The following is a 116472-nucleotide window of genomic DNA, read 5'->3' as shown; positions in this document are numbered from 1 at the left end:
TCCACCAGAGCTGTTGAATGTTAATTTCTCTACCATAAGCCGCCTCCAAAGTCGTTTTTGAGAATTTGGAAGTAAGTACAACCGGGCCTCACAACCGAAGACGGTGTGTTGATGAGCGGTTTTCTGATGTCAACGTTGTGAACAGAGTGCCCCATGGTGGCGGTGGGGTTATGGGTAGGCATAAGCTGCAGACAACAGACACAATTGCATTTTATCTATGGCAATTTGAACGCACAGAGATGCTGTGATGAAATCCTGAGGTCCATTGTCGGGCCATTCATCCTCCATCACCTCATGTTTCAGCATGATAATGCACAGCCCCATGTCACAAGGATCTGTATTCCTGGAAGCTGAAAATGTCCCAGTTCTTCTATAACCTGCATACTCACCAGACATGTCATCCGTTGAGCATGTTTGGGATGCTCTGGATCGACCTGTACGACAGCGTGTTCCAGTTCCCGCCAATATCCAGTAATTTCACACAGCCATTGAAGAGGAGTGGGACAACATTCCACAGGCCACAATCAACAGCCTGATCAACATTTGTTTTAAGCAAGTCAGCCATATCAGCTATGTTTTTATAAAAGGCAGTAAATGAGGCTGAATGAACTGTTTCGCTGCCAGACGAGGCTCTGCTGATAGCCAGGTGTAGCAGTGGTAAGGTGTTGGGACTCTGCTGATAGCCAGGTGTAGCAGTGGTAAGGTGTTGGGACTCTGCTGATAGCCAGGTGTAGCAGTGGTAAGGTGTTGGGACTCTGCTGATAGCCAGGTGTAGCAGTGGTAAGGTGTTGGGACTCTGCTGATAGCCAGGTGTAGCAGTGGTAAGGTGTTGGGACTCTGCTGATAGCCAGGTGTAGCAGTGGTAAGGTGTTGGGACTCTGCTGATAACCAGGTGTAACAGTGGTAAGGTGTTGGGACTCTGCTGATAACCAGGTGTAACAGTGGTAAGGTGTTGGGACTCTGCTGATAACCAGGTGTAGCAGTGGTAAGGTGTTGGGACTCTGCTGTTGGTACTCTGTTGGGACTCTGTTGTTGGGACTCTGTTGTTGGGACTCTGCTGTTGGGACTCTGCTGTTGGGACTCTGCTGTTGGGACTCTGCTGTTGGGACTCTGCTGTTGGGGCTCTGCTGTTGGGGCTCTGCTGTTGGGACTCTGCTGTTGGTACTCTGTTGGGACTCTGCTGTTGGTACTCTGCTGTTGGTACTCTGCTGTTGGTACTCTGTTGGTACTCTGCTGTTGGTACTCTGCTGTTGGGACTCTGCTGTTGGGACTCTGCTGTTGGGACTCTGCTGTTGGTACTCTGCTGTTGGTACAGCTTTATTTAGGCCCTAACAGTTTGTGGGCTCCGTTTGTCACCGTCACAGTGCAATGAATGCACTACACTGTATTCAAAATGACATCCAATTGCCTTTATAGTGCACTAGTTTTTACCAGAGTTCTGGTCGAAAGTAGTGCACTAGCTTTTACCAGAGTTCTGGTTGAAAGTAGTGCACTAGCTTTTACCAGAGTTCTGGTTGAAAGTAGTGCACTAGCTTTTTCCCAGAGTTCTGGTTGAAAGTAGTGCACTAGCTTTTACCAGAGTTCTGGTCGAAAGTAGTGCACTAGCTTTTTACCAGAGTTCTGGTCGAAAGTAGTGCACTATAAAGGAAATAGGTTGCCATTTGGAAGGTGTATAAATAGGTCTAGTGTTTCTCCTGTGAGAGGAGAGAGCTGTTGTGGAGCAAGTCTGTATCCTGTTTATTGAGCAGTCTGTATCCTGTTTATTGAGCAGTCTGTATCCTGGTTTATTGAGCAGTCTGTATCCTGTTTATTGAGCAGTCTGTATCCTGGTTTATTGAGCAGTCTGTATCCTGTTTATTGAGCAGTCTGTATCCTGTTTATTGAGCAGTCTGTATCCTGTTTATTGAGCAGTCTGTATCCTGTTTATTGAGCAGTCTGTATCCTGGTTTATTGAGCAGTCTGTATCCGGTTTATTGAGCAGTCTGTATCCTGTTTATTGAGCAGTCTGTATCCTGGTTTATTGAGCAGTCTGTATCCTGTTTATTGAGCAGTCTGTATCCTGTTTATTGAGCAGTCTGTATCCTGGTTTATTGAGCAGTCTGTATCCTGTTTATTGAGCAGTCTGTATCCTGTTTATTGAGCAGTCTGTATCCTGTTTATTGAGCAGTCTGTATCCTGTTTATTGAGCAGTCTGTATCCTGTTTATTGAGCAGTCTGTATCCTGTTTATTGAGCAGTCTGTATCCTGTTTATTGAGCAGTCTGTATCCTGTTTATTGAGCAGTCTGTAGTCTGGTTTATTGAGCAGCCTGTATCCTGTTTATTGAGCAGTCTGTATCCTGTTTATTGAGCAGTCTGTATCCTGTTTATTGAGCAGCCTGTATCCTGTTTATTGAGCAGTCTGTATCCTGTTTATTGAGCAGTCTGTATCCTGTTTATTGAGCAGTCTGTATCCTGTTTATTGAGCAGTCTGTATCCTGTTTATTGAGCAGCCTGTATCCTGTTTATTGAGCAGTCTGTATCCTGTTTATTGAGCAGTCTGTATCCTGTTTATTGAGCAGTCTGTATCCTGTTTATTGAGCAGTCTGTATCCTGTTTATTGAGCAGTCTGTATCCTGTTTATTGAGCAGTCTGTATCCTGTTTATTGAGCAGTCTGTATCCTGGTTTATTGAGCAGTCTGTATCCTGTTTATTGAGCAGTCTGTATCCTGTTTATTGAGCAGTCTGCAGTCTGGTTTATTGAGCAGTCTGTAGTCTGCTTTATTGTGGCCTAGGATAGAAATGACATCATCTTTTTTCTTTGCAACAATGACATCAGAGGGGGCTCACATGATTGGCTGTTCGATGCCAGCGACTCGGAGACACTTTTACAGCCACTGCGAGCCATGGGCCAATGACAAGCTGGAAACGGCAGAGAGCCTACAGAACATGAGATGAGCTGGGAGCGATGGTCGCTCCGTCTCTCACATAGAGATAGATAGAGGACTCATCTTTATACCGGTGTCATTATAGCGTCTGTGACAACATGGGAAGCTCCATTGAGGCTACAACCCATAGGAATCCTCAACCAACTGACTACTTTCAACTGTCAGGAGCATGGTGAAAACCTTCAATGTCGCTGCCCATGCCTAAAATCGCCATTTGGACACTAGAGGCCTCTAGCATTCTCTATGGTCTCACATTAATAATTGAGTCAATCTACAACATGATTTTTATCGGCCATTCTTCATCATATCGTGCGATAAACGCGGAACCAGGCTATTTATGGAAGATTGACATGAACTAATGCCTTGGCTTGTGCAGTAGTAGGCCTAGATATAAATTATGACATTAGAAAACGGACAGATGGGTTTGTAGCCTACTGTACTGGATGTGCTGTAATTGACAGTTGTTGATTGTCTGGAAAAAAAAATAATAAACACTTAGAAATAATTGCATCTAGAACTTGGAGGAATCCTGAAAACGGAGAAAAAAAACGTCTCGTACCAATTCCGTCATCTTCGGAGATCACCGGGAGCTCGCACCGAATATCCGCTGCCCCGCCTCCCCTCCCCTCTTCCCGTCAGCTCGAGACCAACGGAAACATCATAGGCCTGTCCGGCTGATCCACACGCGGGAAACGTATCTAGGAGACATATATACATTTGATTTGTTACAACGTGCCTGGTATTTGACTGTTTGCTAGAATGGAAATGTTCACCTAAAATATCCATTTATGAGAAATCGACGTAAATGGTCACTTCTCCTTTAAATGTTCTCTGTTGTTCTGCATAATATCCAGGAAGTGTGAGAGCATTCCTCCCCAGCTGATCCAGAGAGCCAGACGGAAGTCTCCTACTCAGAGGCTTTAACATTCAGCGGTGACCAGACAAGGGGACCGTGTTATTGGTAAATATCGTCTGGAATAAATCCCGTGGATTATCCGTGGGTGGTTTTAGTGGAGACACGGCCCGGTATCCCCACCGCCTCTGTCTTTCTCCCGGTCGGTCGGGTGGATCTGCCGTGGTAGGACTGTCATGAGCCCGGGCTGGGAATGGCATCCTCTCCCAGTGTTTGTAAGAAGGTCGGGCCGGTGGAGGAGAACGGAGAACCGGATCATTCTCTACAAGAGATGTTGAAGGCGATAGCCGACGAACGGAACCGTCTTACTGTCAGACAAGAAACTAGTGGACTTGGTGAGTAGAGGTTTACAATTTGCACTGTTGAATTGATTAGATCGGTGGCCTATCGCGTCTTGCAATATCACCAACAAATAGCTTGTTTGGTTACACGCTTCATGCTCATCCGGTTATGTGACTTTGTGACTGTAATTTGTAAGGGACAAACTCTCAAACCCTTGTTATTATCTGTAGAGTTTAAAGCAGTCAAACCTATATTTCCCCGCGGTTGGTTGCTTGTGAACCCGCCTACAAATTCCGACTGTTTTAACGTTTTAGAAACGTCGATCATCGCTTGCGAAACGGTTGCTGGTATATCAGCGCGAGAGAATCTTTCTATTGTAAAGACACTTACTGGAGCAGTTTAGCACAGATCCGGGTGAGGAACTACACTTCTTCCCCGGTGATGCTTACCCACAGGTGTTCTGGGGATGCGACATGTAAAGTGTTGGTCCCTTGTTTTAATGAGCTGAAATAACAGATCCCAGAAATGTTCCAGACAGCACAAAAAGTTTCTCAAATGTTGTGCTCCACTTTGTTTACATCCCTGTTAGTGAGCATTTCTCCGTTACCAAGATATTCCATCCACCTGACAGGCGTGGCATATCAAGAAGCTGATTAAACAGCATGATCATTACACAGGTGCACCTTGTGCTGGGGAAAATAAAAGTCCACTCACATGTGCAGTTTTGTCAAACAACACAATGCCACAGATATCTACATTTTTGAGGGAGAGTGCAATTGGCATGCTGACTGCAGGAATGTCCATCAGAGCTGTTGCCAAATAATTAAATGTCAATTCCTCTACCATAAGCCGCTTCCAAAGTCATTTTAGAGAATTTAGCAGTACGTCCAACCGGTCTCACAACCACAGACCACGTGTAACCACGCCAGCCCAGGACCTCCACATCCGGCTTCTTCATCTGCGGGATTGTCTGAGAGGGGGGAGGGGGGGGGAGTGCTGAGGAATATTTCTGTCTGTAATAAAGCCCTTTTGTGGGGGGGAAGAACTCATTCTGATTGGCTGGGCCTGGCTCCCCAATGGGTGGGCCTAGCTCCTAAGTGGATGAGCCTATCCCCTCCCCGGTCATGTGAAATCCATAGACTAGGGCCTCATTTATTTATTTCAATGGACTGATTTTCCTTATATGAACTGTAACTCAGTAAAATCGTTCACTGTAGCTACCTCTATCCAGTCTCTGAAACTAGCTACATCATTACACTGTAGCTACCTCTATCCAGTCTCTGAAACTAGCTACATCATTACACTGTAGCTACCTCTATCCAGTCTCTGAAACTAGCTACATCATAACACTGTAGCTACCTCTATCCTGTCTCTGAAACTAGCTACATCATAACACTGTAGCTACCTCTATCCAGTCTCTGAAACAAATGCCGATGCTTCATGGCTTTAGACAAGGCTGTCTGTGTATCATAGTGCACTGACCATTGGACTGATGAGGAATCAGGTGGCCTCAATGGTCCTAAACAGTCGGCTATAGTGTTGAACAACTTGTGATATCCATGTGAATATTATTGCATCCCCAGGCCACCAGACTTGTCCCCGGCCAGGAGAAGGGGGGGGATTCTATATTTTGATATATTATTGCATCCCCAGGCCACCAGACTTGTACCCGGCCAGGAGAAGGGGGGATTCTATATTTTGATATATTATTGGATCCCCAGGCCACCAGACTTGTCCCCAGCCAGGAGAAGGGGGGATTCTATATTTTGATATATTATTGCATCCCCAGGCCACCAGACTTGTCCCCGGCCAGGAGAAGGGGGGATTCTATATTTTGATATATTATTGGATCCCCAGGCCACCAGACTTGATATCTGGGTGTTCAACTTTGGCATCAGGAAGTTATTTTTTGACCTTTTTTGAAAACCACATGATAGAAACATTTTAAAAATGGATGTTTCAGGCGATATCACAGCAACCGTAGGGAACTTGGCTCATGGATAGAAACAACATCAGTAACTGTGTTTTCTTTCTTCTCAATGTTTCTGTACCACGGCTGCCTCCTGAACGAGTCCATTCTCATTGTAATGTCACCCACAGCTGCACACCTGCCTAAAGGCTCATTATCATATGAAAAACCCTTAGAGATGAGCTCCGGCGAGGTTATTCATGACTAAAAATGAACCCAAATCGTATTTTTTTTAAAAAGCAGCCAGAAAGCAGCTGGTGTGGAAACAAAACGGGTGTATTCATTAGTGCACATCGCAGGGAAAAAAACAAACGTTGCACAATTCCAGGTCGGTCCCTCGACGTTTCAGCACCTCTGTTTCCGTTTGCCTCCTAGTGGTTACACGCCACGCTCGTCAACGGGCCTTTAGTTGGCCATGAGGCACGAGGGGGGTGTGGTATATGGCCGATATACCACGGCTAAGGGCTGTTCTTAGGCACATCCATGTAGTGCTGTTCAAGATAACACATTCCTGTAAAAATGAGCCTTTTGTAATGAGCAGCAGGTGTGTTCTACTGTCAGTTCTGTGAATACTGAGGGTACAGTATTTTTTTAATTTAACATTTTATTTAACTAGGCAAGTCAGTTAAGAACAAATTCTTATTTACAATGACGGCCTACCGGGGGAACAGTGCCTGTTCAGGGGGCAGAACGACAGATTTTTACCTTGTCAACTCGGGGATTCGATCGATTCAGCAAACTTTCGGGTTACTGGCCCAACTCTCTAACCACTAGGTTACCTGCCTCCCTCCTGTATGACCATCTAAATATAGTCTCTGGTATCCCAATGTGGACTGAAGACCGGATTATCTCTCTCTGAGTGTCAAGGTGAATGTGAACGCAACATCTAGGCTCGTCTACAAAAAGTCCTTGGTTCAACAGCGTAATCTGAGGGAGAACCTCAGAACACTAATCTGCATTCTACACTAGAAACGTGGTGATTTTGCCAAGCGTTTGTTTGTCTCTCAGTAGTGGTATTGTTCTGTCAGGGACGTGTCATCTGTATTCCGTTCTCAGCATGACGTCGCCGCAGAGCGCTGGGCCTCGTGTCAATATGATGTCACCACAGAGCGCTGGGTCTCCTTGTGTCAATGTCTTTCTCTCGTTCTCGATCTGTCTTTCTCTGAGGCATTTTACACATCTAATCAATAGCTCTGTTACTGTTATCACTGAAGGATTAGGATGGATAGACATTTTAAAATATAATGACTAGTTGAACGGCAGCATGAATAGCCAGTGTCCGGGACAAGGTACCACGTCTGGTGAACTGGTCAAGGCTCGGTAGCCGCAGGCAGAACAGCAGAGACTGGATCAGCAGCACGACCAGGTGGACTGGAGACTGGGTACAGCCAGGAGTCATCAGACCAGGTAGTCATGAGGGAGGGTCTTAGGGCTCAGGTCCGTCTGAAGGGGAGAGGGAGAGAGATGGGAGAATTAGAGGGAGCATATCTAAGATCACACAGGACACCAGATAAGACAGACTGACCCTCGCCCCCCAGCACATAGACATAGACACAGCATACAGTGGGGCAAAAAAGTATTTAGTCAGCCACCAATTGTGCAAGTTCTCCCACTTAAAAAGATGAGAGGCCTGTAATTTTCATCATAGGTACACTTCAACTATGACAGACAAAATTAGGAAAAAAATCCAGAAAATCACATTGTAGGATTTTTTTATAAATTTATTTGCAAATTATGGTGGAAAATAAGTATTTGGTCACCTACAAACAAGCAAGATTTCTGGCTCTCACAGACCTGTAACTTCTTCTTTACGAGGCTCCTCTGTCCTCCACTCGTTACCTGTATTAATGGCACCTGTTTGAACTTGTTATCAGTATAAAAGACACCTGTCCACAACCTCAAACAGTCACACTCCAAACTCCACTATGGCCAAGACCAAAGAGCTGTCCAAAGGACACCATCTTTTTAAGTGGGAGAACTTTGGCACAATTGGTGGCTGACTAAATACTTTTTTGCCCCACTGTATATACTGGAGACTGAGATGGGGGAGCAGACACTGTGGCCCTGCCTGGTGATGGGCACCAGGAGTAGTGCAGAACCGGTTTCTATGTGGGATTTAAAAACAGGAACAGCATCATCCGCTGTGAAAGCTTTCCCTCTGACCACGGCTTTGCAAAGGTTATTAAAGGATAGAGACGACCAAGGTGTTGACACCATTTTTGTTGTTGATTGGCTTCCACATGTTGTTCTGTGGGGACCTGCTCGGGGCCCTGCTCGGCTGTGATGTGGCGTCTGTAACAGTCAGACGCAGGATGGTTTGAGGACTCTACTGTCTCTATAGGACCCTGGTCCCCTGTATCAAAATGCTGTATGTCTCTGTCTCTATAGGGCCCTGGTCCCCCTGTATCAGAATGCTGTATGTCTCTGTCTCTATAGGACCCTGGTCCCCCTGTATCAGAATGCTGTATGTCTCTGTCTCTGTAGGACCCTGGTCCCCTGTATCAGAATGCTGTATGTCTCTATAGGACCCTGGTCCCCTGTATCAGAATGCTGTATGTCTCTGTCTCTATAGGACCCTGGTCCCCCTGTATCAGAATGCTGTATGTCTCTGTCTCTGTCTCTAGGACCCTGGTCCCCCTGTATCAGAATGCTGTATGTCTCTATAGGGCCCTGATCCCCCTGTATCAGAATGCTGTATGTCTCTATAGGACCCTGGTCCCCTGTATCAGAATGCTGTATGTCTCTATAGGACCCTGGTCCCCTGTATCAGAATGCTGTATGTCTCTATAGGACCCTGGTCCCCTGTATCAGAATGCTGTATGTCTCTATAGGACCCTGGTCCCCTGTATCAGAATGCTGTATGTCTCTATAGGACCCTGGTCCCCTGTATCAGAATGCTGTATGTCTCTGTCTCTATAGGGCCCTGGTCCCCTGTATCAGAATGCTGTATGTCTCTATAGGACCCTGGTCCCCTGTATCAGAATGCTGTATGTCTCTGTCTCTATAGGACCCTGGTCCCCCTGTATCAGAATGCTGTATGTCTCTGTCTCTATAGGACCCTGGTCCCCTGTATCAGAATGCTGTATGTCTCTATAGGACCCTGGTCCCCTGTATCAGAATGCTGTATGTCTCTATAGGACCCTGGTCCCCTGTATCAGAATGCTGTATGTCTCTGTCTCTATAGGACCCTGGTCCCCCTGTATCAGAATGCTGTATGTCTCTATAGGACCCTGGTCCCCTGTATCAGAATGCTGTATGTCTCTATAGGACCCTGGTCCCCTGTATAATGAATGCTGTATGTCTCTATAGGACCCTGGTCCCCTGTATAATGAATGCTGTATGTCTCTATAGGGCCCTGGTCCCCTGTATCAGAATGCTGTATGTCTCTGTCTCTATAGGACCCTGGTCCCCTGTATCAGAATGCTGTATGTCTCTATAGGACCCTGGTCCCCTGTATCAGAATGCTGTATGTCTCTGTCTCTATAGGACCCTGGTCCCCTGTATCAGAATGCTGTATGTCTCTATAGGACCCTGGTCCCCTGTATCAGAATGCTTGCTGTATGTCTCTATAGGACCCTGGTCCCCCTGTATCAGAATGCTGTATGTCTCTATAGGACCCTGGTCCCCCTGTATCAGAATGCTGTATGTCTCTGTCTCTATAGGACCCTGGTCCCCTGTATCAGAATGCTGTATGTCTCTATAGGACCCTGGTCCCCTGTATCAGAATGCTTGCTGTATGTCTCTATAGGACCCTGGTCCCCCTGTATCAGAATGCTGTATGTCTCTATAGGACCCTGGTCCCCCTGTATCAGAATGCTGTATGTCTCTGTCTCTATAGGACCCTGGTCCCCTGTATCAGAATGCTGTATGTCTCTATAGGACCCTGGTCCCCTGTATCAGAATGCTGTATGTCTCTATAGGACCCTGGTCCCCTGTATCAGAATGCTGTATGTCTCTATAGGTTGTATGGCTCCTATGGGCGCAGCCAAACAGATGGATTTTTGTTGGTGGTCTGTGCGCCTGTGGAGTGGGTCTAATTTGGCAAACATGTCTCCCGTCAAGACTTCAACTCATCTGATCTTTATTTGTTGTTTGTGAAAATGGATGGACACGTCATCTCTGCTGTCCCTCACCGTAGAACTCCCATTGAGGAAGCTTTTGGATATCACGGATCCAGATCAACGGGCCAGTTGGCCACGGCCCTATGACTCCCTGCCCCACTACCCAGTCCTCAACTCTAGTTACTGATGGCCACGGCCCTATGACTCCCTGCCCCACTACCCAGTCCTCAACTCTAGTTACTGATGGCCCTATGACTCCCTGCCCCACTACCCAGCCCTCTACTCTAGTTACTGATGGCCACGGCCCTATGACTCCCTGCCCCACTACCCAGTCCTCAACTCTAGTTACTGATGGCCCTATGACTCCCTGCCCCACTACCCAGCCCTCTACTCTAGTTACTGATGGCCCTATGACTCCCTGCCCCACTACCCAGCCCTCTACTCTAGTTACTGATGGCCACGGCCCTCTGACTCCCTGTCCCACTACCCAGTCCTCTACTCTAGTTACTGATGGCCACGGCCCTCTGACTCCCTGCCCCACTACCCAGCCCTCTACTCTAGTTACTGATGGCCCTCTGACTATGACTCCCTGCCCCACTACCCAGCCCTCTACTCTAGTTACTGATGGCCACGGCCCTCTGACTCCCTGTCCCACTCCCCCAGTCCTCTACTCTAGTTACTGACGGCCACGGCCCTCTGACTATGACTCCCCGCCCCACTACCCAGCCCTCTACTCTAGTTACTGATGGCCACGGCCCTATGACTCCCTGCCCCACTACCCAGTCCTCAACTCTAGTTACTGATGGCCCTATGACTCCCTGCCCCACTACCCAGCCCTCTACTCTAGTTACTGATGGCCCTATGACTCCCTGCCCCACTACCCAGCCCTCTACTCTAGTTACTGATGGCCCTCTGACTATGACTCCCTGCCCCACTACCCCAGCCCTCTACTCTAGTTACTGATGGCCACGGCCCTCTGACTCCCTGTCCCACTACCCAGTCCTCTACTCTAGTTACTGACGGCCACGGCCCTCTGACTATGACTCCCTGCCCCACTACCCAGTCCTCTACTCTAGTTACTGATGGCCACGGCCCTCTGACTCCCTGCCCCACTACCCAGCCCTCTACTCTAGTTACTGATGGCCACGGCCCTCTGACTCCCTGTCCCACTACCCAGTCCTCTACTCTAGTTACTGATGGCCACGGCCCTCTGACTCCCTGCCCCACTACCCAGCCCTCTACTCTAGTTACTGATGGCCCTCTGACTATGACTCCCTGCCCCACTACCCAGTCCTCTACTCTAGTTACTGATGGCCACGGCCCTCTGACTATGACTCCCTGCCCCACTACCCAGCCCTCTACTCTAGTTACTGATGGCCACGGCCCTATGACTCCCTGCCCCACTACCCAGTCCTCAACTCTAGTTACTGATGGCCCTATGACTCCCTGCCCCACTACCCAGCCCTCTACTCTAGTTACTGATGGCCCTATGACTCCCTGCCCCACTACCCAGCCCTCTACTCTAGTTACTGATGGCCCGCTGACTCCCTGCCCCACTACCCAGCCCTCTACTCTAGTTACTGATGGCCCTATGACTCCCTGCCCCACTACCCAGCCCTCTACTCTAGTTACTGATGGCCACGGCCCTCTGACTCCCTGCCCCACTACCCAGTCCTCTACTCTAGTGACTGATGGCCACGGCCCTCTGACTCCCTGCACCACTACCCAGTCCTCTACTCTAGTTACTGATGGCCACGGCCCTCTGACTCTCTGCCCCACTACCCAGCCCTCTACTCTAGTTACTGATGGCCCTATGACTCCCTGCCCCACTACCCAGCCCTCTACTCTAGTTACTGATGGCCCTCTGACTCCGTGTCCCACTACCCAGCCCTCTACTCTAGTTACTAATGGCCACGCCCCTATGACTCCCTGCCCCACTACCCAGTCCTCTACTCTAGTTACTGATGGCCCTATGACTCCCTGCCCCGCTACCCAGTCCTCTACTCTAGTTACTGATGGCCCTATGACTCTCTGTCCCACTACCCAGTCCTCTACTGTAGTTCCTGATGGCCCTATGAATCCCTGTCCCACTACCCAGTCCTCTACTCTAGTTACTGATGGCCCTATGACTCTGACTCCCTGTCCCACTACCCAGTCCTCTACTCTAGTTACTGATGCTGTATGAGCATCTTGAGGAGGACTCCGGTTTATAGGATAATGAGGTCCTGTGTCATGAATTATCTCCCTCTGTCTCTCTCCTCTTGTGTCTCTCTCTCCTCTCTCCTCTCTCTCTGTCTCCTCTCTCTCTGTCTCTCTCTGCCATTCAGAGGGACCTACTGTTTGTCTCATATCTGTTAACAGGAGACAATGGGAGGCTGTTAACCAACAGACAAGGGACACACTCAATATGTTTAGTTTAGAAAACGTTCATGTCCTCAATGAGGAGATACATTTGTCAGTAATTCCAGTACATACAGACCACATCCCATAAACAAGCAGAACACATAGCAGAGGAAAGAGGATGAGTGATGTTTTAAACATGTCCTGTCTTTGTTCTACTACACTTTATGATTTAGACTGTCAGAGCTCGTTGGACGATCCAGCGTTAACCAGTTAACAAATGGGTGGGCTATTTAACCAGTTAACCAGTTAACAAATGGGTGGGCTATTTAACCAGTTAACAAATGGGTGGGCTATTTAACCAGTTAACACCTTGTTATTCTCCACTGGGACGTCAGTCAGTCTTAGAAGACCAAGTTAGTCTGTCTAATCTCTTTGATGAGGTACCACGTCTGGCTGTGTGTGTGTGTGTGTTCCTCTGTGACAACAGTATGTGTTTTATGTTGTAGTTCCCTGTTTGACAGACCACATCAGAGCGCTGGTCTTGTAGTATAAAGTCAACTGAAATAGTTAAAAAAGAAATAGTCACATTATAGCCTAACATTTTGACTGAGGAAACACAAGAATAGATCTTGGTGATTCTCCTGTTGTCATGAGGTGTTCTAGAACAGAGCAGTGTTCTAGAACAGAGCAGTGTTCTAGAACAGAGCAGTGTTCTAGAACAGAGCAGTAGGAGGTAGTAGGAGGCTTCTTGTATCTGTGTCTGTGTTGCACCACGTTGGAGAAAACAGGCCCTGCTCCTTTCGCTTCTCTCTCCCCCTCTCCTCCCTCTCTCTTCCTCCCCCTCTCCTCCCTCTCTCTCCCTTCCCCTCTCCTCCCTTCTCACCTTCCCCACCTCTCTCCCCACTCCTCTCCCTCCCCCTCTCCTCCCTCCCTCCTCACACTCTCTCCCTCCCCCTTCTCTCCGCCCCCTCTCCTCCCTCCCTCCTCACACTCTCTCTCTCCCCCTTCTCCCTCCTCACCTCTCACCTTCCCCCTCTCTCTCCCCCTCTCCTCCCTCCCCCTCACCTCTCCCCTTCCCTGTGTAGTGAGGGGAGTGGAGAAGGCTGTGAAGGGAGAAACGGTGAGCTCATGGTTGAGTCCAGAGGACAAATCAGTGGTCAAATCCTGCTGCTGTCAGCATCCTGGATGAACTCCCTCCCCCTCTCTCTCCCACTCCTCTCCCTCCTTGTTTTTCCATGAGATATCGAGGAGGGGAGAACAGAGGACAACACTGCAGGACAAGGACAAACTCATCAGTCGTCTCCAGGATTGTCTCACTATCTGCCAGACAGCAGTGTGTCTGTCACTTCTAGCCAGTCTTGTGTTCCTCTGGTGTGGAAGAGGTATTGATTTGGAATCAGTCCTCCTCTGTCCTCCTCCAGGCTCAGGATGAGACACAGGCCTACCTCGTCTCACTTCTCTCCTTGCTCTAGATCAGAACAGTGTGCCATTTGGCACGGAGCCTGAGCCACACAGTGATGAACAACCTCTGTGGTGATTCTCTCCTCCAATCAGCATCGGGGGGAGAGAGTTGTTGAGGTTCTGTTGTGACATCAAGGGATGGCAGGGTAGAGGTTCTGTTGTGACAAGGGATGGCAGGGTAGAGGCTCTGTTGTGACAACAAGGGATGGCAGGGTAGAGGTTCTGTTGTGACAACAAGGGATGGCAGGGTAGAGGTTCTGTTGTGACAACAAGGGATGGCAGGGTAGAGGTTCTGTTGTGACAACAAGGGATGGCAGGGTAGAGGTTCTGTTGTGACAACAAGGGATGGCAGGGTAGAGGTTCTGTTGTGACAACAAGGGATGGCAGGGTAGAGGTTCTGTTGTGACAACAAGGGATGGCAGGGTAGAGGTTCTGTTGTGACAACAAGGGATGGCAGGGTAGAGGTTCTGTTGTGACAACAAGGGATGGCAGGGTAGAGGTTCTGTTGTGACAACAAGGGATGGCAGGGTAGAGGTTCTGTTGTGACGTGACACAACAAGGGATGGCAGGGTCTCTACACACACTTTCTCTATGCGTCACTTATCTCACTCTCTACACCCTCTCTCTCTCCACCCTCACTCTCTCCACCCTCACTCTCTCCACCCTCACTCTCTCCACCCTCACTCTCTCCACCCTCACTCTCTCCACCCTCACTCTCTCCACGCACTATTACCCAGCAAAGTTAAAGCTCAGTGTTTCACTTCCTGACTCTCCCTCTCCTGGGCCCTTGGCTGGTTAGCTAGGTGTTGTGGTTGGGGGGGGCCCTTGGCTCGTTAGCTAGGTGTTGTGGTTGGGGGGGGCCCCTCGGCTGATTAGCTAGGTGTTGTGGTTGGGGGGGCCCTCGGCTGGTTAGCTAGGTGTTGTGGTTGGGGGGGCCCTCGGCTGGTTAGCTAGGTGTTGTGGTTGGGGGGGCCATCGGCTGGTTAGCTAGGTGTTGTGGTTGGGGGGGCCCTCGGCTGGTTAGCTAGGTGTTGTGGTTGGGGGGGCCCTCGGCTGGTGAGCTAGGTGTTGTGGTTGGGGGGGCCCTCGGCTGGTGAGCTAGGTGTTGTGGATGGGGGGGGGGGGGGGCCTCGGCTGGTTAGCTAGGTGTTGTGGATGGGGGGGGGGGGGGCCCTCGGCTGGTTAGCTAGGTGTTGTGGATGGGGGGGGCCCTCGGCTGGTTAGCTAGGTGTTGTGGTTGGGGGGGAGGCCCCTCGGCTGGTTAGCTAGGTGTTGTGGATGGGGGGGGGGGGGCCCTCGGCTGGTTAGCTAGGTGTTGTGGTTGGGGGGGGGCCCTCGGCTGGTTAGCTAGGTGTTGTGGTTGGGGGGGGGCCTCGGCTGATTAGCTAGGTGTTGTGGTTGCGGGGGGAAGCCCTCGGCTGGTTAGCTAGGTGTTGTGGTTGGGGGGAGGCCCTCGGCTGGTTAGCTAGGTGTTGTGGATGGGGGGGGGGGGGCCCTCGGCTGGTTAGCTAGGTGTTGTGGATGGGGGAGACCCTATTCCAAACCTTAACCCTAACCGTAAACAGTCAAAATGAATGCCTGAACTTAACCATCGAGTTTTGAAGTTTATGGACAAGTGTTCTGAAGTGAGACCGTGAGAAATATACACATTTAAAAACCTTTTACCCTTTTGTCCACAATCTGGTGATATCTGGTAGTTAGTCTTGTCCCATCGCTGCAACTCCCCTACGGACTCTGGAGATGCGAAGGTCGAGAGCCGTGCGTCCTCCGATACACGATCCCGCCAAGCCACACTGCTTCTTGACACACTGCTCGCTTAACCCGGAAACCAGCCGCACCAATGTGTCGGAGGAAACACCATCCAATGACGAAGTCAGCTTGCAGGTGCCCGGCCCGCCACAAGGAGTCGCTAGAGCGCGATGCGACAAGGATATCCTGGCCGGTCAAACCCTCCCCTAACCCGGACGACGCTGGGCCAAACCCTCCCCTAACCCGGACGACGCTGGGCCAAACCCTCCCCTAACCCGGACGACGCTGGGCCAAACCCTCCCCTAACCAGGACGACGCTGGGCCAAACCCTCCCCTAACCCGGACGACGCTGGGCCAAACCCTCCCCTAACCTGGACGACGCTGGGCCAAACCCTTCCCTAACCTGGACGACGCTGGGCCAAACCCTCCCCTAACCCGGACGACGCTGGGACAAACCCTCCCCTAACCCGGACGACGCTGGGCCAATTGTGCGTCGCCTCATAGGTCTCCCGGTCACGGCCGGCTGTGACACAGCTTGGGATCGAACCCGGGGCTGTAGTGACACCGCAAGCACTGCGCCACTCGGGAGACAAGACCCGTGAGCTCTTGTTGCTCATGGAAGCAGTCAGGTGGTGGGTGAGTCGTGGTCACTGATGACTGGCCTGTGTGTGTGTATGTGACTATCCTGATGACTATCCTGTGTGTGTGTGTGTGTGACTATCCTCAGTAGCCTGTGTACTGGTGTGTGTGACTATCCTGATGACTAGCCTCAGTAGCCTGAGTCTCTGTCAGGGGGAGAAGTTGTTGATGAGGAGATTTCCTGGAAGCAGTGTCCGATTGGCTGGAGGTTTCATATAACTGCTGAAGTGTCTGTTAGCTCAGCCTCCCGGGTAGATATGATATGCTGGCTGCATTCTGTACTCTGGTGGGGAATGTTCAGCAGCGCTGTCAGATTGTGTGTGTTGGGGCTCCCGGGTGGCGCAGCATCTCAGTACTAGAGGCGTCACTACAGACGCCCTGGTTCCCATCCAGGCTGAATCACAAGCGACCGTGATTGGGAGTCCCATAGGGCGGCGCACCATTGGCTCAGTGTCGTCCGGGGTAGGCCGTCCATTGGCTCACTGTCGTCCGGGTTTGGCCGGGGGAGGCCGTCCATTGGCTCAGTGTCGTCCGCGGTTGGCCGGGGTAGGCCGTCCATTGGGAGTCCCATAGGGCGGCCCACCATTGGCTCAGTGTCGGCCGGGGGAGGCCCACCATTGGCTCAGTGTCGTCCGGTGTTGGCCGGGGGAGGCCCACCATTGGCTCAGTGTCGTCCGGTGTTGGCCGGGGGAGGCCCACCATTGGCTCAGTGTCGTCCGGTGTTGGCCGGGGGAGGCCCACCATTGGCTCAGTGTCGTCCGGGGTTGGCCGGGGGCGGCCCACCATTGGCTCAGTGTCGTCCGGGGTTGGCCGGGGGAGGCCGTCCATTGTAAATGTAATCGTTTGTTCTTAACTGACTTGCCTTGTTGAATAAAGGTAGAATAAAATAAAACAATCAGGCTCAGGAAATGTAGTGGTATTTCAGTTCCCTTTTGTTCTGTCTGTAGAAACTAGACTCGTCTGAGAGGAACAAAGGCTTCAGTTTCAGCATTTATGGTGTCAGCATTAAGAGGAGATTTTCTTTGAATAATGTACAAGTTATTTGAACCAAATGCGATCTTTTTGACACCACGTTATTCGTCAACAATAATGAATTTCCAAAATTGAAGCGATCAAAGCCAGACAGCGCTTCAGTAGATTGAGTTACACTGAATTGAATCTCACTGTAATGAAATGGCATGGAGGAATGTGTTTCTCTGAATGAGCAGTTTAAACTGAATGGCCATTTTGTGTCAGAAGCTGCTGTCTTCCATTAGAGAAGAACCCTGTCTGTCTCCGAAATGGTAGCCCTATTGCCTATATAGTGCCCCAGTGAAACTATATGGAATGGAAACTACTGAGTCTATGGGCTCTGGTCAAAAGTAGTGCACGATGTACAGAGCCTTCAGGAAGTATTCACACTCCTGGACTTTTTCCACATTTTGTTGTGGAAGTGGGATTAAACTGGATTCTGTTGTCATTTTGTTGTGGAAGTGGGATTAAACTGGATTATGTTGTCATTTTGTTGTGGAAGTGGGATTAAACTGGATTATGTTGTCATTTTGTTGTGGGATTAAACTGGATTATGTTGTCATTTTGTTGTGGAAGTGGGATTAAACTGGATTATGTTGTCATTTTGTTGTGGAAGTGGGATTAAACTGGATTATGTTGTCATTTTGTTGTGGGATTAAACTGGATTCTGTTGTCATTTTGTTGTGGAAGTGGGATTTAAAATGGATTCTGTCATTTTGTTACGGGATTAAACTGGATTCTGTTGTCATTTTGTTGTGGAAGTGGGATTAAACTGGATTATGTTGTCATTTTGTTGTGGGATTAAACTGGATTCTGTTGTCATTTTGTTGTGGAAGTGGGATTTAAAATGGATTCTGTCATTTTGTTATGGGATTAAACTGGATTCTGTTGTCATTTTGTTGTGGAAGTGGGATTAAACTGGATTATGTTGTCATTTTGTTGTGGAAGTGGGATTAAACTGGATTATGTTGTCATTTTGTTGTGGGATTAAACTGGATTCTGTTGTCATTTTGTTGTGGAAGTGGGATTTAAAATGGATTCTGTTGTCATTTTGTTGTGGAAGTGGGATTTAAAATGGATTCTGTTGTCATTTTGTTGTGGAAGTGGGATTAAACTGGATTATGTTGTCATTTTGTTGTGGGATTAAACTGGATTCTGTTGTCATTTTGTTGTGGAAGTGGGATTAAACTGGATTATGTTGTCATTTTGTTGTGGAAGTGGGATTAAACTGGATTCTGTTGTCATTTTGTTGTGGAAGTGGGATTAACCTGGATTATGTTGTCATTTTGTTGTGGAAGTGGGATTAAACTTGATTCTGTTGTCATTTTGTTGTGGAAGTGGGATTAACCTGGATTATGTTGTCATTTTGTTGTGGAAGTGGGATTCAAATGGATTCTGTCATTTTGTTGTGGAAGTGGGATTAAACTGGATTATGTTGTCATTTTGTTGTGGAAGTGGGATTAAACTGGATTCTGTTGTCATTTTGTTGTGGAAGTGGGATTAACCTGGATTATGTTGTCATTTTGTTGTGGAAGTGGGATTAAACTGGATTATGTTGTCATTTTGTTGTGGAAGTGGGATTAACCTGGATTATGTTGTCATTTTGTTGTGGAAGTGGGATTAACCTGGATTATGTTGTCATTTTGTTGTGGAAGTGGGATTAACCTGGATTATGTTGTCATTTTGTTGTGGAAGTGGGATTAAACTGGATTATGTTGTCATTTTGTTGTCACAAAATGCACGGTCAAAGTGCTTAACAAATTCTAACATATTTGTAAAGCACTTGTATATCTTGATTAGATAATTATTCATCCCCCTGAGTCGATAAATTAGAATCACCTTTAGCAGTGATTACAGCTGTGAGTCTTTCTGGGTAAGTCTCTAAGAGCTTTGCAAACCTGGATTGTACAATATTTGCAATTTTTTTTTAATTCTTCAAGCTCTGTCAAGATGGTTGTTGATCATTGCTGGACAGACATGTTCAGATCTTGCCGTAGATTTCCAAGCAGATGTGAAAACTGTAACTCAGGAACATTCACTGTCTTCTTGGTAAACAACTCCAGTGTAGATGTGCCCTTGTGTTTTAGGTTATTGTCCTGCTGAAAAGGTGAATTCATCTCCCAGTGTCTGGTGGAAAGCAGACTGAACCAGGGTTTCTCTAGGATTTTGCCTGTGTTCAGCCATAACATGATCCAGCCACCACTATACTAGACAATATGAAGAGTGGTACTCAGTGATGTGTTGTATTGGATTTGCCCCAAACATAACACTTTGTATTCAGGACATGAAGTTAATTTGCTTAGCCAATTTCTTTTGCAGTTTTACTTTAGTGTCTTGTTGTAAACAGGATGCATGTTTAGGGATATTTGTTATTCTGTACAGGCGTCCTTCTTTCCACTCTGTCATTTAGATTAGTATTGTGGAGTAACTACAATGTTGTTGATCCATCCTCAGAGTTTCTCCTGTCACAGCCATTAAACTCTGTATCTGTTTTAAAGTCTGTGTCATTTAGGTTAGTATTGTGGAGTAACTACAATGTTGTTGATCCATCCTCAGTTTTCTCCTATCACAGCCATTAAACTCTAACTGTTTTAAAGTCACCATTGGCCTCGTGGTGAAATCCCTGAGTGGTTTCTTTCCTCTCTGGCAACTGAGTTAAGGATGCCTGTATCGTTGTAATGACTGGGTGTATTGATACACCATCCATAGTGTAGTAACTCCACCGTGCTCTAACGGATATTCAATGTCAGCTTTTTAACATTTTTACCCATCTACCAATAGGTGCCCTTCTTTGCAACGCAAAACCTCCCTGGTCTTTGTGGTTGAATCTGTGTTTTGAAATTCACTCCTCGACTGAGGGACCTCACAGATAATTGTATGTGTGGGGGTACGGAGACGAGGTCGTCATTTAAAAAAATCATGCTAAACATTATTATTGCACACAGAGTGAGTCCATGCAACTTTATTATGTGACTTGTTAAGCAACATTTTGACTCCTGAACGTGTTTAGGCTCCTTGACATAACAAATGGGGTTGAATACTTTCTGACTGAAGATATTTCTGCTTTTCATTATGAATTAATTTGTAAAAAATATGAATAAATCTAAAAACAAAATTCCACTTTGGCATTGTGGAGTATCGTGTGTAGATCAGTGACCAGATAAAATGTCAATGTGATCCATTTAAAATGTCTGTAACACGACGACATGTGGAGCAAGTCGAAGGGTGTGAGTACTTCCTGTAACACGACGACATGTGGAGCAAGTCGAAGGGTGTGAGTACTTCCTGTAACACGACGACATGTGGAACAAGTCGAAGGGTGTGAGTACTTCCTGTAACACGACGACATGTGGAACAAGTCGAAGGGTGTGAGTACTTCCTGTAACACGACGACATGTGGAACAAGTCGAAGGGTGTGAGTACTTCCTGTAACACGACGACATGTGGAACAAGTCGAAGGGTGTGAGTACTTCCTGTATGGATGCCGTTTAGGATGGACAGTAGAGGTCGAAAAATCCTAATCGGTCGACCTCTAATGGAAAGCCTGAGATTTAACATCTCCTCCAGTCCATCTCCCTGAGGACCAAAGCCAATAGCCACCGAGACTTATTACAGTAGACCGTTTCTCTTCGAGTTTACTGTAAATCAGGAGTGGCCCGGGTCCCGTCCTCCTCTTGCTCTGATAACTGTGATAGGACCGTTCCAGGGTGTTTTAAGGTCTGACCTGTGTGTTTTTGATCCAGGGTGTTTTAAGGTCTGACCTCTGTGTTTTTGATCCAGGGTGTTTTAAGGACGACCGCATCGTGTTCTGGACATGGATGTTCTCCACGTACTTCATGGAGAAGCTGTCGCCGCGGGAACAGGACGACATGTTGTTTTACGTCCGCAGGAAGCTGTCATACGTCAGCCCCGACCAATCAGAGGGCAAGAAGGTGAGTGAGTGAGTGAGACTGTCTCTGGCAGAAGTTGTTTTCCCTTCACCTCAGTGTGTGTGTGTGGTTTGTTACTGTTGCTCTGGGACACAGTATAGTACTGTGTGTGTGTGTGTGTGTGTGTGTGTGTTACTGTTGCTCTGGGACACAGTATAGTACAGTGTGTGTGGTGTGTTACTGTTGCTCTGGGACACAGTATAGTACTGTGTGTGTGTGTGTGTGTTACTGTTGCTCTGGGACACAGTATAGTACAGTGTGTGTGGTGTGTTACTGTTGCTCTGGGACACAGTATAGTACAGTGTGTGTGGTGTGTTACTGTTGCTCTGGGACACAGTATAGTACAGTGTGTGGTGTGTTACTGTTGCTCTGGGACACAGTATAGTACAGTGTGTGTGGTTTGTTACTGTTGCTCTGGGACACAGTATAGTACAGTGTGTGTGTGTGTGGTGTGTTACTGTTACTCTGGGACACAGTATAGTACAGTGTGTGTGGTTTGTTACTGTTGCTCTGGGACACAGTATAGTACAGTGTGTGTGGTGTGTTACTGTTGCTCTGGGACACAGTATAGTACAGTGTGTGTGGTGTGTTACTGTTGCTCTGGGACACAGTATAGTACAGTGTGTGTGGTGTGTTACTGTTGCTCTGGGACACAGTATAGTACAGTGTGTGTGGTTTGTTACTGTTGCTCTGGGACACAGTATAGTACAGTGTGTGTGGTTTGTTACTGTTGCTCTGGGACACAGTATAGTACAGTGTGTGTGTGTGTGGTTTGTTACTGTTGCTCTGGGACACAGTATAGTACAGTGTGTGTGGTGTGTTACTGTTGCTCTGGGACACAGTATAGTGTGTGTGGTTTGTTACTGTTGCTCTGGGACACAGTATAGTACAGTGTGTGTGGTTTGTTACTGTTGCTCTGGGACACAGTATAGTACAGTGTGTGTGGTGTGTTACTGTTGCTCTGGGACACAGTATAGTACAGTGTGTGTGGTGTGTTACTGTTACTCTGGGACACAGTATAGTACAGTGTGTGTTACTGTTGCTCTGGGACACAGTATAGTACAGTGTGTGTTACTGTTGCTCTGGGACACAGTATAGTACAGTGTGTGTGGTGTGTTACTGTTGCTCTGGGACACAGTATAGTACAGTGTGTGTGGTTTGTTACTGTTGCTCTGGGACACAGTATAGTACAGTGTGTGTGGTTTGTTACTGTTGCTCTGGGACACAGTATAGTACAGTGTGTGTGGTTTGTTACTGTTACTCTGGGACACAGTATAGTACAGTGTGTGTGGTTTGTTACTGTTGCTCTGGGACACAGTATAGTACAGTGTGTGTGGTGTGTTACTGTTGCTCTGGGACACAGTATAGTACTGTGTGTGTGTGGTTTGTTACTGTTGCTCTGGGACACAGTATAGTACAGTGTGTGTGGTGTGTTACTGTTGCTCTGGGACACAGTATAGTACAGTGTGTGTGTGTGTGGTTTGTTACTGTTGCTCTGGGACACAGTATAGTACAGTGTGTGTGGTTTGTTACTGTTGCTCTGGGACACAGTATAGTACTGTGTGTGTGGTGTGTTACTGTTGCTCTGGGACACAGTATAGTACAGTGTGTGTGGTTTGTTACTGTTATTAGTGGTGACCACTAACCAGTCTGGATATTCTGAGACCTGTATTAGTGGTGACCAATAACCAGTCTGGATGTTCTGAGACCTGTATTAGTGGTCACCACTCTAACCAGTCTGGATGTTCTGAGACCTGTATTAGTGGTCACCACTCTAACCAGTCTGGATATTCTGAGACCTGTATTAGTGGTGACCACTAACCAGTCTGGATGTTCTGAGACCTGTATTAGTGGTCACCACTCTAACCAGTCTGGATATTCTGAGACCTGTATTAGTGGTCACCACTCTAACCAGTCTGGATGTTCTGAGACCTGTATTGGTGGTGACCACTCTAACCAGTCTGGATGTTCTGAGACCTGTATTAGTGGTGACCACTAACCAGTCTGGATGTTCTGAGACCTGTATTGGTGGTGACCACTAACCAGTCTGTGGAATGTTAATTCACATGTTGTTTGTCACATGACCAATTTCCAGTGTAAACTCTTCACTTCCTTGTCTGGCCTTTTTCATATTGATTATGGATATGAGAATGTGAACACAACCGTATATACTTAGATGACCTTGTTTTGCCAAGTAACAGATAAGCATAGCATATATCCATAGACATTTATACCATTAAAGGTAGGAAGCAGGAGTTTTTCCTCACCAATGTAACACAGTATGGTCAAAGACTTAAGTAACTTAGTTGTAGTCATGATCTGGTTACCTGTAAGTACAAACCTAGGTATGTTTTGGGGTTATTATATATTTATTAACCTATTTCCGGATAAGCTACCCACAATGCACCAATGTTCGACTTCATATGGAAGATCTACTCTGCTACTGAGTTTGTATTTTAGCTCAAGCTGTCTTAGCCGCTAGCTATGCTAGCATGTCATTACATTCCAGACCAAGTGTTGGCGGACGAAGTTTGACGTGAACAAGAAGCAGATGGGGGCATGCAGCAAGGACCAGGCCGTTAGTGACCTGATTGCTGTGTAGTCAGTTGGGTTCTACCAAGGACCAGGCCGTTAGTGACCTGATTGGTGTGTAGTCAGTTGGGTTCTACCAAGGACCAGGCCGTTAGGACCTGATTGGTGTGTAATCAGTTTGGTTCTACCAAGGACCAGGCCGTTAGTGACCTGATTGGTGTGTAGTCAGTTGGGTTCTACCAAGGACCAGGCCGTTAGTGACCTGATTGGTGCATAGTCAGTTGGGTGTAACCGCCATGTCCAGAGTTAATTAAAGGAGATGGAAGTTGACTCAGCAGAATGTGACTGTGGTCTTGACTCATGACTGCCGATGTGGCGGTAATATGGGCACCACAACAGCCCCAGACACAAATACCAGTATAGGAACGAGTCAACAACATGATTTGGGTTTAACAGAATATGAGCTATGAAAAGCAGCATTTTTCACGCGACAGTTTTTAGTTTGATCTCAGTCAGTTGTCCTATAAATCTTACACTGTGCATAGAATGGAAGACATTTGCATGTTTTAATTATATTAGATTAGATAGATTATAATTACATTCTTGGGGTTCTGAGATAGTAAAAGCATGCGAGGTATAGTCGCATCAAAGGATGTGTTAAATGGGGTGGTCAATTTATTCCGAACCACAGGTGAGTGAGAGGCACAGGAGGTTGATGGCACCGTAATTGCGGAGGACGGGCTCGTGGTACTGACTGTAGCGTAATAGCTGGAATAGTATCAAATGCATCAAAAATGGTTTACGTTTTAATGCCATGTGTTTGATGCCATTCCATTCGCTCTGTTCCAGCCATTATTCTGCAGTTCATATAACCATGTTTTAACTAAAGGACTTTGTGAAGGACCTTCACAGGTTCACAGGCCTAATCTTCATGGATATGGCTTTCACAGAGTAGAAGGTCTTCCATCCCCTCCAGTTGACCCCAATCTGTGAGTTCAATCCCCATGTATAAAGACCGTTTGGGTTTGAGAAGTAACACTCGTTGTACCAGTAACCTCCGACCGCGTTGACTGCACAGTTGATTTCCTGGTCTCGGTCGAAGGTGGAGAACTTCATACCGCTGTGATAGGTGAGAGAGTCCCCTTGGTTCAAGCAGGAAACACAGGTCAGATGTTATGTAACCTATCAGAGCCCTGGTCAAAATCAGTCTACTATGTCACAGTATGATCTAGGACCAGCCCCCGCCGTCCTTTCTATGTAATACTATTCATTATGATCTCTAATAAACTGATCCCAGATCAGCTCTAAGATGGTGTATCTGTACGCCCCCCCCTGTCCTTTCTATGTAATACTATTCATTATGATCTCTAATAAACTGATCCCAGATCAGCTCTAAGATGGTGTATCTGTACGCCCCCCCCCCCCCCCCCCCCCCCCCTGTCCTTTCTATGTAATACTATTCATTATGATCTCCAATAAACTGATCCCAGATCAGCTTGTATCAGATCAGGTTGTATTCACTAGGAATCAAACAGAACCGAATGAGGGAACTTAGCTGAACTCTGGACTAATGAATACAGCCCAGATGTTTCTCTAAGGAAGTTTAAACTGTTCTCACCTGAACTCTGGACTAATGAATACAGCCCAGATGTTTCTCTAATGAAGTTTAAACTGTTCTCACCTGAACTCTGGACTAATGAATACAGCCCAGATGTTTCTCTGAGGAAGTTTAAACTGTTCTCACCTGAACTCTGGACTAATGAATACAGGCCAGATGTTTCTCTAAGGAAGTTTAAACTGTTCTCACCTGCTCCTCCGTCTTTAAAGCCAGTAACCTGGAGTTTGTAGCCATCCAGTTCAGGATCTGTGACTTTGGGAGAGATGGCGAAGGAGGAGTAGAAAGCGTAGGCTTTCTGTCCGTCAAAGTCCTCCATGTCCACCCTCAACTCGTAATTCTTTTTCAGGGTCAGGAGGTAGATGGTGTCCAGACCTGCATCGAACAGACGAGAGGGGAACCTTTTTTTAGAACAGAGATATTCAACTGTTACCCCTTACCAGGTTCACAGGCTGCTGGTTTTCTCTTTTACCTGGTAATTAATACCTGGTGTCCCAGGTCTAAACCAGTCCCTGAGGAAGAGAAACAATGTGAAAACATGTAGTGGTGTCGAGGTCAAGAGTTGAGTTTTTAAAAGGATCTCTATTTCTATCATGCAGATGTCTTCGGTCAGCAAGGAGAGTCATGTCTTCGGTCAGCAAGGAAAGTCATGTCTTCGGTCAGCAAGGAGAGTCATGTCTTCGGTCAGCAAGGAAAGTCATGTCTTCGGTTAGCAAGGAGAGTCATGTCTTCGGTTAGCAAGGGAGAGTCATGTCTTCGGTCAGCAAGGAAAGTCATGTCTTCGGTCAGAAAGGGAGAGTCATGTCTTCGGTCAGCAAGGAAAGTCATGTCTTCGGTTAGCAAGGAGAGTCATGTCTTCGGTTAGCAAGGGAGAGTCATGTCTTCGGTCAGCAAGGAAAGTCATGTCTTCGGTCAGAAAGGGAGAGTCATGTCTTCGGTCAGCAAGGAAAGTCATGTCTTCGGTCAGCAAGGAGAGTCATGTCTTCGGTCAGCAAGGAAAGTCATGTCTTCGGTTAGCAAGGAGAGTCATGTCTTCGGTTAGCAAGGGAGAGTCATGTCTTCGGTCAGCAAGGGAGAGTCATGTCTTCGGTCAGAAAGGGAGAGTCATGTCTTCGGTCAGAAAGGGAGAGTCATGTCTTCGGTCAGAAAGGGAGAGTCATGTCTTCGGTCAGCAAGGGAGAGTCATGTCTTCGGTCAGCAAGGGAGAGTCATGTCTTCGGTCAGCAAGGGAGAGTCATGTCTTCGGTCAGCAAGGGAGAGTCATGTCTTCGGTCAGCAAGGGAGAGTCATGTCTTCGGTCAGCAAGGGAGAGTCATGTCTTCGGTCAGAAAGGGAGAGTCATGTCTTCGGTCAGAAAGGAAAGTCATGTCTTCGGTCAGAAAGGAAAGTCATGTCTTCGGTCAGAAAGGAAAGTCATGTCTTCTGTCAGCAAGGGAAAGTCATGTCTTCGGTCAGAAAGGGAGAGTCATGTCTTCGGTCAGCAAGGAGAGTCATGTCTTCGGTCAGCAAGGGGCTGTCATGTCTTCGGTCAGCAAGGGAGAGTCATGTCTTCGGTCAGCAAGGAGAGTCATGTCTTCGGTCAGCAAGGAGAGTCATGTCTTCGGTCAGCAAGGGAGAGTCATGTCTTCGGTCAGCAAGGAGAGAGTCATGTCTTCGGTCAGCAAGGGAGAGTCATGTCTTCGGTCAGCAAGGAGAGAGTCATGTCTTCGGTCAGCAAGGGAGAGTCATGTCTTCGGTCAGCAAGGGAGAGTCATGTCTTCGGTCAGCAAGGGAGAGTCATGTCTTCGGTCAGCAAGGGAGAGTCATGTCTTCGGTCAGCAAGGGAGAGTCATGTCTTTGGTCAGCAAGGGAGAGTCATGTCTTCGGTCAGCAAGGGAGAGTCATGTCTTCGGTCAGCAAGGGAGAGTCATGTCTTCGGTCAGCAAGGGAGAGTCATGTCTTCGGTCAGCAAGGGAGAGTCATGTCTTCGGTCAGCAAGGGAGAGTCATGTCTTCGGTCAGCAAGGGAGAGTCATGTCTTCGGTCAGCAAGGGAGAGTCATGTCTTCGGTCAGCAAGGGAGAGTCATGTCTTCGGTCAGCAAGGGAGAGTCATGTCTTCGGTCAGCAAGGGAGAGTCATGTCTTCGGTCAGCAAGGGAGAGTCATGTCTTCGGTCAGCAAGGGAGAGTCATGTCTTCGGTCAGCAAGGGAGAGTCATGTCTTCGGTCAGCAAGGGAGAGTCATGTCTTCGGTCAGCAAGGGAGAGTCATGTCTTCGGTCAGCAAGGGAGAGTCATGTCTTCGGTCAGAAAGGGAGAGTCATGTCTTCGGTCAGAAAGGAAAGTCATGTCTTCGGTCAGAAAGGAAAGTCATGTCTTCGGTCAGAAAGGAAAGTCATGTCTTCTGTCAGCAAGGGAAAGTCATGTCTTCGGTCAGAAAGGAAAGTCATGTCTTCTGTCAGCAAGGGAGAGTCATGTCTTCGGTCAGCAAGGGAGAGTCATGTCTTCGGTCAGCAAGGGAGAGTCATGTCTTCGGTCAGCAAGGGAGAGTCATGTCTTCGGTCAGCAAGGGGCTGTCATGTCTTCGGTCAGCAAGGGAGAGTCATGTCTTCGGTCAGCAAGGAGAGTCATGTCTTCGGTCAGCAAGGAGAGTCATGTCTTCGGTCAGCAAGGGAGAGTCATGTCTTCGGTCAGCAAGGAGAGAGTCATGTCTTCGGTCAGCAAGGGAGAGTCATGTCTTCGGTCAGCAAGGAGAGAGTCATGTCTTCGGTCAGCAAGGGAGAGTCATGTCTTCGGTCAGCAAGGGAGAGTCATGTCTTCGGTCAGCAAGGGAGAGTCATGTCTTCGGTCAGCAAGGGAGAGTCATGTCTTCGGTCAGCAAGGGAGAGTCATGTCTTCGGTCAGCAAGGGAGAGTCATGTCTTCGGTCAGCAAGGGAGAGTCATGTCTTCGGTCAGCAAGGGAGAGTCATGTCTTCGGTCAGCAAGGGAGAGTCATGTCTTCGGTCAGCAAGGGAGAGTCATGTCTTCGGTCAGCAAGGGAGAGTCATGTCTTCGGTCAGCAAGGGAGAGTCATGTCTTCGGTCAGCAAGGGAGAGTCATGTCTTCGGTCAGCAAGGGAGAGTCATGTCTTCGGTCAGCAAGGGAGAGTCATGTCTTCGGTCAGCAAGGGAGAGTCATGTCTTCGGTCAGCAAGGGAGAGTCATGTCTTCGGTCAGCAAGGGAGAGTCATGTCTTCGGTCAGCAAGGGAGAGTCATGTCTTCGGTCAGAAAGGGAGAGTCATGTCTTCGGTCAGAAAGGAAAGTCATGTCTTCGGTCAGAAAGGAAAGTCATGTCTTCGGTCAGAAAGGAAAGTCATGTCTTCTGTCAGCAAGGGAAAGTCATGTCTTCGGTCAGAAAGGAAAGTCATGTCTTCTGTCAGCAAGGGAGAGTCATGTCTTCGGTCAGCAAGGGAGAGTCATGTCTTCGGTCAGCAAGGGAGAGTCATGTCTTCGGTCAGCAAGGGAGAGTCATGTCTTCGGTCAGCAAGGGGCTGTCATGTCTTCGGTCAGCAAGGGAGAGTCATGTCTTCGGTCAGCAAGGAGAGTCATGTCTTCGGTCAGCAAGGAGAGTCATGTCTTCGGTCAGCAAGGGAGAGTCATGTCTTCGGTCAGCAAGGAGAGAGTCATGTCTTCGGTCAGCAAGGGAGAGTCATGTCTTCGGTCAGCAAGGAGAGAGTCATGTCTTCGGTCAGCAAGGGAGAGTCATGTCTTCGGTCAGCAAGGGAGAGTCATGTCTTCGGTCAGCAAGGGAGAGTCATGTCTTCGGTCAGCAAGGGAGAGTCATGTCTTCGGTCAGCAAGGGAGAGTCATGTCTTCGGTCAGCAAGGGAGAGTCATGTCTTCGGTCAGCAAGGGAGAGTCATGTCTTCGGTCAGCAAGGGAGAGTCATGTCTTCGGTCAGCAAGGGAGAGTCATGTCTTCGGTCAGCAAGGGAGAGTCATGTCTTCGGTCAGCAAGGGAGAGTCATGTCTTCGGTCAGCAAGGGAGAGTCATGTCTTCGGTCAGCAAGGGAGAGTCATGTCTTCGGTCAGCAAGGGAGAGTCATGTCTTCGGTCAGCAAGGGAGAGTCATGTCTTCGGTCAGCAAGGGAGAGTCATGTCTTCGGTCAGCACAGCTTGCTTCATTTTTTTGGTATATACTGTACCAGTCAAAAGTTTGGTACTGTTGGAAAATAAATTCCAGGTGAAGCTGGTTGAGAGAATGCCGAGAGTGAACAAAGCTGTCATCAAGGCAAAAGGGTGGCTACCTTGAAGAATCTCAAATATAAAATATATTTTGATGAAACACTTTTTTTTTGTCAAGTCAATTTAACAACCCAATGATTCATTTATATTATCCAGGGTTTTTCCATGGATGATCTGTCCTTGATGAGGCTTTTTGAAAGAAGTCCTTTACCCAGCCAGTACTCTCCTGCTGCGTGTCCAAAGCCGTTCTTGTACTGGTCCCATCCTCTGTAGAAGTTCACTGTTCCATCCATCCTCCTCTGAAACACCTGGAAGGAGGGGAAGAGAAGAGAAGGGGAGAGGAGAAATTGTAAGCATCTAGGCCATGTCGTCAAGTACTGACTCAGGAGAATTCAGTACCAATGGTTGATCAGACCTCTAATCTGGCAGACTAGTATGGTCTGGAGGGGTTGATGCTGACTAGTATGGTCTGGAGGGGTTGAGGCTGACTCTAGTATGGTCTGGAGGGGTTGATGCTGACGAGTCTGGTCTGGAGGGGATGATGCTGACGAGTCTGGTCTGGAGGGGTTGATGCTGACTCTAGTCTGGTCTGGAGGGGTTGATGCTGACTCTAGTATGGTCTGGAGGGGTTGAGGCTGACTCTAGTCTGGTCTGGAGGGGTTGAGGCTGACTCTAGTCTGGTCTGGAGGGGTTTAGGCTGACTAGTATGGTCTGGAGGGGTTTAGGCTGACTAGTATGGTCTGGAGGGGTTGAGGCTGACTAGTATGGTCTGGAGGGGTTGAGGCCGACTCTAGTCTGGTCTGAACACTGGTTATGTACTCCGTTTAAATAGTTTCCTACTAGGTGACCTACTCACAGTCCATTTCCCTCCGTCGGTGTCCATATCACAGTAGACGTATCGAGGAGAGTTGGGTCCAGCAGGGTACATCCTGTAGACACCACTGGTCTTAGAGCCGTCGTTGTAGATATCAGCACAGTCCAGAGGCTGGAACATCAGCCCCTTAGAATAAACTGCTACTGACAGCAGCAACACATGGAGAATCCTCAGGGCCTGGAACACAGAGAGCCTACTAAATGTGGATGTATTTTATGTCATTCTATGTGTGAAACATAATAATTTTCTGCTCAATATATGGAAATGCGTGTCTGTTTACATATAAACAGTCTGTAGTGGTAAAATGTTTCAGTTGTAAAATGAAGCCTTCAACTTACATGCATTGTTGGGACGGTTAGCTGTCTTTTTCCAGTTGGTTTTCAGCCCGACAAGAAAAATAATGTGCTTGTGACTCTTATCCATCCTTTTTGTGTACTTTTTAGAAGGGGTGGGTTGATCATGATTGGCTGATTTATTATCAGGGAAGCAAACACGATTTCACAATATGGACATTTCCACTTCTGTAGTTTCCTGGACTCTTGTCTTTTTAAACACAGTTTATCTTCTGTCCATATAGCCTAAGCTTTCTCAATGTTACACCATAACATGTGTGTACTCTACTTTTCTGCTCATATTTTGTTAGACAATTGTTGAATGTTGTTTACACAGTCAGGTTCCCTATCGCGGTCAGGTTCCATATCGCGGTCCCTTTCCCTCCCGTCAGGTTCCCTATCGCGGTCAGGTTCCATATCGCGGTCCCTTTCCCTCCCGTCAGGTTCCCTATCGCGGTCCCTTTCCCTCCCGTCAGGTTCCCTATCGCGGTCCCTTTTCCTCCCGTCAGGTTCCCTATCGCGGTCCCTTTCCCTCCCGTCAGGTTCCCTATCGCGGTCCCTTTCCCTCCCGTCAGGTTCCCTATCGCGGTCCCTTTCCCTCCCGTCAGGTTCCCTGTCCGTTAGTCTATAAAAGGCTGTTAACAGATGCAGTAGAAGAATGAAAGTAGTTGTTACGATTTCAAAGTTCTGCTCACGGGGTTCTTCGCTTTCTAAACATCCTGAAACTGTTTCCAACATTTAGAATTTTTTGATTAAAAATGTAGTAAGTACTCTGCAAAACTCTTTAAAAAATGTTTTTAACTAGGCAAGTCGGTTAAGAACAAATTCTTATTTAGGCTGTTCAGGGGCAGAACGACAGATTTTTATCTTGTCAGCTCGGGGATTCCATCTTGCTACCTCCTGGTTCCAAGTCCAACGCTCTAACCACTAAGCTACCTGCTGGTTACTAGTCCAACGCTCTAACCACTAGGCTACCTCCCGGTTCCAAGTCCAACGCTCTAACCACTAGGCTACCTGCTGGTTCCAAGTCCAATGCTCTAACCACTAGGCTACCTTCTGGTTACTGGTCCAACACTCTAACCACTAGGCTACCTGCTCTAACCACTAGGCTACCTGCTGGTTCCAAGTCCAATGCTCTAACCACTAGGCTACCTTCTGGTTACTGGTCCAACACTCTAACCACTAGGCTACCTGCTCTAACCACTAGGCTACCTGCTGGTTACTAGTCCAACACTCTAACCACTAGGCTACCTGCTCTAACCACTAGGCTACCTGCTGGTTACTAGTCCAACGCTCTAACCACTAGGCTACCTGCTGGTTCCAAGTCCAATGCTCTAACCACTAGGCTACCTTCTGGTTCCAAGTCCAATGCTCTAACCACTAGGCTACCTGCTCTAACCACTAGGCTACCTGCTGGTTCCAAGTCCAATGCTCTAACCACTAGTCTACCTGCTGGTTACTAGTCCAACGCTCTAACCAATAGGCTACCTGCTCTAACCACTAGGCTACCTGCTGGTTACTAGTCCAATGCTCTAACCACTAAGCTACCTGCTGGTTACTAGTCCAATGCTCTAACCACTAGGCTACCTGCTGGTTCCAAGTCCAATGCTCTAACCACTAAGCTACCTGCTGGTTCCAAGTCCAATGCTCTAACCACTAAGCTACCTGCTGGTTACTAGTCCAACTCTCTAACCACTAGGCTACCTGCTGGTTCCAAGTCCAATGCTCTAACCACTAAGCTACCTGCTGGTTACTAGTCCAATGCTCTAACCACTAAGCTACCTGCTGGTTACTGACCCAACACTCTAACCACTAGGCTACCTGCTGGTTACTAGTCCAACGCTCTAACCACTAGGCTACCTGCTGGTTACTAGTCCAACACTCTAACCACTAGGCTACCTGCTGGTTCCAAGTCCAATGCTCTAACCACTAAGCTACCTGCTGGTTACTAGTCCAATGCTCTAACCACTAAGCTACCTGCTGGTTACTGACCCAACGCTCTAACCACTAAGCTACCTGCTGGTTACTGACCCAACACTCTAACCACTAAGCTACCTGCTGGTTACTGGTCCAACGCTCTACCTGCTGGTTACTGGTCCAACGCTCTAACCACTAGGCTACCTGCTGGTTACTTGTCCAATGCCCTAACCACTAGGCTACCTGCTGGTTACTTGTCCAATGCTCTAACCACTAGGCTACCTGCTGGTTACTGGCCCAACGCTCTAACCACTAGGCTACCTGCTGGTTACTTGTCCAACGCTCTAACCACTAGGCTACCTGCTGGTTACTAGTCCAACGCTCTAACCACTAGGCTACCTGCTGGTTACTGGCCCAATGCTCTAACCACTAGGCTACCTGCTGGTTACTAGTCCAACGCTCTAACCACTAGGCTACCTGCTGGTTACTAGTCCAACGTTCTAACCACTAGGCTACCTGCTGGTTACTAGTCCAACGCTCTAACCACTAGGCTACCTGCTGGTTACTAGTCCAATCTTCTACCCACTAGGCTACCTGCTGGTTACTTGTCCAATGTTCTACCCACTAGGCTACCTGCTGGTTACTAGTCCAATGCTCTAACCACTAAGCTACCTGCTGGTTACTGACCCAACGCTCTAACCACTAAGCTACCTGCTGGTTACTGACCCAACACTCTAACCACTAAGCTACCTGCTGGTTACTGGTCCAACGCTCTACCTGCTGGTTACTGGTCCAACGCTCTAACCACTAGGCTACCTGCTGGTTACTTGTCCAACGCTCTAACCACTAGGCTACCTGCTGGTTACTGGCCCAACGCTCTAACCACTAGGCTACCTGCTGGTTACTAGTCCAACGTTCTAACCACTAGGCTACCTGCTGGTTACTGGTCCAACGCTCTAACCACTAGGCTACCTGCTGGTTACTAGTCCAATCTTCTACCCACTAGGCTACCTGCTGGTTACTAGTCCAATGTTCTACCCACTAGGCTACCTGCTGGTTACTAGTCCAATGTTCTACTGGCTGGGCTGGAGGTCGTTGAAGGGTGAGATGTGGCTGGGGGTCGTTGAAGGGTGAGATGTGGCTGGAGGTCGTTGAAGGGTGAGATGTGGTTGGGCTGGGGGTCGTTGAAGGGTAAGATGTGGCTGGGCTGGAGGTTGTTGAAGGGTGAGATGTGGCTGGGCTGGAGGTCGTTGAAGGGTGAGATGTGGCTGGAGGTCGTTGAAGGGTGAGATGTGGCTTGGCTGGAGGTCGTTGAAGGGTGAGATGTGGCTGGGGGTTGTTGAAGGGTGAGATGTGGCTGGGGGTCGTTGAAGGGTGAGATGTGGCTGGGGGTCGTTGAAGGGTGAGATGTGGCTGGGCTGGAGGTCGTTGAAGGGTGAGATTTGGCTGGGCTGGAGGTCGTTGAAGCGTGAGATGTGGCTGGGGGTCGTTGAAGGGTGAGATGTGGCTGGAGGTCGTTGAAGGGTGAGATGTGGGTGGGCTGGGGGTTGTTGAAGGGTAAGATGTGGCTGGGCTGGAGGTCGTTGAAGGGTGAGATGTGGCTGGGCTGGAGGTCGTTGAAGGGTGAGATGTGGCTGGGCTGGAGGTCGTTGAAGGGTGAGATGTGGCTGGAGGTCGTTGAAGGGTGAGATGTGGCTGGAGGTCGTTGAAGGGTGAGATGTGGCTGGAGGTCGTTGAAGGGTGAGATGTGGCTGGAGGTCGTTGAAGGGTGAGATGTGGCTGGAGGTCGTTGAAGGGTGAGATGTGGCTGGGGCGGAGTTCGTTGAAGGGTGAGATGTGGCTGGGGCGGAGGTCGTTGAAGGGTGAGATGTGGCTGGGCCGGAGGTCGTTGAAGGGTGAGATGTGGCTGGGCCGGAGTTCGTTGAAGGGTGAGATGTGGCTGGGCCGGAGGTCGTTGAAGGGTGAGATGTGGCTGGGCTGGAGGTCGTTGAATGGTGAGATGTGGCTGGGCTGGAGGTCGTTGAAGGGTGAGATGTGGCTGGGCTGGAGGTCGTTGAAGGGTGAGATGTGGCTGGGGGTCGTTGAAGGGTGAGATGTGGCTGGGCCGGAAGTCGTTGAAGGGTGAGATGTGGCTGGGCCGGAGGTCGTTGAAGGGTGAGATGTGGCTGGGCCGGAGGTCGTTGAAGGGTGAGATGTGGCTGGGCCGGAGGTCGTTGAAGGGTGAGATGTGGCTGGGCCGGAGGTCGTTGAAGGGTGAGATGTGGCTGGGCCGGAGGTCGTTGAAGGGTGAGATGTGGCTGGGCCGGAGGTCGTTGAAGGGTGAGATGTGCCTGGAGGTCGTTGTAGGGTGAGATGTGGCTGGGCTGGAGGTCGTTGAAGGGTGAGATGTGGCTGGGGGTCGTTGAAGGGTGAGATGTGGCTTGGCTGGGGTCTTTGAAGGGTGAGATGTGGCTGGGCTGGAGGTCGTTGAAGGGTGAGATGTGGCTGGGCCGGAGGTCGTTGAAGGGTGAGATGTGGCTGGGCCGGAGGTCGTTGAAGGGTGAGATGTGGCTCGGCCGGAGGTCGTTGAAGGGTGAGATGTGGCTGGGCCGGAGGTCGTTGAAGGGTGAGATGTGGCTGGGCCGGAGGTCGTTGAAGGGTGAGATGTGGCTGGGCCGGAGGTCGTTGAAGGGTGAGATGTGGCTGGGCCGGAGGTCGTTGAAGGGTGAGATGTGGCTGGGCCGGAGGTCGTTGAAGGGTGAGATGTGGCTGGGCCGGAGGTCGTTGAAGGGTGAGATGTGGCTGGGCCGGAGGTCGTTGAAGGGTGAGATGTGGCTGGACTGGAGGTCGTTGAAGGGTGAGATGTGGCTGGGGGTCGTTGAAGGGTGAGATGTGGCTTGGCTGGGGGTCTTTGAAGGGTGAGATGTGGCTGGACTGGAGGTCGTTGAAGGGTGAGATGTGCCTGGAGGTCGTTGTAGGGTGAGATGTGGCTGGGCTGGAGGTCGTTGAAGGGTGAGATGTGGCTGGGGGTCGTTGAAGGGTGAGATGTGGCTTGGCTGGGGTCTTTGAAGGGTGAGATGTGGCTGGGCTGGAGGTCGTTGAAGGGTGAGATGTGGCTGGGCCGGAGGTCGTTGAAGGGTGAGATGTGGCTCGGCCGGAGGTCGTTGAAGGGTGAGATGTGGCTGGGCCGGAGGTCGTTGAAGGGTGAGATGTGGCTGGGCCGGAGGTCGTTGAAGGGTGAGATGTGGCTGGGCCGGAGGTCGTTGAAGGGTGAGATGTGGCTGGGCCGGAGGTCGTTGAAGGGTGAGATGTGGCTGGGCCGGAGGTCGTTGAAGGGTGAGATGTGGCTGGGCCGGAGGTCGTTGAAGGGTGAGATGTGGCTGGGCCGGAGGTCGTTGAAGGGTGAGATGTGGCTGGACTGGAGGTCGTTGAAGGGTGAGATGTGGCTGGGGGTCGTTGAAGGGTGAGATGTGGCTTGGCTGGGGGTCTTTGAAGGGTGAGATGTGGCTGGGCTGGAGGTCGTTGAAGGGTGAGATGTGGCTGGGGTTCGTTGAAGGGTGAGATGTGGCTGGGGTTCGTTGAAGGGTGAGATGTGGCTGGGGTTCGTTGAAGGGTGAGATGTGGCTGGGGGTCGTTGAAGGGTGAGATGTGGCTGGGGGTCGTTGAAGGGTGAGATGTGGCTGGGGGTTGTTGAAGGGTGAGATGTGGCTGGGGGTCGTTGAAGGGTGAGATGTGGCTGGGGGTCGTTGAAGGGTGAGATGTGGCTGGGGGTCGTTGAAGGGTGAGATGTGGCTGGGGGTCGTTGAAGGGTGAGATGTGGCTGGGGGTCGTTGAAGGGTGAGATGTGGCTGGGGGTCGTTGAAGGGTGTGATGAGGTTGGGCTGGGGGTCGTTGAAGGGTGAGATGTGGCTGGGCTGGGGGTCGTTGAAGGGTGAGATGTGGCTGGGCTGGAGGTCGTTGAAGGGTGAGATGTGGCTGGGCTGGAGGTCGTTGAAGGGTGAGATGTGGCTGTGCTGGAGGTCGTTGAAGGGTGAGATGTGGCTGGAGGTCGTTGAAGTGTGAGATGTGGTTGTGCCGGGGGTCGTTGATGGGTGAGATGTGGCTGGGCCGGTGGTCGTTGAAGGGTGAGCTGTGGCTGGGGGTCGTTGAAGGGTGAGATGTGGCTGGGGGTCGTTGAAGGGTGAGATGTGGCTGGGTGTCGTTGAAGGGTGAGATGTGGCTGGGTGTCGTTGAAGGGTGAGATGTGGCTGGGGGTTGTTGAAGGGTGAGATGTGGCTGGGGGTCGTTGAAGGGTGAGATGTGGTTGGGCTGGGGGTTGTTGAATGGTGAGATGTGGCTGGGCTGGAGGTCGTTGAAGGGTGAGATGTGGCTGGGGGTCGTTGAAGGGTGAGATGTGGCTGCTGGTCGTTGAAGGGTGAGATGTGGCTGGGGGTCGTTGAAGGGTAAGATGTGGCTGGGCTGGAGGTCGTTGAAGGGTGAGATGTGGTTATGCCGGGGGTCGTTGAAGGGTGAGATGTGGCTGGGCCGGAGGTCGTTGAAGGGTAAGATGTGGCTGGGCTGGAGGTCGTTGAAGGGTGAGATGTGGTTATGCCGGGGGTCGTTGAAGGGTGAGATGTGGCTGGGCCGGAGGTCGTTGAAGGGTGAGATGTGGCTGGGGGTCGTTGAAGGTTGAGATGTGGCTGGGTGTCGTTGAAGGTTGAGATGTGGCTCTGGGTTGTTGAAGGGTGAGATGTGGCTGGGGGTCGTTGAAGGGGAGATGTGGCTGGGGGTCGTTGAAGGGTGAGATGTGGCTGGGGGTCGTTGAAGGGTGAGATGTGGCTGGGGGTCGTTGAAGGGTGAGATGTGGCTGGGGGTCGTTGAAGGGTGAGATGTGGCTGGGGGTCGTTGAAGGGTGAGATGTGGCTGGGGGTCGTTGAAGGGTGAGATGTGGCTGGGGGTCGTTGAAGGGTGAGATGTGGCTGGGGGTCGTTGAAGGGTGAGATGTGGCTGGGGGTCGTTGAAGGGTGTGATGTGGTTGGGCTGGGGGTCGTTGAAGGGTGAGATGTGGCTGTGCTGGAGGTCGCTGAAGGGTGAGATGTGGCTGGAGGTCGTTGAAGTGTGAGATGTGGCTGGGCCGGAGGTCGTTGAAGGGTGAGATGTGGCTGGGCCGGAGTTCGTTGAAGGGTGAGATGTGGCTGGGCCGGAGGTCGTTGAAGGGTGAGATGTGGCTGGGCTGGAGGTCGTTGAATGGTGAGATGTGGCTGGGCTGGAGGTCGTTGAAGGGTGAGATGTGGCTGGGCTGGAGGTCGTTGAAGGGTGAGATGTGGCTGGGCTGGAGGTCGTTGAAGGGTGAGATGTGGCTGGGCCGGAGGTCGTTGAAGGGTGAGATGTGGCTGGGCCGGAGGTCGTTGAATGGTGAGATGTGGCTGGGCCGGAGGTCGTTGAAGGGTGAGATGTGGCTGGGCTGGAGGTCGTTGAATGGTGAGATGTGGCTGGGCTGGAGGTCGTTGAAGGGTGAGATGTGGCTGGGCTGGAGGTCGTTGAATGGTGAGATGTGGCTGGGCTGGAGGTCGTTGAATGGTGAGATGTGGCTGGGCTGGAGGTCGTTGAAGGGTGAGATGTGGCTGGGCCGGGGTTCGTTGAAGGGTGAGATGTGGCTGGGCCGGAGGTCGTTGAAGGGTGAGATGTGGCTGGGCCGGAGGTCGTTGAAGGGTGAGATGTGGCTGGGCCGGAGGTCGTTGAAGGGTGAGATGTGGCTGGGCCGGAGGTCGTTGAAGGGTGAGATGTGGCTGGGCCGGAGGTCGTTGAAGGGAGATATGTGGCTGGGCCGGAGGTCGTTGAAGGGTGAGATGTGCCTGGAGGTCGTTGTAGGGTGAGATGTGGCTGGGCTGGAGGTCGTTGAAGGGTGAGATGTGGCTGGGGGTCGTTGAAGGGTGAGATGTGGCTTGGCTGGGGTCTTTGAAGGGTGAGATGTGGCTGGGCCGGAGGTCGTTGAAGGGTGAGATGTGGCTGGGCCGGAGGTCGTTGAAGGGTGAGATGTGGCTGGGCCGGAGGTCGTGGAAGGGTGAGATGTGGCTGGGCCGGAGGTCGTTGAAGGCTGAGATGTGGCTGGGCCGGAGGTCGTTGAAGGGTGAGATGTGGCTGGGCCGGAGGTCGTTGAAGGGTGAGATGTGGCTGGGCCGGAGGTCGTTGAAGGGTGAGATGTGGCTGGGCCGGAGGTCGTTGAAGGGTGAGATGTGGCTGGGCGGGAGGTCGTTGAAGGGTGAGATGTGGCTGGGCCGGAGGTCGTTGAAGGGTGAGATGTGGCTGGGCCGGAGGTCGTTGAAGGGTGAGATGTGGCTGGGGGTCGTTGAAGGGTGAGATGTGGGTTGGCTGGGGGTCTTTGAAGGGTGAGATGTGGCTGGGCTGGAGGTCGTTGAAGGGTGAGATGTGGATTGGCTGGAGGTCGTTGAAGGGTGAGATGTGGCTGGGGTTCGTTGAAGGGTGAGATGTGGCTGGGGGTCGTTGAAGGGTGAGATGTGGCTGGGGGTCGTTGAAGGGTGAGATGTGGCTGGGGGTCGTTGAAGGGTGAGATGTGGCTGGGGGTCGTTGAAGGGTGAGATGTGGCTGGGGGTCGTTGAAGGGTGAGATGTGGCTGGGGGTCGTTGAAGGGTGAGATGTGGCTGGGGGTCGTTGAAGGGTGAGATGTGGCTGGGGTCGTTGAAGGGTGAGATGTGGCTGGGGGTCGTTGAAGGGTGAGATGTGGCTGGGGGTCGTTGAAGGGTGAGATGTGGCTGGGGGTCGTTGAAGGGTGTGATGTGGTTGGGCTGGGGGTCGTTGAAGGGTGAGATGTGGCTGGGCTGGGGGTCGTTGAAGGGTGAGATGTGGCTGGGCTGGAGGTCGTTGAAGGGTGAGATGTGGCTGGGCTGGAGGTCGTTGAAGGGTGAGATGTGGCTGGAGGTCGTTGAAGTGTGAGATGTGGTTGTGCCGGGGGTCGTTGAAGGGTGAGATGTGGCTGGGCCGGAGGTCGTTGAAGGGTGAGATGTGGCTGGGGGTCGTTGAAGGGTGAGATGTGGCTGGGGGTCGTTGAAGGGTGAGATGTGGCTGGGTGTCGTTGAAGGGTGAGATGTGGCTGGGGGTCGTTGAAGGGTGAGATGTGGCTGGGGGTCGTTGAAGGGTGAGATGTGGCTGCTGGTCGTTGAAGGGTGAGATGTGGCTGGGGGTCGTTGAAGGGTGAGATGTGGCTGGGCCGGAGTTCGTTGAAGGGTGAGATGTGGCTGGGCCGGAGGTCATTGAAGGGTGAGATGTGGCTGGGCCGGAGGTCGTTGAAGGGTGAGATGTGGCTGGGCTGGGGGTCGTTGAAGGGTAAGATGTGGCTGGGCTGGAGGTCGTTGAAGGGTGAGATGTGGCTGGGCTGGAGGTCGTTGAAGGGTGAGATGTGGTTATGCCGGGGGTCGTTGAAGGGTGAGATGTGGCTGGGCCGGAGGTCGTTGAAGGGTGAGATGTGGCTGGGGGTCGTTGAAGGTTGAGATGTGGCTGGGGGTTGTTGAAGGGTGAGATGTGGCTGGGCCGGAGGTCGTTGAAGGTTGAGATGTGGCTGGGTGTCGTTGAAGGTTGAGATGTGGCTGGGGGTTGTTGAAGGGTGAGATGTGGCTGGGGGTCGTTGAAGGGGAGATGTGGTTGGGCTGGGGGTTGTTGAAGGGTGAGATGTGGCTGGGGGTCGTTGAAGGGTGAGATGTGGCTGGGGGTCGTTGAAGGTTGTGATGTGGTTGGGCTGGGGGTCGTTGAAGGGTGAGATGTGGCTGGGCCGGAGTTCGTTGAAGGGTTAGATGTGGCTGGGCCGGAGTTCGTTGAAGGGTGAGATGTGGCTGGGCCGGAGGTCGTTGAAGGGTGAGATGTGGCTGGGCCGGAGGTCGTTGAAGGGTGAGATGTGGCTGGGCCGGAGGTCGTTGAAGGGTGAGATGTGGCTGGGCCGGAGGTCGTTGAAGGGTGAGATGTGACTGGGGGTCGTTGAAGGGTGAGATGTGGCTGGAGGTCGTTGAAGGGTGAGATGTGGCTGGGGGTCGTTGAAGGGTGAGATGTGGCTGGGGGTCGTTGAAGGTTGAGATGTGGCTGGGGGTCGTTGAAGGGTGAGATGTGGCTGGGCCGGAGGTCGTTGAAGGGTGAGATGTGGCTGGGCCGTAGGTCGTTGAAGGGAGAGATGTGGCTGGGCCGGAGTTCGTCGAAGGGTGAGATGTGGCTCGGCCGGAGTTCGTCGAAGGGTGAGATGTGGCTGGGCCGGAGGTCGTTGAAGGGTGAGATGTGGCTGGGCCGGAGGTCGTTGAAGGGTGAGATGTGGCTGGGCCCGAGGTCGTTGAAGGGTGAGATGTGGCTGGGCCGGAGGTCGTTGAAGGGTGAGATGTGGCTGGGGGTCGTTGAAGGGTGAGATGTGGCTGGGGGTCGTTGAAGGGTGAGATGTGGCTGGGGGTCGTTGAAGGGTGAGATGTGGCTGGGGGTCGTTGAAGGGTGAGATGTGGCTGGGGGTCGTTGAAGGGTGAGATGTGGCTGGGGGTCGTTGAAGGGTGAGATGTGGCTGGGGGTCGTTGAAGGGTGAGATGTGGCTGGGGGTCGTTGAAGGGTGAGATGTGGCTGGGGGTCGTTGAAGGGTGTGATGTGGCTGGGCTGGGGGTCGTTGAAGGGTAAGATGTGGCTGGGGGTCGTTGAAGGGTGAGATGTGGCTGGGGGTCGTTGAAGGGTGAGATGTGGCTGGGGGTCGTTGAAGGGTGTGATGTGTTTGGGCTGGGGGTCGTTGAAGGGTGTGATGTGGCTGGGCTGGGGGTCGTTGAAGGGTAAGATGTGGCTGGGCTGGGGGTCGTTGAAGGGTAAGATGTGGCTGGGCTGGAGGTCGTTGAAGGGTGAGATGTGGCTGGGCTGGAGGTCGTTGAAGGGTGAGATGTGGCTGGAGGTCGTTGAAGGGTGAGATGTGGTTGTGCCGGGGGTCGTTGAAGGGTGAGATGTGGCTGGGCCGGAGGTCGTTGAAGGGTGAGATGTGGCTGGGGGTCGTTGAAGGTTGAGATGTGGCTGGGGGTTGTTGAAGGGTGAGATGTGGCTGGGCCGGAGGTCGTTGAAGGGTGAGATGTGGCTGGGTGTCGTTGAAGGTTGAGATGTGGCTGGGTGTCGTTGAAGGGTGAGATGTGGCTGGGTGTCGTTGAAGGGTGAGATGTGGCTGGGGGTCGTTGAAGGGTGTGATGTGGTTGGGCTGGGGGTCGTTGAAGGGTGAGATGTGGTTGTGCCGGGGGTCGTTGAAGGGTGAGATGTGGCTGGGCCGGAGGTCGTTGAAGGGTGAGATGTGGCTGGAGGTCGTTGAAGTGTGAGATGTGGTTGTGCCGGGGGTCGTTGAAGGGTGAGATGTGGCTGGGCCGGAGGTCGTTGAAGGGTGAGATGTGGCTGGGGGTCGTTGAAGGGTGAGCTGTGGCTGGGGGTCGTTGAAGGGTGAGATGTAGCTGAGCTAAGGAGCTGTCCTGGAGTATAGCCAGGGTTGATTTAACCTGCACTCTGTGTGCTGCATCAGGACATTTCTATACAACCAGACTATATGATCATCACACTGGAAGTCAGCAGCAAAGAGACTACAGTGTTCAAATAGTGAAGGGCGGTGTTGTGTATTGTAGGTGGGATAATTCAGTGTAATTGTCACGTCTGTATTTTCCAGGTAGATGTGGAATATGATTATATAATGTATATATCTCTGTATTCCAGGTAGATGTGGAGGTGTACAGGAGAGACTCTAAGAAGCTTCCAGGTTTAGGAGAACCTGACATCGACTGGGAGGAGAGTGTTTACCTGAATCTGATCTTAATGAAGGTTGGTATGACAACATGCTCATTCCCAGGCTGTCTCCTGTCCCAGTACTAACCAGGCCCGACCCTGAACAGGTTGCCTCCCGTCCCAGTACTAACCAGGCCCGACCCTGAACAGGTTGCCTCCCGTCCCAGTACTAACCAGGCCCGACCCTGAACAGGTTGCCTCCCGTCCCAGTACTATCCAGGCCCGACCCTGAACAGGCTGTCTCCTGTCCCAGTACTAACCAGGCCGACCCTTAACAGGCTGTCTCCCGTCCCAGTACTAACCAGGCCCGACCCTGAACAGGCCGTCCCAGTACTAACCAGGCCGACCCTGAACAGGCTGTCTCCCGTCCCAGTACTAACCAGGCCGACCCTGAACAGGTTGTCTCCCGTCCCAGTACTAACCAGGCCGACCCTGAACAGGCTGTCTCCCGTCCCAGTACTAACCAGGCCGACCCTGAACAGGCTGTCTCCTGTCCCAGTACTAACCAGGCCGACCCTGAACAGGCTGTCTCCTGTCCCAGTACTAACCAGGCCCGACCCTGAACAGGTTGCCTCCCGTCCCAGTACTATCCAGGCCCGACCCTGAACAGGCTGTCCCAGTACTAACCAGGCCGACCCTGAACAGGTTGCCTCCCGTCCCAGTACTATCCAGGCCCGACCCTGAACAGGCTGTCCCAGTACTAACCAGGCCCGACCCTGAACAGGTTGCCTCCCGTCCCAGTACTAACCAGGCCGACCCTGAACAGGTTGTCTCCCGTCCCAGTACTAACCAGGACCGACCCTGAACAGGTTGTCCCAGTACTATCCAGGCCCGACCCTGAACAGGCTGTCTCCCGTCCCAGTACTAACCAGGCCGACCCTTAACAGGCTGTCTCCCGTCCCAGTACTAACCAGGCCCGACCCTGAACAGGCCGTCCCAGTACTAACCAGGCCGACCCTGAACAGGCTGTCTCCCGTCCCAGTACTAACCAGGCCCGACCCTGAACAGGTTGTCTCCCGTCCCAGTACTAACCAGGCCGACCCTGAACAGGCTGTCTCCTGTCCCAGTACTAACCAGGCCTGACCCTGAACAGGCTGTCTCCCGTCCCAGTACTAACCAGGCCCGACCCTGAACAGGTTGCCTCCCGTCCCAGTACTATCCAGGCCCGACCCTGAACAGGCTGTCCCAGTACTAACCAGGCCGACCCTGAACAGGTTGCCTCCCGTCCCAATACTATCCAGGCCCGACCCTGAACAGGCTGTCCCAGTACTAACCAGGCCCGACCCTGAACAGGTTGCCTCCCGTCCCAGTGCTAACCAGGCCGACCCTGAACAGGTTGTCTCCCGTCCCAGTACTAACCAGGCCGACCCTGAACAGGCTGTCCCAGTACTAACCAGGCCGACCCTGAACAGGTTGCCTCCCGTCCCAGTACTATCCAGGCCCGACCCTGAACAGGCTGTCCCAGTACTAACCAGGCCTGACCCCGAACAGGTTGCCTCCCGTCCCAGTACTAACCAGGCCGACCCTGAACAGGTTGTCTCCCGTCCCAGTACTAACCAGGCCCGACCCTGAACAGGTTGTCCCAGTACTATCCAGGCCCGACCCTGAACAGGCTGTCTCCCGTCCCAGTACTATCCAGGCCCGACCCTGAACAGGTTGTCCCAGTACTATCCAGGCCCGACCCTGAACAGGTTGTCCCAGTACTAACCAGGCCCGACCCTGAACAGGTTGTCCCAGTACTATCCAGGCCCGACCCTGAGCAGGTTGTCTCCCGTCCCAGTACTAACCAGGCCCGACCCTGAACAGGCCGTCCCAGTACTAACCAGGCCCGACCCTGAACAGGCTGTCTCCCGTCCCAGTACTAACCAGGCCGACCCTGAACAGGCTGTCTCCCGTCCCAGTACTAACCAGGCCGACCCACTCACATGGCTCTCTCAGATATCCACATTTTTATTAGCCATTGCCCGTCACGTGATCGGGTCCTTCTAGCAGCCATCTTGGGTCCTTCTAGCAGCCATCTTGGGTCCTTCTAGCAGCCATCTTGGGTCCTTCTAGCAGCCATCTTGGGTCCTTCTAGCAGCCATCTTGGGTCCACCTCACAGGCTATGAGCACGATGTTCCTAAATGGCAGCAATGCCCCCGGCAGGAGGCTATGAGCACGATGTTCCTAAATGGCAGCAATGCCCCTGGCAGGAGGCTTTGAGCACGATGTTCCTAAATGGCAGCAATGCCCCTGGCAGGAGGCTATGAGCACGATGTTCCTAAATGGCAGCAATGCCCCCGGCAGGAGGCTATGAGCACAATGTTCCTAAATGGCAGCAATGCCCCCGGCAGGAGGCTATGAGCACGATGTTCCTAAATGGCAGCAATGCCCCCGGCAGGAGGCTATGAGCACAATGTTCCTAAATGGCAGCAATGCCCCCGGCAGGAGGCTATGAGCACGATGTTCCTAAATGGCAGCAATGCCCCCGGCAGGAGGCTATGAGCACGATGTTCCTAAATGGCAGCAATGCCCCTGGCTGGAGGCTATGAGCACGATGTTCCTAAATGGCAGCCATGCCCCCGGCAGGAGGCTATGAGCACAATGTTACTAAATGGAAGCAATGCCCCCGGCAGGAGGCTATGAGCACGATGTTCCTAAATGGCAGCAATGCCCCCGGCAGGAGGCTATGAGCACGATGTTCCTAAATGGCAGCAATGCCCCCGGCAGGAGGCTATGAGCACGATGTTCCTAAATGGCAGCAATGCCCCCGGCAGGAGGCTATGAGCACGATGTTCCTAAATGGCAGCAATGCCCCCGGCAGGAGGCTATGAGCACGATGTTCCTAAATGGCAGCCATGCCCCCGGCAGGAGGCTATGAGCACGATGTTCCTAAATGGCAGCCATGCACCCGGCAGGAGGCTATGAGCACGATGTTCCTAAATGGCAGCAATGCCCCCGGCAGGAGGCTATGAGCACGATGTTCCTAAATGGCAGAAATGCCCCCGGCAGGAGGCTATGAGCACGATGTTCCTAAATGGCAGCAATGCCCCCGGCAGGAGGCTATGAGCACAATGTTCCTAAATGGCAGCAATGCCCCCGGCAGGAGGCTATGAGCACGATGTTCCTAAATGGCAGCAATGCCCCCGGCAGGAGGCTATGAGCACGATGTTCCTAAATGGCAGCAATGCCCCCGGCAGGAGGCTATGAGCACGATGTTCCTAAATGGCAGCCATGCCCCCGGCAGGAGGCTATGAGCACGATGTTCCTAAATGGCAGCAATGCCCCCGGCAGGAGGCTATGAGCACGATGTTCCTAAATGGCAGCCATGCCCCCGGCAGGAGGCTATGAGCACGATGTTCCTAAATGGCAGCCATGCCCCCGGCAGGAGGCTATGAGCACGATGTTCCTAAATGGCAGCAATGCCCCCGGCAGGAGGCTATGAGCACGATGTTCCTAAATGGCAGCAATGCCCCCGGCAGGAGGCTATGAGCACGATGTTCCTAAATGGCAGCCATGCCCCCGGCAGGAGGCTATGAGCACGATGTTCCTAAATGGCAGCCATGCCCCCGGCAGGAGGCTATGAGCACGATGTTCCTAAATGGCAGCCATGCCCCCGGCAGGAGGCTATGAGCACGATGTTCCTAAATGGCAGCAATGCCCCTGGCAGGAGGCTATGAGCACAATGTTCCTAAATGGCAGCAATGCCCCCGGCAGGAGGCTATGAGCACGATGTTCCTAAATGGCAGCAATGCCCCCGGCAGGAGGCTATGAGCACGATGTTCCTAAATGGCAGCAATGCCCCCGGTAGGAGGCTATGAGCACGATGTTCCTAAATGGCAGCAATGCCCCCGGCAGGAGGCTATGAGCACGATGTTCCTAAATGGCAGCAATGCCCCTGGCAGGAGGCTATGAGCACGATGTTCCTAAATGGCAGCAATGCCCCCGGCAGGAGGCTATGAGCACGATGTTCCTAAATGGCAGCAATGCCCCCGGCAGGAGGCTATGAGCACGATGTTCTTAAATGGCAGCAATGCCCCTGGCAGGAGGCTATGAGCACGATGTTCCTAAATGGCAGCAATGCCCCCGGCAGGAGGCTATGAGCACGATGTTCCTAAATGGCAGCAATGCCCCCGGCAGGAGGCTATGAGCACGATGTTCCTAAATGAAAGCAATGCCCCCGGCAGGAGGCTATGAGCACGATGTTCCTAAATGGCAGCAATGCCCCCGGCAGGAGGCTATGAGCACGATGTTCCTAAATGGCAGCAATGCCCCCGGCAGGAGGCTATGAGCACGATGTTCCTAAATGGCAGCAATGCCCCCGGCAGGAGGCTATGAGCACGATGTTCCTAAATGGCAGCAATGCCCCTGGCAGGAGGCTATGAGCACGATGTTCCTAAATGGCAGCAATGCCCCTGGCAGGAGGCTATGAGCACGATGTTCCTAAATGGCAGCAATGCCCCCGGCAGGAGGCTATGAGCACGATGTTCCTAAATGGCAGCAATGCCCCCGGCAGGAGGCTATGAGCACGATGTTCCTAAATGGCAGCAATGCCCCCGGCAGGAGGCTATGAGCACGATGTTCCTAAATGGCAGCAATGCCCCCGGCAGGAGGCTATGAGCACGATGTTCCTAAATGGCAGCAATGCCCCTGGCAGGAGACTATGAGCACGATGTTCCTAAATGGCAGCAATGCACCCGGCAGGAGGCTATGAGCACGATGTTCCTAAATGGCAGCAATGCCCCTGGCAGGAGACTATGAGCACGATGTTCCTAAATGGCAGCAATGCCCCTGGCAGGAGGCTATGAGCACGATGTTCCTAAATGGCAGCAATGCCCCCGGCAGGAGGCTATGAGCACGATGTTCCTATATGGCAGCAATGCCCCCGGCAGGAGGCTATGAGCACGATGTTCCTAAATGGCAGCAATGCCCCTGGCAGGAGGCTATGAGCACGATGTTCCTAAATGGCAGCAATGCCCCCGGCAGGAGGCTATGAGCACGATGTTCCTAAATGGCAGCAATGCCCCCGGCAGGAGGCTATGAGCACGATGTTCCTAAATGGCAGCAATGCCCCCGGCAGGAGGCTATGAGCACGATGTTCCTAAATGGCAGCAATGCCCCCGGCAGGAGGCTATGAGCACGATGTTCCTAAATGGCAGCAATGCCCCCGGCAGGAGGCTATGAGCACGATGTTCCTAAATGGCAGCAATGGCAGCCCCCGGCAGGAGGCTATGAGCACGATGTTCCTAAATGGCAGCAATGCCCCCGGCAGGAGGCTATGAGCACGATGTTCCTAAATGGCAGCAATGCCCCAATGCCCCCGGCAGGAGGCTATGAGCACGATGTTCCTAAATGGCAGCAATGCCCCTGGCAGGAGGCTATGAGCACGATGTTCCTAAATGGCAGCAATGCCCCCGGCAGGAGGCTATGAGCACGATGTTCCTAAATGGCAGCAATGCCCCCGGCAGGAGGCTATGAGCACGATGTTCCTAAATGGCAGCAATGCCCCCGGCAGGAGGCTATGAGCACGATGTTCCTAAATGGCAGCAATGCCCCCGGCAGGAGGCTATGAGCACGATGTTCCTAAATGGCAGCAATGCCCCCGGCAGGAGGCTATGAGCACGATGTTCCTAAATGGCAGCAATGCCCCCGGCAGGAGGCTATGAGCACGATGTTCCTAAATGGCAGCAATGCCCCTGGCAGGAGGCTATGAGCACGATGTTCCTAAATGGCAGCAATGCCCCAATGCCCCCGGCAGGAGGCTATGAGCACGATGTTCCTAAATGGCAGCAATGCCCCCGGCAGGAGGCTATGAGCACGATGTTCCTAAATGGCAGCAATGCCCCCGGCAGGAGGCTATGAGCACGATGTTCCTAAATGGCAGCAATGCCCCCGGCAGGAGGCTATGAGCACGATGTTCCTAAATGGCAGCAATGCCCCCGGCAGGAGGCTATGAGCACGATGTTCCTAAATGGCAGCAATGCCCCCGGCAGGAGGCTATGAGCACGATGTTCCTAAATGGCAGCAATGCCCCCGGCAGGAGGCTATGAGCACGATGTTCCTAAATGGCAGCAATGCCCCTGGCAGGAGGCTATGAGCACGATGTTCCTAAATGGCAGCAATGCCCCCGGCAGGAGGCTATGAGCACGATGTTCCTAAATGGCAGCAATGCCCCCGGCAGGAGGCTATGAGCACGATGTTCCTAAATGGCAGCAATGCCCCCGGCAGGAGGCTATGAGCACGATGTTCCTAAATGGCAGCAATGCCCCCGGCAGGAGGCTATGAGCACGATGTTCCTAAATGGCAGCAATGCCCCCGGCAGGAGGCTATGAGCACGATGTTCCTAAATGGCAGCAATGCCCCTGGCAGGAGACTATGAGCACGATGTTCCTAAATGGCAGCAATGCCCCTGGCAGGAGGCTATGAGCACGATGTTCCTAAATGGCAGCAATGCCCCCGGCAGGAGGCTATGAGCACGATGTTCCTAAATGGCAGCAATGCCCCCGGCAGGAGGCTATGAGCACGATGTTCCTAAATGGCAGCAATGCCCCCGGCAGGAGGCTATGAGCACGATGTTCCTAAATGGCAGCAATGCCCCCGGCAGGAGGCTATGAGCACGATGTTCCTAAATGGCAGCAATGCCCCCGGCAGGAGGCTATGAGCACGATGTTCCTAAATGGCAGCAATGCCCCCGGCAGGAGGCTATGAGCACGATGTTCCTAAATGGCAGCAATGCCCCTGGCAGGAGGCTATGAGCACGATGTTCCTAAATGGCAGCAATGCCCCCGGCAGGAGGCTATGAGCACGATGTTCCTAAATGGCAGCAATGCCCCCGGCAGGAGGCTATGAGCACGATGTTCCTAAATGGCAGCAATGCCCCTGGCAGGAGGCTATGAGCACGATGTTCCTAAATGGCAGCAATGCCCCCGGCAGGAGGCTATGAGCACGATGTTCCTAAATGGCAGCAATGCCCCCGGCAGGAGGCTATGAGCACGATGTTCCTAAATGGCAGCAATGCCCCCGGCAGGAGGCTATGAGCACGATGTTCCTAAATGGCAGCAATGCCCCCGGCAGGAGGCTATGAGCACGATGTTCCTAAATGGCAGCAATGCCCCCGGCAGGAGGCTATGAGCACGATGTTCCTAAATGGCAGCAATGCCCCTGGCAGGAGGCTATGAGCACGATGTTCCTAAATGGCAGCAATGCCCCTGGCAGGAGGCTATGAGCACGATGTTCCTAAATGGCAGCAATGCCCCCGGCAGGAGGCTATGAGCACGATGTTCCTAAATGGCAGCAATGCCCCCGGCAGGAGGCTATGAGCACGATGTTCCTAAATGGCAGCAATGCCCCCGGCAGGAGGCTATGAGCACGATGTTCCTAAATGGCAGCAATGCCCCCGGCAGGAGGCTATGAGCACGATGTTCCTAAATGGCAGCAATGCCCCCGGCAGGAGGCTATGAGCACGAAATGTTCCAAAATGGCAGCAATGCCCCTGGCAGGAGGCTATGAGCACGATGTTCCTAAATGGCAGCAATGCCCCCGGCAGGAGGCTATGAGCACGATGTTCCTAAATGGCAGCAATGCCCCTGGCAGGAGACTATGAGCACGATGTTCCTAAATGGCAGCAATGCCCCTGGCAGGAGGCTATGAGCACGATGTTCCTAAATGGCAGCAATGCCCCCGGCAGGAGGCTATGAGCACGATGTTCCTAAATGGCAGCAATGCCCCCGGCAGGAGGCTATGAGCACGATGTTCCTAAATGGCAGCAATGCCCCCGGCAGGAGGCTATGAGCACGATGTTCCTAAATGGCAGCAATGCCCCCGGCAGGAGGCTATGAGCACGAAATGTTCCAAAATGGCAGCAATGCCCCTGGCAGGAGGCTATGAGCACGATGTTCCTAAATGGCAGCAATGCCCCCGGCAGGAGGCTATGAGCACGATGTTCCTAAATGGCAGCAATGCCCCTGGCAGGAGACTATGAGCACGATGTTCCTAAATGGCAGCAATGCCCCTGGCAGGAGGCTATGAGCACGATGTTCCTAAATGGCAGCAATGCCCCCGGCAGGAGGCTATGAGCACGATGTTCCTAAATGGCAGCAATGCCCCCGGCAGGAGGCTATGAGCACGATGTTCCTAAATGGCAGCAATGCCCCCGGCAGGAGGCTATGAGCACGATGTTCCTAAATGGCAGCAATGCCCCCGGCAGGAGGCTATGAGCACGAAATGTTCCAAAATGGCAGCAATGCCCCTGGCAGGAGGCTATGAGCACGATGTTCCTAAATGGCAGCAATGCCCCCGGCAGGAGGCTATGAGCACGATGTTCCTAAATGGCAGCAATGCCCCTGGCAGGAGACTATGAGCACGATGTTCCTAAATGGCAGCAATGCCCCTGGCAGGAGGCTATGAGCACGATGTTCCTAAATGGCAGCAATGCCCCCGGCAGGAGGCTATGAGCACGATGTTCCTAAATGGCAGCCATGCCCCCGGCAGGAGGCTATGAGCACGATGTTCCAAAATGGCAGCAATGCCCCTGGCAGGAGGCTATGAGCACGATGTTCCAAAATGGCAGCCATTCCCCTGGCAGGAGGCTATGAGCACGAAATGTTCCAAAATGCAATTAATTAGTGGGAAACAACTGGTATCAAAAGTGTTCCTGCGTGTAATGCTTTCTTATAAAGGGGCATTTTTTATGGTGAAAAATGATCTTCCCCAAACTGGAAACTGACACGGTGTCTATGTAGGCCAGTTTGGCTGTCTATGTAGGCCAGTTTGGCTGTCTATGTAGGCCAGTTTGGCTGTCTATGTAGGCCAGTTTGGCTGTCTATGTAGGCCAGTTTGGCTGTCTATGTAGGCCAGTTTGGCTGTCTATGTAGGCCAGTTTGGCTGTCTATGTAGGCCAGTTTGGCTGTCTATGTAGGCCAGTTTGGCTGTCTATGTAGGCCAGTTTGGCTGTCTATGTAGGCCAGTTTGGCTGTCTATGTAGGCCAGTTTGGCTGTCTATGTAGGCCAGTTTGGCTGTCTATGTAGGCCAGTTTGGCTGTCTATGTAGGCCAGTTTGGCTGTCTATGTAGGCCAGTTTGGCTGTCTATGTAGGCCAGTTTGGCTGTCTATGTAGGCCAGTTTGGCTGTCTATGTAGGCCAGTTTGGCTGTCTATGTAGGCCAGTTTGGCTGTCTATGTAGGCCAGTTTGGCTGTCTATGTAGGCCAGTTTGGCTGTCTATGTAGGCCAGTTTGGCTGTCTATGTAGGCCAGTTTGGCTGTCTATGTAGGCCAGTTTGGCTGTCTATGTAGGCCAGTTTGGCTGTCTATGTAGGCCAGTTTGGCTGTCTATGTAGGCCAGTTTGGCTGTCTATGTAGGCCAGTTTGGCTGTCTATGTAGGCCAGTTTGGCTGTCTATGTAGGCCAGTTTGGCTGTCTATGTAGGCCAGTTTGGCTGTCTATGTATTCCAGTTTGGCTGTCTATGTAGGCCAGTTTGGCTGTCTATGTAGGCCAGTTTGGCTGTCTATGTAGGCCAGTTTGGCTGTCTATGTAGGCCAGTTTGGCTGTCTATGTAGGCCAGTTTGGCTGTCTATGTAGGCCAGTTTGGCTGTCTATGTAGGCCAGTTTGGCTGTCTATGTAGGCCAGTTTGGCTGTCTATGTAGGCCAGTTTGGCTGTCTGTGTGTTCCAGTTTGGCTGTCTATGTAGGCCAGTTTGGCTGTCTGTGTGTTCCAGTTTGGCTGTCTATGTAGGCCAGTTTGGCTGTCTGTGTATTCCAGTTTGGCTGTCTATGTAGGCCAGTTTGGCTGTCTATGTATTCCAGTTTGGCTGTCTATGTATTCCAGTTTGGCTGTCTGTGTATTCCAGTTTGGCTGTCTATGTATTCCAGTTTGGCTGTCTGTGTATTCCAGTTTGGCTGTCTGTGTATTCCAGTTTGGCTGTCTCTGTATTCCAGTTTGGCTGCCTATGTATTCCAGTTTGGCTTTACACTGGTTCTAAAGGGGATTAATGTGCTTAATTGTTATTTGGCATCTTTAGCTGTGATTCAAACCAAAACATATAGGCCTATGGGCTAACACGTCATTCACTAGGATAACACGTCATTGATAGTGATAGCCTAATATTGTCACCCATCACACTTTGGGTGTAAAAATGTTATCTATTAAATATTTTCCCCTTATTCTCCCCAATTTCGATCTTGTCTCATCGTTGCAACTCCCCAAACGGGCTCGGGGAGGCGAAGGTGGAGTCGTGCGTTCTCTGAAACATGACTTGCCAAACCGCGCTCCTTAACACCCGCCAGCCTAAACCGGAAGTCAGCCGCACCAATGTGTCGGAGGAAACACTGTTCAACTGGCGACTGAAGTCAGCCTGCAGACACCCGGCCCGCCACAAGGAGTCGCTAGAGAGCGATGAGCTTTACTTGGCTCGTGGCTCTCTAGCAACTCCTTGTGGCAGGCCGGGTGTCTGCAGGCTGACTTCAGTTGCCAGTTGAATGAACCCAGGTCTGTAGTATTGCCTCTAGCACTGCGATGCAGTACCTTAGACCGCTGGGCCACTTGTAATTTTCCAGGAAACTCTAGTTCAGAATATGGTTGAATAAAACCAAGTTCATGACCTCTTTTTTTTTTCCTATCAGCTGGACTATGTGGTGACGTGTGCCGTCTGCACGCGCTCAGACGCAGGAGACATCCACATTCACAGGAAGAAGTCTCAGGTAAGAGACAGGACTCTTCAGACTACATCCCATTGGATTTACTGATGTAGCTATGGATAGATGGGCCTCTACAGAACCTGACCCAGTAACTCTCTCTTTCTCGCTTTGTCTCTCTCTCTCTCTGTTTCTCTCTCTTCCTCGCTCTCTCTCCCCCTTTCTCGCTCTCTCTCTCCCCCTTTCTCTCTCTCTCTCTCTCTCCCCCTTTCTCGCTCTCTCTCTCTCTCCCCCTTTCTCTCTCTCTCTCTCTCCCCCTTTCTCGCTCTCTCCCCTTTCTCGCTCTCTCCCGCTCTCTCTCCCCTTTCTCGCTCTCTCCCCCTTTCTCGCTCTCTCACCCTTTCTCGCTCTCTCACCCTTTCTCGCTCTCTCACCCTTTCTCGCTCTCTCACCCTTTCTCGCTCTCTCCTCGTCCCTCTTTCCCTTCCTCTCTCTCTCCCCCCCCTTCCTCTCTCTCTCCCCCCCTTCCTCTCTCTCTCCCCCCTTCCTCTCTCTCTCCCCCCTTCCTCTCTCTCTCCCCCCCTTCCTCTCTCTCTCCCCCCCTTCCTCTCTTCTCTCTCTCCCCCTTCCTCTCTTCTCTCTCTCCCCCTTCCTCTCTCTCTCTTCCCCCCTTCCTCTCCCTTTCTCTGTATCTCTCCTGGTCCCTCTCTTTCCCTTACTTTCTCTCTCCCTCTCTCTCTCATCACAGCAAGTGTATGCGTCACCAAGTAAACACGCCATGGACAGTAAAGGAGAGGAGTCTAAGATGAGCTACCCCAACATCTTCTTCATGATTGACAACTTTGAGGAGGTAACCGTGACAACCGCCCACAATCCCCTCCCCAGCCCAATCAGGCACCTGACAGGTTGTGATTGACTGCCGGGGCCTTTAGGAGGGCCCCCTGGGAGATGGGCTGTGTGTTGAAGTGTGACCTGGGGTGTATTCATTATTCGGTCTCCGTTGCAACCCGGAAACCATTTACTCCAAATGGAAAACGTTTTACAATGAAAACGAGAGTTTCTATTGGACAAATTCGGGTAGGAACCTCCCCCGTTTCATTCCATTTCCTCTGCTTCCGTTGGTTCGTTACAGTAAACGGCCTCATGGCAGTCCCCTGATTCCAGTGTATTAACCTCATGGCAGACCCCTGATTCTAGTGTATTAACCTCATGGCAGACCCCTGGTTCTAGTGTATTAACCTCATGGCAGACCCCTGATTCTAGTGTATTAATAACCTCATGGCAGACCCCTGATTCTAGTGTATTAACCTCATGGCAGACCCCTGATTCTAGTGTATTAATAACCTCATGGCAGACCCCTGATTCTAGTGTATTAACCTCATGGCAGTCCCCTGATTCTAGTGTATTAACCTCATGGCAGACCCCTGATTCTAGTGTATTAACCTCATGGCAGTCCCCTGATTCTAGTGTATTAACCTCATGGCAGACCCCTGATTCTAGTGTATTAACCTCATGGCAGTCCCCTGATTCTAGTGTATTAACCTCATGGCAGACCCCTGATTCTAGTGTATTAACCTCATGGCAGTCCCCTGATTCTAGTGTATTAACCTCATGGCAGACCCATGATTCTAGTGTATTAACCTCATGGCAGACCCCTGATTCTAGTGTATTAACCTCATGGCAGTCCCCTGATTCTAGTGTATTAACCTCATGGCAGACCCATGATTCTAGTGTATTAACCTCATGGCAGACCCCTGATTCTAGTGTATTAACCTCATGGCAGACCCCTGATTCTAGTGTATTAACCTCATGGCAGACCCCTGATTCTAGTGTATTAACCTCATGGCAGTCCCCTGATTCTAGTGTATTAACCTCATGGCAGACCCCTGATTCTAGTGTATTAACCTCATGGCAGACCCCTGATTCTAGTGTATTAATGGCAGACCCCTGATTCTAGTGTATTAACCTCATGGCAGACCCCTGATTCTAGTGTATTAACCTCATGGCAGACCCCTGATTCTAGTGTATTAACCTCATGGCAGTCCCCTGATTCTAGTGTATTAACCTCATGGCAGTCCCCTGATTCTAGTGTATTAACCTCATGGCAGACCCCTGATTCTAGTGTATTAACCTCATGGCAGACCCCTGATTCTAGTGTATTAACCTCATGGCAGACCCCTGATTCTAGTGTATTAACCTCATGGCAGTCCCCTGATTCTAGTGTATTAACCTCATGGCAGACCCCTGATTCCAGTATATTAACCTCATGGCAGACCCCTGATTCTAGTGTATTAACCTCATGGCAGAGCCCTGATTCTAGTGTATTAACCTCATGGCAGACCCCTGATTCCAGTGTATTAACCTCATGGCAGACCCCTGATTCTAGTGTACTAACCTCATGGCAGACCCCTGATTCTAGTGTATTAACCTCATGGCAGAGCCCTGATTCTAGTGTATTAACCTCATGGCAGTCCCCTGATTCTAGTGTATTAACCTCATGGCAGTCCCCTGATTCTAGTGTACTAACCTCATGGCAGACCCCTGATTCCAGTGTATTAACCTCATGGCAGTCCCCTGATTCTAGTGTATTAACCTCATGGCAGTCCCCTGATTCTAGTGTATTAACCTCATGGCAGACCCCTGATTTTAGTGTATTAATGGCAGACGGGGTCAGTTACAAATTGATTATTTTCCTGGGAAGGAAATCGATGACTTTCTCTACGTTTTTACAGTGAAAATATAAAACAGCAGTGATTGAACCGGTCTTTTCAGTTCCTGGTATCAGCTTTCTCAGCTAAACGACTTGACTCTGCAAACCATTCTTGTAAACAGACACTCCGTGTTCTAACGCAGCGGTTCTCAACTGGTGTTGCTTCGGGAAACATAATTGAACCAGGTTGTCTGTCGCGACTTAATATTCACATCTCGGAAAATAATATAGAAAACTATTTTTTTTAATGCTATATTGATATTTAATTAACCAATTATATGACTATAAAATGTTGCCCATATTCTTGAAGAATGTAAAGTTCACTGGTTTCAGACGACGACGACCAAATCCACTTAATAGCGCTGCTGATAATTTAAATCACAGTATTTTTAAAAGTTATTTTAAAAATACATACAGTACATATAGTATAATATACAGTACCAGTTAAACGTTTGGACACCTTCTCATTCCAGGGTTTTTCTTTATTTTTACTATTTTCTACATTGTAGAATAATAGTGAAGACATCAACACTATGAAATAACACATATGGAATCATGTAGTAACCAAAAAAGTGTTAAACAAATCAAAATATATTGTAGATTCTTCAAAGTAGCCACCCTTTGCCTTGATGACAGCTTTGCACTCTGGGCCAGATTCTCTCAACCAGCTTTTTAAATACATTTTTATTTAACCTTTATTTAACGAGGCAAGTCAGTCAAGAATCAAGTCTTATTTACAATGACAGCCTACCCCGGCCAAACCCAGACAACGCTGGGCCAATTGTGCGCTGCCCTATGGGACTCCCAATCACGTCCGGATGTGATACAGCCTGGATTCGAACCAGGGACTGTAGTGACGCCTCTTAGACCCCTGCGCCACTCGGGAGCCCTAAGTTTCATGAGGTAGTCACCTGGAAGGCGTTACAATTAACAGGTGTGTTTTGTTAAAAGTTAATTTGTTGAATTTCTTTACTTAATGCATTTGAGCCAATCAGTTGTGTTGTGACAAGGTAGGGGTGGTATACAGAAGATAGCTCTATTTGGTAAAAGACCAAGTCCATATTAATATATATCCATTATTATATTAAGTTTCTTCAAAATCAAAACAAATTGTATTTATGTTCAAGTGCAGTCGCAAAAACCATCAAGCGCTATGATGAAACTGGCTCTCATGAGGACCGCCACAGGAAAGGAAGACCCGGAGTTACCACTGCTGCAGAGGATAAGTTCATTAGAGATACCCGCGACCCATTCAGAACCTCCCGAGACCCAATTTGGGTCGCAACCCACTAGTTGAGAATCACTGTTCTAACGTGTGCGTCTCTCTCTGTCTCTCTGTCTCTCTCTCTCTGTCTCTCTGTCTCTCGCTCTCTCTCTGTCTCTCGCTCTGTCTCTCGCTCTCGCTCTGTCTCTCGCTCTCGCTCTGTCTCTCTCTCTCGCTCTGTCTCTCTCTCTTGCTCTGTCTCTCTCTCTCGCTCTGTCTCTCTCTCTTGCTCTGTCTCTCTCTCTCGCTCTGTCTCTCGCTCTGTCTCTCTCTCTCGCTCTGTCTCTCTGTGTGTGTAGGTGTTTTGTGACATGACGGTAGGCGAGGGGGAGATGGTGTGTGTGGAGTTGGTAGCCAGTGATAAGAGCAACACGTTCCAAGGAGTCGTCTTCCAAGGTTCCATCCGCTACGAAGCTCTGAAGAAGGTTTACGACAACAGGGTAAGTCTCTCTACTCTATAGATATCTATTTGGGATGTCTCTCTACTCTATAGATATCTATCTGGGATTCCTCTCTGAAGAAGGTTTACGACAACAGAGTAAGTCGCTCTACTCTATAGATATATATCTGGGATTCCTCTCTCTGGAGAATTTCCATACAGTGTATTTGGAAAGTTTGCGAACCCCTTGACTTTTTCCCAAAAATGTGTTACATCATTATTCTAAAATGTATTAAAAAAAAATATATTTTTTCAATCATCAATCTACACACAATACGACAAGCATTTTTGCAATTGTGTTAATAATAAAAAACTGAAATATCAAATTTACATTAGTATTCAGACCCTTTACTCAGTACTTTGTTGAAGCACCTTTGGTAGTGATTACAGCCTCGAGTCTTCTTGGGTCTGACGCTACAAGCTTGGCACACCTGTATTTGGGGAGTTTCTCCCATTCTTCTCTGGAGATCCTCTCAAGCTCTGTCAGGTTGGATGGGGAGCGTCACTGCACAGCTATTTTCAGGTCTTTCCAGAGATGTTGGATCGGGTTCAAGTCCAGGCTCTGGCCGGGCCACTCAAGGACATTGAGACTTGTCCTGAAGCTACTCCTGCGTTGTCTTGTCTGTGTGCTTAGGGTTATTGTCCTGTCGGAAGGTGAACCTTCGCCCCAGTCTGAGGTCCTGAGCGCTCTGGAGCAGCTTTTCATCAAGGATCTCTCTGTACTTTGCTCCATTCTTCTTTCCCTCGATCCTGACTAGTCTCCCAGTCCCTGCCGCTGAAAAACATCCCCACAGCATGATGCCGCCACCACCATGCTTCACCATAGGGATGCTGCCAGGTTTCCTCGAGACATGACGTTTGGCCTTCAGGCCAAAGAGTTCAATCAGACCAGAGAATCTTGTTTCTCATGGTCTGAGATTCCTTTTGGCAAACTCCATGTGCCTTTTACTGAGGAGTGGCTTCCGTCTGGACACTCTACCATAAAGGCCTGATTGGTGGAGTGCTGCAGAGATGGTTGTCCTTCTGGAAGGTTCTCCCATCTCCACAGAGGAACTCTGGAGCTCTGCCAGAGTGACCATTGGGTTCTCAGTCACCTCCCTGACCAAGGCCCTTCTCTCTGATTTCTCAGTTTGTCCAGGCGGCCGGCTCTAGGAAGAGTCTTGGTGGTTTCAAACGTCTTCCATTTGAGAATGATGGAGGCCACTGTGTTCTTGGAGACCTTCAAGGCTGCAGAAATGTTTTGGTACCCTTCCCCAGATCTGTGCCTCGACACAATCCTGTCTCAGAGCTCTGTGGACAATTCCTTCGACCTCATATAGACAGGTTTGTGCTTTTCCAAAGTAAGTCCAATCAATTTAATTTATGACAGGTGGACTCCAATCAAGTTGTAGAAACATATTTCTGTGAAAATGTGAAATCAGCCTCAAGCTGTGAGAAACTTTACTGCTTGAATTACATAAAGACCTTGGAAAGAAGGAAACTGGATATGTTTGTCTTAATGAAATGGAGTTTACAGAAAAACACAAGACATTGTAGTTTGTGGACCAGACATTACTAACAGAAAAACACAGGACTTTGTGGACCAGACATTACTAACAGAAAAACACAGGACATTGTGGACCAGACATTACTAACAGAAAAACACAGGACTTTGTGGACCAGACATTACTAACAGAAAAACACAGGACTTTGTGGACCAGACATTACTAACAGAAAAACACAGGACTTTGTGGACCAGACATTACTAACAGAAAAACACAGGACTTTGTAGTTTGTGGACCAGACATTACTAACAGAAAAACACAGGACTTTGTGGACCAGACATTACTAACAGAAAAACACAGGACTTTGTGGACCAGACATTACTAACAGAAAAACACAGGACTTTGTGGACCAGACATTACTAACAGAAAAACACAGGACTTTGTAGTTTGTGGACCAGACATTACTAACAGAAAAACACAGGACTTTGTAGTTGATGGTAAAATACAAGACAAGATTCAAAACGATCCATATCAAGTCTTCCTGTTGTGTGTTTGTCTTGTAGGTGAGTGTGGCAGCGAAGATGGCCCAGCGCATGTCGTTCGGCTTCTACAAGTACAACAACATGGAGTTTGTCAGGATGAAGGGGCCGCAGGGCAAAGGTCACGCTGAGATGGCGGTCAGCCGGGTCCCGACCGGAGACACGTCCCCCTGCGGCACAGAGGAGGACCTGGACTCACCCCTACACGAGAGGGTAGGTAGAGTAGACAAATAGGCACGCACGCACACACACACACACATATACGAGAGGGTTAGGATACACAAAAAACGTGCATGGACACATTAGGAACACCTTCTCTTTCCATGACCGACTGACCAGGTGAATGCTGTGATCCCTGATTGATGTCACCTGTTAAATCCACTTCAATCAGCGTAGATGAAGGGGAGGAGACGGGTGGTTGAAGAAGGATTTTTAAGCCTTGAGACAATTGAGACATGGATTGTATATGTGTGCCATTCACCGGGTGAATGGGCAAGACTAAAGATTTAAGAGCCTTTGAACGGGGTACGGTAGTAGGTGCCAGGCGCACCGGTTTGAGTCAAGAACTTCAACGCTGCTGGGTTTTACACACTCAACAGTTTCCTGTGTGTATCAAGAACGGTCCACCACCCAAAGGACATCCAGCCAACTTGATACAGCTGTGGGAAGCGTTGGTGTCAACATGGACCAGCTTCCCTGTGGAAGGCTTTGGACACCTTGTAGAGTCAACATGGACCAGCTTCCCTGTGGAACGCTTTAGACACCTTGTAGAGTCCATATCCCAAAGAATTGAGGCTGTTCTGAGGGCAAAAGGGGGTGTAACTCAATATTAGGAACGTGTTCTTAATGTTTTGTACACTCAGTGTACACACTCAAACACAGGACGCTAACCGTCCGCTAGACTAGAGGGTCGGGGCGCTAACCGTCCGCTAGACTAGAGGGTCGGGGCGCTAACCGTCCGCTAGACTAGAGGGTCGGGGCGCTGACCGTCCGCTAGACTAGAGGGTCTGGGCGCTGACCGTCCGCTAGACTAGAGGGTCGGGGCGCTGACCGTCCGCTAGACTAGAGGGTCGGGAAAGCATTATGGTAGAACCACAAACATTCCATGTTCTCAGGTACATAGATATACATGGAGGGGAAATGGTTTCATAATCAGAGAAATGACCCACAGAATATCCAACATGAAATAGTCAGAGCCCAGGAATGGACATGTAGATAGCTGGAACACACTTCTATTCTGTAACGTGTGTGTTCCCCTTTAACAGAGGTTCTGTATGTCCTGAGGTTCTGTCCCCCTTTAACTGAGGTTCTGTATGTCCTGAGATACTGTCCCCCTTTAACTGAGGTTCTGTATGTCCTGAGGTTCTGTATGTCCTGAGAGACTGTTCCCCTTTAACTGAGGTTCTGTATGTCCTGAGGTACTGTCCCCCTTTAACTGAGGTTCTGTATGTCCTGAGGTTCTGTATGTCCTGAGGTACTGCCTCCCTTTAACTGAGGTTCTGTATGTCCTGAGGTTCTGTATGTCCTGAGGTTCTGTATATCCTGAGGTACTGTCCCCCTTTAACTGAGGTTCTGTATGTCCTGAGGTACTGTCCCCCTTTAACTGAGGTTCTGTATGTCCTGAGGTACTGTCCCCCTTTAACTGAGGTTCTGTATGTCCTGAGGTTCTGTATATCCTGAGATACTGTCCCCCTTTAACTGAGGTTCTGTATGTCCTGATATACTGTCCCCCTTTAACTGAGGTTCTGTATGTCCTGATATACTGTCCCCCTTTAACTGAGGTTCTGTATGTCCTGAGGTACTGTCCCCCATTAACTGAGGTTTTGTATGTCCTGAGATACTGTCCCCCTTTAACTGAGGTTCTGTATGTCCTGAGATACTGTCCCCCTTTAACTGAGGTTCTGTATGTCCTGAGGTTCTGTATGTCCTGAGATACTGTCCCCCTTTAACTGAGGTTCTGTATGTCCTGAGATACTGTCCCCCTTTAACTGAGGTTCTGTATGTCCTGAGATACTGTCCCCCTTTAACTGAGGTTCTGTATGTCCTGAGGTACTGTCCCCCTTTAACTGAGGTTCTGTATGTCCTGAGGTTCTGTATGTCCTGAGATACTGTCCCCCTTTAACTGAGGTTCTGTATGTCCTGAGGTTCTGTATGTCCTGAGGTTCTGTATGTCCTGAGGTTCTGTATGTCCTGAGATACTGTCCCCCTTTAACTGAGGTTCTGTATGTCCTGAGGTTCTGTATGTCCTGAGGTACTGTCCCCCTTTAACTGAGGTTCTGTATGTCCTGAGGTTCTGTATGTCCTGAGGTTCTGTATATCCTGAGGTACTGTCCCCCTTTAACTGAGGTTCTGTATGTCCTGAGGTACTGTCCCCCATTAACTGAGGTTCTGTATGTCCTGAGATACTGTCCCCCTTTAACTGAGGTTCTGTATGTCCTGAGATACTGTCCCCCTTTAACTGAGGTTCTGTATGTCCTGAGGTTCTGTATGTCCTGAGATACTGTCCCCCTTTAACTGAGGTTCTGTATGTCCTGAGGTTCTGTATGTCCTGAGATACTGTCCCCCTTTAACTGAGGTTCTGTATGTCCTGAGATACTGTCCCCCTTTAACTGAGGTTCTGTATGTCCTGAGGTTCTGTATGTCCTGAGGTACTGTCCCCCTTTAACTGAGGTTCTGTATGTCCTGAGGTTCTGTATGTCCTGAGGTACTGTCCCCCTTTAACTAAGGTTCTGTATGTCCTGAGATACTGTCCCCCTTTAACTGAGGTTCTGTATGTCCTGAGGTTCTGTATGTCCTGAGGTTCTGTATGTCCTGAGATACTGCCCCCCTTTAACTGAGGTTCAGTGTGATGTCCACTAGAGTTGTGGATATCAGAGACTGGATTTGACTCAGTTGGGGGGTTGTTCTGGAGGATAGACTGGATTTGACTCAGTTGGGGGGTTGTTCTGGAGGATAGACTGGATTTGACTCAGTTGGGGGGTTGTTCTGGAGGATAGACTGGATTTGACTCAGTTGGGGGGTTGTTCTGGAGGATAGACTGGATTTGACTCAGTTGGGGGGTTGTTCTGGAGGATAGACTGGATTTAACTCAGTTGGGGGGTTGTTCTGGAGGATAGACTGGATTTGACTCAGTTGGGGGGTTGTTCTGGAGGATAGACTGGATTTGACTCAGTTGGGGGGTTGTTCTGGAGGATAGACTGGATTTGACTCAGTTGGGGGGTTGTTCTGGAGGATAGACTGGATTTGACTCAGTTGGGGGGTTGTTCTGGAGGATAGACTGGATTGACATTATATTACTACTGAGTTACTGTAGTATATTATATTACTACTGAGGTACTGCCATGTTTAATTTACTACAGTTTAACTACACAGGTATAAGAGCAACTGATGGTAGTATTAGATATGTTCTGATTGGCTGTCTGGGTGTTTTCTCTGTAATAGGTTGGTTCTGATTGGCTGTCTGGGTGTTGGTTCTGATTGGCTGTCTGTGTTCTGTTTGGTCAGGTGACGTCGTTCAGCACCCCTCCCACCCCGGAGAGGAACCGCCCCTCGTTCTTCTCCCCTTCTCTCCGTCGGAAGGTCCCCAGGAACCGTATCACTGAGATGAAGAAGAGTCACTCAGCCAACGATAGTGAAGAGTTCTTCAGGGAAGAGGACGACGAGGGTAATGATATTTTATACCCAAACACCACGTGTTGTGTAGGATGTGTTGGAGAGTGTAGAACCCGGATGTGTTGGAGAGTGTAGAACCCGGATGTGTTAGAGTGTAGAACCCGGATGTGTTAGAGTGTAGAACCCGGATGTGTTGAATGGAGAGTGTAGAACCCGGATGTGTTGAATGGAGAGTGTAGAACCAGTATGTGTTGAAGAGACCGAGAGTGTAGAACCAGGATGTGTTGGAGAGTGTAGTACCCGGATGTGTTGGAGAGTGTAGTACCCGGATGTGTTGGAGAGTGTAGAACCCGGATGTGTTGGAGAGTGTAGAACCCGGATGTGTTGAATGGAGAGTGTAGAACCAGGATGTGTTGAATGGAGAGTGTAGAACCAGGATGTGTTGAATGGAGAGTGTAGAACCAGGATGTGTTGAATGGAGAGTGTAGAACCAGGATGTGTTGAATGGAGAACCAGGATGTGTTGAAGAGACCGAGAGTGTAGAACCCGGATGTGTTGGAGAGTGTAGAACCCGGATGTGTTGGAGAGTGTAGAACCCGGATGTGTTGGAGAGTGTAGAACCCGGATGTGTTGGAGAGTGTAGAACCCGGATGTGTTGGAGAGTGTAGAACCAGGATGTGTTGAATGGAGAGTGTAGAACCAGGATGTGTTGAATGGAGAGTGTAGAACCAGGATGCGTTGAATGGAGAGTGTAGAACCAGGATGTGTTGAATGGAGAGTGTAGAACCAGGATGCGTTGAATGGAGAGTGTAGAACCAGGATGCGTTGAATGGAGAGTGTAGAACCAGGATGCGTTGAATGGAGAGTGTAGAACCAGGATGCGTTGAATGGAGAGTGTAGAACCAGGATGCGTTGAATGGAGAGTGTAGAACCAGGATGCGTTGAATGGAGAGTGTAGAACCAGGATGTGTTGAAGAGACGGAGAGTGTAGAACCAGGATGTGTTGAAGAGACGGAGAGTGTAGAACCAGGATGTGTTGAAGAGACGGAGAGTGTAGAACCAGGATGTGTTGAAGAGACGGAGAGTGTAGAACCAGGATGTGTTGAATAGAGAGAGTGTTTAACCTATAACCTGGATCATGTGACCCCATGCAGACCTGTGTAACCAGTCCAACCTGCGGTCTCGCTCCCTGTCGGGTACAGGTCGGTCCCTGGTGGGATCTTGGCTCAAACTGAACCGTACGGAGGAGTACTTCCTGCTTTACTCCCACCTGACCTACGTCACCCTGCCGCTGCACCGCATCACCTCAGGTCAAGACCCACACCATCAGTCCCTAATGGTTCCCTATCACCTCAGGTCAAGACCCACACACTATCAGTCCCTAATGGGTCACTATTCCCTATCACCTCAGGTCAAGACCCACACACCATCAGTCCCTAATGGTTCCCTATCACCTCAGGTCAAGACCCACACACCATCAGTCCCTAATGGTTCCCTATCACCAGGGTAAATGTCCATTGGGGGGGGGGGGAGGGGTAAATGTCCATTGGGGGGGGGGGGGGGGGGGGGCAGGGTAAATGTCCATTGGGGGGGACATCTTGGGCACGATGGTGGGGATAACAACCTGAGCTAGAGAGAGTGAAAATGTTCTGATAACACAACAGCCAGCTGGTCTGGCCATGCTCTGAGGGTGCGGCTAGCGTCCTCTAATCTAGATTCTTTACACTTTCTAGAGGACAGGGAGCCATTATGGACTGTCCCTGTCGTGTAAATTACAGTATTGACTGCTCATTGACTCTGTTGTCTGTCATCAGATATCCTGGAGGTGAGACAGAAGCCCATCCTGATGACATAGCAGATCAGAGCTCCAGTCCTCCTAACTGCCCCAGAGCCTCCCTACGAAGTGCCTTCCTGCATCAGTCCCTGACTGACACCACTACAACCCAGTGGTGAGATGGAACACTACAGCAACACTACCACCATCTGGTGGTGACATGGAGGAATTACAGCAACACTACCACCATCTGGTGGTGACATGGAGGAATTACAGCAACACTACCACCATCTGGTGGTGACATGGAGGAATTACAGCAACACTACCACCATCTGGTGGTGAGATGGAGGAATTACAGCAACACTACCACCATCTGGTGGTGACATGGAGGAATTACAGCAACACTACCACCATCTGTTGGTGAGATGGCGGAATTACAGCAACACTACCACCATCTGGTGGTGAGATGGAGGAATTACAGCAACACTACCACCATCTGGTGGTGAGACAGAGAACTACAACCAAACCTGGAGTCAATGGCAAGAGGTGACTAAAAAACAACAACTTTGGAACAATGAAAACCAGCCATTCAAAAAAGTGCCTCTTCCCTCTGTCATGTTCCTGCTCGATGAGGATTCGCCGGTGGGTGTGAGGCGGTCGCCAGGGAAACGGGCATAGCAACCCACCTGTCCTGTCAGGATCACAATGGTCGTGAAGTGCAGTACCATTGGCTGAACTCTGACCTGGAACTAAAATGATTTAGAATGTCTCTGGACGAATCTAAAAATGGAACTCTATTCCCAGTTTAGTGCGCTAACGTTGGCCTTAGCCCTATGTGGACTCTGATCTAAAGTAGTGCTCTGTGAAAGGGAATAGGGTGCCATTTTGGACAACGTCTCCTGTTTTCTTGTAAATATCCTGCTCCTTAACTATTCACTGATAAGCCTTTAGGAAAGGTTACGCTTCTCCTGATGGGAACATAAAGCTTCTGTCTGTTTTCTCGTTGCGTGTTTGTGTTTCTGTCTGCGAGGCGGGGAAGGTTAAAGGGAGTGTGTGTGTGTGTGTCTAACATCGTTGTCTAAGTCCCAGGGCTTTGTGGATGTGCTGCCTTCAGTCTATCAGCACACCACTGGCACATAAAGGATGTTCCTCTGAGACCAGAAGGGCTGCGTATTGACCAGGGAGTAGGCTTCCATCAGGCTCACAGTCTGGAGACCCTTCAACTCTTCAGTTTAACGTGACGAACTTTCAACAGGGAACTGAAATTATCATCTAAAAACAATGACTTGGAAATTCACACACACACACACGTACGTGTGAGAAAGATTTTCCTCAGCACTGGAACAAGATGGCTGAATATAGAAACGCAGGGCCTGCTGATACTCGGCTTCAGTAGCCGTAAGATACTAAACCCTGTTTCTGTCTGGTCTCGTCCCCCAGGCTGCTGTTACGTAGAGCCTGGTGACTGTCTGGAACTAAGGGGGTGTGGATTTACTGAGTGATATGCTAATCAATTCCAATTCTGGAGCGACTCACACGACTCTGAGGAGAAAGGGGGAGGGAGCGAGCCTGGGATAGTTGTATTTATGGAAGCCCATTCCTGCCACCCAAAATACAATTAAATGTCGACACTGCCTCAACATTGAGCTTCTAACTAAAACCATTTAGACAGAACATACATACACCACATGGACAAAAGTATGTGGACACCTGGTCGTCAAACATCTCATTTCAAAATCATGAGCATTAGTATGGAGTTGGGTCTCCCCCAACTGGTTCTGTGCAGGCCAGTCAAGTTCTTCCACACCGATCTCGACACACCACTTTTGTATGGACCTGACTTTGTGCACAGGGGGCATTGTCATGCTGAAACAGGAAAGGGCCTTCCCCAAACTGCTTCCATAGTTAAGTTAGTTTGGAACTCGGTAGCGAGTGTTGCCACGGGCTTCAGCACTCGGCGGTCCCGTTCTGTGGTCTACCACAGCCGTTGTTGCTCCTAGACGTTTCCGCTTCACAATAGCAGCACTTACAGTTGACCGGGGGCAGCACTAGCAGGGCAGAAATTTGACCAACTGACTTGTTGGAAAGGTGGCATCCTATGACGGTGCCACATTGAAGGTCACTGAGCTCTTCAGTATGGCCATTCTACTGCCAATGTTTGTCTATGGAGATTGCATGGCTGTGTGCTCGATTTTATACACCTGTCAGCAACGGGTGTGGCTGAAATAGCCAAATCCACTCATTTGAAGGGGTGTCTACATACTCTGTGTTTCTTCATTTGTAGCATTATGTGGTGAATTATATGAGTCCATTGCTGAACTGGCATTTGCCCCAACACTTTATATTGTTTAATAAAATAATTGACACAAAAGCACCGAAAAGAGGGACAAATTACTGGTGTTAAGACTGATTCGCCTCATGATTTGATTGGTCAACTCCTGCTTCAGTCTGATAAACCACAGCTGTCCTAGAGTCGCCTACTGATAAACCACAGCTGGTCTAGAGTAGCCTACTGATAAACCACAGCTGGTCTAGAGTAGTCTACTGATAAACCACAGCTGGCCTAGAGTAGTCTGCTGGTCTAGAGTAGTCTACTGATAAACCACAGCTGGTCTAGAGTAGTCTACTGATAAACCACAGCTGGCCTAGAGTAGTCTACTGATAAACCACAGCTGGTCTAGAGTAGTCTACTGATAAACCACAGCTGTCCTAGAGTAGTCTACTGATAAACCACAGCTGGTCTAGAGTAGTCTACTGATAAACCACAGCTACAGGTAGTCTACCGATAAACCACAGCTGGTCTAGAGTAGTCTACTGATAAACCACAGCTGTCCTAGAGTAGTCTACTGATAAACCACAGCTGGTCTAGAGTAGTCTACTGATAAACCACAGCTGGTCTAGAGTAGTCTACTGATAAACCACAGCTGGTCTAGAGTAGTCTACTGATAAACCACAGCTGTCCTAGAGTAGTCTACTGATAAACCACAGCTGTCCTAGAGTAGTCTACTGATAAACCACAGCTGGTCTAGAGTAGTCTACTGATAAACCACAGCTGGTCTAGAGTAGCCTACTGATAAACCACAGCTGGTCTAGAGTAGCCTACTGATAAACCACAGCTGGTCTAGAGTAGTCTACTGATAAACCACAGCTGGTCTAGAGTAGCCTACTGATAAACCACAGCTGGCCTAGAGTAGCCTACTGATAAACCACAGCTGGTCTAGAGTAGTCTACTGATAAACCACAGCTGGTCTAGAGTAGCCTACTGATAAACCACAGCTGGTCTAGAGTAGTCTACTGATAAACCACAGCTGTCCTAGAGTAGTCTACTGATAAACCACAGCTGGTCTAGAGTAGCCTACTGATAAACCACAGCTGGTCTAGAGTAGCCTACTGATAAACCACAGCTACAGGTAGCCTGCTGATAAACCACAGCTGCAGGTAGCCTAGACAAGCCTTTGCACCCAGATCCACTCTGGTCATGTATTACAGTCTAAAATAGGACTATTTACTGTATGTGTTAATAAGAGAGAATGTGATGAAATTGGTTTCCTATTCAAACTGTGGGTGGCTGAGCTACCTAGACCGTATCAACACAATAGTGAAGACATTGTGACTTTTAATTCCAGATGATACAACCCTGCATACCTGTGACCAGTCCTGGTCATTCTACTGTCACAGTCCTGGTCATTCTACTGTCACAGTCCTGGTCACAGTCCTGGTCATTCTACTGTCACAGTCCTGGTCACAGTCCTGGTCATTATACTGTAACAGTCCTGGTCATTCTACTGTCACAGTCCTGGTCATTCTACTGTCACAGTCCTGGTCACAGTCCTAGTCATTCTACTGTCACAGTCCTGGTTATTCTACTGTCACAGTCCTGGTCACAGTCCTGGTTATTCTACTGTCACAGTCCTGGGCACAGTCCTGGGCATTCTACTGTCACAGTCCTGGTCATTCTACTGTCACAGTCCTGGTTATTCTACTGTCACAGTCCTGGTCACAGTCCTGGTCATTCTACTGTCACAGTCCTGGTCATTCTACTGTAACAGTCCTTGTCATTCTACTGTCACAGTCCTGGTCATTCTACTGTCACAGTCCTGGTCATTCTACTGTCACAGTCCTGGTCATTCTACTGTCACAGTCCTGGTCATTCTACTGTCACAGTCCTGGTCATTCTGTCACAGTCCTGGTCATTCTACTGTCACAGTCCTGGTCACAGTCCTGGTCACAGTCCTGGTCATTCTACTGTCACAGTCCTGGTCACAGTCCTGGTCATTCTACTGTCACAGTCCTGGTCACAGTCCTGGTCATTCTACTGTCACAGTCCTGGTCACAGTCCTGGTCATTCTACTGTCACAGTCCTGGTCATTCTACTGTCACAGTCCTGGTCACAGTCCTGGTCATTTGACTGTCACAGTCCTGGTCATTCTACTGTCACAGTCCTGGTCACAGTCCTGGTCATTCTACTGTCACAGTCCTGGTCATTCTACTGTCACAGTCCTGGTCACAGTCCTGGTCATTCTACTGTCACAGTCCTGGTCACAGTCCTGGTCATTCTACTGTCACAGTCCTGGTCATTCTACTGTCACAGTCCTGGTCATGCTACTGTCACAGTGCTGGTCATTCTACTGTCACAGTCCTGGTTATTCTACTGTCACAGTCCTGGTCATTCTACTGTCACAGTCCTGGTCACAGTCCTGGTCACAGTCCTGGTTATTCTACTGTCACAGTCCTGGTTATTCTACTGTCACAGTCCTGGTCATTCTACTGTCACAGTCCTGGTTATTCTACTGTCACAGTCCTGGTCACAGTCCTGGTTATTCTACTGTCACAGTCCTGGTCACAGTCCTGGTCATTCTACTGTCACAGTCCTGGTCATTCTACTGTCACAGTCCTGGTCATTCTAACCCTATGACCTGACGAGAAAATATCTGGCCCCATCATAGTCCACATAGTCATTTTTTATTACTGTCATATCATACTACTAGGGCCTGGAGTTTTACCTGGTTTATTACTGTGTCATACCATACTACTAGGGTCTGGAGTTTTACCTGGTTTATTACGGTCATATCATACTACTAGGGCCTGGAGTTTTACCTGGTTTATTACTGTGTCATATCATACTACTAGGGCCTGGAGTTTTACCTGGTTTATTACTGTGTCATATCATACTACTAGGGTCTGGAGTTTTACCTGGTTTATTACTGTGTCATATCATACTACTAGGGTCTGGAGTTTTACCTGGTTTATTACTGTGTCATATCATACTACTAGGGTCTGGAGTTTTACCTGGTTTATTACTGTGTCATATCATACTACTAGGGTCTGGAGTTTTACCTGGTTTATTACTATGTCATATCATACTACTAGGGCCTGGAGTTTTACCTGGTTTATTACTGTGTCATATCATACTACTAGGGTCTGGAGTTTTACCTGGTTTATTACGGTCATATCATACTACTAGGGCCTGGAGTTTTACCTGGTTTATTACTGTGTCATATCATACTACTAGGGTCTGGAGTTTTACCTGGTTTATTACGGTCATATCATACTACTAGGGCGTGGAGTTTTACCTGGTTTATTACTATGTCATATCATATACTAGGGTCTGGAGTTTTACCTGGTTTATTACTATGTCATATCATATACTAGGGTCTGGAGTTTTACCTGGTTTATTACTATGTCATATCATACTACTAGGGTCTGGAGTTTTACCTGGTTTATTACTATGTCATATCATACTAGGGTCTGGAGTTTTACCTGGTTTATTACTGTCATATCATACTCGGGTCTGGAGTTTTACCTGGTTTATTACTGTCATATCATATACTAGGGTCTGGAGTTTTACCTGGTTTATTACTGTCATATCATACTCCTAGGGCCTGGAGTTTTACCTGGTTTATTACTGTGTCATATCATACTACTAGGGTCTGGAGTTTTACCTGGTTTATTACTATGTCATATCATACTAGGGTCTGGAGTTTTACCTGGTTTAATACTATGTCATATCATACTAGGGTCTGGAGTTTTACCTGGTTTATTACGGTCATATCATACTACTAGGGTCTGGAGTTCTCCCTGGTTTATTACTATGGCACTTGTCTGTGGTTTAAGTTAGTTAAGATTCCCCACTTCTCTGTGGTTTAAGTTAGTTAAGATTCCCCACTTCTCTGTGTTTTAAGTTAGTTAAGATTCCCCACTTGTCTGTGGTTAAGATGACGGAGAGTTGAGCCTCTCCCAGACACACAGAAACAGACGAGGCAGTACTGTCAGGTGGTTTCTGAGTGGAGTCCAGCGGGCTCTCTGGCCCAAAGCTGTAGAGAGAACCCCCCCAGTCTCAGTATTATAACTGCTGGTCCAAAGCTGTAGAGAGAACCCCCCCTGTCTCAGTATTATAACTGCTAGTCCAAAGCTGTAGAGAGAACCCACCCCCCCTGTCTCAGTATTATAACTGCTGGTCCAGAGCTGTAGAGAGGAACCTCTACCGACCACCACCAGGCGGTACCGACCACCAGGCGGTCCCGGCCGACCACCAGGCGGTCCCGGCCGACCACCAGGCAATCCCGGCCGACCAACAGGCGGTGCCGACCACCAGGCGGTACCGACCACCAGGCGGTACCGACCACCAGGCGGTACCGACCACCAGGCGGTACCGACCACCAGACGGTCCCGACCACCAGGCGGTACCGACCGACCACCAGTGACAAGAAAAACAAGTGCTACCCGTTGAATTGTTGATGAATTTATTCCCCATGTTAAATCAATGACTACAAAATGTTTCAGACAGGCGACGGCTGCATTGCCTCACCTCAGCGACAGACAAAAAGGGACACTTGGAAACAACCAAACCTAGAGACGAAGGAAAGAGCATCCTTTCACACCAACTGATGATGCCTTGTGGAAAACAGACTGTGTGACCTTACAGGCCCTCTCCCTGCATCCAAAATGGTGTGCTTCTTTTGAGCAGCTCTAGAAATATATATCTATAATGCCTCTGAGAGGCTGTGAAGGGAGACATATTCTCAAAGAAAGACAATTACTGAAGCAGACATTCCCTTTCGAGACAGTTGTGGGTGAACCCGGCGGCCATTTTGAGTGAGTGTAATTCCACGAGGGAGTTGGAGTCCATTTACTCAGACAGGTACACAGTTATGGGTGAACCCGGCGGCCATTTTGAGTGAGTGTAATTCCACGAGGGAGAGAAGGGAGATGGAGTCCATTTACTCAGACAGGTACACAGTTATGGGTGAACCCGGCGGCCATTTTGAGTGAGTGTAATTCCACGAGGGAGTTGGAGTCCATTTACTCAGACAGGTACACAGTTATGGGTGAACCCGGCGGCCATTTTGAGTGAGTGTAATTCCACGAGGGAGAGAAGGGAGATGGAGTCCATTTACTCAGACAGGTACACAGTTATGGGTGAACCCGGCGGCCATTTTGAGTGAGTGTAATTCCACGAGGGAGAGAAGGGAGTCCATTTCCTCAGACAGGTACACACTTATGGGTGAACCCGGCGGCCATTTTGAGTGAGTGTAATTCCACGAGGGAGAGAAAGGAGTTGGAGTCCATTTACTCAGACAGGTACACAGTTATGGGTGAACCCGGCGGCCATTTTGAGTGAGTGTAATTCCACGAGGGAGTTGGAGTCCATTTACTCAGACAGGTACACAGTTATGGGTGAACCCGGCGGCCATTTTGAGTGAGTGTAATTCCACGAGGGAGAGAAGGGAGATGGAGTCCATTTACTCAGACAGGTACACAGTTATGGGTGAACCCGGCGGCCATTTTGAGTGAGTGTAATTCCACGAGGGAGATGGAGTCCATTTACTCAGACAGGTAAAATAATGAATCTCACTCCAGCACAACATATTCCCATTTATCTTTTACAATAAATACAGTCTTACAAAGAAGAAAAAAGAAGATGTGAACCAACATTCAGTAGAAACACACAGACAGACAACACTAGGTTTAGGCAGTGAAAGGTGAGAACTAACTAGATGCTGTTGGGGAGGGGGGAGGGTTTATCTAGTTCTCAGATGATCTGCTAAAACTGACCCAGTCTTGCATTAACATAAAGGGCCTGCGGCTAAAATGGCTCCCTATTCCCTACATAGTGCACTACTTTAGACCAGGGCCCTATGGGGGGGGGGGGGGGGAACCCTATTCCCTACATAGTGCACTACTTTAGACCAGGGCCCTATGGGGGGGGGGGACCCTATTCCCTACATAGTGCACTAGATAGGGAATAGTGAGCCATTTGAAATGAACCCTCATCGACACACCCCTTTCAAAACACGGTTGAACTCCTCAAGTTATCCTCGAGGGAGCTGGACAGAGAGCAGGTGGGGAAAAAAACACAGTCCCTCGTCATACTAGTCTACCACACTTTAATTAAAAGGTCTCCTCTTGTCCACAACCAGAAGAACCCAACAGTTTGAAACATCAGCCTGCTTCCCTGTCGTCTTTCAACTCAAACTATAGCAGCAGTATTCAATCTAGACGGAATGTTACTGAACCCCCCCAACAACAAGATGAATGGATATGGGTCATTCAACAAGTCTCGTGTCTGCCAGGAGCAAGACAGTGGAGCCCAGTGGACTTTCACAGTAATAATCACAACCATATTTTACAACTAAAAATGTGTGTTGCTACACAACGCATGCAAATAAAACATTTCAACGGTCACATGTACGTCTCTGGGTTACAGTGTGTCTAGTCCAGGTGTGTCTCTGGGTTACAGTGTGTCTAGTCCAGGTGTGTCTAGTCCAGGTGTGTCTCTGGGTTACAGTGTGTCTAGTCCAGGTGTGTCTAGTCCAGGTGTGTCTCTGGGTTACAGTGTGTCTAGTCCAGGTGTGTCTCTGTGTTAGTGTGTCTAGTCCAGGTGTGTCTAGTCCAGGTGTGTCTCTGGGTTACAGTGTGTCTAGTCCAGGTGTGTCTAGTCCAGGTGTGTCTCTGGGTTACAGTGTGTCTAGTCCAGGTGTGTCTAGTCCAGGTGTGTCTAGTCCAGGTGTGTCTCTGGGTTACAGTGTGTCTAGTCCAGGTGTGTCTAGTCCAGGTGTGTCTCTGGGTTACAGTGGGTCTAGTCCAGGTGTGTCTAGTCCAGGTGTCTCTGGGTTACAGTGTGTCTAGTCCAGGTGTGTCTAGTCCAGGTGTGTCTAGTCCAGGTGTGTCTAGTCCAGGTGTGTCTCTGGGTTACAGTGTGTCTAGTCCAGGTGTGTGTCTAGTCCAGGTGTGTGTCTAGTCCAGGTGTGTGTCTAGTCCAGGTTTGTCTAGTCCATGTGTGTCTAGTCCAAGTGTGTCTAGTCCAGGTGTGTCTAGTCCAAGTATGTCTCTGTGTTACAGTGTGTCTAGTCCAGGTGTGTCTAGTCCAGGTGTGTCTCTGTGTTACAGTGTGTCTAGTCCAGGTGTGTCTAGTCCAGGTGTGTCTCTGTGTTAGTGTGTCTCTGTGTTAGTGTGTCTAGTCCAGGTGTGTCTAGTCCAGGTGTGTCTCTGTGTTACAGTGTGTCTAGTCCAGGTGTGTCTAGTCCAGGTGTGTCTTTGTGTTAGTGTGTCTAGTCCAGGTGTGTCTAGTCCAGGTGTGTCTAGTCCAGGTGTGTCTCTGTCTTACAGTGTGTCTAGTCCAGGTGTGTCTTGTCCAGGTGGGTCTAGTCCAGGTGTGTCTAGTCAAGGTGTGTTTCTGTGTTACAGTGTGTCTAGTCCAGGTGTGTCTCTGTGTTACAGTGTGTCTAGTCCAGGTGTGTCTAGCCAAGGTGTGTCTAGTTCAGGTGGGTCTAGTCCAGGTGGGTCTAGTCCAGGTGTGGGTCTAGTCCAGGTGTGTGTCTTGTCCAGGTGTGTCTCTGTGTTAGTGTGTCTAGTACAGGTGTGTCTAGTCCAGGTGTGTCTCTGTGTTACAGTGTGTCTCTGTTACAGTGTGTCTAGTCCAGGTGTGTCTCTGTGTTACAGTGTGTCTAGTACAGGTGTGTGTCTAGTCCAGGTGTGTGTCTAGTCCAGGTGTGTGTCTAGTCCAGGTGTGTGTCTAGTCCAGGTGTGTGTCTAGTCCAGGTGTGTGTCTAGTCCAAGTGTGTCTAGTCCAGGTGTGTCTAGTCCAGGTGTGTCTCTGTGTTACAGTGTGTCTAGTCCAGGTGTGAGTTTAGTCCAGGTGTGTCTAGTCCAGGTGTGTCTAGTCCAGGTGTGTCTCTGTGTTAGTGTGTCTAGTCCAGGTGTGTCTAGTCCAGGTGTGTGTCTAGTACAGGTGTGTGTCTAGTCCAGGTGTGTGAAGATAAAACTTGTTGTAGACGACCCCTCTGGCATCACATGACAAAATGGCCTCCTATCCCCTTTCTAGTTCACTAGTTCCAGATTACATAGTTGGTCTAGTAGTGCACTAGATAGGGAATAGGGGCCATTCCAGATTGGAGAGTTGTCAGTGAGACAGGCAAGGATAAAGAGGGTTAAAATAAACATGACCTGGGGTGGAGGGGCTAGGGATACAGGACTGGCCCTGGGGTGGAGGGGTACAGGACTGGCCCTGGGGTGGAGGGGTACAGGACTGGCCCTGGGGTGGAGGGGTACAGGACTGGCCCTGGGGTGGAGGGGTACAGGACTGGCCCTGGGGTGGAGGGGGTAGGGGTACAGGACTGGGGCTAGGGGCCTGGGGTGGAGGGGTACAGGGCTGGACCTGGGGTGGAGGGGTACCGGACGGGCGCTGGGGTGGAGGGGTACAGGACTGGCCCTGGGGTGGAGGGGTACAGGACTGGCCCTGGGGTGGAGGGGTACAGGACTGGCCCTGGGGTGGAGGGGTACAGGACTGGCCCTGGAGTGGAGGGGTACAGGACTGGACCTGGGGTGGAGGGGTACAGGACTGGCCCTGGGGTGAGGGGTACAGGACTGGACCTGGGGTGGAGGGGTACAGGACTGGACCTGGGGTGGAGGGGTACAGGACTGGCCCTGGGGTGGAGGGGTACAGGACTGGCCCTGGGGTGGAGGGGTACAGGACTGGCCCTGGGGTGGAGGAGTACAGGACTGGCCCTGGGGTGGAGGGGCTAGGGGTACAGGACTGGACCTGGGGTGGAGGGGTACAGGACTGGCCCTGGGGTGGAGGGGTACAGGACTGGCCCTGGGGTGGAGGGGTACAGGACTGGCCCTGGGGTGGAGGGGTACAGGACTGGCCCTGTGGTGGAGGTGCTAGGGGTACAGGACTGGACCTGGGGTGGCTAGGGGTACAGGACTGGACCTGGGGTGGCTAGGGGTACAGGACTGGCCCTGGGGTGGCTAGGGGTACAGGACTGGCCCTGGGGTGGAGAGGTACAGGACTGGACCTGGGGTGGAGGGGCTAGGGGTATAGGACTGGCCCTGGGGTGGAGGGGTACAGAACTGGACCTGGGGTGGAGGGGTACAGGACTGGACCTGGGGTGGAGGGGTACAGGACTGGTCCTGGGGTGGAGGGGTACAGGACTGGACCTGGGGTGGAGGGGTACAGGACTGGCCCTGGGGTGGAGGGGCTAGGAGTACAGGACTGGCCCTGGGGTGGAGGGGCTAGGGGGTACAGGACTGGCCCTGGGGTGGAGGGGTACAGGACTGGCCCTGGGGTGGAGGGGTACAGGACTGGCCCTGGGGTGGAGGGGTACAGGACTGGCCCTGGGGTGGAGGGGTACAGGACTGGCCCTGGGGTTAGTTGATAGGCAGAAGGGTGGAGTTGGGGGCAGCCTGTACCACCCTCCAGGGGGCTCGTCCTCTAAGCTTTCTTCTCCTCCAGTATGTTGTGCAGTTCATCAGCGTCCTCTGCTGTTTTGACCCTGATGAGCATGGCGACAGGGTTGGTAGGGTTGTTGTGGTCCACGACAGGGTTAGGAACACACATCACCATCACGTTGTTCTTTCCCATCCTGGAACAGAGTATGGAGGGCTGGACCATGATGTTCAACAGGATGTTACCTGGAGGAGAGAGAAAGAGGGGGGGGGGGGGGGGGGGGGGGTGTTATTGATGAGGGCTGGACCATGATGTTCAACAGGATGTTACCTGGAGGAGAGAGAGAGAGAGGGAGGGGGGGGGGGTATTGATGAGGGCCGGACCAGGATTAATAAGATTTAATAAGGTTTAATGCAGTAAGGTTTAATAAGGTTTAATGCGGTAAGGTTTAATAAGGTTTAATGCAGTAAGGTTTAATAAGGTTTAATGCAGTAAGGTTTAATAAGGCTTAATGCAGTAAGGTTTAATAAGGCTTAATGCAGTAAGGTTTAATAAGGTTTAATAAGGCTTAATGCAGTAAGGTTTAATAAGGCTTAATGCAGTAAGGTTTATTAAGGTTTAATGAGGCTTAATGCAGTAAGGTTTAATAAAGTTTAATGCGGTAAGGTTTAATAAGGTTTAATGCAGTAAGGTTTAAAAAGCTTTAATAAGGCTTAATGCAGTAAGGTTTATTAAGGTTTAATAAGGCTTAATGCAGTAAGGTTTATTAAGGTTTAATAAGGCTTAATGCAGTAAGGTTTAATAAGGTAAGGTTTAATAAGGCTTAATGCAGTAAGGTTTAATAAGGCTTAATGCAGTAAGGTTTAATAAGGTTTAATAAGGCTTAATGCAGTAAGGTTTAATAAGGTTTAATAAGGCTTAATGCAGTAAGGTTTAATAAGGCTTAATGCAGTAAGGTTTATTAAGGTTTAATAAGGCTTAATGCAGTAAGGTTTAATAAAGTTTAATGCGGTAAGGTTTAATAAGGTTTAATGCAGTAAGGTTTAATAAGCTTTAATAAGGCTTAATGCAGTAAGGTTTAATAAGGTTTAATAAGCTTTAATAAGGCTTAATGCAGTAATGTTTAATAAGGCTTAATGCAGTAAGGTTTATTAAGGTTTAATAAGGCTTAATGCAGTAAGGTTTAATAAGGTTTAATAAGGCTTAATGCAGTAAGGTTTAATAAGGCTTAATGCAGTAAGTTTTATTAAGGTTTAATAAGGCTTAATGCAGTAAGGTTTAATAAGGCTTAATGCAGTAAGGTTTAATAAGGCTTAATGCGGTAAGGTTTAATAAGGCTTAATGCGGTAAGGTTTAATAAGGCTTAATGCAGTAAGGTTTAATAAGGCTTAATGCAGTAAGGTTTAATAAGGCTTAATGCGGTAAGGATTAATAAGGTTTAATAAGGCTTAATGCAGTAAGGTTTAATAAGGCTTAATGCGGTAAGGTTTAATAAGGCTTAATGCGGTAAGGTTTAATAAGGCTTAATGCAGTAAGGTTTAATAAGGCTTAATGCAGTAAGGTTTAATAAGGCTTATTGCAGTAAGGTTTAATAAGGCTTAATGCGGTAAGGTTTAATAAGCTTTAATAAGGCTTAATGCAGTAAGGTTTATTAAGGTTTAATAAGGCTTAATGCAGTAAGGTTTAATAGGGCTTAATTCAGTAAGGTTTAATAAGGTTTAATAAGGCTTAATGCAGTAAGGTTTAATAAGGTTTAATAAGGCTTAATGCAGTAAGGTTTAATAAGGCTTAATTCAGTAAGGTTTAATAAGGTTTAATAAGGCTTAATGCAGTAAGGTTTAATAAGGTTTAATAAGGCTTAATGCAGTATGGTTTATTAAGGTTTAATAAGGCTTAATGCAGTACGGTTTAATAAGGTTTAATAAGGCTTAATGCAGTAAGGTTTAATAAGGTTTAAAAAGGCTTAATGCAGTAAGGTTTAATAAGGTTTAATAAGGCTTAATGCGGTAAGGTTTAGTTAAGTTTAATATGGCTTAGTAAATTAAAGTTCTATATTTTAATAACATACTCAGGTTGGTATATTTCACACCACTGAGTACAGTCTAGGTCTCTAGATAATGTTTAATAGTGAAAGGGTTAGAAAGGTTTAATAAGGAAAGGTTTAATAAGGAAAGGTTGAATAACATACCCAGGTTGGTGTCAGCGGTCTCTAGATAAGGTTTAATAAGGTTTATAACATACCCAGGTTGGTGTCAGCATTCTCTAGATAAGGTTGAATAACATACCCAGGTTGGTGTCAGCGGTCTCTAGATAAGGTTTAATAACATACCCAGGTTGGTGTCAGCGGTCTCTAGATAAGGTTTAATAAGGTTTATAACATACCCAGGTTGGTGTCAGCAGTCTCTAGATAAGGTTGAATAACATACCCAGGTTGGTGTCAGCGGTCTCTAGATAAGGGTTAATAAGGTTTAATAACATACCCAGGTTGGTGTCAGCGGTCTCTAGATAAGGGTTAATAAGGTTTAATAACATATCCAGGTTGGTGTCAGCAGTCTCTAGATAAGGTTTAATAAGGTTTAACAACATACCCAGGTTGGTGTCAGCGGTCTCTAGATAAGGTTTAATAAGGTTTATAACATACCCAGGTTGGTGTCAGCATTCTCTAGATAAGGTTTAATAAGGTTTATAACATACCCAGGTTGGTGTCAGCATTCTCTAGATAAGGTTGAATAACATACCCAGGTTGGTGTCAGCGGTCTCTAGATAAGGTTTAATAACATACCCAGGTTGGTGTCAGCAGTCTCTAGATAAGGTTGAATAACATACCCAGGTTGGTGTCAGCGGTCTCTAGATAAGGGTTAATAAGGTTTAATAACATACCCAGGTTGGTGTCAGCGGTCTCTAGATAAGGGTTAAAACTTCTTGAGAATACTTGACACGCAGACGTCCCAAGTATGCCCCTGGAAATGCAAATGCGCTACGCTAAATGCTAAATGTACTCGTTACAACTCAATCTTTGATCAAAATTCACAAGCAGGGTATTGAATTAAAGCTACACTCGTTGTGAACCTAGCCAGCAAGTCAGATTTTTAAAATGCTTTTCGGCGAAAGCATCAGAAGCTATTATCTGATAGCATGCACCCCCCAAAATGCCAGCTCGACACGTAAACATCAGATTTTGCGATAGCCGGCGCTACCCAAAACGCAGAAATAAAATATAAAACATTCATTACCTTAGACGAGCTTCTTTCTTGGCACTCCTATATGCCCCATAAACATCACTATTGGGTCTTTTTTTCATTTAAATCGGTCCATATATACCCAAAATAGCTTTGTATGGAAGTTGTGTCATTCAGAAAAAATCATCGTTTTTAAACGCTGCGTAATTTTTTAAAATTAAAAAAGTCGACGATAAACTTTCACAAAACACTTCGAAATCCTTTTGTAATCCAACTTTAGGTATTAGTAAACGTTTATAATCTATCAAAATGATTACAGGGCGATGTCTCTTCAATAGGTATTCACTTCAAAAACAATGCCATCTGATATCTCCCTCAACTGCATCCGGGTGAAGACTGGGAAAATGGAGGTCAGATAGATGGATTTTCCAACAATTAATTCAATTGAAAATTAGGACAATGGCGCCATCGTGCGGAATTTGTATGAATTGCAGGCAGATTCCCATTAAATTCTGTTCTCTTTTAACAACTGGTGGAAGTGACTTATGGAAATTATTTTTTGCTTTCAGAGAGCAGTTTTTCTTGCGTTTTTCAATGAAACACACAATCTGTTATAGTCATAGCCGTGATTTAACCAGTTTTATAAACTTCAGAGTGTTTTCTATCCACACATACTAATCATATGCATATACTATATTCCTGGCATGAGTAGCAGGACGCTGAAAAGTTGCGCGATTTTTAACAGAATTTTCAAAAAAGGAGGGGGTAGAAGTAAGATTAATAAGGTTTAATAACATATCCAGGTTGGTGTCAGCGGTCTCTAGATAAGGTTTAATAACATACCCAGGTTGGTGTCAGCAGTCTCTAGATAAGGTTTAATAAGGTTTAACAACATACCCAGGTTGGTGTCAGCGGTCTCTAGATAAGGTTTAATAACATACCCAGGTTGGTGTCAGTGGTCTCTAGATAAGGTTTAATAACATACCCAGGTTGGTGTCAGCGGTCTCTAGATAAGGTTCAATAACATACCCAGGTTGGTGTCAGCGGTCTCTAGATAATGTTTAACAAGGTTTAACAACATACCCAGGTTGGTGTCAGCGGTCTCTAGATAAGGTTTAATAACATACCCAGGTTGGTGTCAGCGGTCTCTAGATAAGGTTCAATAAGGTTTAATAACATACCCAGGTTGGTGTCAGCGGTCTCTAGATAAGGTTTAATAACATACCCAGGTTGGTGTCAGCGGTCTCTAGATAAGGTTTAATAAGGTTTAACAACATACCCAGGTTGGTGTCAGCGGTCTCTAGATAAGGTTTAATAACATACCCAGGTTGGTGTCAGCGGTCTCTAGATAAGGTTCAATAAGGTTTAATAACATACCCAGGTTGGTGTCAGCGGTCTCTAGATAAGGTTTAATAACATACCCAGGTTGGTGTCAGCAGTCTCTAGATAAGGTTTAATAACATATCAGGTTGGTGTCAGCGGTCTCTAGATAAGGTTTAATAAGGTTTAATAACATACCCAGGTTGGTGTCAGCGGTCTCTAGATAAGGATAAATAACATACCCAGGTTGGTGTCAGCAGTCTCTAGATAAGGTTGAATAACATACCCAGGTTGGTGTCAGCGGTCTCTAGATAAGGTTTAATAACATACCCAGGTTGGTGTCAGCAGTCTCTAGATAAGGTTTAATAACATACCCAGGTTGGTGTCAGCAGTCTCTAGATAAGGTTTAATAACATACCCAGGTTGGTGTCAGCGGTCTCTAGATAAGGTTTAATAACATACCCAGGTTGGTGTCAGCGGTCTCTAGATAAGGTTCAATAAGGTTTAATAACATACCCAGGTTGGTGTCAGCGGTCTCTAGATAAGGTTTAATAACATACCCAGGTTGGTGTCAGCGGTCTCTAGATAAGGTTTAATAAGGTTTAACAACATACCCAGGTTGGTGTCAGCGGTCTCTAGATAAGGTTTAATAACATACCCAGGTTGGTGTCAGCGGTCTCTAGATAAGGTTCAATAAGGTTTAATAACATACCCAGGTTGGTGTCAGCGGTCTCTAGATAAGGTTTAATAACATACCCAGGTTGGTGTCAGCAGTCTCTAGATAAGGTTTAATAACATATCAGGTTGGTGTCAGCGGTCTCTAGATAAGGTTTAATAAGGTTTAATAACATACCCAGGTTGGTGTCAGCGGTCTCTAGATAAGGATAAATAACATACCCAGGTTGGTGTCAGCAGTCTCTAGATAAGGTTGAATAACATACCCAGGTTGGTGTCAGCGGTCTCTAGATAAGGTTTAATAACATACCCAGGTTGGTGTCAGCAGTCTCTAGATAAGGTTTAATAACATACCCAGGTTGGTGTCAGCAGTCTCTAGATAAGGTTTAATAACATACCCAGGTTGGTGTCAGCGGTCTCTAGATAAGGTTTAATAACATACCCAGGTTGGTGTCAGCGGTCTCTAGATAAGGTTCAATAAGGTTTAATAACATACCCAGGTTGGTGTCAGCGGTCTCTAGATAAGGTTTAATAACATACCCAGGTTGGTGTCAGCGGTCTCTAGATAAGGTTTAATAAGGTTTAACAACATACCCAGGTTGGTGTCAGCGGTCTCTAGATAAGGTTTAATAACATACCCAGGTTGGTGTCAGCGGTCTCTAGATAAGGTTCAATAAGGTTTAATAACATACCCAGGTTGGTGTCAGCGGTCTCTAGATAAGGTTGAATAACATACCCAGGTTGGTGTCAGCAGTCTCTAGATAAGGTTTAATAACATATCAGGTTGGTGTCAGCGGTCTCTAGATAAGGTTTAATAAGGTTTAATAACATACCCAGGTTGGTGTCAGCGGTCTCTAGATAAGGATAAATAACATACCCAGGTTGGTGTCAGCAGTCTCTAGATAAGGTTGAATAACATACCCAGGTTGGTGTCAGCGGTCTCTAGATAAGGTTTAATAACATACCCAGGTTGGTGTCAGCAGTCTCTAGATAAGGTTTAATAACATACCCAGGTTGGTGTCAGCAGTCTCTAGATAAGGTTTAATAACATACCCAGGTTGGTGTCAGCGGTCTCTAGATAAGGTTTAATAACATACCCAGGTTGGTGTCAGCGGTCTCTAGATAAGGTTCAATAAGGTTTAATAACATACCCAGGTTGGTGTCAGCGGTCTCTAGATAAGGTTTAATAACATACCCAGGTTGGTGTCAGCGGTCTCTAGATAAGGTTTAATAAGGTTTAACAACATACCCAGGTTGGTGTCAGCGGTCTCTAGATAAGGTTTAATAACATACCCAGGTTGGTGTCAGCGGTCTCTAGATAAGGTTCAATAAGGTTTAATAACATACCCAGGTTGGTGTCAGCGGTCTCTAGATAAGGTTTAATAACATACCCAGGTTGGTGTCAGCAGTCTCTAGATAAGGTTTAATAACATATCAGGTTGGTGTCAGCGGTCTCTAGATAAGGTTTAATAAGGTTTAATAACATACCCAGGTTGGTGTCAGCGGTCTCTAGATAAGGATAAATAACATACCCAGGTTGGTGTCAGCAGTCTCTAGATAAGGTTGAATAACATACCCAGGTTGGTGTCAGCGGTCTCTAGATAAGGTTTAATAACATACCCAGGTTGGTGTCAGCAGTCTCTAGATAAGGTTTAATAACATACCCAGGTTGGTGTCAGCAGTCTCTAGATAAGGTTTAATAACATACCCAGGTTGGTGTCAGCGGTCTCTAGATAAGGTTTAATAACATACCCAGGTTGGTGTCAGCGGTCTCTAGATAAGGTTCAATAAGGTTTAATAACATACCCAGGTTGGTGTCAGCGGTCTCTAGATAAGGTTTAATAACATACCCAGGTTGGTGTCAGCGGTCTCTAGATAAGGTTTAATAAGGTTTAACAACATACCCAGGTTGGTGTCAGCGGTCTCTAGATAAGGTTTAATAACATACCCAGGTTGGTGTCAGCGGTCTCTAGATAAGGTTCAATAAGGTTTAATAACATACCCAGGTTGGTGTCAGCGGTCTCTAGATAAGGTTTAATAACATACCCAGGTTGGTGTCAGCAGTCTCTAGATAAGGTTTAATAACATATCAGGTTGGTGTCAGCGGTCTCTAGATAAGGTTTAATAAGGTTTAATAACATACCCAGGTTGGTGTCAGCGGTCTCTAGATAAGGATAAATAACATACCCAGGTTGGTGTCAGCAGTCTCTAGATAAGGTTGAATAACATACCCAGGTTGGTGTCAGCGGTCTCTAGATAAGGTTTAATAACATACCCAGGTTGGTGTCAGCAGTCTCTAGATAAGGTTTAATAACATACCCAGGTTGGTGTCAGCAGTCTCTAGATAAGGTTTAATAACATACCCAGGTTGGTGTCAGCGGTCTCTAGATAAGGTTTAATAACATACCCAGGTTGGTGTCAGCGGTCTCTAGATAAGGTTTAATAACATACCCAGGTTGGTGTCAGCGGTCTCTAGATAAGGTTGAATAACATACCCAGGTTGGTGTCAGTGGTCTCTAGATAAGGTTTAATAACATACCCAGGTTGGTGTCAGCAGTCTCTAGATAAGGTTTAATAACATACCCAGGTTGGTGTCAGCGGTCTCTAGATAAGGTTTAATCAGGTTTAATAACATACCCAGGTTGGTGTCAGCGGTCTCTAGATAAGGTTGAATAACATACCCAGGTTGGTGTCAGCGGTCTCTAGATAAGGTTTAATAACATACCCAGGTTGGTGTCAGCGGTCTCTAGATAAGGTTCAATAAGGTTTAATAACATACCCATGTTGGTGTCAGCGGTCTCTAGATAAGGTTTAATAACATATCCAGGTTGGTGTCAGCGGTCTCTAGATAAGGTTGAATAACATACCCAGGTTGGTGTCAGCGGTCTCTAGATAAGGTTTAATAACATACCCAGGTTGGTGTCAGCGGTCTCTAGATAAGGTTTAATAACATACCCAGGTTGGTGTCAGCGGTCTCTAGATCAGGTTGAATAACATACCCAGGTTGGTGTCAGCGGTCTCTAGATAAGGTTGAATAACATACCCAGGTTGGTGTCAGCGGTCTCTAGATAAGGTTGAATAACATACCCAGGTTGGTGTCAGCGCGGACTAGCAGCTGTGTCTTTCCGTCTGAGGTGGTTTTCAGATGCAGCGTTCCAACTCCCTTCTCCTTGAACTCCGTCTCTTTCTTATAGAACAGTTTACACCTGGAACACACACACACACACACACACACACACACACACACACACACACACACACACACACACACACACACACACACACACACACACACACACACACACACACACACACACACACACACACACACACACACACACACACACACAACTAACGTCAAGTTCATCGTTTGGAACAAACCCATTTCTGAAAAATACTGGACGTGTGTAACAAATACAAAAGCATTGAATAAATTCACTGTTTTATTTACGGTTTCATAAAGCATAAGAATAATTGTACAATTCTAATATAGTCAGTCAGTCTTTTCCAGCGAGTTGAAAAAGGTCTTGAAGCAACACACAGGTAAAATATAACACTGCAAGAGCGTCTGTCAACCGTGAGCCATAATGCATCCCATAATGCATCCCATAATGCATCCCATAATGCATCCCATAATGCATCCCATAATGCATCCCATTGGATAATTCGAAGACAGATCCTACAGATGTATAGAGCTATAATACATCCCATAATACATCCCATAGACAGATCCTACAGATGTATAGAGCTATAATACATCCCATAATACATCCCATAGACAGATCCTACAGATGTATAGAGCTATAATACATCCCATAGACAGATCCTACAGATATATAGAGCTATAATACATCCCATAATCCATCCCATAATCCATCCCATAGACAGATCCTACAGATGTATAGAGCCATATTTTAAATGTTTCTGTAAAAGGAGACCTACTTTCTGGAGTAGAACGCGTCAGCCTCCTTAATCTCCTGGACTTCCACTTTGGGAGGTTCATCAGACTCCTCCCCGTTTTCATCTACGGGACGACAAGGAAGAGACGGACGTTATGAAGAGCTTCTGATAACCAAACGGACAGAGGAAACAAAAACATGTGAGCTCAGCCCCTTGAATGGGATTTAAAAATATATATTTAAAATCACTGGGATTAAAAACCTGAATGTGATATCTAATAGAGGTTTAATCTGGCATTAAAAACCTGAATGTGAGATTTTATAGAGGTTTAATCTGGGATAAAACATTTTAATGTGATATCTAATAGAGGTTTAATCTCCGGGATTAAAAACCTGAATGTGAGTATGTTGTCTATCACTAACAGCACCATATCACCAGGTAACATTCTGAGTATGTTGTCTATCAGCACCATATCACCAGGTAGCATCCTGAGTATGTTGTCTATCAGCACCATATCACCAGGTAACATCCTGAGTATGTTGTCTATCAGCACCATATCACCAGGTAACATTCTGAGTATGTTGTCTATCACTAACAGCACCATATCACCAGGTAACATTCTGAGTATGTTGTCTATCACTAGCAGCACCATATCACCAGGTAACATTCTGAGTATGTTGTCTATCAGCACCATATCACCAGGTAACATCCTGAGTATGTTGTCTATCAGCACCATATCACCAGGTAACATTCTGAGTATGTTGTCTAGCAGCACCATATCACCAGGTAACATTCTGAGTATGTTGTCTATCAGCACCATATCACCAGGTAACATTCTGAGTATGTTGTCTATCACTAACAGCACCATATCACCAGGTAACATTCTGAGTATGTTGTCTCTCACTAACAGCACCATACCACCAGGTAACATTCTGAGTACGTTGTCTATCACTAGCAGCACCATATCTCCAGGTAACATTCTGAGTATGTTGTCTAGCAGCACCATATCACCAGGTAACATTCTGAGTACGTTGTCTATCACTAGCAGCACCATATCACCAGGTAACATTCTGAGTATGTTGTCTATCACTAACAACACCATATCTCCAGGTAACATTCTGAGTATGTTGTCTATCACTAACAGCACCATATCACCAGGTAACATTCTGAGTATGTTGTCTATCACTAACAGCACCATATCACCAGGTAACATTCTGAGTATGTTGTCTATCACTAGCAGCACCATATCACCAGGTAACATTCTGAGTATGTTGCCTATCACTAACAGCACCATATCACCAGGTAACATTCTGAGTATGTTGTCTAGCAGCACCACATCACCAGGTAACATTCTGAGTATGTTGTCTAGCAGCACCATATCACCAGGTAACATTCTGAGTATGTTGTCTATCACTAACAGCACCATATCACCAGGTAACATTCTGAGTATGTTGTCTCTCACTAACAGCACCATATCACCAGGTAACATTCTGAGTATGTTGTCTATCAGCACCATATCACCAGGTAACATTCTGAGTATGTTGTCTATCACTAACAGCACCATATCTCCAGGTAACATTCTGAGTATGTTGTCTATCACTAACAGCACCATATCACCAGATAACATTCTGAGTATGTTGTCTATCACTAACAGCACCATATCACCATGTAACATTCTGAGGAGGTTGTCTAGCAGCACCATATCACCAGGTAACATTCTGAGTACGTTGTCTATCACTAGCAGCACCATATCACCAGGTAACATTCTGAGTATGTTGTCTATCACTAACAGCACCATATCACCAGGTAACATTCTGAGTATGTTGTCTAGCAGCACCATATCACCAGGTAACATTCTGAGTATGTTGTCTATCACTAGCAGCACCATATCACCAGGTAACATTCTGAGTATGTTGTCTATCACTAACAGCACCATATCTCCAGGTAACATTCTGAGTATGTTGTCTATCACTAACAGCACCATATCACCAGATAACATTCTGAGTATGTTGTCTATCACTAACAGCACCATATCACCATGTAACATTCTGAGGAGGTTGTCTAGCAGCACCATATCACCAGGTAACATTCTGAGTACGTTGTCTATCACTAGCAGCACCATATCACCAGGTAACATTCTGAGTATGTTGTCTATCACTAACAGCACCATATCACCAGGTAACATTCTGAGTATGTTGTCTAGCAGCACCATATCACCAGGTAACATTCTGAGTATGTTGTCTAGCAGCACCACATCACCAGGTAACATTCTGAGTATGTTGTCTATCACTAGCAGCACCATATCACCAGGTAACATTCTGAGTATGTTGTCTATCACTAACAGCACCATATCACCAGGTAACATTCTGAGTATGTTGTCTATCACTAACAGCACCATATCACCAGGTAACATTCTGAGTATGTTGTCTATCAGCACCATATCACCAGGTAACATTCTGAGTATGTTGTCTATCACTAACAGCCCCATATCTCCAGGTAACATTCTGAGTATGTTGTCTATCAGCACCATATCACCAGGTAACATTCTGAGTATGTTGTCTATCACTAACAGCCCCATATCTCCAGGTAACATTCTGAGTATGTTGTCTATCAGCACCATATCACCAGGTAACATTCTGAGTATGTTGTCTATCACTAACAGCCCCATATCTCCAGGTAACATTCTGAGTATGTTGTCTATCACTAACAGCACCATATCACCAGGTAACATTCTGAGTATGTTGTCTATCACTAACAGCACCATATCACCAGGTAACATTCTGAGTATGTTGTCTATCAGCACCATATCACCAGGTAACATTCTGAGTATGTTGTCTATCACTAACAGCCCCATATCTCCAGGTAACATTCTGAGTATGTTGTCTAGCAGCACCATATCACCAGCTAACATTCTGAGTATGTTGTCTAGCAGCACCATATCACCAGGTAACATTCTGAGTATGTTGTCTAGCAGCACCATATCACCAGCTAACATTCTGAGTATGTTGTCTAGCAGCACCATATCACCAGGTAACATTCTGAGTATGTTGTCTAGCAGCACCATATCACCAGGTAACATTCTGAGTATGTTGTCTAGCAGCACCATATCACCAGGTAACATTCTGAGTATGTTGTCTATCACTAGCAGCACCATATCACCAGGTAGAATTCTGAGTATGTTGTCTAGCAGCACCATATCACCAGGTAACATTCTGAGTATGTTGTCTAGCAGCACCATATCACCAGGTAACATTCTGAGTATGTTGTCTAGCAGCACCACATATAATATCTAGTCACATGATATCACAACTGTCGGGACAGTATAATATTTATATTACCCTACATACATAACACCTTCCATATCGTACCTGTGGTCTAACAGCACCATATCACCAGGTACCCTACATACATAACACCTTCCATATCGTACCTGTGGTCTGGGTGGGGGCAGCCTCCGCTTTGGCCCCACTGAAGGAGAAGGCAGGAGGAGCAGCGCCTCCAAACAGGGAGGAGGAGGAGACACCAGGAGCTCCTCCGGTGCTCAGAGACCCCAACACTGAGCTGTTCCCCTTCTGGCCCAAGCTAAAGCTGATGCCAGCGGGGATCGGAGCAGGAGCGGCTGAGCTCTCCCCCGGGGCCGTAGTGATGCCGTCCTTGTCCTTACTGAAGGAGAACACCGGGGCCGTGGCGGTCGAGCCGGCGGCGCTAGATGAGGGTGGTGGTGCGGTACTGACTGCCCGCTTCTCCTCTGGTTCCTCTGCTCTGCTCCTGCTCTCTGAGCCTCCGTCCGCCACCACAGCAGCTCCAGTCACAGCTCCAGTCCCTCCACTCCCTCCGTACTTCTTATCGATGCTGGCCAGGTGCTTTTCATAGTCCCTGAAGATGGGGTTTAGGTCACAGAGGGGGTTTCCGTTGACGTGCTTGGTGATCCAGTCCCTGACAGAGCAGTTGAGAGCTGTGAGCTGCCTACTGTATTCCTGGTTGTTACCGCTGTTAGTGGAGAGAGAGGAGCTGAGAGACCGACTGGAAACCGCGGGGGAGGAACCATTAGACTGCTGCCCTGTGATGACAGCACTGGAGGAGGGGCCGCTGAATGTTAATGAACCTAGGAGAGTAGGAGGAGGGGGGAGGAAGAGAGGGGATAGAGGGGAGGAGGAGATGGGATAGAGGAGAGGAGGGGGGATAGAGGGGAGGAGGAGGTGAAGAGAGAACGAGAATGTAAACGTTCCAGCAGAGAGAGAAGCCGTGATACCTCACAGTAGCCTTAAGGCTTCAGCGCGAGTCACCTGGCGCCTAGCAACACAACGACTGTGTTGCCATACCTTCCTCCTTCGCTTGAAAAACAAGAAGGGGGAAAAGGGCAATAGTACCGTTTGTCCATCTTGAGATGCTGTAGCCGGTAAACACTTCCTCAAAATAACTCAAGAAATATATATTTTTGCATCTGACTAGGATGTTTGGTGCAAGTATTTCTCAAGTGAAAAGATTTGCATGAAAAGTAGCCTATCATTGAATGACAAAACAGATCTATGAAGAATCATGCCGAACACCAAAACATCACAACATGGCGTCATCATAAAATGGACAAACTGTTTCAGATGGGAAGCACGCGGACGCCCGCAGTATGCCCTGTGTTTCAGATTGGAAGCACGCAGACGCCCGCAGTATGCCCTGTGTTTCAGATGGGAAGCACGCAGACGCTCGCAGTATGCCCTGTGTTTCAGATGGGAAGCACGCAGACGCCCGCAGTATGCCCTGTGCTTCAGATGGGAAGCCTGCGGACGCCCGCAGTATGCCCTATGTTTCAGATGGGAAGCACGCAGACGCCCGCAGTATGCCCTGTGCTTCAGATGGGAAGCCTGCAGACGCCCGCAGTATGCCCTGTGTTTCAGATGGGAAGCCTGCAGACGCCCGCAGTATGCCCTGTGTTTCAGATGGGAAGCCTGCAGACGCCCGCAGTATGCCCTGTGTTTCAGATGGAAAGCACGCAGACGCCCGCAGTATGCCCTGTGTTTCAGATGGGAAGCCTGTGGACGCCCGCAGTATGCCCTGTGCTTCAGATGGGAAGCCTGCGGACGCCCGCAGTATGCCCTGTGTTTGAGATGGGAAGCCTGAAACACAGTATGCCCTGTGTTTCAGATGGGAAGCCTGCGGACGCCCGCAGTATGCCCTGTGTTTGACGGTAGAGAAGAAGAGCTGTGTGGCTGTGACAGCACCACACAGAGCGAGAGACGGAGAACGAGAGACGGAGAACGAGCACGTCCTAGACTGACTGACTACTGGAGCATTTCTGTTCTGTCATTCTGCCCTCAGGCACCACACTGGGAGAGGAGCTGACACACACAGCGAACCCCAGTGATTCAGCTCCATTAACCTGTAATACCAGATCCACACAACGAACCCCAGTGATTCAGCTCCATTAACCTGTAATAGCAGATCCCGCTCAACAATGAAGGATTTTCAACTCGCTTTCACAAGTTATCCTATCGGACTTGCACATTAACTGTACAAGGGGTTTCCACCCCCCCAAACAATCCGTCTCTTACCTGGTGTGGTGGTCTTGGTGGCAGTAGGCGAGGTGAACCCGGTGAGGGCCGGAGTGACAGGTTTGACACTGTTCCCATTGGACAGCCCAGACAGGGGTTTAAACCCTACCCCATTCCCGAACCCGGAGAAGGCTGTGATCCCCTCAGCGGCTGGCCCGGTTCCCGATGTAGGGGCCAGGGAGAACCCTTTAAACACTTTGAATGCACCTCCACTCTGCCCCTGTAGGCAGAAAAGACAAGAAGGAAACTGGATTCACTAGGGGGAACTGGATGCGTCTATCTCCCTCCATTAGGCTAAAACATCACTGGAGGGGTCTCTTTAAAAAGAGTTCTGGCATCCAAGTAAGCAAACGCTGCTTGCCTTGGGTTAATGTAAAGCTGGAAGGAAGGAAGGAAGGAAGCACTGCTTGCCTTGGGTTAATGTAAAGCTGGAAGGAAGGAAGGAAGGAAGCACTGCTTGCCTTGGGTTAATGTAAAGCTGGAAGGAAGGAAGGAAGGAAGGAAGGAAGGAAGGAAGGAAGGACTGCTTGAATTGGGTTAATGTAAAGCTGGAAGGAAGGAAGGAAGCGCTGCTTGAATTGGGTTAAAGTAAAGCTGAAAGGAAGGAAGGAAGCACTGCTTGAATTGGGTTAATGTAAAGCTGGAAGGAAGGAAGGAAGCGCTGCTTGAATTGGGTTAATGTAAAGCTGGAAGGAAGGAAGGAAGCGCTGCTTGAATTGGGTTAATGTAAAGCTGGAAGGAAGGAAGGAAGCGCTGCTTGAATTGGGTTAATGTAAAGCTGGGTTGTGTTCAGTAGGCACTAAACTGAAGAAAACGTGAAACAGGGATGTAGTTGCCACCTGAACTTGTGCAATAAGAAACACTTGTTTTTTCTTCTAATGAACATGACCCAGGTTTCCCCCTGACACACCAAGACAGCATGCATGCTAGTGCCCTTGGGCGTTGGTTAGTCAGTCAGGTAGCCTACGTCACCTAGGTCAACAGCTAGTCACACACACACAGACAGCATGCATGCTAGTGCCCTTGGGCGTTGGTTAGTCAGTCAGGTAACCTACCTCTGAACCAGCAGCCCGACGCTTGGCCTTCTTGATGGGCCTGCTCTTCATCACATCATCACTAGCGATGGAAAATGTCCCTGCCTGATGAACACCATCAGAACACTATTAGAAATAGGATCAAATATGTACAACACATCCTTACTCTGCTATATAGTCCAGGTAATATGTACAACACATAATTTATTTATTTTATTTTTATTTAACCAGGTAGGCTAGTTGAGAACAAGTTGTCATTTATAACTGCAACCTGACCAAGATAAAGCAAAGCAGTTCGACACAAAACAACAACACAGAGTTACACATGGAATAAACAAGAGTACAGTCAATAACACAATAGAGAAAAAATAAAGTCTATATACAGTGTGTGTAAATGGCATGAGGAGGTAAGGCAATAAATAGGCCATAGTAGCGAAGTAATTACAGTTTAGCAGATTAACACTGGAGTGATAGATGAGCAGATGGTGATGGTGTGTAAGTAGTGATACTGGTGTGTAAGTAGTGATACTGGTGTGTAAGTAGTGATACTGGTGTGCAAAAGAGCAGAAAAGTAAATATTAACAGTATGGGGATGAGGTAGGTAGATTGGATGGGCTATTTACAGATGGACTATGTACAGCTGCAGCGATCGGTTAGCTGCTCAGATAGCAGATGTTTAAAGTTATTGAGGGAGATATGAGTCTCCAGCTTCAGCGATTTTTGCAAATCGTTCCAGTCATTGGCAGCAGAGAACTGGAAGGAAAGGTGGCCAAAGTAGGTGTTGGCTTTGGGGGTGACCAGTGAGATATACCTGCTGGAGCGCGTGCTACGGTTGGGTGTTGTTATGGTGACCAGTGAGATAAGATAAGGCGGGGCTATACCTAGCAAAGACTTGTAGATGACCTGGAGCCAGTGGGTTTGGCGACGAATATGCAGGTCGCAGTGATGAGCGGTATAAAGGTGCTTTAGTAACAAAGCGGATGGCACTGTGATAAACGGCATCCAGTTTGCTGAGTAGAGTATTGGAAGCTATTTTGTAGATGACATTTTCGAAGTCGAGGATCGGTAGGATAGTCAGTTTTACAAGGGTAAGTTTGGCGGCGTGATTGAAGGAGGCTTTGTTGAGAAATAGGAAGCCGATTCTAGATTTAACTTTGGATTGGAGATGTTTAATATGAGTCTGGAAGGAGAGTTTACAGTCTAACCAGACACCTAGGTATTTGTAGTTGTCCACATATTCTAGGTCAGAACGTCCAGAGTAGTGATGCTGGGTGGGTGCAGGCAGCGAACAGTTGAAAAGCCTGCATTTGGTTTTACTAGCGTTTAAGAGCAGTTGGAGGCCACGGAAGTAGTGTTGTATGGCATTGAAGCTCGTTTGGAGGTTTGTTAACACAGTGTCCAAAGAAGGGCCAGAAGTATACAGAATGGTGTCGTCTGCGTAGAGGTGGATCAGGGAATCACCCGCAGCAAGAGCGACATCGTTGATAAGTACAGAGAAAAGAGTCGGCCCAGGAATTGAACCCTGTGGTACCCCCAAAGAGACTGCCAGAGGTCCGGACAACAGACTAACCTGGTAATATGACTGGTAAATAGAATGAATAGAACCTCTAACCCTGGTAATATGACTGGTAAATAGAATGAATAGAACCTCTAACCCTGGTAAATAGAATGAATAGAACCTGTAACCCTGGTAATATGACTGGTAAATAGAATGAATAGAACCTGTAACCCTGGTAATATGACTGGTAAATAGAATGAATAGAACCTCTAACCCTGGTAATATGACTGGTAAATAGAATGAATAGAACCTCTAACCCTGGTAAATAGAATGAATAGAACCTCTAACCCTGGTAATATGACTGGTAAATAGAATGAATAGAACCTGTAACCCTGGTAATATGACTGGTAAATAGAATGAATAGAACCTGTAACCCTGGTAAATAGAATGAATAGAACCTCTAACCCTGGTAAATAGAATGAATAGAACCTCTAACCCTGGTAATATGACTGGTAAATAGAATGAATAGAACCTCTAACCCTGGTAATATGACTGGTAAATAGAATGAATAGAACCTCTAACCCTGGTAATATGACTGGTAAATAGAATGAATAGAACCTCTAACCCTGGTAAATAGAATGAATAGAACAGGCTTGGAACCTCTAACCCTGGTCTCTAACCCTCTAACCCTAACTGTTGCTCCTTGCTGAAACAAGCAACAAATCATTATTCGGTTCCCACAATGCAGCAGCAGCACACATGTAGTTATGAAATAGAATGAATAGAACAGGCTTGGAACCTCTAATCCTGGTAAATAGAATGAATAGAACCTCTAACCCTGGTAATATGACTGGTAAATAGAATGAATAGAACCTGTAACCCTGGTAATATGACTGGTAAATAGAATGAATAGAACCTCTAACCCTGGTAATATGACTGGTAAATAGAATGAATAGAACCTCTAACCCTGGTAATATGACTGGTAAATAGAATGAATAGAACCTCTAACCCTGGTAATATGACTGGTAAATATAATGAATAGAACCTCTAACCCTGGTAATATGACTGGTAAATAGAATGAATAGAACCTCTAACCCTGGTAAATAGAATTAATAGAACCTCTAACCCTGGTAATATGACTGGTAAATAGAATGAATAGAACCTCTAACCCTGGTAATATGACTGGTAAATAGAATGAATAAAACCTGTAACCCTGGTAATATGACTGGTAAATAGAATGAATAGAACCTCTAACCCTGGTAATATGACTGGTAAATAGAATGAATAGAACCTCTAACCCTGGTAATATGACTGGTAAATAGAATGAATAGAACCTCTAACCCTGGTAATATGACTGGTAAATAGAATGAATAGAACCTCTAACCCTGGTAAATAGAATGAATAGAACCTGTAACCCTGGTAATATGACTGGTAAATAGAATGAATAGAACCTGTAACCCTGGTAATATGACTGGTAAATAGAATGAATAGAACCTCTAACCCTGGTAATATGACTGGTAAATAGAATGAATAGAACCTCTAACCCTGGTAAATAGAATGAATAGAACCTCTAACCCTGGTAATATGACTGGTAAATAGAATGAATAGAACCTGTAACCCTGGTAATATGACTGGTAAATAGAATGAATAGAACCTGTAACCCTGGTAAATAGAATGAATAGAACCTCTAACCCTGGTAAATAGAATGAATAGAACCTCTAACCCTGGTAATATGACTGGTAAATAGAATGAATAGAACCTCTAACCCTGGTAATATGACTGGTAAATAGAATGAATAGAACCTCTAACCCTGGTAATATGACTGGTAAATAGAATGAATAGAACCTCTAACCCTGGTAAATAGAATGAATAGAACAGGCTTGGAACCTCTAACCCTGGTAATATGACTGGTAAATAGAATGAATAGAACCTCTAACCCTGGTAATATGACTGGTAAATAGAATGAATAGAACCTCTAACCCTGGTAATATGACTGGTAAATAGAATGAATAGAACCTCTAACCCTGGTAAATAGAATGAATAGAACCTGTAACCCTGGTAATATGACTGGTAAATAGAATGAATAGAACCTCTAACCCTGGTAAATAGAATGAATAGAACCTCTAACCCTGGTAATATGACTGGTAAATAGAATGAATAGAACCTGTAACCCTGGTAATATGACTGGTAAATAGAATGAATAGAACCTCTAACCCTGGTAAATAGAATGAATAGAACCTCTAACCCTGGTAAATAGAATGAATAGAACCTCTAACCCTGGTAAATAGAATGAATAGAACCTCTAACCCTGGTAATATGACTGGTAAATAGAATGAATAAGAACCTCTAACCCTGGTAAATAGAATGAATATAACCTGTAACCCTGGTAATATGACTGGTAAATAGAATGAATAGAACCTCTAACCCTGGTAAATAGAATGAATAGAACCTCTAACCCTGGTAATATGACTGGTAAATAGAATGAATAGAACCTCTAACCCTGGTAAATAGAATGAATAGAACCTCTAACCCTGGTAAATAGAATGAATAGAACCTCTAACCCTGGTAATATGACTGGTAAATAGAATGAATAGAACCTGTAACCCTGGTAATATGACTGGTAAATAGAATGAATAGAACCTCTAACCCTGGTAAATAGAATGAATAGAACCTCTAACCCTGGTAAATAGAATGAATAGAACCTCTAACCCTGGTAATATGACTGGTAAATAGAATGAATAGAACCTGTAACCCTGGTAATATGACTGGTAAATAGAATGAATAGAACCTCTAACCCTGGTAATATGACTGGTAAATAGAATGAATAGAACCTCTAACCCTGGTAATATGACTGGTAAATAGAATGAATAGAACCTCTAACCCTGATAAATATAATGAATAGAACCTCTAACCCTGGTAAATAGAATGAATATAACCTCTAACCCTGGTAATATGACTGGTAAATAGAATGAATAGAACCTATAACCCTGGTAAATAGAATGAATAGAACCTCTAACCCTGGTAATATGACTGGTAAATAGAATGAATAGAACCTCTAACCCTGGTAATATGACTGGTAAATAGAATGAATAGAACCTCTAACCCTGGTAAATAGAATGAATAGAACCTCTAACCCTGGTAATATGACTGGTAAATAGAATGAATAGAACCTGTAACCCTGGTAATATGACGGGTAAATAGAATGAATAGAACCTCTAACCCTGGTAATATGACTGGTAAATAGAATGAATAGAACCTGTAACCCTGGTAATATGACTGGTAAATAGAATGAATAGAACATCTAACCCTGGTAAATATAATGAATAGAACAGGCTTGGAACCTCTAACCCTGGTAAATAGAATGAATAGAACCTCTAACCCTGGTAATATGACTGGTAAATAGAATGAATAGAACCTCTAACCCTGGTAATATGACTGGTAAATAGAATGAATAGAACCTCTAACCCTGGTAAATAGAATGAATAGAACAGGCTTGGAACCTCTAACCCTGGTAATATGACTGGTAACACTCAACATGGCCGCCAGTCCTGCCATTATGCCACCATCCGTTCTAGTCATTCTATTTCTATGGCAGCAGATGCAGTCAGGAGCAGATGAGGGGAGAAAATGTGTGTTTAATTTTTTTTTCTACTCATAAAATAAAACTCATAAAACTAACTCATACGTAGACTGCTGTCATTTGGCTGGCTACCGTCACTGAAGGCCTATCCAACCAGCTCTCTAGCTCCTGAGTAACCCTCTATACAAATCACTGAAGGCCTATCCAACCCCTCTATACCAATCACTGAAGGCCTATCCAACCCCCTCTATACCAATCACTGAAGGCCTATCCAACCCCTCTATACCAATCACTGAAGGCCTACCCAACCCCTCCATACCAATCACTGAAGGCCTACCCAACCCCTCCATACCAATCACTGAAGGCCTACCCAACCCCTCTATCACTGAAGGCCTATCCAACCCCTCTATACCAATCACTGAAGGACTACCAACCCCTCTATACCAATCACTGAAGGCCTACCCAACCCCTCCATACCAATCACTGAAGGCCTACCCAACCCCTCCATAATAATCACTGAAGGCCTACCCAACCCCTCTATCACTGAAGGCCTATCCAACCCCTCTATACCAATCACTGAAGGCCTACCCAACCCCTCTATCACTGAAAGCCTATCCAACCCCTCTATACCAATCACTGAAGGCCTATCCAACCCCCTCTATACCAATCACTGAAGGCCTACCAACCCCCTCTATACCAATCACTGAAGGCCTATCCAACCCCCTCTATACCAATCACTGAAGGCCTATCCAACCTCCTCTATACCAATCACTGAAGGCCTACCCAACCCCTCTATCACTGAAGGCCTATCCAACCTCCTCTATACCAATCACTGAAGACCTATCCAACCCCCTCAATACCAATCACTGAAGGCCTACCCAACCCCTCTATACCAATCACTGAAGGCCTATCCAACCTCCTCTATACCAATCACTGAAGACCTATCCAACCCCCTCAATACCAATCACTGAAGGCCTACCCAACCCCTCTATCACTGAAGGCCTATCCAACCTCCTCTATACCAATCACTGAAGACCTATCCAACCCCCTCAATACCAATCACTGAAGGCCTACCCAACCCCTCTATACCAATCACTGAAGGCCTATCCAACCTCCTCTATACCAATCACTGAAGACCTATCCAACCCCCTCTATACCAATCACTGAAGGCCTACCCAACCCCTCTATACCAATCACTGAAGGCATATCCAACCTCCTCTATACCAATCACTGAAGGCCTACCCAACCCCTCTATCACTGAAGGCCTGCAGGCTGTGTATTATTAGACAGTCTATAGTAGTATCAGTGAGGCAGTAGAACCACAGTGCAGCAGCCAACCTCCTCTCCCTCATCCTCCTGATCCCAGTTCCGGTCAGTCAGCTCTTTGTCTGCAATCCTCTTCGCCATGGCAACGCTGCTCTCTGGTAGACAACACAAGAGATGAGTGAACACACAAATGATTCAACGGTGATCATTAATAACATACTTCAAACTGTCTCGTTATTTTTGTGAGTTTCAGTGGTTACACGATACAAGTATACTATAAACAAATACAATAAAACACTAGAGAATCTCAATTAACAATATTTCAACATCTGGGACATTGGACGAACATAATTAACTACAGTAAACAGCAAACTAAGTTAACTACAGTAACTAGTTGATTAAGGTGAGTGCTTTCCCCCCTATGTCCTGTTAGACTGAGTTGATGTAGCTAGTTATTAAATGATATATTATGTATATATTATATATATCTTATATAGTTAGTTATGCAACACGTTGATACTGATTTAAGTCACAAACTGTTGGACAAAGAGAAAGGAAAGTGGAGGACAAAAGAAGAGCCCGTGTGTGTTGTTGTTTAGTGAATAGTTATGGACTCGCTAATGATGAAATATCAACATATGTAACTTTAGCTTGCACCATTAGGATGTCGAAATGCCTGGTAGTAACTAGATGTACTACGAGTTAACTAACTAACGTTACATATCATCGAGTACGTATTTTCTCTTCTGGCTAAGGATAATTTGGCCAACCATGTGTGGGTGGATTTCCTTTCTCTAATGTTAGCCAACTCTAAATGTGTGTCAATATCAAAGACAATGGTAGTTAGCGGACTATAAAAAGTTCGGCGAAATATCAGCTGCCGGTAACAACACGGGTTACTTATGTATCTAACAAGTTAGCTAGTTCGCTAACCAATTTAACAACTTGCTATTTTTTGGCATGATATATTTGGTACCTTTTAATCACACGTGGTGCAGAGTAACATTAGAGTGTATTTTGCGTGTTTAGCATGGCCCTATAATGTGATTTATTCCATGCTAGCTACAGTAGCACCACCATCAACAATATGAACAGCCATGAAGTCTCCTGCTAGCTGTGTTGATAGGCTAACTACTGCTCCGATGTCATTGAATATATAAAAGAAACATACCTTTTTTCCCCCCTTTAATTAAAATGTTCGATAACAACTGCCCTTTGATAGTAAATCAATTCCAAATGCTACTAAACTTGGAATAATCGCTGGTTGTCCGATCAGCGAAGAAGAAGAGGCAAAGCGAGAGGTTTTACTCCGCCCATCGGAATTGAGATTTATTTTGTTGTATGTGTGGGGTCAATCAGAGTGTAGAATTTGGTCGAATTTAAACATTTAATTTGCTACATGAGGTTTATTTGGTCGAATAAAAGTTTCAGTAATGTTTAGGCTGTTACGAATGCACTGATAAAAGTGGACGCACTTAATAAAAAAATAATAAAACAACGACTTTTATGTTATTCATATATGTGTATCTGCCCTCTCATTGGTTAGAATGGTCCACGTGATCTCTCCCGGTCTATATACCTCAGACGACGTTTACACGCACACAATAATGCGATTATTATAGATATGTTAATATAATAGTTCGATTAAAAATATTGACATGGTTTGAAAGAAGAACGATTCTGTAATAATCCTGTTTACATAGACACATCTGAAAAGGATATCTGATAGCACTTATAAATGCAATCAAAATAAACGTTCTACCACACAGCCAACAATGTATTTTTGGGAAGCATATTTGATTCTGAGTTTGTATGTGAAAAAACGACTTCTAAGAAGCATAGATTCTGTTTTCAAACTCACTCTTGCTAAAGAGGGCTGTTCACTTGGCTGGCGCGAGCACATGCAGAAGTCCAATACACTTCTGGAATGACGATTGTGTTTACACGACCTAATAGTTTGAAAGATTGCTCAGAAAACCAGATGCTTTAATCGGAGTATGATTTTGACCGTACACCGATTAAACAGGACGGTGTTTACAAGACTATTTCACAATCCATTTAATAGCAAAGTATTAGTGTGCGCGGAAACATACTGAGTACGTTTACATGTACAATAATAATTTGATATTAAACTGACCAAATTCAGCACTTGGTAAAGCAAGCCTTCCTCTTATGAACGAGTTAATTGAGTTTGGAAAAACTGAACGTTTGTATTTTATAGTTTTAACATACGAACTGTATATGTCCGAACTCAGAATCAAATAAGTCTTGGCAAAAAAGAACACGGTCACTGTGGTAAGAATGTTTTTTTGGATCAGCAGTTTTGTTGCATTTATCAAGAGTTCCATCAGTAGCTTGATTTCAGATGTGTCCATGTAAACAGGATTATTAGGGAAATCGTTCCTCTTGCAAAGCATGTAAACGTTTCAAAAACTATTATATTTACCTTTCTACAATAATCACATTATTGTGTCCATGTAACCGTGCTCAGTAATGGCTCGACCTCCCGCCTGCATTCCATCTTTGACAACATGTATTTCCATCGTTAGAGCGGTCACTTGATTATCTTGCCAATATAATAGAACGTCTTTGGTTTAGTTTAGTAAATGTGTCCAGGCCTTTTCACGCCGCCATTTCACAAAACGGAATCTCCGCGCGCCTCGTCTCCGTTGGCCCAATGCGCAAGTGCGAAATATAGGACCATTCATGGGAGTTGTAGTCCTGTAGCAGAGTTTGAGAGTCCTTTTAAGAGCTCAGTGTCTGTTTGTCTGGCTGTTTTAAAATATTTCTACTGAAATGCCCCCAGAAATTCCCCAAAACTCACTTCCTCAAGAGAATGGTGATGAGGAGATTATACACACACACACATACACACTTAGAGTTGTGCCACACTATATATCCTGTCAGTGAGGCATATGGGGCGTGTACAATATTCATACTGTATGATTCAAAATAGACACAGAATGTGCTTGTGATACTTATGGCATGAGATGGTGTCTTCCTCATCAGGGCTGTGGCTTCAAATCATTATGGCTCTACCCCATGCTACATTATGGAGACGTCATTTATAGATCGACAGGTAAGGGTGCTCTCGAGCGGCTAGATGTTCTTTACCATTCGGCCATCAGATTTTCCACCAATGCTCCTTATTGGACACATCACTGCACTCTATACTCCTCTGTAAACTGGTCATCTCTGTATACCCGTCGCAAGACCCACTGGTTGATGCTTATTTATAAAACCCTCTTAGGCCTAACTCCCCCCTATCTGAGATATCTACTGCAACCCTCATCCTCCACGTACAACACCCGTTCTGCCAGTCACATTCTGTTAAAGGTCCCCAAAGCACACACATCCCTGGGTCGCTCCTCTTTTCAGTTTGCTGCAGCTAGCGACTGGAACGAGCTGCAACAAACACTCAAACTGGACAGTTTTATCTCAACATCTTCATTCAAAGACTCAATCATGGACACTTACTGACAGTTGTGGCTGCTTTGTGTGATGTATTGTTGTCTCTACATTCTTGCACTTTGTGCTGTTGTCTGTGCCCAACAATATATGTACCCTGTTTGTGCTGCTACCATGTTGTGCTGCTGCCATGTTGTGTTGCTACCATGTTGTGTTGCTACCATGTTGTGTTGCTGCCATGTTGTTGTTATGTTGTGTTGCTGCCATGTTGTGTTGCTACCATGTTGTTGTTATGTTGTGTTGCTGCCATGTTGTGTTGCTGCCATGTTGTGTTGCTGCCATGTTGTTGTTATGTTGTGTTGCTACCATGTTGTGTTGCTGCCATGTTGTGTTGCTGCCATGTTGTTGTTATGTTGTGTTGCTACCATGTTGTTGTTATGTTGTGTTGCTGCCATGTTGTGTTGCTGCCATGTTGTGTTGCTGCCATGTTGTTGTTATGTTGTGTTGCTACCATGTTGTGTTGCTACCATGTTGTGTTGCTGCCATGTTGTGTTGCTGCCATGTTGTTGTTATGTTGTGTTGCTACCATGTTGTGTTGCTGCCATGTTGTTGTTATGTTGTGTTGCTACCATGTTGTTGTTATGTTGTGTTGCTGCCATGTTGTTGTTATGTTGTGTTGCTACCATGTTGTGTTGCTACCATGTTGTGTTGCTGCCATGTTGTTGTTATGTTGTGTTGCTACCATGTTGTTGTTATGTTGTGTTGCTGCCATGTTGTTGTTATGTTGTGTTGCTGCCATGTTGTTGTTATGTTGTGTTGCTACCATGCTGTGTTGCTACCATGTTGTGTTGCTACCATGTTGTGTTGCTACCATGTTGTGTTGCTACCATGTTGCTATGTTGTTGTCTCAGGTCTCTCTTTATGTAGTGTTGTTTTGCTACCATGCTGTGTTGCTACCATGTTGTGTTGCTACCATGTTGTGTTGCTATGTTGTTGTCTCAGGTCTCTCTTTATGTAGTGTTGTGTTGCTACCATACTGTGTTGCTACCATGTTGTTGTTATGTTGTGTTGCTACCATGCTGTGTTGTCATGTGTTGCTGCCTTGCTATGTTGTTGTCTTAGGTCTCTTTATGTAGTGTTGTGTTGTCTCTCTTTATGTAGTGTTGTGTTGTCTCTCTTTATGTAGTGTTGTGTTGTCTCTCTTTATGTAGTGTAGTGTTGTCTCTCTTGGCGTGATGTGTGTTTTGTCCTATATTTATATTTTATTTATTTGTTATTTTTTATCCCATCCCCCCCGTCCACGCAGGAGGCCTTTTAGTAGGCCGTCATTGTAAATAAGAATTTGTTCTTTACTGACTTGCCCAGTTAAATAAAGGTCAAATAAAAAATAATACAAAATGAAAATAGCTGGGCTCCAGGGACTGAGGGTAGAATGGCTCCAGGGACTGAGGGTAGAATGGCTCCAGGGACTGAGGGTAGAATGGCTCCAGGGACTGAGGGTAGAACGGCTCCAGGGACTGAGGGTAGAACGGCTCCAGGGACTGAGGGTAGAACGGCTCCAGGGACTGAGGGTAGAACGGCTCCAGGGACTGAGGGTAGAACGGCTCCAGGGACTGAGGGTAGAACGGCTCCAGGGACTGAGGGTAGAACGGCTCCAGGGACTGAGGGTAGAACGGCTCCAGGGACTGAGGGTAGAATGGCTCCAGGGACTGAGGGTAGAATGGCTCCAGGGACTGAGGGTAGAACGGCTCCAGGGACTGAGGGTAGAATGGCTCCAGGGACTGAGGGTAGAATGGCTCCAGGGACTGAGGGTAGAATGGCTCCAGGGACTGAGGGTAGAATGGCTCCAGGGACTGAGGGTAGAATGTCTCCAGGGACTGAGGGTTGAATGGCTCCAGGGACTGAGGGTTGAATGGCTCCAGGGACTGAGGGTAGAATGGCTCCAGGGACTGAGGGTAGAATGGCTCCAGGGACTGAGGGTAGAATGGCTCCAGGGACTGAGGGTAGAATGGCTCCATGGAATGAGGGTAGAATGGCTCCAGGGACTGAGGGTAGAATGGCTCCAGGGACTGAGGGTAGAATGGCTCCAGGGAATGAGGGTAGAATGGCTCCAGGGAATGAGGGTAGAATGGCTCCAGGGACTGAGGGTAGAATGGCTCCAGGGACTGAGGGTAGAACGGCTCCAGGGACTGAGGGTAGAACGGCTCCAGGGACTGAGGGTAGAACGGCTCCAGGGACTGAGGGTAGAACGGCTCCAGGGACTGAGGGTAGAACGGCTCCAGGGACTGAGGGTAGAACGGCTCCAGGGACTGAGGGTTGAACGGCTCCAGGGACTGAGGGTAGAACGGCTCCAGGGACTGAGGGTAGAACGGCTCCAGGGACTGAGGGTAGAACGGCTCCAGGGACTGAGGGTAGAACGGCTCCAGGGACTGAGGGTAGAACGGCTCCAGGGACTGAGGGTAGAATGGCTCCAGGGACTGAGGGTAGAATGGCTCCAGGGACTGAGGGTAGAATGGCTCCAGGGACTGAGGGTAGAATGGCTCCATGGACTGAGGGTAGAATGGCTCCAGGGACTGAGGGTAGAATGGCTCCAGGGACTGAGGGTAGAATGGCTCCAGGGACTGAGGGTAGAATGGCTCCAGGGACTGAGGGTAGAATGGCTCCAGGGACTGAGGGTAGAATGGCTCCAGGGACTGAGGGTAGAATGGCTCCAGGGCAGCAGTAGACCAGGCTGCAGTAGACCAGGCTGCAGTAGGCCATGGCTGCAGTAGACCAGGCAGCAGTAGACCAGGCTGCAGTAGGCCATGGCTGCAGTAGACCAGACTGCAGTAGACCAGGCTGCAGTAGACCAGGCTGCAGTAGACCAGGCTGCAGTAGACCAGACTGCAGTAGGCCATGGCTGCAGTAGACCAGGCTGCAGTAGACCAGGCTGCAGTAGACCAGACTGCAGAAAACCAGGCTGCAGTAAACCAGGCTGCAGTAGACCAGGCTGCAGTAGACCAGGCTGCAGTAAACCAGGCTGCAGTAGATCAGGCTGCAGTAGACCAGGCTGCAGTAGACCAGGCTGCAGTAGTCCAGGCTGCAGTAGACCAGTCTGCAGTAGGCCATTGCTGCAGTAGGCCATGGCTGCAGTAGACCATGGCTGCAGTAGACCATGGCTGCAGTAGACCAGACTGCAGTAGGCCAGGCTGCAATAGGCCATTGCTGCAGTAGGCCAGGCTGCAGTAGGCCATTGCTGCAGTAGGCCATGGCTGCAGTAGGCCTGGCTGCAGACTAGAGAGGCTCCAGGGACTAGGGAGTAGAATGGCTCCAGAGCAGCAGTAGACCAGGCTGCAGTAGGCCAGGCTGCAGTAGACCAGGCTGCAGTAGACCAGGCTGCAGTAGGCCAGGCTGCAGTAGACCAGGCTGCAGTAGGCCAGGCTGCAGTAGACCAGGCTGCAGTAGACCAGGCTGCAGTAGGCCTGGCTGCAGACTAGAGAGGCTCCAGGGACTAGGGAGTAGAATGGCTCCAGAGCAGCAGTAGGCCAGGCTGCAGTAGACCAGGCTGCAGACTAGAGAGGCTCCAGGGACTAGGGAGTAGAATGGCTCCAGAGCAGCAGTAGACCAGGCTGCAGTAGGCCAGGCTGCAGTAGGCCATGACTGCAGTAGACCAGGCTGCGGGGACTAGGGAGTAGAACCATAGAATGGGGCAGAGTTGTAAAGCAAAGCAGATGGCTGGTCTCCAAGCTCCCAGAATTCTCCAGTCCAGTGCCAGGGCCTTGCCAAGGCAGGAACAGGTGCTGGAGAAAAGGAGGAAGTGAGCTGGGGGCTCTAGAGGCCCTTGACCAGTGGAAACTTCAGCCCGGAGCAGCTGGTCTGGCCAGGAGAAATTACAGTAGGCCGGGGAGCCTTGGGTTGGTTGGGCTGCTAGAAAGAGAAAGCTGTTCCAACGGGGAGAGAACAGGGACAAAAAGGTCACTGAGGAGAATTCAAGGTAAATATAAATTGTAAGGTGCATGAAGCAGAGAGGACCTATAAAATCATTTTACAGTGGAGTGAAATGCATGCTGGGAGAAGCCAACTACCATGGGTCAGAGGAGTGAAATGCATGCTGGGGGAAGCCAACTACCATGGGTCAGTGGAGTGAAATGCATGCTGGGGGAAGCCATCTACCATGGGTCCGTGGAGTGAAATGCATGCTGGGAAGCCATCTACCATGGGTCCTAGCTTGCTGCATTATGTTTTAATTTGCCGGTTTACTTTTCAACTTGATAATGATATTAATTTGTCGTACCGGTTTTCAGAGCACCAGTGAAGTGCATTAGGTTCAGTCATCCATAGGGGGCCTTGGTAGGCTATTCTCCAGCCCAGGGAGGAGGGGCGTAGATGGGGTAACAAAAGGAGGCCCTCTGCCTGCCTGCTGGGTGGAGGAGATTACCAGCCAGGCTGACAAAATGGAGGGGCCCTACTGGGCACTGTGGGGGAACCACTTCTATAGGCAGGTTAAGAGTTATACACACACACACACACACACACACACAGGTTCAGCCAATAGGCATGGTAGGGTAGCTGACAGGATCAATAGATGTCAGATGGAGACTTCAGAGCTGTTAGAATCACAGGCTTGTTGTTTCCCTGGACAGACAGAGACTGGTTAGAATCACAGGCTTGTTGTTTCCCTGGACAGACAGAGACTGGTTAGAATCACAGGCTTGTTGTTTCCCTGGACAGACAGAGACTGGTTCAAATCACAGGCTTGTTGTTTCCCTGGACAGACAGAGACTGGTTAGAATCACAGGCTTGTTGTTTCCCTGGACAGACAGAGACTGGTTAGAATCACAGGCTTGTTATTCCCTGGACAGACAGAGACTGGTTAGAATCACAGGCTTGTTGTTTCCCTGGACAGACAGAGACTGGTTAGAATCACAGGCTTGTTGTTTCCCTGGACAGACAGAGACTGGTTCAAATCACAGGCTTGTTGTTTCCCTGGACAGACAGAGACTGGTTAGAATCACAGGCTTGTTGTTTCCCTGGACAGACAGAGACTGGTTAGAATCACAGGCTTGTTGTTTCCCTGGACAGACAGAGACTGGTTAGAATCACAGGCTTGTTGTTTCCCTGGACAGACAGAGTTTTGATCACTACGAGAGGATGTCAGACCCCGGTGATTATTGCCGATGAGCTTCTGATTCTAACACGGTGAAGATGGTGCCTCTTCCTGTTCGGGCGGCGCTCGGCGTTCGTCGTCGTCGTCCTACTAGCTGCCACCGATCCCCGTTTCTGTCTCAGTTAGTTTTGTCTGATTAGTTTCATCTGTTTGTTGTTTGGGTTTTGTTTTGGGGCTATTTAAACCCGGTAGGGGCCGCCTGCTTTTGCGCGGGCTTGTTCTTCTGTTCCATGGTGTGTGGATTTATGTGGATTCCTTTTTTCCGGAAGGTTCCGTCCTGTTTGTTGGACTTGGGTATTTATGCGCCCTTGTGTTCGACGTGACTCTGTTCCTGGAATAAAGACTCACGTTTGAACTCTGCTCTCTGCGCCCCCCCCCCCCCCCCCCCCCCCCCCCAACAACTCCTAGAAACCGTGACACACGGCCTCAGTACATCAGGAAAAGGACAAGACGTGTTCAACCACATGGAAAGGGAGATATTTACAGCTAAATCTGGCACAATATTTAAGATATACAGCTTTTCTTTTTTTAAAAAAACCATATAATTCCATGTAAAATATTATAATGAATAATAGTGAACTAAAGCATCTCTATGCTTTGTTACACACTCGCTGTTTGGCTCATAGAAAACATCCTCATCCCTTTAGTTGTGTTGTTGATTATATCCACAGGTCTTAATTATAATTCCTGTAGCAGCCATCTCTAATAGCTGGTCTGCTCTCATCGTGACATAGCTACATCCAAAATGGCCACCCTATTCACTATACAGCGCACTACTTTGGATCCAGGGCGCATAGGGCTCTGGTTAACATCAGGTGCACTGTGTAGCGAATGGCAGGGTTCGGATTGGGACGCGTGTCATATTTAAATGTCAATCAGGCGCTATGCAGATCACTGAAGCAGTAATTACACCCAATTAGTTAGCAGCGTTATACAGTAATTAGTAGAGTGACAAATTAATTTCATGACTCAACACAAATCACCATTATCAAAAGAAATGAGAACTACAATGCTAACTGTGGAATGAATGTGCATTTCTCTCCTAGGAAAATAAATGCTAACTGTGGAATTTGGGTACTAACTAGTGACAGGGAAGAGTACTAACTAGTGACCTGGAAGGGTACTAACTAGTGACCGGGAAGGGGTACTAACTAGTGGCAGGGAAGGGTACTAACTAGTGACAGGGAAGAGTACTTACTAGTGACAGGGAAGGGTGCTAACTAGTGACAGGGAAGGGTACTAACTAGTGGCAGGGAACGTTACTAACTAGTGACAGGGAAGGGTACTAACTAGTGACAGGGAAGGGTACTATCTAGTGAGAGGGAAGGGTACTAACTAGTGACAGGGAAGAGTACTAACTACTGGCAGGGAAGGGTACTATCTAGTGACAGGGAAGAGTACTAACTAGTGACAGGGAAGGGTACTAACTAGTGACAGGGAAGGGTACTAACTAGTGACAGGGAAGGATACTAACTAGTGGCAGGGAAGGGTACTAACTAGTGGCAGGGAAGGGTACTATCTAGTGAGAGGGAAGGGTACTGACTAGTGAGAGGGAAGGGTACTATCTAGTGAGAGGGAAGGATACTAACTAGTATAACTATGTATATTCTGGATGATTGAGGAAACAGGAAGTGATGTAATCATGTACAGTAGGTGGTCTATACCACTGTCATAATGTAATGTATGTGTAATCTGGATGGTTGAAGAAACAGGAAGTGATGTAACCATGTACAGTAAGTAGGTGGTCTATACCACTGTCATAATGTAATGCATGTTTAATCTGGATGGTTGAGGAAACAGGAAGTGATGTAACCATGTACAGTAGGTGGTCTATACCACTGTCATAATGTAATGCATGTTTAATCTGGATGGTTGAGGAAACAGGAAGTGATGTAACCATGTACAGTAGGTGGTCTATACCACTGTCATAATGTAATGTATGTATAATCTGGATGGTTGAGGAAACAGGAAGTGATGGAGGCCTATAATGTAACCATGGTCTATACCATTGTATGCCATTGAGGAAGTGGCCAAATGAAATTCTCATCATATTTTCAGCAACGTTCTCCATTTCAGTCTAAGCTGTTGTACTCATTCATGTTTGCCAGATAATAATTATATCTTAAGGCTGTGTGTATAAACAGTTGAGGGACAGACAAACCGTATGTTGAAGTCAAAGGGAGTGTCCCAAATGGCACTCTATTCCCTATATAGTACACTTATTCTTACTAGGGCCCCTAGGGCTTTGATCAAAAGGAGTGCACTATGTAGGCAATAGGGTGCCAGAGTCCTACTGACCCTGGTCTAAAGTAGTGCACTAGATAGGGAACGGGGGTTTGTCATATCAGACTGTTCCTGATGAGCGCCGTGTGTTCCTGGGATTGTGCTTTGTACTTGATGGGACTAAAAATGTTATCCACAGAAACATCGCCTCTATGCAACGAGGGTTTGTTGTTTTCCCTGTAAAGAATTTAATTCACTTCCTTTGTGTGCAAGAAGAGAAAAACATTGTCTTTCTCTCCAGCTAAGAAACACAGAGAGCACAGTCACAGATAACAAATAGACAGCGGGAGATTGCCTTCGTGAAGTGTTCCTGAAGTTCAGAATAACAGTGAAAGGATCCGTCCCAAATGGCACCCTATTCTCTATATAGTGCACTGCTTTAGACCAGAGCCCTATTCTCTATATAGTGCACTACTTTAGACCAGAGACCTATTCCCTATATAGTGCACTACTTTAGACCAGAGACCTATTCCCTGTATAGTGCACTACTTTAGACCAGAGCCCTATTCCCTATATAGTGCACTACTATAGACCAGGGCCCTATTCCCTATATAGTGCACTACTTTAGACCAGGGCCCTATTCCCTATATAGTACACTACTTTAGACCAGGACCCTATTCCCTATATAGTGCACTACTTTAAACCAGAGCCCTATTCCCTATATAGTGCACTACTATAGACCAGGGCCCTATTCCCTATATAGTGCACTACTTTAGACCAGGGCCCTATTCCCTATATAGTACACTACTTTAGACCAGAGCCCTATTCCCTATATATAGTACACTACTTTAGACCAGAGCCCTATTCCCTATATATAGTACACTACTTTAGACCAGAGCCCTATTCCCTATATATAGTACACTACTTTAGACCAGAGCCCTATTCCCTATATATAGTACACTACTTTAGACCAGAGCCCTATTCTCTATATAGTACACTACTTTAGACCAGAGCCCTATTTCCTATATAGTACACTACTTTAGACCAGGACCCTATTCCCTATATAGTACACTACTTTAGACCAGGACCCTATTCCCTATATATACACTACTTTAGACCAGGACCCTATTCCCTATATAGTGCACTACTTTAGACCAGAGCCCTATTCCCTATATAGTACACTACTTTAGACCAGAGCCCTATTCCCTATATAGTCCACTACTTTAGACCAGAGCCCTATTCCCTATATAGTCCACTACTTTAGACCAGAGCCCTATTCCCTATATAGTGCACTACTATAGACCAGAGCCCTATTCCCTATATAGTCCACTACTTTAGACCAGAGCCCTATTCCCTATATAGTGCACTACTATAGACCAGAGCCCTATTCCCTATATAGTCCACTACTTTAGACCAGAGCCCTATTCCCTATATAGTACACTACTTTAGACCAGAGCCCTATTCCCTATATAGTGCACTACTTTAGACCAGAGCCCTATTCCCTATATAGTACACTACTTTAGACCAGGGCCCTATTCCCTATATAGTACACTACTTTAGACCAGAGCCCTATTCCCTATATAGTACACTACTTTAGACCAGAGCCCTATTCCCTATATAGTACACTACTATAGACCAGAGCCCTATTCCCTATATAGTGCACTACTTTAGACCAGAGCCCTATTCCCTATATAGTACACTACTTTAGACCAGAGCCCTATTCCCTATATAGTCCACTACTTTAGACCAGGGCCCTATTCCCTATATAGTACACTACTTTAGACCAGAGCCCTATTCCCTATATAGTGCACTACTTTAGACCAGAGCCCTATTCCCTATATATAGTCCACTACTTTAGACCCCGGGCCTTATGGGTCCTATTTATAGCCCAACTTTAGACCAGAGCCCTATTCCCTATATAGTGCACTACTTTAGACCAGAGCCCTATTCCCTATATAAGGCACTACTTTAGACCAGAGCCCTATTCCCTATATAGTACACTACTCTAGACCAGAGCCCTATTCCCTATATAGTGCACTACTTTAGACCAGAGCCCTATTCCCTATATAGTGCACTACTTTAGACCAGAGCCCTATTCCCTATATATAGTCCACTACTTTAGACCCCGGGCCTTATGGGTCCTATTTATAGCCCAACTTTAGACCAGAGCCCTATTCCCTATATAGTGCACTACTTTAGACCAGAGCCCTATTCCCTATATATAGTGCACTACTTTAGACCCCGAGCCTTATGGGTCCTATTTATAGCCCAAGGGGTCTTGGTCTAAAGTAGTGCACTATATATAGGGAATAGGGTTTCATTTGGGACGCAGCCCCAGATCTCCACATGGGATTTTTCTCACCAGGACTGAACAATACAAGGTTTTACAATGAGAGTGCTGAGATTCAACGAATCACAATTGTTTATTTTTAGAGACGAATGTAATTTTGTGGACAAAGCCAAACCATTTCCATGGTGATACAATTACACTCTGGCTGCTAGCCAAATGGCACCGATTCCCACAGTGCACTTCTTCTGACCAATACCAGTAGGGCTCTACAGTAATTCAACCAGCACAGCACTTACACAAATGACTGATGATTGGCTGAGAGAAATGTGGGGGCTGTTTTTGTTAGACTTCCGTGTGGCTTTTTGACATTTATCGATCGTAGTTTGCTGCTGGATAAACATATGTGTTATGGCTTTACACCCCCTGCTATAATGTGGAATGAAGAGTTTCCTGTCTAACAGAACACAGAGGGTGTTCTAGAATGGAATCCTCTCCAACATAATCCAGGTAACAGAACACAGAGGGTGTTCTAGAATGGAATCTTCTCCAACATAATCCAGGTAACAGAACACAGAGGGTGTTCTCTAATGGAAGCCTCTCCAACATAATCCAGGTAACAGAACACAGAGGGTGTTCTTTAATGGAAGCCTCTCCAACATAATCCAGGTAACAGAACACAGAAGGTGTTCTAGAATGGAATCCTCTCCAACATAATACAGGTAACAGAACACAGAGGGTGTTCTAGAATGGAATCCTCTCCAACATAATCCAGGTAACAGAACACAGAGGGTGTTCTAGAATGGAAGCCTCTCCAACATAATCCAGGTAACAGAACACAGAGGGTGTTCTAGAATGGAAGCCTCTCCAACATAATCCAGGTAACAGAACACAGAGGGTGTTCTAGAATGGAAGCCTCTCCAACATAATCCAGGTAACAGAACACAGAGGGTGTTCTCTAATGGAAGCCTCTCCAACATAATCCAGGTAACAGAACACAGAGGGTGTTCTCTAATGGAAGCCTCTCCAACATAATCCAGGTAACAGAACACAGAGGGTGTTCTAGAATGGAAGCATCTCCAACATAATCCAGGTAACAGAACACAGAGGGTGTTCTAGAATGGAATCCTCTCCAACATAACCCAGGTAACAGAACACAGAGGGTGTTCTAGAATGGAATCCTCTCCAACATAATCCAGGTAACAGAACACAGAGGGTGTTCTAGAATGGAAGCCTCTCCAACATAATCCAGGTAACAGAACACAGAGGGTGTTCTCTAATGGAAGCCTCTCCAACATAATCCAGGTAACAGAACACAGAGGGTGTTCTAGAATGGAATCCTCTCCAACATAATCCAGGTAACAGAACACAGAGGGTGTTCTAGAATGGAAGCCTCCAACATAATCCAGGTAACAGAACACAGAGGGTGTTCTAGAATGGAAGCCTCTCCAACATAATCCAGGTAACAGAACACAGAGGGTGTTCTAGAATGGAAGCCTCTCCAACATAATCCAGGTAACAGAACACAGAGGGTGTTCTCTAATGGAAGCCTCTCCAACATAATCCAGGTAACAGAACACAGAGGGTGTTCTCTAATGGAAGCCTCTCCAACATAATCCAGGTAACAGAACACAGAGGGTGTTCTAGAATGGAAGCCTCTCCAACATAATCCAGGTAACAGAACACAGAGGGTGTTCTTTAATGGAATCCTCTCCAACATAATCCAGGTAACAGAACACAGAGGGTGTTCTAGAATGGAATCCTCTCCAACATAATCCAGGTAACAGAACACAGAGGGTGTTCTAGAATGGAATCCTCTCCAACATAATCCAGGTAACAGAACACAGAGGGTGTTCTAGAATGGAATCCTCTCCAACATAATCCAGGTAACAGAACACAGAGGGTGTTCTAGAATGGAATCCTCTCCAACATAATCCAGGTAACAGAACACAGAGGGTGTTCTTTAATGGAAGCCTCTCCAACATAATCCAGGTAACAGAACACAGAGGGTGTTCTAGAATGGAATCCTCTCCAACATAATCCAGGTAACAGAACAGAGGGTGTTCTAGAATGGAATCCTCTCCAACATAATCCAGGTAACAGAACACAGAGGGTGTTCTAGAATGGAATCCTCTCCAACATAATCCAGGTAGAATCAGGCATTGGAAAAAGGGAAGATGTTTAGGCTCATTAATTTGTTCAATCTTGACTAATGAATTGCCATTGGCTTTGAGTAAAACCAGAGTGTCTATGTATGCAGATGACTCAACATTATACACGTCAGCTACTACAGTGACTGTAATGACTGCAACACTCAACACTATACACGTCAGCTACTACAGAGACTGAAATGACTGCAACACTCAACACTATACACGTCAGCTACTACAGAGACTGAAATGACTGCAACACTCAACACTATACACGTCAGCTACTACAGAGACTGAAATGACTGCAACACTCAACACTATATACGTCAGCTACTACAGAGACTGAAATGACTGCAACACTCAACACTATACACGTCAGCTACTACAGTGACTGAAATGACTGCAACACTCAACACTGAACACGTCAGCTACTACAGAGACTGAAATGACTGCAACACTCAACACTATACACGTCAGCTACTACAGAGACTGAAATGACTGCAACACTCAACACTATACACGTCAGCTACTACAGAGACTGAAATGACTGCAACACTCAACACTATACACGTCAGCTACTACAGAGACTGAAATGACTGCAACACTCAACACTATACACGTCAGCTACTACAGAGACTGAAATGACTGCAACACTCAACACTATACACGTCAGCTACTACAGAGACTGAAATGACTGCAACACTCAACACTATACACGTCAGCTACTACAGAGACTGAAATGACTGCAACACTCAACACTATACACGTCAGCTACTACAGAGACTGAAATGACTGCAACACTCAACACTATACACGTCAGCTACTACAGAGACTGTAATGACTGCAACACTCAACACTATACACGTCAGCTACTACAGAGACTGAAATGACTGCAACACTCAACACTATACACGTCAGCTACTACAGAGACTGAAATGACTGCAACACTCAACACTATACACGTCAGCTACTACAGAGACTGTAATGACTGCAACACTCAACACTATACACGTCAGCTACTACAGAGACTGAAATGACTGCAACACTCAACACTATACACGTCAGCTACTACAGAGACTGAAATGACTGCAACACTCAACACTATACACGTCAGCTACTACAGAGACTGAAATGACTGCAACACTCAACACTATACACGTCAGCTACTACAGAGACTGAAATGACTGCAACACTCAACACTATACACGTCAGCTACTACAGAGACTGAAATGACTGCAACACTCAACGCTATACACGTCAGCTACTACAGAGACTGTAATGACTGCAACACTCAACACTATACACGTCAGCTACTACAGAGACTGAAATGACTGCAACACTCAACACTATACACGTCAGCTACTACAGAGACTGTAATGACTGCAACACTCAACACTATACACGTCAGCTACTACAGAGACTGAAATGACTGCAACACTCAACACTATACACGTCAGCTACTACAGTGACTGTAATGACTGCAACACTCAACACTAAACACGTCAGCTACTACAGAGACTGTAATGACTGCAACACTCAACACTATACACGTCAGCTACTACAGAGACTGAAATGACTGCAACACTCAACACTATACACGTCAGCTACTACAGAGACTGAAATGACTGCAACACTCAACACTATACACGTCAGCTACTACAGAGACTGTAATGACTGCAACACTCAACACTATACACGTCAGCTACTACAGAGACTGAAATGACTGCAACACTCAACACTATACACGTCAGCTACTACAGAGACTGAAATGACTGCAACACTCAACACTATACACGTCAGCTACTACAGAGACTGAAATGACTGCAACACTCAACACTATACACGTCAGCTACTACAGAGACTGAAATGACTGCAACACTCAACACTATACACGTCAGCTACTACAGAGACTGAAATGACTGCAACACTCAACACTATACACGTCAGCTACTACAGAGACTGAAATGACTGCAACACTCAACACTATACACGTCAGCTACTACAGAGTCTGAAATGACTGCAACACTCAACACTATACACGTCAGCTACTACAGTGACTGTAATGACTGCAACACTCAACACTATACACGTCAGCTACTACAGAGACTGAAATGACTGCAACACTCAACACTATACACGTCAGCTACTACAGAGACTGAAATGACTGCAACACTCAACACTATACACGTCAGCTACTACAGAGACTGAAATGACTGCAACACTCAACACTATACACGTCAGCTACTACAGAGACTGAAATGACTGCAACACTCAACACTATACACGTCAGCTACTACAGAGACTGAAATGACTGCAACACTCAACACTATACACGTCAGCTACTACAGAGACTGAAATGACTGCAACACTCAACACTATACACGTCAGCTACTACAGAGACTGTAATGACTGCAACACTCAACACTATACACGTCAGCTACTACAGAGACTGAAATGACTGCAACACTCAAGAAAGAGCTGCAGTTAGTTTCAGAGTGGGTGGCAAGGAATAAATTAGCCCCAAATATTTATAAAACTAAAAGCATTTTATTTGGGACAAAACCTTCACTAAAGCACAAACCTCAACTAAATATTGTAATAAATAATGTGGAAATTGAGCAAGTTGAGGTGACTAAACTGCTTGGAGTAACCCTGTATTGTAAAC

The 116472-nt window shown here is 47.9% G+C and overlaps 3 protein-coding genes across 4 annotated transcripts; 1 reads left to right on the top strand and 2 right to left on the bottom strand.

Moving 5' to 3' along the window:
- Positions 1–3792: 3792 nt before the first annotated feature.
- Positions 3793–67298, top strand: LOC139392896 (uncharacterized protein KIAA0930 homolog). Its single transcript, XM_071141219.1, has 10 exons — positions 3793–4173; positions 21134–21285; positions 42427–42531; positions 53094–53171; positions 53854–53955; positions 57379–57519; positions 59566–59754; positions 63046–63205; positions 64308–64463; positions 64968–67298. The coding sequence occupies exons 1-10, from the start codon at positions 4032–4034 to the stop codon at positions 65006–65008; spliced, it is 1266 nt and encodes a 421-aa protein (XP_070997320.1). The 5' UTR covers positions 3793–4031; the 3' UTR covers positions 65009–67298.
- Positions 24359–30911, bottom strand: LOC139392897 (microfibril-associated glycoprotein 4-like). Its single transcript, XM_071141220.1, has 5 exons — positions 30841–30911; positions 30485–30679; positions 29840–29936; positions 25622–25804; positions 24359–24956 (listed from the first exon to the last, which is right to left on the bottom strand). Exons 1-5 carry the CDS (start codon positions 30844–30846, stop codon positions 24721–24723), a joined length of 717 nt encoding a protein of 238 aa, XP_070997321.1. The 5' UTR covers positions 30847–30911; the 3' UTR covers positions 24359–24720.
- An 8571-nt stretch (positions 67299–75869) lies between the features above and the next one.
- LOC139392760 (nuclear pore complex protein Nup50-like) lies at positions 75870–99868 on the bottom strand. 2 transcript variants are annotated; one of them, XM_071141004.1, is made up of 8 exons: positions 99765–99868; positions 98666–98748; positions 92271–92375; positions 91216–91435; positions 89100–89774; positions 85712–85793; positions 84857–84975; positions 75870–76840 (listed from the first exon to the last, which is right to left on the bottom strand). In XM_071141004.1, the coding sequence occupies exons 2-8, from the start codon at positions 98732–98734 to the stop codon at positions 76641–76643; spliced, it is 1470 nt and encodes a 489-aa protein (XP_070997105.1). In that variant the 5' UTR covers positions 98735–98748; positions 99765–99868; the 3' UTR covers positions 75870–76640. The 2 variants fall into 2 exon arrangements, with proteins under 2 accessions (XP_070997105.1, XP_070997106.1); XM_071141005.1 differs by having other exon boundaries at positions 92271–92354.
- Between the last annotated feature and the right edge of the window lie 16604 nt (positions 99869–116472).

Source organism: Oncorhynchus clarkii, chromosome 33, assembly GCF_045791955.1.
Source record: "Oncorhynchus clarkii lewisi isolate Uvic-CL-2024 chromosome 33, UVic_Ocla_1.0, whole genome shotgun sequence".
Lineage (NCBI taxonomy): Eukaryota > Metazoa > Chordata > Actinopteri > Salmoniformes > Salmonidae > Oncorhynchus > Oncorhynchus clarkii.
The sequence above is the reverse complement of the archived record's forward strand: the minus strand, read 5'-3'. Positions and strand labels throughout refer to the sequence as shown.

What these genes read in the sequence shown, in the direction of transcription:
- LOC139392896 (XM_071141219.1), top strand. Translation starts at nt 4,032, where the DNA reads ATGGCATCCTCTCCCAGTGTTTGTAAGAAGGTCGGGCCGGTGGAGGAG. An exon ending in ACAAGAAACTAGTGGACTTG is followed by an intron (nt 4,174 to 21,133) that starts GTGAGTAGAGGT and finishes TTTTTGATCCAG; the next exon opens with GGTGTTTTAAGGACGACCGC. An exon ending in ACCAATCAGAGGGCAAGAAG is followed by an intron (nt 21,286 to 42,426) that starts GTGAGTGAGTGA and finishes TCTGTATTCCAG; the next exon opens with GTAGATGTGGAGGTGTACAG.
- LOC139392760 (XM_071141004.1), bottom strand. Translation starts at nt 98,734, where the DNA reads ATGGCGAAGAGGATTGCAGACAAAGAGCTGACTGACCGGAACTGGGAT. An exon ending in CACCAAGACCACCACACCAG is followed by an intron (nt 89,775 to 91,215) that starts GTAAGAGACGGA and finishes CTACTCTCCTAG; the next exon opens with GTTCATTAACATTCAGCGGC. An exon ending in CCGCGCTGACACCAACCTGG is followed by an intron (nt 76,841 to 84,856) that starts GTATGTTATTCA and finishes TCTCTCCTCCAG; the next exon opens with GTAACATCCTGTTGAACATC.
- LOC139392897 (XM_071141220.1), bottom strand. An exon ending in AGCAGGAGAGTACTGGCTGG is followed by an intron (nt 25,805 to 29,839) that starts GTAAAGGACTTC and finishes TGTTCGATGCAG; the next exon opens with GTCTGGACACCATCTACCTC. An exon ending in CTTTAAAGACGGAGGAGCAG is followed by an intron (nt 24,957 to 25,621) that starts GTGAGAACAGTT and finishes GCTTGAACCAAG; the next exon opens with GGGACTCTCTCACCTATCAC.